Here is a 144,179-nt window from a genome sequence, read left to right on the forward strand (position 1 = left end):
TACCTTGTGGTTTGAATGTGGATCCCAATGCCTCATTGCAGTGATGGGGATACTGTGCTGTAACATTGGTGCCATACTTTGTATAATATGTAAAACTGAGTTCCTGAATCTCTGTGGTCATAAAATATCCCTGGGCATCCTTCATAAAGAGTAGGGTGTATCCTGATCTCCAGGTGCCCTCCATGGCCTAGTCATTCTTGCCCCCAAATCATCCCTTGTCTCTGATTGGCTATGTCTCTCTCATCACTTCATCACCTAACATCTAATGTGTAGTGAGTGTACTAGAGCAAAAATGGCAGCCATCACATAATCCAGTTGGATGCTGCACATTGGTAGTGGTTGAAGTTATTTCCTGCAGTCAGGTAAAGCACTTTTTGAGTAGTGATAAAATGCTATATAAATTTAATTAATTCATACATTAATTTCTTAATTCATTTAGAGGTAAGTAGTACTAAAATTATAACACAAATGTTTTGATTCACATGCACAATAATGTCAAAAGAGCCAAAACAGAGACAAAAACAAGCCAGGCCCCTTACTAGCCAGTCTAGATAAGATGACACCCAGGCCACCATACTGCCTACTCCAACAGCTGGCTTCGGCCTGCACCTGGCCAAATGTGCCTTGGCTTCAAAAGTTCATAAATATTTATATAAAGTTTCAAAATATAATCAAAATTCACTCACAAGGAGGAAGATTATCATAAACCCGCCTAGTAGACAGAAAAGCTGCAAAAGAATCTTTCTAAAAAGAGATCAACAAAAATAAAAAATAACAAAATGTTCAAAAGAGAAAGAAAGAAGTGAAAGGAGTTTCCAACAAAACATTCTGAAAGCAATACAAGATCCAAATTGTAATCGAACAAAGCAAACCAATAAATAGAAGCAAAAAAAAATCTAAACTACCATCAAAGAATAACAAAACTGTTTTGAATGGGAGCCCCAAAGCACAAAGGTCCCATAAGCACTTCCAAAAATACCTACTAGAGGGGAAATATCACTATTAATGCCCGGCTAGTAATAAGGGCAAACAGAGAATCACATAAAATAAAATGCTCGCAATACATGATGGTCCATTGAACTCAGAAAGGCATAAAGGATTTGCTTGAAACAATAAAGCAAACCAAGCAAACAAAGCCCCAGTACAGAATCCACAGGTGAAGTAAAAAAACAGCAGACTTTCAAAAATATCCAGTAATTCACAAAAAAGTACACAATTTAGCAAAAACACTGAAACTCACAAAATAAAAACTCCCTAGTGCAATGGAAATGAATCATCAGGAACTATGGGAGACCCTCCAGATTTATAGGACAGATGGTTGTTCCTGGCTGTGCCTCTTGGGGACCACTTACAAAATCCATGGAACATAACCAAGGCATAGTACACAATGCACATAAGAATAAAAAAAAGAAATTACTATAAATAAATGATTAAAAAATCAACAAAAAGGACAGAAAAATAATGATTTGGACATAGGGAACATAAAGACACTTAAAGAAACCATTCATAAAGTCTAAATATAATAAAAATATTAATACATGAAGACTAAATGATAAGTTAACAGAACATATTAAAAGAAATAACCATACAGGATTATTAAAACTAGAATAAGAATGAAACAGACAGTAAAGGAACATAAACATAAGCCGACATAAAAAATACAAGGAAAATCAACATATTGGTCATCAAGGTCCATGCTGATTGTTCAGTTTTTGCCAGAGCTCCATCCCTGTCTTTAGTTTTATATTTTATTCCATTTTTGTTTTCTTTTTCTTTGTAAATTCTTTTGTTGTTTTCTATTAATGAACTGGCTTGTGGTGACCATCAGTCATTGTCAATAATTGTTTCTATCTTTCTTATGTTTTTTTTTCCCAGTTGCCATCTCCTCTTTTTGTTGAGTCCACAGGGGGTGGGACCTCTCAGAATCGCAGGGGGTCTGCCAACAGCACTTGCAGCTGAACGCCCATGTAAGGCTTCACAACCCCGGTGGGTTCCACACACTCTGTCTTAGTCTTCCCTTCTCTGAGGTTTGCAATCTTTCTCTTTCTGGATTTAAAGGTAATGCTTGAGTTTATTAATCTGAAATTTAAGTAGCAACAATATTTTATGTTCAGGTCATATCTTAGGGTTTATCATGTTTTCAAGTTCCTGTTTGTTTTGGTGTTTTTCTAGTTTACTTTTTCTTCTAATTACTTATTGCTTATTTGAAAATTCCACCCTTTTTGTATCTATATTGATTACTGTTAACTGAACCTTTTGATATTTCTTTTTTTAAGATTGTAATGAGACGACAACAGCAAGGAGTTGAGGTACCAGCCTGAACGCCCCTTTGTTATATGCTCAGGGGGAGCAGCCATGGACTGTGCAATACCTCCCCCTGGACACTACATGGACCCCCCTGGGTTGGAGCGGTGCCTCGGTTTCCCGCAGGGTTCCATGGGAATTGGAGTTGGGTGCAGCCCTGTTGGGTCCCGCAGGCGCTGCCAGGGGGTGCTGCAGCTGGAACTCCTGAGCCCCTATGGGCATTGTTTTCACCACACGCAGAAGTGTAGCCAGAACTCGGCAATCAAACACCTGGAGCACTTCCGGGTGAACTATAAGGGCTCATTTATACTTCACGCTCAGAATGTGTACGCGCCCGTATCATGGCCGCCACGCGTTCTGAGCGTTCATTTGATGCGTCCTCTGAGCAGGTCCTCAGAAATTAACGAGAGTTGCAGTACCAGCAAAAAGTAGGGGGCTGCAGTGTGCTAAAAGTTGGAATGTGACGTCAGAGTCTCTGTTTACTATCTACATGTGACAGAAAGCCACTTTGCGGATCCTACGAGATCGGTGTGCGTGCTTCGATATTTGATAAATGGTTCGATGTGGTGAAGCAAAATGCCGACATAAAGATTTATTCGTGGTGCTTTTATATTCAAGCGTCGCATATTCCCGATCGTAATGACACGATACGTTTTAAAAGTCTCACATATCGTCTTCTGTGCTCTTTTTTTTTAGGGCTTCCTCTGCTTCTGACAGTAGCGAATTGCCAGCAATAGATCGCCACACTGAGCACATTAAATGTATGATATTCCAACTCTCTGCACATTTAGAATCCTTAGATTTAACTTGATATCAGTTTGATGATGAAAATCATTAAAGTATGTATATTACATTTTACAGATAAATCGGTAATTTCGTTTAAATAATGAATACTGTTAATAATTATGCACATGGGGTGACACAGTGGCGGAGTGTTAGCGCTGCTGTCTTGCAGGGAGTCACGTCGCTGATATTCCCTACCTGGAGTTTACATGTTTTCCTGCTGGGTTTCCTCAGTGTGCTCCAGTTTCCTTCCAAAGATATGCAGATTTGGGGATTTGGTGCCGCTAAAATGACGCTAGTGTATGTGTGTGCTTGTATTCACCTTGCGATGAGCCGAGGCATCGTCCAGGGATTGTTTCTCACTCGTGCCCAATGCTTGCTGGAATGGACACATCCCTGGATTTAATCAATAAACATCCTTTTCAGAGATATTGCGGTAAGGTGTCATCGGAATTTAATGGGTGTTCTAGGCAATTCACAACACAGAGAAGCCGAACCTGTTCTCACCGTGATGATATCTTGCACTGCCACCTGGCAGATTCCTCCAGATTTACGTAAAGTACGCGCGCAAGTATAAACACTTCAACGCTTGCGTAGCAGGAGTGTCCGCTGTAGCATGTGTCACGTCACGTGAAGTATAACTGTTAAAGGGGCCAGCAGCCACCATTTCAGGAGCCAGACTCGGGAGGAGGAGGATGAGGTTGCCTGGGAGGAGTGCAGGAAGAAGAGGAAGAAGAGCGTGCTTTGTTTTGTGTGGGTGTTTTATTTGTGCACTCGGGAATGTGTTGTGGCTGGGGGACACGGGGAAGATGTGCCATCCAGCTGAAGAAAAAATTAAATCAATGTACTGATTTTACACGTGCCTCCATGTCCATCTCTGTCGGGTCAGGTGCCTATGTACTATAGCGCCTTTGTTACAAAAGAAATACATGTAATAATTCTGGAGACGTCTTCACAGACACGAGATTCACAGCCGAACTGCAAGAGATGGGTTTTGAGTCCTTCCGACAGGAAGAGGTGGGTCCAGATGGACAGACACTGGAAGTGACATCAGAGGTGTTATAGTCGTCAATCATCTGGTCTTCAGAGGGAGAAAGAGAAAAGGACTTTAGGACACGGTGCCCACCCCTGGACCGGCGGTAGAAGTACACTCTCTGGAGCCTTTATGCTGTCCCCTATGAGCACACATGTGAGAACAGGCTTATATTTTTCTTTCCTCGAATTCTTAATTACTCTTTTTAGGCTCATTCATTCAGACATTCAGTGTTATTTCCAGTAAACTAACTTTGATAAGTGAATTTTTTTTTCAGAACCTAGTGAGTAAATTTAATTCAATTCTGTTTATTTCTGTTTGGCTGTCTCCATCGAGTGCCGACTCAAAGCACTGTGACAAGGTCCAGGCAAAATGAATCAAAACACATGTATCAATACATTAAAATGGTTTAAAAGGAAGCTGGTAACATGGTACTACACCACTCAATGCAGTAATTAAATACAGTTTGCTAAAAGAGTGAACCCTAAAAGAAAAAGAAGCAGGTGTGTCTCCGAGCTTTGGGGATGTATGCTCAGTTGCCAGTCTGCTCCCTGTCGCTCAACATTCTCTATATTTACAGTCTGATGTGTACAGAGTGAAGAGTAAAGCAGACAGGACTGTCCCTTGTGGTCCTCCAGTGTTGCTCACATCCATCGTATCAGAGACACAGTCCTTGAGTCTCACAGACAGATAGTCCATTACAACAACAACAACATTTATTTATATAGCACATTTTCATACAAAAAGTAGCTCAAAGTGCTTTACATAATGAAGAAAAGAAAAATAAAAGACAAAATAAGAAATTAAAATAAGACAACATTAGTTAACATAGGGGCGGCACGGTGGCGCAGTGGGTAGCGCTGCTGCCTCGCAGTTGGGAGATCTGCGGACCTGGGTTCGCTTCCCGGGTCCTCCCTGCGTGGAGTTTGCCTGTTCTTCCCGTGTCTGCGTGGGTTTCCTCCGGGCACTCCGGTTTCCTCCCACAGTCCAAAGCTTGGTGTGTGGGTGTGTTTGTGTGTGTCCTGTGGTGGGTTGACACCCTGCCCGGGATTGGTTCCTGCCTTGTGCCCTGTGTTGGCTGGGATTGGCTCCAGCAGACCCCCGTGACCCTGTGTTCAGATTCAGCGGGTTGGAAAATGGATGGATGGATAGTTAACATAGAAAAAGAGTAAGGTCCGATGGCCAGGAGGGACAGAAAAAGCAAAAAAAAAAAAAACTCCGGATGGCTGGAGAAAAAAATAAAATCTGCAGGAGTTCCAGGCCACGAGACCGCCCAGTACCCTCTGGGCATTCTACCTAACATAAATGAGATAGTCCTCTTTGTATTTAGGGTTCTCACGGAAGGACTTGATGATGATGGTCATGCAGACTTCTGGCTTTTAATCCATCAATGTTAGAACATCAAGGTGCTTTGAGTAGATGGACATCATCGGCTCATCCACCTACAAATCTCTGAGTTTCCACAAATTCAACTCTATAGGCATGAGTAACTCATTGCATGACCCTCAGTGAGTGCCTAAAGGTGTACTCTAATTGCAAAAGTGTATATACAGTATGTAACACACATTAAGATGGTATTCGCTCTACAGTAGGCGCTATATTAAACAAAGACCCCAGCTTCACCACTGCCTGCTTGTACTGTAGCTACATGCAGTGCCGGATTAACCAATAGGCACATGTAGCATATGCTACGGGCCCCGCAATTTCGGGGGCCCCCAAATGGTGGACCCAATATTTAACTCTTTCAGGGCTGAATATTTTTTTGCAGGCAACTCACTTTTCTGAAAAGCACACAAAGCAAAAGTTTCACATGTAAATCAACATAAAACATCTGTTGCTGTGGGTGCTGTCGGTGCCTGTTCCGCATTTCTGGTGGCTGTGCAGAGGCAGCTTGATGACTGGCAAGAATGTGTGGCAGGCAACGCATACTGGCTTGTACCTCTTGCCATCGTAAGTGGCGGCCCTCCAAGGCGAACGTTGCTGTTGGCGCATCAACTACACAAGCGTGTTCAGCAACACGATCAGCTGGGGACCAATCAGCTGAAGCCGGTACCTCACTTTCATTTTCAATCTCCATCTTCAGAACACTTGCATCAAAACTGGAGTCCGACAAGTCAGAATCCGTTCACGCAATAATACACAAAATGTTGTCTTTGGAGTATTTTGCTTTGTGCATTCACTTGAACTAAAACATAGTGAGTTTTGTCACAGTTTAGGGCTGATTAACACCCTGAATTTTGACAAAAGTCGACATCCGCCCTGAAAGGGTTAATGAAAAAGTGTAGCATTGAAAAACTGGTCTTTAAAAATATTATCTTTACGTTTTTATACTGTAAATTTCTTACACAACAAAACTTTAGGGGCCCAACACATAAAATTCACATAAATATTATAAGATTCTTTTTATAATCGAGAGTAAAATAATTATTTAGTCCAGTTTGAACTGTTCAGAATCTAAACTTCAGATGATGCAGACCAAAAGGGCCCCCAAATTTGAAATGTGCTACGGGCCCCCAAAGCTCTTAATCTGGCCCTGGTTACATGCACAGTTGTATTAGAGCTGAGTGTTTGTAAAGCACCTTGGGATGGTGTTCATTGTACTATATAAAATAAAGACTGATTACTCATTGTGTGAACCTCTTTGAGTCCCTATACTTGTCTTTGTCTAACTGTAAATGTTTTTTGTAAATCTTTGCCTTTGTTGAGCACCATGAGAAGATGTTCATTGTAAACAAGGTTGCAGTTTCACCATCAAGGATTAAATGCTAAACTTTCACTGAAACCTGAACCAAACAGTGAATTACATTTTTAAATAAACGGTCATATTCTTGTTCATTGCGGAGCCAAATAAAATGAAGGTGAAGTTTCATTCCTCAGCATCACTACCTGTACAAGCCTGAATACATCACTCAGCCTGTGTGCTCTTAAGGGTTTTCACATCGGCCCAGTGATCTACTGGTGTGAATTATAAAATAAAAGGTTGTAACAGTTCAACACCTGCCATCAGAGGACCCACTTACAGTGTATGATGGAATGTAGAAGAGCAACTGGAAAGCTGCCAGACAGGTTTGACGGCAACTAATTCAGGTTCTTAGGATGCGGCCACAGCACTATAAAGAAACAGCAGGATCGAGCGCAGGTCTGGTTGGCTTCCGCTGCTTCATCACAGCAGGTAAAGTTTCTTATGTCAGCGTCTCTGCTTCTTGCTTCAGGCTGCATGCTCCTGACTGACAGGTGTGACAGACTGACCGGTAGACGTGCCACCGAGACAGGTAATGAGGTCACAGGGTTGCTGACAGCATAACAAATGCAGGCTAAGTGTGGACTATTCTGTGCTGGTGAGTGAGCTGCTGTTTAATTCCTTCTACTATTTCAAATGTATGGCTAATTTGAGTTATTACAGTTCTAGCAATAGTGCTGTTTGTCGATTCTACAAACCATTAACGTGTTTTCACTTAAAAGCTGTTCAGGAGAGGAGGAGGAGGACATGTGGGGACTGCAGAAGAAGCAGTCGGAATGTCTTAACTGCTCCATGATCTTTGATGTAAGTGATGGAATACTGCCAATACTGATGCTCTGTGTAAGAAAGGACAGAGCCGGCTATACTTCCTTAGAAGGCTGGCGTCCTTCAACATCTGCAATAAGATGCTGCAGATGTTCTATCAGACGGTTGTGGTGAGCACCCTCTTCTACGCGGTGGTGTTCTGGGGAGGCAGCATTAAGAAGAAAGACGCCTCACGCCTGGACAAACTGGTGAGGAAGGCAGGCTCTGTTGTTGGCATGGAGCTGGACAGCTTGACATCTGTGGCAAAGCGACAGGCGCTCAGCAGGCTCCTATCAATTATGGAGAATCCACTGCATCCACTTAATAGTATCATCTCCAGACAGAGGAGCAGCTTCAGCAACAGACTGCTGTCACTGTCCTGTTCCACTGACAGACTGAGGAGATCGTTCCTCCCCCAAACTGTGCGACTCTTCAATTCCACCCGGGGGGGTAAACGTTAACATTATTCAAAGTTATTGTCGGTTTTTACCTGCATTATTATCACTCTTTAATTTTATATTGTTTTTTGTATCAGTAAGGTACTGCTGGAGTAAGTGAATTTCCCCTTGGGATTAATAAAGTATCTATCTATCTATCTATCTATCTATCTATCTATCTATCTATCTATCTATCTATCTATCTATCTATCTATCTATCTATCTATCTATCTATCTATCTATCTATCTATCTATCTATCTATCTATCTATCTATCTATCTATCTATCTATCTATCTATGGAAGATGCACACATACACACGCTAGCCTTCACATGTTCTTCCTTTAGCAAACAGAATATTTTACTAAAAGATGCCCACACAGGCAACTAAAGGCATTTGAATTGAATATTTTAGTCTTCCTCGTACTGTATATACAAATACATACAATGGAAAGTGACCACCTGATGACATTAAGGGTGTTGCAGCAAAAATTCCAGTGACATGTCACAGGGGCAAATCAGAGATCAAAGCAAGTGAGATTTCAATCTGGGATGGACACCTGCCCTACCTAAAGCTAAACCTACAAAATGTTATTTGTGACTGGGTTTAGATTTATCTGAGGCAGACAGTGCTCAGTTTTTCTCTACACCTTTTTCAGATCTTTGGTTGATCCAGGAGACCCTGTAACTGCCATTCTGATCAGACGTTGAGCTTGCACCTTCCAATGGGTCACACTAGTTCTAGTCCAAATGAAAAATCAAGTCCAACATTTCCTAAGAAAAGAAGACACAATGAAGACATCACTGCACTGTCCGGTGAGAGAAACTCAGATATTTGTTTCTTTCATTTAAGAAACCCCAAATGGGGGTTTGTATGTGTTTACTGCCCATTGATGACTTTGGGTGTTGGGCAAGATTGTGGGGTCCAGTGGCTGTGAGGCATCTGATGGTGAAGGAAGATTCACTGATCTTGACTTTGCTGATGAGGCTCTGATCGGGGTTCTCGAGAGACTGAGCGAGGAGTGTGGGTGTCTGGGCTTGCGGGTGTCCTGGATATAAACCAAGATCCAGGCCTTTAATGACCTCTTGGGCACAGCCAAAAGCAGTGTGTTTGTCTTCGGAGAGAGTGTTGACCTTGTCAAGAGGTTTACTTACCTCTGCATTGACATTCATGTCTCTGGTGACTCTTCCTATGAAGTCAGTAGACAGATTGGGAGAGCATGGGGGGTCATGATATCACTGGAAAGGGGTGTGTGGCACTCCCGATTTCTGTGCAAAAGGATGAAGGTTCAAGTCTTTAGTGGCCTGGTGCTTCATGTTTTGCTATATGGTTTCGAGACATGGACTCTATCCAGTGACCTGAGATGAAGACTGGACTCCTTTGGTACTGTGTCTCTTCAGAGAATGCAAAGTCACCACTGATTTGACTTTGTTACTCATGGAGTCCCGAATGAGGCACATTACCTGCATTGTGAGGTAGCATCAGTTACGGCACTACGGCCATGTGGCACGATTCCCCGTCTCACAAGCTTCTCATTGTTGAGGACCCAAGCAGCTGGACCAGGCCAAGGGGACGCCCACGTAACACCTGGCTGCAGCAGATAGAGGGTCATTTCTGCGTGACAGCCTAGGGGGGTTGCCAACCAGGACTCTGAGCTTTTTCATCGTGTGGTGGGTGTGACAGTGCACTATACCAGTGCATGCTCCCCAACCTGACTTGACCTGACTGATGACTTTGTAACCATAAGCTGAACAGGCTTAATTCAGTAAAGGACATGTCACATTATTTGACTCATCCAGTGATTTTTAGTCATAGCCTTCTTTTACATAATCTTAACAAGTTGGAGGCAGCCGGTTGCCTGCTCCCATGAAGCAAGTCATGTAATATTACAATCCAACTAGTCCGTGACTCCCTCCGAAAAAATCAAACAGGTTTGAGTTTGTCTTTAGTCATATGAGTGAGCTTGTGAGCATGAAAGCTGACAGGACTGCACTGGAAGGTCAGCATGCAGTCGGTAAATTAAACATGCCCAGCGATTTTCAGTCATTTAAACTGACATAGTCTGGTGATAAGACCAGCCCCTGCTGTCTGTACATCTGTCATGCCCCACAACTAAAAGTCACGTAATGTGACATCAGTTGATGAGACAGAATTAACATTACCTAAGACTGCTTCTAAAATCGAAATAATTGAATTAAAAAAATTAGAGCTCATAATGTATAGTCTAGATTAAGATCTCAAAACAAGAGGGCACCTGAGGAATACTAAATAGAAATACGGCTGGCCCTCTGAAATAATAGCTGGAGCTGATGAAATCCCAAATGGAAGGCAGTTATAACAGAAGAAACGTTTCGGTGTGAGGACCTTCTATAACGTTTCATCAACCAGCATCTGAAGATAGCCATGAGAGAATTATAATTGGCTGAAGTTCTATTCTCTTGTTAATGAGTCAGAATCGTCCTCAACGTACGGTATTGGTTAAGTCTTCAATGCATAGAACAGGATTTAGAGTTCCTTTGAAATCTCCACAACTTCTAACTGACCCGTTTTTCTTTAGATAGATAGATAGATAGATAGATAGATAGATAGATAGATAGATAGATAGATAGATAGATAGATAGATAGATAGATAGATAGATAGATAGATAGATAGATAGATAGATAGATAGATAGATACTTTATTAATCCCAAGGGGAAATTCACTAATTTACTTTACTGGTGATGCCCAATCACTGTGTATTATCCATCCATCCATCCATTGTCTCCCGCTTATCCGAGGTCGGGTCGCGGGGGCAGCAGCTTGAGCAGAGATGCCCAGACTTCCCTCTCCCCGGCCACTTCTTCTAGCTCTTCTGGGAGAATCCTGAGGTGTTCCCAGGCCAGCCGGGAGACATAGTCCCTCCAGCGTGTCCTGGGTCTTCCCCGGGGCCTCCCCACAGTTGTACGTGCCCAGAGCACCTCACCAGGGAGGCGTCCAGGAGGCATCCTGATCAGATGCCCGAGCCACCTCATCTGACTCCTCTCGATGCGGAGGAGCAGCGGCTCTACTCTGAGCCCCTCCCGGATGACTGAGCTTCTCACCCTATCTTTAAGGGAGAGCCCAGACACCCTGCAGAGGAAACTCATTTCAGCCGCTTGTATTCGCGATCTCGTTCTTTCGGTCACTACCCATAGCTCATGACCATAGGTGAGGGTAGGAACATAGATCGACTGGTAAATTGAGAGTTTCGCCTTGCGGCTCAGCTCCTTTTTCACCACGACAGACCGATGCAGAGCCCGCATTACTGCGGATGCCGCACCGATCCGCCTGTCGATCTCACGCGCCATTCTTCCCTCACTCGTGAACAAGACCCCGAGATACTTGAACTCCTCCACTTGGGGCAGGATCTCGCTACCAACCCTGAGAGGGCACTCCACCCTTTTCCGGCTGAGGACCATGGTCTCGGATTTGGAGGTGCTGATTCTCATCCCAGCCGCTTCACACTCGGCTGCGAACCGATCCAGAGAGAGCTGAAGATCACGGCCTGATGAAGCAAACAGGACAACATCATCTGCAAAAAGCAGTGACCCAATCCTGAGCCCACCAAACCGGACCCCCTCAACGCCCTGGCTGCGCCTAGAAATTCTGTCCATAAAAGTTATGAACAGAATTGGTGACAAAGGGTAGCCCTGGCGGAGTCCAACTCTCACTGGAAACGGGTTCGACTTACTGCCGGCAATGCGGACCAAGCTCTGGCACTGATCGTACAGGGACCGAACAGCCCTTATCATGGGGTCCGGTACCCCATACTCTCGGAGTACCCCCACAGGATTCCCCGAGGGACACGGTCGAATGCCTTTTCCAAGTCCACAAAACACATGTAGACTGGTTGGGCAAAATCCCATGCACCCTCCAGGACCCTGCTAAGGGTAAAGAGCTGGTCCACTGTTCCGCGACCAGGACGAAAACCACACTGTTCATCCTGAATCCGAGGCTCGACTATCCGACGGACCCTCCTCTCCAGGACCCCCGAAAAGACTTTTCCAGGGAGGCTGAGGAGTGTGATCCCTCTGTAGTTGGAACACACCCTCCGATCCCCCTTCTTAAAGAGGGGGACCACCACCCCGGTCTGCCAATCCAGAAGCACTGTCCCTGATGTCCATGCGATGTTGCAGAGACGTGTCAACCAAGACAGTCCTACAACATCCAGAGCCTTGAGGAACTCCGGGCGTATCTCATCCACCCCCGGGGCCCTGCCACCAAGGAGTTTTTTGACCACCTCTGTGACTTCAGTCCCAGAGATGGGGGAGCCCATCTCTGAGTCCCCAGGCTCTGCTTCCTCATTGGAAGGCATGTTAATGGGATTGAGGAGGTCTTCAAAGTACTTCCCCCACCGACCCACAACGTCCCGAGTCGAGGTCAGCAGCGCACCATCCTCACCATATACAGTGTTGACACTGCACTGCTTCCCCTTCCTGAGACGTCGGATGGTGGACCAGAATCTCCTCGAAGCCGTCCGAAAGTCGTTCTCCATGGCCTCCCCAAACTCCTCCCATGCCCGAGTTTTTGCCTCAGCAACCACCAAAGCCGCATTCCGCTTGGCCTGCCGGTACCTATCAGCTGCCTCCAGGGTCCCACAGGACAAAAGGGTCCTGTAGGACTCCTTCTTCAGCTTGACGGCATCCTTCACCGCTGGTGTCCACCAACGGGTTCGGGGATTGAGGCATCGACCACCTTACGGCTACAGCTCCGGTCAGCTGCCTCAACAATAGAGGCACAGAACATGGCCCATTCGGACTCAATGTCCCCCACCTCCCTCGGGATGTGGTCGAAGTTCTGCCAGAGGTGGGAGTTAAAGCTACTTCTGACAGGGGGTTCTGCCAGACGTTCCCAGCAGACCCTCACAACACGTTTGGGCCTACCACGCCTGACCGGCATCCTCCCCCACCATCGAAGCCAACTCACCACCAGGTGGTGATCAGTTGACAGCTCCGCCCCTCTCTTCACCCGAGTGTCCAAGACATGTGGCCGCAAGTCCAACGACACGACCACAAAGTCGATCATCGAACTGAGGCCTAGGGTGTCCTGGTGTCCTGGTGCCAAGTGCACATATGAACACCCCCTATGCTTGAACATGGTGTTCATTATGGACAATCCGTGACGAGCACAGAAGTCCAATACAAAACACCACTCGGGTTCAGATCGGGGGGGCCATTCCTCCCAATCACGCCCTTCCAGGTCTCACTGTCATTGCCCACGTGAGCATTGAAGTCTCCCAGCAGAACGAGGGAGTCCCCAGAAGGTATGCCCTCTAGCACCCCCCTCCAGGGACTCCAAAAAGGGTGGGTACTCCAAACTGCTGTTCGGTGCATAGCACAAACAACAGTTAGGACCCGTCCCCCCACCCGAAGGCGAAGGGAGGCTACCCTCTCGTCTACTGGGGTAAACCCCAATGTACAGGCTCCAAGTCGGGGGGCAATAAGTATACCCACACCCGCTCGGCGCCTCTCACCGGGGGCAACTCCAGAGTGGTAGAGAGTCCAGCCCCTCTCAAGGAGATTGGTTCCAGAGTCCAAGCTGTGTGTCGAGGTGAGTCCGACTATATCTAGCCGGAACCTCTCAACCTCGCACACTAGCTCAGGCTCCTTCACCTTCAGAGAGGTGACATTCCACGTCCCAAGAGCCAGCTTCTGTAGCCGAGGATCGGACCGCCAAGGTCCCCGCCTTTGGCCACCACCCAACTCACACTGCACCCGACCTCCTTGGCCCCTCCCATAGGTGGTGAGCCCATGGGAAGGGGGACCCATGTTGCCTCTTCGGGCTGTGCCCGGCCGAGCCCCATGGGTGCAGGCCTGGCCACCAGGCGCTCGCCATCGAGCCCCACCTCCAGGCCTGGCTCCAGAGTGGGGCCCCGGTGACCCGCATCCGGGCAAGGGAAAACGCCGTCCAAAATTGTTTTTCATCATAGGAGGTTTGTTTAACCGCTCTTTGTCTCATCCCTCACCTAGGACCAGTTTGCCTTGGGTGGCGCTACCAGGGGCATAAAGCCCCGGACAACAGAGCTCCTAGGATCATTGGGACACGCAAACCCCTCCACCACGATAAGGTGGCGGTTAAAGGAGGGGACTGTGTATTATGGGTTGTTATATTCCAGATTCTCTGACACAGTTTCATCCCCAAAGTTTGGCTGCAGTCTGTATGAAAGCAGACAGGACTAATATAACTTAGGTTTGTACTGAGGCCTTGTCAACACATTTTCTTCGGTTTCCTTCTTCACCTCAGGTTTCTTAAGACAAGATGGCAGCAGGTTTTTACAACACAGCTTCCTGTCTGTTTTTCATTTCTTTAAAGTTTAACTTTATTTTTAATGCAACCAGATATGTTGATGACTCTTTATTATGTACAACCAGAGAACAGAGGTCTACTTTTAAATTGTCACTTATACTTTACATCAATCTATTGTAATATGCAGGTCTACAAACTCAACCTGCGGCTTTCGTGACTGAAGACGCAGTTCTGAAACTGCAAAATCAAGCGTGCAGTCTGAACTCACAAAAAAGCAAAGGTATGTAAATTCCATAAAGGGAGAGTGGGAACCACATACACCCCTGGCCCAAAAAAACAAAACAGAGTTTCTTGTAATAATAATGTTTATTGATTCAAAAAAATCTTTTTAAAAAGCACAGAGTGATTTAATGAGATTTAAAAAAATACTAAATGTTACTTTCAAGACACACTTTGAATATAAACAAAACAAAAAATCCATAATGACAAAAACAAATTCATTACCAAAAAACCAGGACAGAAAATCCAAAATCCAAAACAATCAAAACCATAAGTTGCAACAATCTAGAAAAGAGAGCTGAACAACACATGGAATTGTTTAGTCCCTGGCTTATGTAAAGTTTCCTTTAATGTTATATTTTGTTGTCTTTTAAATATTTTGTTATTGATTTTGTCTTTTTTGTGTTTATTTCATATTTTTGAATTAATATTAGATCTATTTATTATTCTGCAATTCTCTATTATGTTAGTATTAGATGTTGCAGCATTAAGTACCCACTCTGCTTCCTTAAACTGGGGGCTAAGGAGGCGGGTCCACCCCTCAGCTGCATGATCAGGTGTACAAAAGGAGAAGCTTTGCATTGCAATTTTGATTCATACATTGGTTTTTGCAATCTTTGCTATTCTTTATGGATGTTCAGTATATTGACTGTTGCTTTCTTTCAAGGTTTTGTTTGCCTTTATGGCAAAACCTACTTCACTCCCTTTTTCATGCTTGGCTTTGTTTACCTTTAAAATAAATAATTTATTTATGCAGGGACTTTTTCTATGGGCTCAAGTTTTGACAAGCTTCCTCTCTTAATTTTTTATGAGTATTTTAAAGCTTGTGCCCCATAATTAGGCCTCTGTAGGCCAAAGCCTGCCTATTGAATTTTGGGTTGAGTTGTCTGTCATGAAACCTACCTTGGGGAGCCAGACTTTGATGAAGGGGTGGTTAGAGTAGTGGGCTTTCATGGACTGCACTCATTTTTGTACTTTGTTGTGGGTGGAAATCATAAGAGCAGGAGTTAATACCTCAGCACTGTCTTGAAGCATCTCTTACCATTAATTACAACAAGGGCCAAAGCTGGAGTGTCAGGTGGCTCCACTCCATTTTGCTTTGATACATAAAGAACATGTTAATGAATGGGATAAATGAAAAACAAAATTAAAATGCTTAACAAACATTAATTAAAGTAATTAAAAAAACAAAAACAGTAAAAAATCAAATTACAGGATTTGATAAAAAGCATTAACATGGTAAAAAACACAGATAAGGAGAATAACCATGAGGGACAGAAGCCTATTCAAACCATAAAATTAACAACTTCTTGCAGGCATGGTGAGAGAACCTTGATTTCATCCAAGCCCCCAAGGCAATTTATTGGCTTCAGCTGGAGCAGGCCCAAAAATGTGAAGTTAGCAAAACCACTATAAAGATTTCAAAATCTATAATGAAAGCCCCACAAAGAGAAGGTTGACTGTCAACCTTTGCTTTATAGAATAGAATAGAATAGAATTGGCTAGGATTGGCTCCAGCAGACCCCCGTGACCCTGTGTTTGGATTCAGCGGGTTGGAAACTGGATGGAAGGATAGATAATAAGCAAAAAGATCAAAAGGAGGAACAAAGTAGTTGCCTAAAGACAATCATAAGCAAACAAAGTCACAATATGAACTCCAAATTCCAGAATTCTTAAAACAAAAGCCAGAGATCGATAATGAGAAAATTCAACTATAAAACTATGATACTTACAAAACAGTAAACAACAATGGTTCCCACTCCCAGGCCTTTGCACTTAATTTAAAGAGCCTGAGGGAGAACCCTGAAGTGGTGACATCAGGGTGGTCCTGCTTCACCCACAAAGAACATGGAACATCAGTACATTTAAAAAGAAGATAATTACAACATCAAATATTAAGCAAACAGAAAAAACAAAGACAAAATACAGAGAACCCTTGACTTATGAACTCAATTTGTTCGTGAGGGCTGGTTGTAACTCAAGTTGGTTGTAAGTCAAGACTATTTTTGCCATATGAAATAATGGAAATACCCATAATGCATTCCGAACCTCCCACAGCAACACTTACTTAACCTTTTCATAATAAAAAAGGGTTGTATAATGTGCATAATTTACCAAAAACACCAATAATTTTTCTAATGTACTAACCAAAAAGTTATAAAAAGTTCCTAGCCTACCAGAAACAACAATTTTATACTGTACTCACCATTTAAGTTGACATATTTGGCTTGCAGGAAGGGAGGAGGAGGAGAATGAAATGGTAGGTGGTTATTGTTTGGAAGGAGAGCTCCACTCTCATATTTCCACACAATTTCCTTCTTCATTTTGATTGTGATCACTTTCTTTACCTTCATTACCTTCTCTTCCTTCCTTAGCTTCTTTTCTAGCTTTTTTGGGGCCATTTTTATACTAATTATCGAAATATATTATACTAGTCATTTAGCCCGTTACAATAACGGGCGCTAGAACAGTAGTGCATAAACATTAGTAGGAACAGTCTGTATTAAATGGCAAGGGACTTTGCCCTCATTCTTTTTGTTGGTCGTATCTTTCTTTCTTTCAGCCTTTCTTTTGTTGATGTTTACTTGCTGAGCTGACCGTTCTTCATGGGCTGCCGCCGTGTATTGTGTGTCTTTAATTTTCTGTGACAGTAATACTGTCTTGTACGTTCGCTGGCTTGTATGTCCGTAATATACCTTTAATTTTCTCTGGCGGTAATACAGGCGTGCGCGTCGGTAATATGCCTTTAATCTCCTCTGACAGTAGTACTGGCTGGTATGTGGCTGTAATATGCGTCACTGTATTGTGTACCTTTAATTTCCTGTCGCAGTAATACTGATTTGTATTTCCGTAAAACGCCTCTAACTTTCTCTGACAGTAATATCGCGCATTGCACCGTGCCCCGCGCATGCGCACTTCACCAGATGCCCCACGCATGCGCACTTCACCAGAAGACACACACACACACGGACACCTGGACACACAAAGGGATTTTATTAAAGAGGATAAATCACTGCACTGACCAAAATTATGTCCTCAATCACATGTATCTGGGCTCCAACTGATGCTTACGAACGCTCTCGGCTGTTTGTTTACAATCGCACAAGCAGATACACATAACTCAAGATGTTGGTCATAATTCAAAACAAAAATTTTGGTCGTAAACCAAGTTGTTCGCATGTCAGGCCGGTCGTATATCGAGGGTCGACTGTAGCTCAATATTAACAAAAACAACAGTAAAATTTAGAATATGCATAATTTCAATGCACTACATAGCAGTATATGTCTGTTGCAATTTAAAGAAACTGCTGTGCCAATAGAATATGTAGATCAACTTCTAATGGATTAATTTCTGGCTTTACAACAATGTGCAAGTCTTCCTTTGGATGTGACTCCTAATGCAATGTGAGCTCAGAATGTTAGCCATTACTAGTCATTTTTGTTTACTTTGACATAGTAAACATGTCTGTTTTTATGTTAGTCATTTACCTTAGGTCTTGAAAACTTCAAAAGGAAAATCAAGCTAATGATCTACAAGGCTGTTTGTACAACAGCTCTTCTATACAGTTGCAACTCATGAGTTACCTACAACTAGCACCAGGAACTTCCCACAAGATTCCATCACTGATGCATACTCAATCATCCAAATTTAGGAAAACACTATTTGTACTAACACGATGATCTTGAAGAGCCTGTTCGACCGGATGGATGGCTGCATCCTGTCAACGTTAAATTCATGGAGCCAGTTTCAAGATAGGAAGGATATCTTTATTTGACACACATGCAAAGTCATTCAGTACATGGAAGGAGATGACTGAATTACAGCTGTTCATTTCACTTCTTAAATGCACATTAGCTTCTTTTTCTCATGTCCTTGCAAGTTACTAATAAACGAACCCTCGGAGTCAAAATTCTGCTATACTAGATTGCAATGGGTCTCTTATCAATATAACACTTTGCAGAGAAGTAGAAGTGGGACTGGATCATAAATTGAGATGCTTTAATTAAAATGCTTTCTAAGAGTGCTAGGCGCAAAAACTAACAGTTAAGAAGAATATAAGTCATTCAGTATAATCAATCTATAATTAAATAGTGAAAATCATACATAACAGTAAACATCAACTCAATTCAAAGCCAAACTCCAGTCTCCCAAGACAAATGCTCTGGTCTGTCTTACAAAAGGACAAGTAAAGGTCTCTTGCTGAGAGACCCTAACAAAGCAATGTCTCCTCCATGCTTCACATGGTTCCTCAAGTGGCAGTTCACTCAGTTCACTTTGAGACCGTCTACCTCTCTGATGAGGTACACAAATGGAGGGAGAGGGAAGAGAGTCCACATTTACAGAGACCTTTACCTGTTGGAACTTCATGGCCCCATTGCCCAAGTTCTGTAGTTCAAAAATTGGACTTCTCAACCATAAGAAAAAAACTTTGATGTGCATCATTTTCATTTGGGGTGACCATCGACGGAGGTCATTTTGTGATACTTAATCACATCTTTAAGATATCAAACATGACTGTCATATGATTTTCCTTCACACTTTGAAAACCTTTTGTTAAATTTTATTATTTATCATTAGTCACATGCGGGTGGCACGGTGGCGCAGTGGGTAGCACTGCTGCCTCGCAGTTGGGAGATCTGGGGACCTGGGTTCAATTCCCGGGTCCTCCCTGCGTGGAGTTTGCATGTTCTCCCCGTGTCTGCGTGGGTTTCCTCCGGGCGCTCCGGTTTCCTCCCACAGTCCAAAGACATGCAGGTTAGGTGGATTGGCGATTCTAAATTGGCCCTAGTGTGTGCTTGGTGTATGGGTGTGTTTGTGTGTGTCCTGCGTTGGGTTGGCACCCTGCCCAGGATTGTTTCCTGCCTTGTGCCCTGTGTTGGCTGGGATTGGCTCCAGCAGACCCCCGTGACCCTGTGTTCGGATTCAGCGGGTTGGAAAATGGATGGATGGATGGATTAGTCACATGCTGTCCTTTCCTCCATTGCTGCAGGTTTGAAAGAGAAGTTTTCAGAAGTTTTAACAACATTACCTCATGAAGATCTCCTCAAAATCACTCTTTTCTACAAGGCCCAGCTTGTGTATGTGATTGAATACGACACTGACGCCATTCTGCAGAACCTGGTCACCAAACACATCTTCAGCCACAATGAAGCAAAGGTGGGCATGGCTCTGTCTGACTTTTGGAAATTGGTTTGTAGGTCACTTCTAGTACAAGCCAGCTACAAAATGGCTCCTCTAGAGATCAGACAATCAGGCGATGGAACTCAGGTTTGAAAAATCAAAGTTTGCACAAACAGCTGAACAGACATCTAAAGCTGCCATAGAGAAAAACTCATCTACAGCCAATCAGGTTTCATCAGTGAAAAGGTAAATCAAACACAAACCTGTAATACTGTGATAAAATTTGAAAGACAGAGAAATGCATTCTCTGAATAATCGGAAGCTATTCAACTGATTCAGCAGATTCACAGACTGGTGTAAGTATTAAGACTGTGAATACCTGATAACAGGCAAAATGAAATGTAAAGCTATTTAAAGAAAAATGATCAGGAGATCCAACATCTACGGTACATGCTAATTAGGAGCAGATGCTCCTACTGTAGCTCTTTCCTGGTTCTTTTCAGCTCACCGTAACAGTCATGGAGTGTGATAAAGCAGTAGGTGGAATACATCGTAATGCAGGTCAGAATTTTTTGTGTCTCTTTATTGCACTTTGAAGGTAGACTAAGAAAGCCAACATGGAGAGTTCCCCATATATGTTGGGTTTAAACAGAAGGAGTGGAAAAACATACAGCTGCGGTCAGATAGCAATAGCAAATTAGTGTAAGTGTGTGACCTGGAGAGATGAGAAAAGAGGTGGGAGTCATTAGAGCGGTCAAATAATTTTGACAAGAAAAGTCCATTCAGCCCAACAAGCTCACCAATTCTGTTCACCTAATTTCTGCAAAATAACATCAAGTGGAGATTCACAGGTCCTTGAAGTTCTCCAGTCTACCACACTACTTGGTTATTTATTCTGTATGTCTCTGGTACTTTGTATGAAAGAAAATGCTCTAATGTTTGTGAAAAACTCTCCCTTAACAAGTTTTTATCAAAAGTCCTCATGTTCTTGCTGAAGAATTAATTCTAAAAATAATGCCCAGAATCCACTATGCTAATTCCTTTCATGATTTAAACACTTCAGTCATATCACCTATTAATCTTAATTTGCTTAAACTAAAAGGGACAGCTCCTTCAATCTCTTCTCATAATCCATATCTCTCAGTCCCAGAATCGACCTATTCATTCTTCTGTGGTCTTCCTCTAGTGCTGCTACGTCTTTTTTGTAATAAGGTTGATGTAAATTGCACGAAGTACTCCTGGTCAGACCGCACATAGCTTAAGTATATCTACCCTTGGCCTGTACCATATATATATATATATATATATATAAATATACCTTGGACCCTTGGTAGATGAGTAGACTGGGAGAGAGGCAATACCTTCCCTGGGACATGAGGGGGCGCTTGGACGATTCTGGAGCCATTGACTGCACCGCTTCTGCCACACCTGGAAGTGTTGCCGGAAGGGAATCCCGGTGCACCTGGAGTGGTTCCAGGTGTCCATGCATCACTTCCGCCAAACCAGGAAGTGCTGAAGGAAGATCGTTAGGGAGCACATCTGGGAACAATAGAAAAGCATCACTCCATTCGGGGAGCCAGAGTCGGGAGGAGGGAGATGAAGCTTGCTGAGGAGGAGTGAAGTAGAACGAAAAGAGAGAAAGAATAGAGGAAAAGAGTATTGTGCCATGATTGTGCTTAATGGGACTGTGTTGTGGCTTGTGGGAATGGAGACAACGTTGCCCACAAGTGAAGAAACGAAATAAAAAGCTTGTGCTTTTATCAGTGTGCCTCTATGTCGGGATGAGTGGCTGCTACACCCTCTAGAGTTGTCACTATATATATATATATATATATATATATATACAGTGGTGTGAAAAACTATTTGCCCCCTTCCTGATTTCTTATTCTTTTGCATGTTTGTCACACAAAATGTTTCTGATCATCAAACACATTTAACCATTAGTCAAATATAACACAAGTAAACACAAAATGCAGTTTGTAAATGGTGGTTTTTATTATTTAGGGAGAAAAAAAAATCCAAACCTACATGGCCCTGTGTGAAAAAAGTAATTGCCCCCCTGAACCTAATAACTGGTTGGGCCACCCTTAGCAGCAATAACTGCAATCAAGCGTTTGCGATAACTTGCAATGAGTCTATTACAGCGCTCTGGAGGAATTTTGGCCCACTCATCTTTGCAAAATTGTTGTAATTCAGCTTTATTTGAGGGTTTTCTAGCATGAACCGCCTTTTTAAGGTCATGCCATAGCATCTCAATTGGATTCAGGTCAGGACTTTGACTAGGCCACTCCAAAGTCTTCATTTTGTTTTTCTTCAGCCATTCAGAGGTGGATTTGCTGGTGTGTTTTGGGTCATTGTCCTGTTGCAGCACCCAAGATCGCTTCAGCTTGAGTTGACGAACAGATGGCCGGACATTCTCCTTCAGGATTTTTTTGGTAGACAGTAGAATTCATGGTTCCATCTATCACAGCAAGCCTTCCAGGTCCTGAAGCAGCAAAACAACCCCAGACCATCACACTACCACCACCATATTTTACTGTTGGTATGATGTTCTTTTTCTGAAATGCTGTGTTCCTTTTACGCCAGATGTAACGGGCCATTTGCCTTCCAAAAAGTTCAACTTTTGTCTCATCAGTCCACAAGGTATTTTCCCAAAAGTCTTGGCAATCATTGAGATGTTTCTTGGCAAAAATGAGACGAGCCCTAATGTTCTTTTTGCTTAACAGTGGTTTGCGTCTTGGAAATCTGCCATGCAGGCCGTTTTTGCCCAGTCTCTTTCTTATGGTGGAGTCGTGAACACTGACCTTAATTGAGGCAAGTGAGGCCTGCAGTTCTTTAGACGTTGTCCTGGGGGTCTTTTGTGACCTCTCGGATGAGTCGTCTCTGCGCTCTTGGGGTAATTTTGGTCGGCCGGCCACTCCTGGGAAGGTTCACCACTGTTCCATGTTTTTGCCATTTGTGGATAATGGCTCTCACTGTGGTTCGCTGGAGTCCCAAAGCTTTAGAAATGGCTTTATAACCTTTACCAGACTGATAGATCTCAATTACTTCTGTTCTCATTTGTTCCTGAATTTCTTTGGATCTTGGCATGATGTCTAGCTTTTGAGGTGCTTTTGGTCTACTTCTCTGTGTCAGGCAGCTCCTATTTAAGTGATTTCTTGATTGAAACAGGTGTGACAGTAATCAGGCCTGGGGGTGGCTACGGAAATTGAACTCAGGTGTGATACACCACAGTTAGGTTATTTTTTAACAAGGGGGCAATTACTTTTTCACACAGGGCCATGTAGGTTTGGATTTTTTTTCTCCCTAAATAATAAAAACCATCATTTAAAAACTGCATTTTGTGTTTACTTGTGTTATATTTGACTAATGGTTAAATGTGTTTGATGATCAGAAACATTTTGTGTGACAAACATGCAAAAGAATAAGAAATCAGGAAGGGGGCAAATAGTTTTTCACACCACTGTATATACTGTGTATATATACTGTATGTATATATATATATATATATATATATATATTTAGTCTAGAAGACGTGAAATGTCCATTGCAGTTGCTGGGTACTTTCTACTCTGAAACCTCCCACTGTGTGTTAAAGTGTAATATTTTTATTTCCTGTGTGCAAAACTTATTTAACACATTGACTGCTGGACCATTTATTACCAGGACCCTGCATTATAGGCCTATGCCTATATGATAAATAATGAACTCTACTAATATTCATTAATTTTTAAAAATTTTTTTTAGAAAGCAACAGTTTTAATATCATTAGTAACTCTGTCAAAAATATAAACTGTTAATTACTTTATTTTCACCAGCAACCTGACTAAAAGTCTTCAAATGAATTAAGAGTCCTAGAAGAATGGCTCCACGCAGAGAGCAGGCTTAGAAACACATGTGCCACAAATAAAACAGGTTTCTTTGCACTTTCCGCACTCGTTGTACACAACACATTTGATAGTTGGTGACAGTTTGTGCTCAGTGGTTGGCAGAATGTCCATGTATTGCAGTCCTGACAGTTGTGACAAGTCCTGCATCAGTGCCAGCATCAACTTTCTGCATCAGTGCCAGAGCCTACAGGTTCCACATCATCAAATTACCAATATCTCGATCACCTAATTCTGAAAAAGTTCCTCTCACAATAGATCTTTGTTCCTGGTGTTTAAGCCAATTTTGTAACCATTTACTGTACACACCATTCCTTGAATTCCCACTTCTTTAAGTTTGATCACAAGTCTCTGATATGGGACGGTGACAGGTCAGCCATGTCACAGGAATAATGGATTTGCAGTGTATTTTTATCAAGTTGAACTGTTTATAGAATACTAATCACTTTATAAATACTGTAGTTAGAGAGCACTTACCCATAGAAATGGAGTCAGTGTGTTGAGTCAAGTTCCATTGTAAGCAGCTCTGTTGTGGAATGAGGATGCACATGGTGGAGGTTAGCCCAGATCATCCATGGGACTTGGAGAACTACAAGCACCTGCATGTCTTTGCGTTAAAAAAGGACTGTCATCCCAGTGGTTGTCCGCCACTATGAGGGAGACAGTGTGAATGGCTTCCCAGCACTAGTATTGTGCATTATACACAATGAAAACCCACATTTTAAAATGGTATGAGAGCAGCATTTCTGAATATTCAGTACAGGAAGTAATCGTCAGCTTTCCTTTCAATTCTCCGCTCCATTCCTTCCGTCAGCATTTGCCGTTGTAGTTATGGGAAAACATCCATTTCATAAACTTCATAAAACGATGATCAGTTACAATGTGATTGAGACTTCACGGGGGGTACTCCCCCCATTGCTTCGACAAGATCAGGACTTCAAGGGTTCAAGAAGGAAGCAGTGTGGTGCGATGGCGTGACATCCCAGAGAAGCGAGTAGTTGGGTGGGGCATCAGGTAGGCTGGAGTAAGACGAGGGTTTGGAGTTAGCTGTGATTTGCTTTCAAACTATTTTGGTACCAGAAGTGAAGACCTAAAGTTGGTATCAATACCAAAGTCACAGTTTTAGCAGTGATCCAGCACTGCCTGACAAACTTTGAGAAAGGGTTCAAAATTAGCTAAGAAAGCCACTAGTAGCTGTGGACTCGGAGAGAGGAACCTTGTTTTTGTGCCATTGCTGATTTGACTGTGTTTGGAATAAATGCATGACACTAATCTTTAATAATTGTTTAATTGGCACTTGCTACAATAAAGGACAGCAATCATTTCTGCACCTGAAATCTTGTTTGCGTCTCTCCCTCACTATTGGTTTCCAGTCAGTCACGAACTACAAGATACACAAGATTAAATCCATGTAGGGGTTCAAAAACACAGCGTAGCACAGGTAGCTTATGAAAAGCTGTCTGACAATCGAGATAAATAATATTGTATGCAATGCTCTGATCACATGGTTTTACTGTCTTCTCATAGAGTTCCAACACACAGTATTTGTGAAAATACAAACTCCCTCCTCTGATCTGACGTTGACTGCTCACTGACACTCCTGTTCTTGCCATGTGCTGTTCGAATATTTCCTTAATAATTCCTTACATTAATTTACCTGCGATGCATGCAAAACTTTCTGGCCTGTAGTTTCTTAGATCTGCCTAATCATCCTCTTCATATAATTGGAAAATATTTAGCAGCCCCCAAGTCCTTAAAACTTTCCTCACCAAAAATATGTGTGTGCTGACTAACCTCTTTAAGCGCTCTAGGATATCTGGCCCTGGTGATTTGTAAGATTTCAGCCTATTTAATCCAAGCAGCTCTTCTCCCTCTACAATTTCCAAATCACTAAGTATCTCCTTGATAGACTCTGCTATTTCTGGGAGGTTTTTGAGTTTTTCAACACAACCTCAGAAAAATGCAAGTTTGGGGGATTTATTATTTTATTATCTATTTATTAGTTTGCCCTTAATTTTCTTGACATACTTCACCTCCTTCTTGACCATCAATTTTTTTACCAAAATATTGAAAGAAATCTCTTCATGTCATCCTTCACCATTCCCATAATATTTCTCTCCAACTGCCTTTTAGATTTTCTAATACCCTTTTTAACTGTTGATCTAACGATAGGACTTGCTGAGAGGGTCAGGCAGCAAAAAAATAAGTGCACCATAGTGGTTCTTACTTGGAAGAAAGGTGAGGCTTATCATCCTTCAAATTGGACTATGTGTGTGGGCAGGACACTGATTGTGAAGAAGGGACCTGAAAGGTGAAGAATGGAGATATGAATAGAAGCCATGTCACTCCATGTTACCTGAAATAATTCATTTTTGATGTTTGTTTTTTGTTAGAATGCTTCTTTCAGAAGTTGTTAGTTTTTTAGGCTATTCTGCTTGATTATTTTGTTTTAGCTGTTGCTTGGCATTGCTTTGGGTAAAGTCAGGGGTTATACTGTATGTGTCATTAGGGGTCAAAGTGTATACAGCTGGGGGTACTCGCTCCCTGGTTGGAATAAGTTCTTTTGAAATTGCGGCATGCTACATCACTGAAACTATATAGATACAGTCATATGAAAAAGTCTGGGAACCCCTCTTAATTCTTTGGATTTTTGTTTATCATTGGCTGAGCTTTCAAAGTAGCAACTTCCCTTTAATATATGACATGCCTTATGGAAACAGTAGTATTTCAGCAGTGACATTAAGTTTATTGGATTAACATAAAATATGCAATATACATCATAACAAAATTAGAGAGGTGCAAAAATTTGGGCACCCCAACAGAGATATTACATCAATTCTTAGTTGAGTCTCCTTTTGCAAATATAACAGCCACTAGACGCCTCCTATAGCCTTTGATTCTGGATGGAGGTATTTCTGACCATTCTTCCATACAAAATCTCTCCAGTTCAGTTAAATTTGATGGCTGCTGAGCATGGACAGCCTGCTTCAAATCATCCCATAGATTTTCGATGATATTCAAGTCAGGGGACTGTGATGGCCATTGCAGAACATTGTACTTCTCCCTCTGCATGAATGCCTTTGTAGATTTCGAAATGCGTTTCGGGTCATTGTCTTGTTGGAATATCCAACTCCTGCGGAACTTCAACTTTGTGACTGATGCTTGAACATTATCCTGAAGAATTTGTTGATACTGGGTTGAATTCATCCGACCCTCGACTTTAACAAGGGTTCCAGTCCCTGAACTAGCCACACAGCCCCACAGCATTATGGAACCTCCACCAAATTTGACAGTTGGTAGCAGGTGTTTTTCTTGGAATGTGGTGATCTTCCGCCATGCAAAGCGGTTTTTGTTATGACCAAATAACTCAATTTTTGTCTCATCAGTCCAAAGCACTTTGTTCCAAAATGAATCTGGCTTGTCTAAATGAGCATTTGCATACAACAAGCGACTCTGTTTGTGGCGTGAGTGCAGAAAGGGCTTCTTTCTCATCACTCTGCCATACAGATGTTTTTTGTGCAAATTGTGCTGAATCGTAGAACGACGTACAGATACACCATCTACAGCAAGATGTTCTTGCAGGTCTTTGGAGGTGATCTGTGGGTTGTCTGTAACCATTCTCACAATCCTGCACATATTCCGCTCCTGTATTTTTCTTGGCCTGCCAGACCTGCTGGGTTTAACAGCAACTGTGTCTGTGGCCTTCCATTTCCTGATTACATTCCTTACAGTTGAAACTGACAGTTTAAACCTCTGAGAGCTTTTTGTAGCCTTCCCCTAAACCAGGAGACTGAACAATCTTTGTTTTCAGATCTTTTGAGAGTTGCTTTGAGGATCCCATGCTGTCACTCTTCAGAGGAGAGTCAAAGGGAAGCACAACTTGCAGTTCACCACCTTAAATACCTTTTCTCATGATTGGACACACCTGTCTATGAAGTTCAAGGCTTAACGAGCTAATCCAACTAATTTGGTGTTACAAGTAATCAGTATTGAACAGTTACATGCATTGAAATCAGCAAAATTACAAGGCGACCCACATTTTTGCACAGCCAGTTTTTCACATTTGATTTAATTTTTTATACAACTAAATACTGCTTCACTATAAATCTTAGTTCGGAAAACACCCCAGTACTCAGATGTTCCTAGGAAATGAAAGACATACCACTGTTATCTTTTTTGTTGAATGTAAATTATTATGCAGGCTGAGATGGGTTCCCAAACTTTTTCATATGACTGTATAATATAAAAAACTATATAGATACAGTATAATATAAAAAGGCACTACCTCTCCCTTAGTGATATGGCGGTAAGAAATCACATATTAAAAATAACTTAGCTTTCTTTAATGACGGTTTACTCTGCATAACAGACGAGGAAGCAATGACAAGACCATCACTGAAGTGGTGGCCCGATGTATAGAGTCTGCCATTTTCATCGCTGCGTTGGAAGGATTTTCAGGATTGGATGACATTATCTCCCATCCGTCCGTCTGCTTCAAAGGTGTGTCGGGCAACGTTCCAAGGCTTTATACTCTTTCTCCAGGTGCAGGCCCCCACTTAGGTGAATCATGCAATTCCAAACAAGGCAAAGAAAGGGCACAACTTCATGCTGAGTTTGACATACAGAAATAGTGCACATTGCCCATTTCGCAGTTGTCCTTAACTTGTCTTGTCTTAAAATGCTTTGGCTTGCAGTTCTAAATGCTGGACCCCTGTACTAAATCTGGCTAATCTTTGCATGTGAGTAGAAATAAAAGAAAAGCAGATTTAAAATATTTGCACTGAGCACAATGACTTATTAAACTTATATTCTGATTACATACAAGGGTATAAAGTTCAGTTCCATGCACTTCTTAGACCTCTTCATTTTTCCTCTCAACTTCACTATTTGGTTTATGTATTAGATTGTGATAAAAGATTGGACTAACTTTTTGATTACAATTTTTGATTTAGGTTTAGATTTAGGTTTCATCTCCCAATCCTAAATAAAAAAAAAAATAAATTTCTGCCTTTCTCTGAAGGTAAATACAAAGAAATAAGGAAAAGGATCAGAGATGTGAGTGCATGAAATGACCACTGTCTCCTGCCAAGGATCGTTAAACCAGACACCCCAACTATTATCCTTCCAAGTAAACCTCTGCCCCGTGTCTGTTTTTCAGAGGTTTAAAGCCAAAGAAAAGTCTGAAGGGGCTGCAGGTGTAGAGTCTTTCATCGGTGATATGATGAAGAAGGACAGAGAGGTTCTGGTCAGTCTATGGGTGACACTAGCAGAAGAGCTTGCAAGATTTCCATCCCAGACCTTGACAAGAATGCTGGAAGAGCTGGCAGAGGGAGGTGAGTGAATAAAATTGTATTACTTACTATGAACATGTATGTAAAGATTTAACTGTAAATGTTAGGTAAGTAAAGAAAGTACAATTTAGGAAAGTATTATGAGGAAAATCAAGCCTGTAATGAAAAGCAGAAAGCAGCAAAACCTATGTGGGTCAATTTGCACTGCAGATTTTACAGAAGCTCCAGATCTCCTTCCATGTCTTTTACTCCTTTGTTTCAAACTCATTTTACTTGCATAACATGTTTCAGAGGTCTCCAACTATTATTACACCAGTGACCTGCTAGAAAGTTCTACCCAGCTGTTAAATTTAATAGCTATTTGACAGCGATTTTTTTGCATTACATTGTACTTTTTTATCATAATTTTCTTTTTTGTTTTGTTTGCTGCCATTCTTTTATTTTATACAGCCACAGTATGTCATGGTCACATGTTTTTTTTGGTCTTGACCATTTTGGGATGTGATGAAAGCTGACAAAGGTTCTTAGGTAGAATGCCTAATAGGGGCTAGGTGGTCTGGTGGCCTTTGAACCCCTGCAGATTTTGTTTTTTTTTTCTCCAGCCCTCTGTATTTTTTGTTTGTTTTTTCTGTCCATTGGACTTTACTTTATTCTTTGTTATTTAGTATTGCCTAATGTTATTTTTATTTTTTATAATTTTTTTCTTCATCTTGTAAAGCACTTTGAACTACACCATTTGTACGAAAATATGCTATAGAAATAAACTTTGTTGTTGACATGGAAACATAGTCAGGTTGTCCGCTCTTTGGATATTTTTGGATAAACCAGATTCGTCAAACTGCTTTAATATTTTTGAAGCAACTTTTCCATTTATGATTAGGCTGTTCTTCTTCATTTTTCTTCATGATTTGAGGATTTCCGTTATTAAAGCCTATTCTCTTTTCAAATTTCTTTTCAGTACTTTATTTTATTTATTTATTTTAAACTTTTTCAAAGTTTATTTAGAAGCTAATTAACCAGGCAGGCATTCACACTGACGGTGATAGACTTATGGATTAATGCAAGTTCTTGTGCTCTTCAGTTTTTGTAGGGCAGTGAGAGGATCTGTTACAGTTTTAAACTATGTGTTGTGATTGGGCCAAAGGACAATACAGTCGGTGTCAGAGGATAACTAGGAAAAATTAATTTAAGAGATGAGAGAATATGAAAAATGGCTGGGGATAACAACTGGGAAGTTGGAGATGAACCTAAATAACAAAACCAGAGACAAGAAGCAAAGGTAAAATGGAAAGCAAGGGTCCTAAACCTAAATCTCCTTGGAAGCATCTTTAAGTTCCCCTTAGTTCTAGTTACGAAAGCTGTTAGTGAGAGTTCTTTGGTCCAATAGGCAGGTACGGGTTTTGCCATGCCAGTATCTTAAATGGGAATAACACAATGAACTCAAATGTCAGAGCAACATCTGAACATTTGATTAGCAACAGAGATCATAGCTACAAGCAACATGGCTGTTGCCACAAAAGAAAACTTTACAAAATGCCAGTAATCATGAAAGAAACTCATCCACCATGGCACCACTGTGACATTTGTCCAAAGAAGTTCAATATTAGTGAAAAATAATAAATCTTGTGTGTACAATTCAATAAAGTTTTTAAAAGATACATTACATACTGTATATCATTAAACACATAATAAGGGGCATGAATCCAAAGGCTTCAGTCCATATTAAGGTGTAGTACATTCACTGTGTGCAGTTGTGATCACACTGGAGCTTTGCCTCATCAGCATGTTTTTGGGCAATGTCAGTCCTTCATCAAGGATCTAAGGGGCTTCAAAATCTTGGAATACCAGGCCATAATAGATGGACTAGGCGAATAGGCATAAGGCAAGTAGCTCATTCCCCCACATGACAAATAGCAGGGTTCCTCAGAGCTGAATCTGATTAGGGTTAGATGTATGGTGGGCTCTCACACCTCCTCGGTCATCAGCTTCAGCAGCGGCTCTCCTCAGGGCTGACTTCCGCTTCCTGGGAGTCAACATCATGGAAGACCTGTCCTGGGGTGTGAACACAGCTGAGCTGGCGAAGAAGGCTCAGCAGAGACTTTATTTCTTGAGAGTCCTCAGGAGAAATAACATTCCCCAAAAACTGCTGGTGTCCTTCTATCGCTGCTCTATCGAGAGTATCCTGTGCTACTGCCTCTGCGTGTGGTTTTCCAGCTGCACAACAGCACAGAGGAAAACACTTCAGTGGATCGTAAAGACTGTCCAGCAGATCATTGGCTGTTCTTTACCCTCTCATAACATGTTCCAACTGTTGCCATCAGGCAAAAGATATAGAAGCATCAAAACAAAGACTAATAGACTGAATAACAGTTTCTACCCTGTTGCTATTAGGGCACTGAATGCCACCTAATCACCTCCAATGCAGCAGTGCAATAGATGACATCTTGTGCAATAGTGTTCATGTGCAATAAGGTCTTATGTTGAATGTTGGTGTTCTACCTTATTTCTTCTTATCCTTTCGTATCCTTTTGTAATTATATTTAATAATATTTTGACACCGCAGGGACTGCACCTAATTTCATTGTATTTGTTACAATGACAATAAATATATTCTGATTCTGGTTGATATATGGCCTATAGCATTGAGCGTTTCTTTGTTTGAATATATTCTTAGAGACCAAAGGTAATATTTAGGTCTGAGATATATCTAAGACGTTGTTCAGACCTATAATAAGTAAGTCTCTTGGAGTACTAGGGAAAGCGGACTGTGCATGTGTTACTCATACGGTACTTGTGTGGGTTAAAGTTCTAGGGAATAACATGCATGTGTATTTGTCTTTCATACGGTACTTTTGTGGTTAGGGTCTGTGTGTATGCGTATATCTATGTATGTGTGTGTTAATCTTAAAAGTGCAACAGTAGACCAACCTGTTAATGAACTTGATGAGTACAGTTATCTCTAAAGAAAACAGGTAAAGGGCAAGTAGAGGGAAATACCACAAAAATACACATCTCATCACGTGATTGGCAGCGGAAGTCATCATTATCAATAGTATGGTCACAGCCATCAGGAAATACCAGGAGAGCAACAATCCAAGAGGGTGTCCTGGTGGTGATGTTACCATCATATTAATAAGATCAATAACTCAGAAAGGCCACTAATACATTCCTAAAAAAAAAAAAGATTATAACAGAAGTCATTTATTTAAAAAGAAATAGAGATTATATAGAAGCCTTATTTAAGAACACGCTTTACATGCACACCTTGACACTGCAAGATAAATGAAAGTTCCAGTAAATTGATAATTGAAACCTTTACATATGACTATGAAAGTATTAGTGATTTTCAATTTCGATGCTACCACTCATTCTTACATTCTCAGAAATTTGATCGCTCATATTCAGCTAAAAACTACTGATGCTAAACATAAAGATCAGTGAATAATTAACATATTTGTTAGTCTATTTCAAAAACAGTAGTCCCAAGGTAGGAACCAACTTGGAAAAGAGAATGTCCATAACAGGGCCCTGATTGTCTCTGTCTTTTTGTTTTCTTTTTTTTTCAGGACCGGACCTCTTGAATGACATTCAGTCCAGTCTCGCGTCCCATCACATTAAGACTCATATTAAAGGTACCCCAAATATTCCCCTTTTTTGGTCAATACCTTCTTCCATCCTGAACATGACCCACTTGATTTGCTCTATTACTTTTGACATTTAGATCTCCAGTTGGCGCACAGAAGATTTAAATTTAAATCATCAAGAGCTATGGAGGGTCAGCCTTCTCCTGGATGTCCACAAATCAGAGCTACTACATTTAATACCCAATACACACAATTGATAGTCATTGAAGAGGAGAGAGAATCCCTTACAAAGGCTCAGCAAGACCTTCCAAAAACCTTAGGGACTCATGCAGAGCTGGTAGAAGAGCAGACCAAACAAAAATATAAGCAAATCTGGATTGAGCATCTTTTCAGAAAGAGTCCTGGAGTCAAGTCTTCCCCACACCTTGTTGTAGTCAGTGGAGTGCCTGGAATTGGAAAGTCCACCATGGTACAGAAAATTCTGTTTGACTGGGCCAGAGGTGCAGGGTATCAAAAGTTTGCATTTGTGTTCCTGTTTAAATTCAGAGAGCTGAACCTTCAGGAAAATGAGAAGGAGCCCAAGATCTCACTGACAAAGCTGATTGCGAGGCAGTATAAACATCTTGACGATGTGAGGCTGAAAGAAATCCTGCTGAGGCCCAAGTCTCTCCTCTTTATATTTGATGCGCTGGATGAGTACAAACACAAACTGGACTTCACCCAGAGGAAGCTCTGCTCCAACCTTGAAGACTGCTTCCCCGTTCATGTCCTGATTACCAGTCTGATCAGACGGAAGTTACTGAAGGGCTCTTCCATTTTGATCACGAGCAGACCAGGAGCCCTGGAACCCTTTAATAAGACAAGAGTTGATCGATTTGCGGAGATCCTAGGGTTCTTCACTGAACAAAAGCTGATGTACTTTAAGAAGTTCTTTGGAGAAGTTGACCTGAAAGCTGAGGTGTTTCAATACGTGAAGAAGAATGCCTCCCTCTACACCATGTGCTTCAATCCTTCCTACTGCTGGTTCACCTGTTTGGTGCTGAAGGACCACTTCACTAAATCCAAAGAAGACAGAAAAGCTGCCCCCAAAACTGCCACTGAACTCTTTGTGATGTTCCTTCACAATATCCTCATCAAACATAAAAAAGAAGCCGATGACAAGCGAGGGATTCTGGTGAAACTAGGAAAGATGGCTTATTACGGAGTGGACAATGGGATTCATGAATTTTATCAGAATATGGAGATGTCTGCTTTTGGTCTCCAGTCATTCCTGTCATCTTGTTTCCTTAAAGGAATCCTGCAGAGGCAAAGCACCCTGGACCAGATGGCGTTCAAATTTGTCCACTACAATCTACAGGAGTTCATGGCTGCCTGCTCCGTCTTCCTAGACCCATCAGTTGAAATCCAAGATCTTCTTAAGAAGCTGCAGTCCTGTAAAGATGGCCGGTTTGAAGTTATTACACGATTCCTCATAGGACTGTCCAGGCCTTCAGTAATTAAACCACTACAGGAAGTCCTTGGCGATTTTGAACGTAAGCCAGCAGTGCAAATTATGACATGGGTGAAGCAGAAAGCTGGACAAACTCTCCAAGGTGAAGATAAGAGTGAAGCAGTGAGAGTGTTGCAGTGGCTCTATGAGTACCAGAGTAAAAAAACAGTAAGAGACATAATTGGGAAGAATTTAACTCTGGATATCAGAGGCACCATATTATCTCCTCTAGACTGTGCTGGGCTGAGCTACATTATCAGCTGCTGTGGACAACTTGAAGAGCTTAACCTCTCGGGAGTAAATCTCACCACACGTTGCACCAGAAGACTGACGGAAGGTCTGAGCCGCTCTAGACATGTACGGTGAGTAATAATTTATGTTTATGGAGTTGTGCAGTATTTTGAACAAAAGAAGCCTGTATGAAGGTATTATTTAAATTAAAAGCACTTTAGTTGAACTACTGTTGTAGAGTAATTGTGTCTGGAGGTTTGGGGCTCAGTGATGCCCCCTACAGGCCACAACAGTCATTAAATGGAAAGCATGCAGCCGTCCACTTTGTGAGGATGATTGTAGTTAATGTGCTTGAGTTTCAGTTTTTCCACATATTTACTCCTAATTTTATTTCATGCTGTTTTTTAATTTGTTACTTCATATTATGGTCATATCAATGACATCATAATGCTGCTATTTTGTTGATTTTCACCCCCATTTCATGCTTGATTTTCATGGCCACAGCCATGTTGTGTACAATTGGTACTTTTTTCTTACCACATGGTCACCGGTATTGTGACATCATGGCATCAGTATTTAAGATGGTAACACAGTACTCTCGGCAGCCAGGTTAATGGATAATTTATGATTAAAAAAATATTTTTGTTCCCCCCTTTTTACATTTTATTGTAATCAATTCACATTTTCAATGTCAGTTTGAATGTAATAATAAAGAGCTACTAGTTAGTTTATTCTGTTGATTATCCATGTCCATGTAGAGACTAAGGGAGTAAGCCTGACCAATAGTACAGCATTTGGGCTTCTACCAGGACTGTAAACTTTATAAACTGGCATTTTATTTGATTTATCCATCCATCCATCCAGTTTCCAACCCGCTGAAGCCGAACACAGGGTCACAGGTGTCTGCTAGAGCCAATCCCAGCCAACACAGGGCACAAGGCAGGAACCAATCCCGGGCAGGGTGCCAACCCACCGCAGGACACACACAAACACACCCACACACCAAACACACACTAGGGCCAATTTAGAATCGCCAATCCACCTAACCTGCATGTCTTTGGACTGTGGGAGGAAACCGGAGTGCCCGGAGGAAACCCACACAGACATGGGGAGAACATGCAAACTCCACGCAGGGAGGACCCAGGAAGTGAACCCGGGTCTCCTAACTGCGAGGCAGCAGTGCTACCGACTGTGCCACTGCGCCGCCCTTATTTGATTTAGCATTAATATATTACTGACTAGTTTAGGTGGCTTAGATTTGCCTTTTTTGTCTAATTGTTTGTTTAGTAAATTCTTTAACAATGCAAATATGTATGATTGGCCAGGGTTTTTTTCCACAGTTCCCCCTTCTCTTTCTGAGTATTTGAATAGTAAAGCATTTTTTGTTGGGTCTCTGCAAGCTGAAAGGCCGCTTCTTGAGTTTGATGTTAGACTGATTTTGTTTCTCTGCCCCACAGTAGACTTAAGGTTGAAATTTTGCATTTATGCATTTTTTAATTTTTTTTAAGCAGGTAATTTATAAAAAAAAATCTAAAATAACAAAATTCAAGAAAAATACAAAATGCTACATGAAAAAAAATGCCAAACGACTAATTCAATAAATTCAAAAACCATGAATCAAAGAATACAAAATGAACATTAAAACATAAGTATTTAGCAAAGGTGCAGAGCCAAAATCGAAAGATCAAACCCCGAAGCACAAAGACGAAAAAAGTAAAAAACTGGGTAGTAACAAAATTATGTCGCCATAGTCCGAAAAACAGATACAAAAAGAAAGCATAAGTACACATGAAAATGCAATGTCTGAAGGAGTCTAAAGTAGCCCTCGGGTGCTACGACGAGCTTGATTTGAGTACCTGGGCCTGTTTAATTATTGATGTCACCCTCCACTGTCCACAACAAATGATTACTTAACAGTGCAACTAGATAGAAACAATGGGGGACATAGTTAAGTTAGCAAAAAGAACAAAAATAGAGAGGATTAACAATTATGAAGTGATTGACTAAAATTAACCTAAAAATAACAAAATACAAGGAAAGTGAAAATCAAACTCTTGGGGTGATTCTGAAGGGTGACACCCACATGAAACCATACCAAGAACAAGTTTGTGGCACTGGTAGTCAGTGAGTATTGCAAGAGTGGTCCATGGCACTGGCGATCTACAGAAATGTGTATGGTGCACTACGATCATGTGGGCGCACAGGTGCCAAGCGTGAGTGTGTCATTAACAGTCAGTGTGGTTCCTGGCATGAAAACTTAAACAGATTGATGATAAAGTTTAGAAAGGACCACCATGAGGTGAATAAAGCTGCATCAGTTTTGCTCTCTTACAACTTGCATTGCATGATGGTCAGAGCCAGGTGTGATTCCTTGGTAAAGTGCTGTCGTGACCCACTCAGGTCATGGTGATTGCACACTGCAAGCCGTAATACCATTAGAAAGAACAACACAGCTTCAGGTCTCAAGGAGTCACCCATTCAGCAATCTGAGAGCTAATTTGGTTTCTTCAGAACATGACAGCAATCTTGAGAAACATCCCAAAGATCTCACTAATTCTTTTTAACGAAAGTAAGGCCCCGAAAAGTCCTCCTGTCTACTTTTTTTAATGTGTCTGTGGTTCTCTGTGTGAAGGAAACCGTTATAACATTTGTGAAAAGTTTGACCAGTTTCTCAGACAGAGAGACACAGCATTTTAAAGAAGAAGGGCAAGAAGATGAGACAAATTTGTTAACTAATTGTCAGACCAATCTGTGAGTAACCAAAAACAAAACCCGAGATTCAACAGCGGATTAGCAATCAAAGTTACACGCAAATTTTTAGATTCTTTTAGCAATCTCAAGTGGATAAGAAGCCAAAGGTCTGACGTTTCTAGGGTTGCACTGATGATGTTGTGGAAGTAACCCCTGAGGAAGACAGGAATAGTTCAATCAATCAGTCTTTATTCAGTCACAGATGACTACATGGATTCATGCTTTGCAAAGCAGAAGAGCAAAGTACCCCTGTTTCAATCGGCTTTTAATATTCATTTTCCTCCCTCCCCCTTACTTATGAAACAGCATCTAAGCATTTCATCTTATATTACGCAAATTGGTCGTTTCTTTTTTGTGTAAAATATGTGGCAAGGGTTTATATATTGTAGGAGGAGAACGGACATCCTTGAAGAGACGGAGAAAAATACATTACTCAGATGGGAGGCCAGTACGACAATGCACACAAAGTGGCTGACGGGACAGGAAAATACTTTTGTACCCAGCTGATACGAATTAATAAATGGACAAGCGGAAGCCAAGAGTAGAAAGCGATTCCATCCCCCATATGCCAGGTGGCAGTGGTCCTCATACAACAATCCAGTTGGGACAACTGTAAGGGTGCTTAGGAGATGGAGTCCAGAAATGCAGCCCTATGGGCTGACAGAGGGTGCAGTCAAGGGAGGACCTCCCTACTTTCTTTATTGCCCGGGAGTGCTTCCCGGAAGATTCTGCATGACACCGGAAGAATTGCTGGGTCTGGCTTAAAAAGGAGCAACACACGAACGCGTCGCAGTCGGGAGGCAGCGGGTAACAATTAACTGGCGTACGGAAGGAGGAAGAATAGCTGATTTATTGTTGGTTTATTTCATTATTGTGGCTAATTGTTGGAGAGGTTGATGGAAAGGTGCTTTTGGGAAGAATAAAAATTCGTTGTGCATATATTGTGTGCTGTAATGCCATGTCTGTGGTTTGAGGCTTTCTGGAGCTCATTTGTGGTTACAATATGTACCGCCTTAAGAACTCGAGGGTAAATGTTATCTGGTCCTGGTGATTTGTTTGAATTCAGCCTATTTAATCTATACAGTACTTCTCTCTCTACAATTAACAAATCACTCAGTACCTCCTTAGCAGTACCAGCAACCAGTTGTTGATATCCTCACATGTGAAAAGTTGTAAGATTTGTTAGCAGCTTGGAAAGTAAGATTTCCAGGACCCATACTGGCTTCAAGATGTTACCATCAGAGTAAAGGGTTTTAAATGGCAAACCTTTTCACTCCCTCCTTATTTCTGCAGGCTGGTGTCCTGTGGTCTGACCTATAAATGTAGTGAGGCACTCTCCTTGGTTCTGTGTGTACAAGACTCCTACCTGACAGAGCTGGACCTGACCGACAATAAACTGAGGGATTCAGGGGTGCATCTGCTGTGTGAAGGGCTGAAGAACCCACTCTGTAAATTAGAGAAGTTGTGGTGAGTAAAAGCTGTTGGAGGGTGTTAGGCCTCCATCACAGATGAATAAACTGATGTGAGCATATAGTCGGTATCTCATTAAAACATATTTGTACAGTACAAATTCTAAATATAAATTTACAATATGCCTGCTGTCAAACAGATCTGGCATTCAGGGTTCAAATCCTGTATCTGGTTATTGTCTGTGTAGGCAGGCAGAGTTTATAGTGGTTAAGACTATAAAGACCATAAGGATGGGAGTGCAAATCCAACTACTGACACTGAAGAAGTCAATTCACCTGCCTGTGCTCCAAATGGAAAAGCAAAAGAAATGTATCTCAGTTGTTGTAAGTTGCCTTGGATTAAGGCATCAGCCAAGCAAGTAAATATAATGTGTGGTCTGTGTGTGTGTTTATCCGCAGGTACTCCAGCAAACCATATCAAAGAGTGTGCATTAGGTTATCTGTCAATACTAAATTTGCCCTCTAAGAGAGAATGTGTGTTAGTGGACTCTGTAAATAATCAGACCCCGTGTACAGGGTTGTCTACTATGTTGTACCAGTGCTACCGAGATAGGCCGTAGAATTCCCTGATCCTAAAACAGATAGAGAGGTTTGAGAACATGGTGTCATGTTATGCTACATTCATCTGCCTGGGTGACTCATGAGGTGCTTAGCCTACTCCTTATTTCACCTTTTTGTTATACTACTAGGTGTGGAGATCTTTTCCATTGTTTTTTTATGACAAGGGTTCTTTTTTTTTTTTGGAGTTCTCTTTGTTTTCTTAGGGAGTCAAGTCTTGGGAGGCTATTGAAACTTTTTGGGCAAATGATGTTTGTTTGATCTATCTATCTATCTATCTATCTATCTATCTATCTATCTATCTATCTATCTATCTATCTATCTATCTATCTATCTATCTATCTATCTATCTATCTATCTATCTATCTAAAATTGAGTGTACTCTTAGACAAACACAGAGCCGAAGAATGTTTTAAACAAGCAAGCAAATATCAGGTCTAAGAATGGGTAAGGGTTGTAAATATTGCAATTGCAAAAGTTCAGAAATGCTGAAGAAAATCATTGTCAATAAATTTAAAGCCATAAAAATTTTAGCACTCACTACCACTCTTTGTTGTTATTAGAACGTTGTGAATCCAAGGTTAGGATTCCTGTATTAGGGTTAATAACCCTATAATAGGGTTGTACTGCCATCATTCATAACAATCTTGTGCCAATGTCATTCATGGCAGAGCTACAGATCACTTAGGTGGCAATATGAATTTATTGGTGTTTTTGATCATTTTTGTCCCATCAGCATTGTGTTTACCCATTTCCTCTGGATGCTGCCATTTTGTATATTTATCAAACATGAAGTTAAGCCTCAGCCACTCCCTTCCTTTCTCCTGATCACTACAGGCTTGTGTCATGTGGCCTCACCTCAGGATGCTGCACTGCTCTCTGCTCGGCTCTTTCTTCAGAACATTCACACCTGACTGCCCTGTGGCTGGAAGGCAACAAACTGGGGGATTCAGGAGTTCGTCTCCTGTGTGACGGGCTGAGGAATCGAAGCTCAAAATTGATGTGAGTAAATATTTTGATATTTTGTGTGTGTGAGCATTTTACAAATTTAATATTGACCTATGTTTTCATTATGTTACACGAGATAAGAAATATGCGGATGCCTCTCAATTTACATTCAATTTAATTCTCATTCTTTGAGCACCCAAACTTTACTGTACCCAAGTTACAGATTATGCTAGGGACATCCTAATGGAACATACTTTGTACGCACAAGAGGAGTGCGGAAAGGCGATGTGCCCACCTTGTCCATTCTTTGCTTCAGTCAGAGAGTATGTTGTGTGTACCTGGCGGTTGCTTCAACCTGATTTGTGCTCTTCCCAATCTTTCATTTTTGATTTATTGTATCATACTTATAGTTGTAAATATTTTATTATGTATGGATGAATACGTTTTCAATTCATGAAACTCTGATATTCATAATCATGTGTGCGTTCTAATTTTATTTCTGCATTAGAGAAAGTGTTTCATTGTTTTCCATTTAATTTTTAAGTGTGTCACAACTCTATATGAGAGTCTATGTAGGTAGTGTGGCAGATGGCCAGGGACCTTGTCCCACCAGGGCGCCTGGATCGAGTAGCATCCACTTGCAAAGCCACAGCACCATACGTCACCGCAGTTGTAGACCCACAGTTACAGACCCGAAAGTGACGTCACCGTCGTTTTAGGACTGACTTCGTAAAATTACTTTTGGAAAGTTTCGGCAGGTCTCGGCAAAGCCTCGAAAATAACTTCGGGTCAAGGACCCGTTCAGAAATTAAGTGATAAAAATGAGAAGGAAAAACAGTATATCAAACCAAATAATACACATCATTGTGAAGTCCAGAAAGTTTCTGCCATCACATCGTGTCATACATCAAACTAAACAATACGGATCATATCTGTGAATTACACTATTAACATTTACGTTGTGTTCGGGTCTGTGGGAACCATTTAACATGTCGACAAAATTAAAATCAACAAGATCTGTGTTAATTGAAAATAGTTTTTTTGTTTACATTCATAAAACAAAATATACATTATAATTATAATGTTAGCACCACGTTAGAGTTTAGTAAAACATTAATAATAAAAGTTATTACATTTTTTAAAATGTACTATGCATGTGTGTAATATTGTTCTAAACCAATTTAGAATAAACATTTAAGCCAATCTAATATTTTTAAACATGTATGTGAAGAAAATGGCAATAGATATTCTACATTGAATTATGCTATATATTAATTGTCTTATATAGAACTGCTCTAGTTTTTGTCACTTATTATTATAAATAATGGGCCATCAAAAGAAATAAAATAAAAATACTAAAAAGAACACAATTTATTTATATAGCACCCTTCCTATTCCAAAAACTCAGAAAGAACAAGAAGACCTATATAACATTGGCTACAGATAATATCTTCACTAAATAAAGATAAATACAGGATATACAAAATATTCAAATAGAATAAAAGACAATAATGCAGACTAAAATACAACATATAATACTACAAAAAAATCTTGAACAAATAACATAAATTGTGATAAAAATGCAAACCCTGAGTACCTGAGTAACAGCGAGCACATCACAGCCATCCTGCTGCACCTTCACTGCTCCCTGTGTCTTATAGGACTGAATATCAAATTCTGTTCTTGACCTGCTCACTAAGGTCCTCTCATTCTGTGCCCCCCACACTAACCTGCACTCTGTAGGTGACAGCAGGGCCTTCAGCTGTATATAGCACCCTGACTTTGGAATGACCTCCCAAAATTAATGACATCAGCTGACTCCATTCATTTATTTTAACTCATTTGTTTAGGAAGACATTAAACAGACCTGACATTCTGCCCCTTCTTTTAGTTTACCTCCTCTATCTGTCCAGGTACTCAGGGTTTGAATTCTTATCACAATTTATGTTATTTGTTCAAAATTTTTTTGTAGTATTATATGTTGTATTTTAGTCTGCATTATTGTCTTTTATTCTATTTGAATGTTTTGTATATCCTGTATTTATCTTTATTTAGTGAAGTTATTATTTGTAGCCAATGTTATATAGGTCCTGTTGTTCTTTCTGAATTTTGGGCATAGGAAGGGTGCTACATAAATAAATAATAAGTGACAAAAACTAGAGCAATTCTATATAATGCAATTAATATATAGCATAATTCAATGTAGAATATCTATTGCCGTTTTCTTCACATACATGTTTAAAAATATTAGATAGGCTTAAATGTTCATTCTAAATTGGTTTAGAACAATATTGCACACATGCATAGTACATTTTAAAAAACGTAATCACTTTTATTATTAACGTTTTACTAAACTCTAATGTGGTGCTAACATTATAATTATAATGTATATTTCGTTTTATGAATGTAAACGAAAAACTATTTTCAATTAATACAGATGTTGATGATTTTAATTTTGTCGACATGTTAAATGGTTCCCACAGACCCGAAGACAACGTAAATGTTAATCGTGTATTTCACAGAAACGATCCGTATTGTTTAGTTTGATGAATGACACAATGTGATGGCAGAAACCCACCGAACTTCACAATGATGCATATTATTTGGTTTGATGTACTGTTTTTCCTTCTCATTTTTATCGCTTAACTTCTGAACGGGTCCTTAACCTGATGTTACTTTCCGGGCTTTGCCGAGACCTGCCGAAACCTTACAAAAGTAATTTTACGAGGTCAGTCCTGAAACGGCTGTGATGTCACTTCTGGGTCTGTAACTGCGAGTCTACAACTGCAGTGACGTATGGTGCTGTGGCTCTGCAAGTGGATATTATTGCCTGGATCAGGGAAGGACTGGGAAAGGGGCAATATCTTCCCTGGACGCAAAAGGGCAGCCCCCCTGATTTCCATCAAGGGCCACAGATACAGAGCTTGAAAGCTCAGCCCGGTGGGGGCCCCATGGCCCAAACAAGGGGCTGCCTGGATGGTTCCTGAGCCCTGGAGGACAGTACTTCCGCCACACCAGGAAGTGGTGCCGCTCCAGGAACTGTGTACGCCCGGAGTGCTGCCGGGTGCAAGGGCAGCATTTCCGCAACACCAGGAAGTGCCGGAAGACCATCTCAGAGCACCTGGAGCACATCTGGGGCATGATAAAAGGGGCCGCCTCACTTCCTTCGAGGAGCTGGAGTCATGAGGAGGAAGATGGAGCTTGCAAGAGAGGAGTGGAGGCGACTGCAGACAGATAAAGACTGAGGAGCAGTGTGTGAGTGCGTGGAACCAACTGTAAATAATTCTATAAATAAACCTGTGTGTTTTGGACATTGGTGTCGTGTCTGTCTGTGGCCAGGCTAGCTTTTACAGTAGTTAGTGGACTATAAAGGGACTTTGCCTGGTTGGTAAGGACTTCCTACCAAGAGACCCACAATTCACATCATACAGACAACATCAGCGGGCCTTTCAATCTCAGATCACTGAAATGAACCATGAACATGTGTTGGTGTATTACTATCAGTTCTGATTTTCTGGTAATGACTCCTAGCTCAATATCTCAATTCAGTTCTCAGTCTCAGTAGAATTATTGGGTAGGATGACTCCATGTTTCTACATCAGAAAGTATACCAGGGACTGTTACTGGCAGAAGACCACAGTGCAGACCCAGAATGCTCTATGTCTACAACGAGCTGGATCTTTTACAGGTGGTGTAGGAAGCATACAGGATGGACAGGAGTCCTGGCCAAGAGTCAGGAGGATCCCTTATGTGGACGGGAGGTCCCGAGGGAACATAAATGCACACCGGTTGGATTTAACACCTTCCCTCACCATGAAAGAAGAGGAAAAAGAAAGTCTGCCCCTGGAAAATGTTCATTTACCCCCAGGTGCTAGATGGCAACCCTCCCTATCGGTGCCCATTTAGGAACCAGCAAAGAATGGCGGGAGCTGTAGTTTGGCAGCACAGCCATGCAAGGGAGCACTGAAAGGAGAGCCCTGAGAGCTCTGGGGGCCGTGGGTACAGAGCTGGGAAGCTCGACCCTGTAGGGGCCTGTGGTCACTGCCAGGGGGACCCTAATACCTGGAGGACCCTGGACCTCAGCACTTCCGCCACACCAGGAAGTGCTGGGGAGAAGAGGAACAGGGACACCCAGAGTGCTTCCGGGGAGACAGCCGGCACTTCCTCCACACTGGGGTGTGTTGGTGGGAGATTGCCTGGAAAACACCTGGAGCACATCCGGGTGCTTATTTAAAGGGGCCGCCTCCCTTCAGAGATGGACTTGTCGGGTGGAAGAAGGACAAGGTTTCTGGAGGAGAGAAGGAGGCGGTCTGAAGACAGAGAGAGAAGGTATCGTGTTGGCCTGGACTGAGGGGTATTGGGGTCTGTGAGTGATTGATTGTATTATGGAGCACCAAAATAAAGGTGTGTGGGGTAATACTGACGTGTCTGTGTTCGGGTCAAGTTCCACAGGGTATATAACTTTAAGTAATGCAAACATTAGTAAGTTATGCTAACTCTGATAATACAGTAATTTATAAATAATTCATCCCATAAAGAAAAAATTAGCCTTTTAGATTGAAAGAAATAATTTGGAGTCAGATTGATGGTCCACACTCCTATTCTGTTGTTAGTTACGAGACTTGATGCCACCGGGTAGCCAGGTTGTGTAGAGGATATGAATATCAATCTAAGATCATGACCAAGTCAAATATTCACAACATCAAAATAAACACTACAAGATAAAAACTTAAAGATATAATAAACACTGCCAAGAAATCTTCAAAATGATCATTTCCCCACTACAATTCATCTTGAAATAAAATCCCAGAGAATAAACCATAAGACAAGACTCGAATACTTAAACAAAAAGGTCTAAACCAGAAGTTGTAAAGTAAAAACAGGACTTAAAGGGGTACCTGAGAAGCTGAGGTCAGAGCAGAGACTTGGGTGGGCCTGATATGACAGTGTTATGATGCTTGGGAGTTCCTAAGGACATAAATCCCGAACAGTTCCTAAAATGCCCACCAGAAGGGGAAATCCTGATCAAAATCATAGATAGTAACACAGAAACCCATGTACAATCTTTAGAAATAAAAACTGTACATGTATTCCAATGTGCACTGTACTACAAAAAGGAAGTAAAAATGTTAGCTTTGAGTACACAATGGAATGTACACAATGCTGGGAGGTCTGAAATTTGAAAGTACACCTTATGAGAAGGATTTAGGAGTCGTGGTGGACTATAAGCTATCAACAGAGAGTGTTCAGAAGCCATTAAGAAGGCTAACAGAATGTCAGGTTATATAGCGCCTTGATGTGTGGAGTACAAGTCCAAGGAGGTTCTGCTCAAGCTTTATAACACCCTGGTGAGGCCTCATCTGGAGTACTGGGTGCAGTTTGGGTCCCCTGGCTACAAAAAGGACATAGCAGCACAAGAAAAGGTCCAGAGAAGAGCGACTAGACTGAGTCCGAGGCTACAGGGGGTGAATTATAAAGAAAGATTAAAAGAGCCGAGCCTTTACAGTTTAAGCAAAATGAGATTAAGAGGTGACCTGACTGAAGTGTTTAAAATTATAAAGGGAATTAGTCCAGTGGATCGAGACTGTTAGTTTAAAATGAACTCATCAAGAACACAGGGACACAGTTGGAAACTTGTTAAGGGTAAATTTCACACAAACATTAGGAAGTTTTTCTTTACACAAAGAACCACAGACACTTGGAATAAGCTACCAAGTAGTGTGGTAGACAGTAGGACTTTAGGGACTTTCAAAATGAGACTTGATGTTATTGTAGAAGAATTAAGTGGATAGGAACAGCAAGGTTGTTGGGCTGAATGGCCTGTTGTCATCAAGACCGTTCTAATGTTTTAAATAAAAAGATTTATTTTTTCATAAAAATGTCCTGTAATAACCAGAAGCTCCATGGAGCGCAGAAGAGAAAAAGGAATTCTTTGAATAGGCAAAGGCAAATCAAGGCAAATAAATCCAAATCACAACTCTAAGGCAAAGTAAAAAAAAAGAAAAGCAGAGCACAGGTTCAAAATAGTCAGAAAATCACAAAACACAAGAAACTCACCACTCCTAAGTGTATTCAAATGTATTCTTTGGGTTGTCCTTTCCCTTGGGGTGATGGTCAGGAGGCCAAGCCTCTTAGGGCACCATCTACAAAATACTCAAAAACATAACACTGGCATTAATGCATTGACAAAATCAAATACAAAGAACAAAGTAACTAAACAGAAATAAAATTCATACAAAAGAATCAAAAATAAAGAAACAAAATATAAAACGAGGATTTGAACCTCAGTCAGGAGAGGAACAGATAGCAGCACACCTGAGGAGTTAGAAGTAATTGGAGGCCTCAAAGGCTTAGGCTCACTGCTTAACGAAAAGCAATTAACAAGTAAGGAAAGTTGAAGGATGAGAAAAAGAAAAAAAATAATCTTCGAGTACTTATTGAGTAAAATGTGTTATTATTTTGGCATTTGACTTATTTTAATGTTAATTGGGTGATGTCATTGTGTCTTTTTTCTGTGAGTGCTGCTATTTTGAGCTTTGGTGGTGCCATATTGTTTATAGCATGTAAAATGAAACAAGAACAAACATGAATGACTTCAAACTCTGAGGTTGTGGGTTCAAATCCCACCACTGACACTGTGTGAACCTGAGCAAGTCACTTGACCAAAAAAAATGCAAGTCACTGTATCTCAAATGTTGTAAGTCGCTTTGGATAAAGGCATCATCCAAATATTTAAATGTCCTGTATGTATGTACGTACATATGTATGCTTGTAAAGGGTTGGGGCACTTTTGTAACAAAAAACTGGTTCTGAAGGCGGTGAGGCGGAAAGAAGCCCCAGAACAAGAAGTGATGTCATTTGCCTTCAATTTGTTGGTTTCCAGATCTTCTGCGGGAAGGAGAGGAGAAGCATTATAAGGCAGAGGCAACCCCTGTAAGAGATGGCCAGCCAGACATCCCGAACAGTGACAAAATAAAGAGAACAACTCTTCAAAATCAAATTAATTAATCACTCGGAAAGGAATTAACTGAACTTGTTTTTGATCTGTTTATTGGCTATGATGTTTTGGTAATCTGTCTTATGGTGTATCAGTCCTTCCCACAAATGACAATTCTCTTGTCAGTTAATAATAATTTATTTCAATCTTTGTCGCCCACACTTAACTAAATAAGGAAGCTAACAATCTAATAGCAGCCATGTTGCATGATGGAAGTGAGTTGAAACATCCTGATGCCTGTTATGGTAGACTCGAAGTCAGAGAATTATTTTGAGTGAGTTCAAAACAATCAGAAGATGAGACAAGACAAGAAAGAGAAACCAGACCAAAACCAAAAGAGAAATGATTAGGCACCCAAAACTCGAGGGCAAAATTGGAATTGGTAATCGAAGGAAGAACGGAATCCAATAAACCAACATGAAACCTGGAAGCTAACTATCACTACAAAGAAGTTCTGAGATTTTATCCAACCAAGAGATAAAAGTGCCATGGAACCAACTGCCATATTTAAACCATCACATGATGTGACATAACTGATGCAATGATCGTGGTCATGTGACACCTGTATAAATAATGAGTCAGAAATTAAATAAAGTCTCTCAAAAATAAATTAAAATGGTTTCAAAAATCTCCAAAACAAAATCTACACAATAAAAAAATAACTATAAATATGTATAAAACATATTGTCACTCATGCACATTAGAGGGTCATCATTCAGATTCTCCCCTGGTATGTAGTACCACTGTGGGCCAACAGGGGGTGCTGCAGCTGACTGTGACGTCTTCCTTTGCCTCCACAGTGCAGAGAAACCGCCCACTGAAGGCAACTGACTCCACCCCTTCTGGTCCCAGGACCATAAAAACCCAGCCGCCCAGAAGGGGGCGCCACTCGTTGACTAGAGAGCAGAAGAGATGGAGGTCTTTCAAGCTGAAAACCCCTCCTATTAAGAAGCCTTGATAGGTAGCTGTTTATTGTTAGAAAGCCAGAGGGTGACATTTTCTTTTGTATTTGCCTCATCAAGCGCCATTTCATATGTCGATTATCAATAAATGGGGAAAGCAAGCTTGGCACCCCGACATTTATTGTAGTTTTTGACCCGTTATTACTTCAGATAACCACAATATCAATCATTACTTTGAAAGGTATCAGCTTTGAAAGGTTTCAAATTGTAATTAAAAATGAGAATATTAATGGAATTTTCTACATGAGTTTATGGATATGGATCCCGGTCCCGTTAGGATATACAGTTATGTTGTGTTTTGGGGAACTGATGCCATTGCCAAATGATGCCAATGTATGAAGCGACATTCTGATGCGTTTCTAACGTGTTTTTGGTCATTTCCATAGGATATTTTATTAAGGAATCAATGAGGTAAGAGTGCGGAGAGGAGCCGAACAAATGTAAAAGATGACTGAAGAAAACTGTGCCAGCATTTGATTGGAGGCTGAACCTCCTGTCAGCTCACATTCGCTGAAGATCTGTAAGCAGCTCTACTTGAACATTTTTCAAAATCATTCACCCCTGCACTTCAGAATGATTGAATAACATCGCAAGGGCAATGGATGAGGCAGAATTGACTTTTCAGCCTATTGGCAATCAACTAAAATGCTTCAAAAATGTACATAGTGTGCAAGTACATGTGCAAGTATGGTATATGGAGGAAGGCTGTCCCAACAAATTTCAATTAAAATTAACAGGAGGTGTCTTTAAATTATTGTGAAGTTAATTTGAAATACTGGGATATCAAGGAACATATGTAACTGGCCCAACGAATTGAATCATGTGCTGATGGCCGTTTTTTTTGTTTTTTTTTAAACAGTGGTCTGTTACTGGATTACGTGTGGTGAAAAAAGCAGGAAAAAATTGTATATGAAAACAATGATTTTGAAAAACTAAAATAAAATGGCATTAATCTGTGGGAAAAGGTTAGGAGTGATGATGAGGAGAAGAGGAAGGAATCAGATTGGTACAAGTGCTTGTTTCTGGAATGCCATCAGTACTTATTTTCAAGTCAGAGTGACCCTTTATTGTGTGTGCCCCCTTTTAATGCCAATTAGAGAAAGAAAACTTGTAGCACTGATGTAAACTGGATAGAAGACAAATAACAGTGGCAGACCACTCATTTCTGTTAAGCAACAGCAGACAAGACCACAGAGAACACTCTGTTCTTTGAGTGAGACATGAATGCTCAGCAATGCATCAGAACGTGTGAGCAGGTGTCCAACAACCACTGGCAAAACATTTAGGAAAAGTGGAGTTTAAACGGGGCCTTACACTTACATTCAGGTGTCCATTTTATGAACCTTTTTATTCCACTTCAGGGTCACAGTTGGAACTTGCAATTTTACTTTAAACTCGAGAAATATCACTAGGCCTTGTTCCAAATCATCAACGGAGCTTGGCCATTACTGTACATGAGAACCTGGCTGCAGACAGTAGTGTCGCCATTCAGTGTTCTTCTTTATTAATATTATAAAGCAGAGAACTTTAAGATTCATCTTGAGGTATCTGAGATGAATCAATCCATAAAACAGTTGTGATATTCAGGATATCTCTTTATTTTGATGAACAATAATTTTGTTTGAATTTTGATGTGAATTTCCCCTTGGGATTAATAAAGTATCTATCTATCTATCAGATTCTTAACATTGCTTTTAGTTAATTTATTTCTGTCAGGGTAGTGTGAGCAGGGCAAGGTTGGATGAAGAGGTCGCCAAAAGCACACCAGTTCTGCACAGAATACAATTTTGCTTTTTGCTTTTCCATTGCCTGCTGGTCTTATCCTAACATATTCATAAATTTTTCCATTTAATTGTTAATACTTAATTGCAGTATGAGCCTAGCTTATCACACTACATTTATATACAATATATATATTTACACATGTGGTGTTTGCATTTTGATTTTAACATTACTGTATTTATACTGAATTTAACTGAAGTTTACTGCATTTGTACATCTGCACAGTTCCCTAAATGTGTTAATGGAATTAATTTGCTACATGCAGTCACACTTATAGTTTCTATTGGCTATGTACTGTAATTCATTGTGTGTGTGATGGTGGATGTTCTTTGTTACAATATTTCTGTATTCCATGAGCTTCTGTAAAAGTTAATTTCTCCCTGGGAAAAAATACAATTAAATGTATGTATCTATCTCTGCCTCTGTCATATAATGCCTTTTCATATCTGTCTGTCTGTCCGTCTATCTATAGAGCTACTGGAAACAGCTGATAAATTTAAATATCTAGGTAGACTGAGACAGAAAATTAAATGCAGAGATAACCATTAGAGTGAAGTGTGGATGGAACAATTAGAAGAAGGTATCAGGAGTATTGAGTGATCGAAGAATTAAGGAAAAGGTTAAAGGTCAGGTGTTTAAGAGAGTGGTAAGACCAGCAGTGATGTATGGAGCTGAGAAATGGGCAGTAAAAGGAGCACAGCAGGAGAAGAAGTGAGATGTGGCAGAAATGAGAATGCTGTGAGGGATGAGTGGGGCTACAAAAGAAAGGACAGAATAAGAAATGAGATAATTAGAGGTACAACAAAATTAGGAGAAATTTTTAAGAAAGTACAGGAAAGTAGGGTGAAGTGACGTGTACATGTGATGAGGAGAGACAATGAAGATGTTGGCAAAACAGTGAACAGGGAATGGAAGTACAGGAGAAGAGAAACAAAGGGAGGCTAAAGCAGAGGTGGATGGATAAAGTAACAGAAGATCTGAAGAAAAAGGGCTTGACTGGTGAGGAGGACATCTAGGACTAAGGTGTTTGGTGAAGGTTGAACAAGCACATCAACCCCTCATAGAAGTGGGAAAAGATGAAGAGGAGGAAGGAGAATCTATCTAGCTGTCATATATTGCCTTCTATCTACGTATCTATCATATAGCAACTTTTTATATCTGTCACATATAGTGCCTTTTCATATCTATCTACTTAAAAAATATCAATGTGCTGCTGCTACTGTATTTAATGTGGTAGTGAAGTGAAGACTGTAGCTGGAGTTTACAGGTATGTATCACAGCCTCATTAATTACATGGAAACGTTCTGTGAATTATGGGAGCTTGATGTGTGTGGTGTTCTATCGAGAGAGACAAACTGGTCACTACCTGGTGAGAGGACCTTGTATATGACTGGGATTGTTTGCAACACTTCAGCAATTATGTGAATATATCTGCAGAGTAAGAGATGAGTACTGGGGTGTAGCAGTAGGGTAATTATTAGCCGTTTCCTTCCCGTGAAACTGATTATTTATTAATTGTATATATTTAAGTTTGAAGTTTTCCATTATTGAGCATACTACTTATTGAGTTTACTTCAAAAATATAATATAGCACTGTTTCCATCTATCTCTCTTCTATATATCTACCTAAAAACAGTTACGTACTTGCCAATTATTAACTAGACAGGCAAAATGAGCAATTCGGAAAACGAAAAGGAATAAAGATAAAAATGCACTGACAACTGATGCTTTACTAATGTTTGAAGTGCTGATAAAAGCTGAATGAAAGTAGAGTTTGCATATTATAAACTCATTAATGACATGAACACATTTAATAGTATCTGGGATGTGGAGGGAGTGTTGATGAGGGGAAATTCACATGAACTGGCGACTGGAAATGAAGGTGGGATTTCAGTGACGGAGGAGAATTGTGCTTCTAACACACAAATGATGTCATCAACAGCTTTGTTTAATGCTATGTTTTCACATTTTGATTTCTTGTATATATTAAATATTTCAAAACTAGTAATTAAAGTAAAACAGTGATGTGTATCACATTTAGAAAATTGTTTAGATTGGAACGTTTCAATTGGTTGTGTGAAGTAGGAAGTGTGTGCTCGGGGTGTAACAGTGTGTTGTGTTCAATAATCAGTGTGGAGGTAAGAGGTGTGTGCAAAATTCACTTTTAGAAAGAGAAAACGTATTTCTATAATATTTGAATTGTTTTTCTTCCTTACAAAATACTTTGATCGTATATCTGGTCAATACATTGAAGTTCCATATTCTTTTGTTATTTGATTGAATAGTCCATTTTAAAAACTAAAAAAAAAATAATCTAGCTATCTTTCACTTTAATTAACATTATGCCTGGGCACTTTGCAAATGTAGGACAACTGAGCCGTTTTCATTTTTAAACACGTGGAGCACAGCCATATAAAGAGACTCACTCCAGTCACACAAGGAGGTGCCCACCTTGTGCTTTACAGGTCAACACCTTAACCAAGAGACTGTGCTGCAGTATACACTTACTATAATTTTTTGTAACCCTATAAGCATGTCCCTTGTATACTGACCTTTTAATAAGTCAGGTCTGCTTTTTTTTTTTTTTTTTTTACAAAGCTGTCTAAAAGTTTGTAAGCCAACACGCTTCCACATTCTTGATGAAGTTTCTCTTTGTACAAGCATGCATAATTCATTATGCTCTACTTTTGGCATTGTAAGGCTTCTGTTTATATCTCTCCCTGTTTTCCTACTCCATCCAGCTCCTTCTCTAAGCTCTCACCAGTCACATCTGCGTTTGTTAATAACCTACTTTGTAAGATGAGGCCGACTACTTGTGTACTGGACCCCCATCCCCACCACACTACTTAAATCCTGCCTTCATGCCATAATCCCGACTGTTACAGCAATAATAAACTCATCCCTTGACACTGGCTCTGTGCCGCTCACTTTTAAAATCACTTCTGTAACCCCAATGTTAAAAAAGTCTGGTCTTGATGCTGACAATCTTAACAATTTCCGGCCTATTTCCCACTTACCTTTTCTGTCAAAAGTTCTTGAGCGTGTTGTAGCTTCCCAACTCACCAATTACCTAACCTCTAATAATTTGATGGAACCCTTTCAGTCTGGTTTCAGAGCGCAGCACAGCTGTGAAACTGCTCTGCTACGGGTAACCAATGATTTGCTTATGGCAGCAGACTCTGGACAAACCAGCATATTAATTCTGTTAGACCTCAGTGCAGCATTTGACACTGTCAGACATGACATTCTACTGTCCAGAATAGCGAACATGCTGGGTATCTCTGACACTGCCCCCAAGTCCTATCTGACTGACAAGGGGGCTCCGCCCCCTGCTCGCTTCGCTAGCCTACCCCCGGCGTTAGGTATCCTGAAATACATTAGTCGAGCTTGTTCGTTTTGGAGCCATGCCCGCGGCATTTCAGACACGCGTTGTAGGCGCCTGTGTTCATTGATTTTATCCAGGCGGGCTCGTGTTTGTATATCCGTCAGTCGAGGTCGTTCGTTTTGAACCCGTGCCTGCTGTGCTTCCGCAGTCTCAGATGCATGTCGTAGGCGCCGGCGTTCATTGATCTTATCCAGGTGGGCTCGTGTTTGTATCGTTGAGCTGTATTGTGTTTGAATTTGGTGTAAAGCGTTCAGCAGTTTGTACAATCCCAAGCAGCACATTATTCCTAACTTCACTCCGCAGTAGTGCCACTCACAATATGGCGGTGACGCCTGCGCCTTCACTCCGTACCATCTTTGTGGACCTGTGGGGCCTCCGTAGCCTCTTCTGTTTGAATCTGGGCCACAGCGAAGAATCCTCTTGTTTGTGTGGCTGTGTCGGTAGTCGTTAGCTATGGGCGCGTTGTTGCTTCATTTCTCATTCACGTCAGTTGAGCTCTTTCGTTTTTGGGCCGTGACTCCTTCGTGCACGGTGGATACGACTTCGCTTGCGGTTTACGAGACGTGCGCTGTACGCGCCTGCGCAGTACGTCTCATGGTCCCATCGCCGTGTACCTGCGTCCATGCCATCCGGTTTACCATTCTTGGTTAGTAATATGGATAAGCAAGAGTTTGTTAATCTTGGCAACAGCAGGTCCAGCACAGCGGCAGTCACACAAGGAGTTCCTCAGGGCTCTGTCCTCGGTCCTCTGTTTTTCTGTATTTACATGCTTCCCCTTGGCCATATTATCCGTAGCTATGGACTGGGTTATCATTTTTATGCAGATGATACTCAACTCTACTTCAGTGTTAAAAGTTGAACTTTATCAGAGCTTTCTCAGCTCACAACCTGCCTTAGTGAAATTAATATCTGGATGGAGCAGAACTCTTTAAAATTAAATTGCAACAAAACTGAACTCCTGCAAATTGGGACTAAAATGCAACTTAATAAAATGAGCTCCTTCCCAATCCATCTCGGCGGTGATCTCATCAGACCTGTCTCTACTGCAAAGAATCTTAGTGTCATTTTTGATTCCTCCCGCTCTTATTCCGCCCACATAAATCACATTAAGAAACTTTCTTACTTTCACCTCCATAACGTATCCCGTGTTCACTCCTTCCTGTCCTTTTCTAATGCTGAGAAACTTGTCCATGCTTTTATCACATCCCGCATCGATTATTGTAATTCCCTACTGGCAGGTGCCCCTTCTAATCTTCTATCACAGCTCCAGCTTATTCAAAACTCGGCTGCAAGAGTCCTTACTCAAACCAGCAGCAGCGAGCACATCACACCCATCCTGCTCCGTCTTCACTGGCTCCCTGTGTCTTACAGAATCGAATATAAAATCCTACTAATAACTTACAAAGCCTTAAATAACCTCACGCCAAACTACATCAGTGACCTTCTCCATCACTATCTGCCTGCCCGCCCACTAAGGTCCTCTGATTCTGGTAATCTTGTTGTGCCCCTCACTAATCTACACTCCATGGGTGACAGGGCCTTCAGCTGTATAGCGCCCAGACTCTGGAATGACCTACCAAAATTAATCAGGTCAGCTGACTCCATGAACTCTTTTAAAAAACAACTCAAAACTAATCTGTCCAGGAAGGCTTTTAGCTCTACTTGACTTTATTACCCTTCTCTCAGTTTACTTCTCTGTCAAGATGCTCATGTAACCTATGTGTGTGTGTGTGTGTGTGTGCGTGCGTGCGAGACCATCAATTATGTTGTCTGTTAGGCTTTTTTTCTCTGCATTTACTGTCATAATCTTCTTTATTTATTTATCTGGTTTGTACAATGCTATATACCGTATACCCTGCGTTCTTTCTTATATTCTGTAAGTGCCTTGAGCATGGGAAAGGCGCTATATAAATAAAATGTAATATTATTATTATTATTATTATTAAGTTGTAAAGCAGCAAACACCCAGAGCTGGGTGTGGGTATATTTCAGCTCATCAGTGTAAAAAAAAAAAAAACAAAACAAAACAAAAGGAATCCCCTTTGATTCAGTGTTGTATATCAATATAATCTGAACATTTCCAAGGAGATGAACACTTTTCCCAGACACTATACAGTTAGGTCCATAAATATGTGGACAGAGACAACTTTTTTCTAATTTTGGTTCTGTACATTACCACAATGAATTTTAAATGAAACAACTCAGATGCAGTTGAAGTGCAGACTTTCAGCTTTAATTCAGTGGGGTGAACAAAACGATTGCATAAAAATGTGAGGCAACTAAAGCATTTTTTTAACACAATCCCTTCATTTCAGGGGCTCAAAAGTAATTGGACAAATGAAATAACTGGAAATAAAATGTTCATTTCTAATACTTGGTTGAAAACCCTTTGCTGGCAATGACAGCCTGAAGTCTTGAACTCATGGACATCACCAGATGCTGGGTTTCCTCCTTTTTAATGCTCTGCCAGGCCTTTACTGCAGCGGCTTTCAGTTGCTGTTTGTTTGTGGGCCTTTCTGTCTGAAGTTTAGTCTTCAACAAGTGAAATGCATGCTCAGTTGAGTTAAGATCAGGTGACTGACTTGGCCATTCAAGAATTTTCCACTTCTTTGCTTTAACAAACTCCTGGGTTGCTTTGGCTGTATGTTTTGGGTCATTGTCCATCTGTATCATGAAACGCCGCCCAATCAATTTGACTGCATTTAACTGGATTTGAGCAGACAGTATGTCTCTGAACACCTCAGAATTCATTCGGCTGCTCCTGTCCTGTGTCACATCATCAATAAACACTAGTGTCCCAGTGCCACTGGCAGCCATGCACGCCCAAGCCATCACACTGCCTTCCTCCACCATGTTTTACAGATGATGTGGTATGCTTTGGATAATGAGCTGTTCCACACCTTCTCCATACTTTTTTCTTGTCATCATTCTGGTAGAGGTTGATCTTGGTTTCATCTGCCCATAGAATGTTTTTCCAGAACTGTGCTGGCTTTTTTAGATGTTCTTTAGCAAAGTCCAATCTAGCCTTTCTATTCTTGAGGCTTATGAGTGGCTTGCACCTTGCAGTGCACCCTCTGTATTTACTTTCATGCAGTCTTCTCTTTATGGTAGACTTGGATATCGATACGCCTACCCCCAGGAGAGTGTTGTTCACTTGGTTGGCTGTTGTGAAGGGGTTTCTCTTCACCATGGAAATGATTCTGCGATCATCCACCACTGTTGTCTTCTGTGGACGTCCAGGTCTTTTTGCGTTGCTGAGTTCACCAGTGCTTGCTTTCTTTCTCAGGATGTACCAAACTGTAGATTTTGCCACTCGTAATATTGTAGCAATTTCTCGGATGGGTTTTTTCTGTTTTCGCAGCTTAAGGATGGCTTCTTTCACCTGCATGGAGAGCTCCTTTGACCGCATGTTGTCTGTCCACAGCAAAATCTTCCACATGCAAGCACCACACCTCATATCAACTCCAGGCCTTTTATCTGCTTAATTGATAATGACATAACGACGGACTTGCCCACACCTGCCCGTGAAATAGCCTTTGAGTCAATTGTCCAATTACTTTTGAGCCCCTGAAATGAAGGGATTGCGTTAAAAAAATGCTTTAGTTGCCTCACATTTTTATGCAATCGTTTTGTTCACCCCACTGAAATAAAGCTGAAAGTCTGCACTACAGCTGCATCAGAGTTGTTTCATTTAAAATTCATTGTGGTCATGTACAGATCCAAAATGAGAAAAAAGTTGTCTCTGTCAAAATATTTATGGACCTAACTGTATAACCTAATGCTGAAACCCTTGCCTGAATATGCTGAATTGATGACTATGCCAAATCCAGTGCATTTATTCAGTTCCCACTATGGGGGCAATTACTGTTTGGCACACTGGACTCATAAGTGGAAGTGTGTGTAACAAGAATAAACTGAACTAAAGTTGGACAGTTAGTGTAGACAGAGAGGCAGATGTTACTAGCTAAACAAATATGCAACTGTAATGCATATAAAATTTGGCATTTTTAAAGGATCACACAGTAGGTTGAGATTACAGCTTGACGTATTTGTTGGTCGAAGCTTTTTTAAATATAAATGATTCCTCCTTACCACAATTCTATAACTTTAGAATAAGTACTGCAGCGGAAGGCTCACCATTTATTTCAGTCTCAGTTATAGAAGCTTCCTCCATTGCTGCCACAGTAGCAACCTATTCCATGTTTTATTCCATATTGTAGCTGTTATCTGTAACTTGATTGCAACAACATATAAAAGAAAGATTTAAAATAGCTCATTTATTTTTCATGACTATATAGAACACATTGATATTTAAAGCAAAAAATGAACAAAAATGTGCCAGTAGTTAAAAATGAATCCTGATTTACAAGCACTATGTTTTGCAGTCATGATTTCACTGTTGCACTGAACAAAAAAAATCAGTATAGCTAAACTCGTCATATTATTGAATTGTTAATTCAAAATTAAACTAAAAACAATAAGCAGTAGGCAAAACCAATACTGTAAAACATTAAGTTGTGTAACTGTTCAAGTCAAGCTTCTTTAAACTGCTGATGAGCACAAGATTTTATCAGTCGTACACAGAGCCAGTAGTCAGCCTCTCTATGTTCAGAATTTAATTATTTAGCAAGTTGTACCAGCAGCTGACCTGAAAGGGGAATGATTTTAAGAATACAGTATATTAAAGACAGCATTATGATGAATTCACTTTTACCATGACAGACTCCTGGACTTAGGCAGTAAACAGCTGAAAACAAGAGACAAGCTGGTTAATGGGAAAGTCTGAAACCATACAAAGGGCTTATCACCCAAACCATAGCCTCTAAAATAAACACAAAGTGAGCTAAAATAAATAAAAGTAAAAGTATAAAATTCTATGCAGATTTTTCACATTATAGCTGTAAACATTTAAACAAGACGTCCATGATAAGAGCAGTCACTGCTCCCAAGGGCTCCAATCTCTAAAAGAATTTTTACTTCAGTGCAATCAATTGGTGCATTTTCACTGGTTCCTTTGTGCTTTAATCACTTTTTTTTTCTTAAAATGGGTTCATACAGCAATTAATACTTTTTTATTTGTGTTTCCTCACTTTAAGTAAAAAATACAAAGAAAATCACTTTCTCCACTAAGACAATGTGCCGTCGGAATTATGTTTTCCTGAAATTTCAGGAGTCATTGATAAAGGCTGGATACAGATATAATTCAGAGTAAGACGCTGCCCTCCAGGTTTCCTTTATGTCCTTTCAAACTTTCTAGTCTATTGTCTTGGCCAGAAGCCCCATGCAATGCCAGGTAGTACCAAAGCGATGAGTATTGAAGAAAAAAGATTCACTGCATTGTTGTCTAAAATGGGTTTTCCAGATATTCGTTTTGAAGTGTTTGTCTGGTGGTTGACAACTCTTCCAGTGCTCTCCTCATAACCTGGAAAAGAAGAAAGGATAGAATTTTCACAGCCTCTGCAACAGAAGTGAAAACACATCTAGAACCTACTGTGCTGCCAAGCTCTGGTCTTGCAGTCCCCAGAGGCTGCTGGCTTAAATCAATTTCAATCAATCAATTTCATAATTAGCAATTATTTGTTATTTATTCCAATTTGATTAAGCAGGGCTCCTGATGTTTTTTATTCAAATCAGTCTGCCCCATGCCAATGATCCCCCACAAGTGCAATACAAAATGAAAGAGCCAACCTTTTGGAAACCATCTTTTTCTACTTTCTTTTTTACTGGACCACCCACAAGAGAATCAGAGTTTCTCTTATCACTGAAAATATTTGACAAATGAAAGTTCTAAATTCACATGTTTAGTGGTAGGGATGCACATTTTGACCACATTTCATAATTGAAAGTGGACATCTTTGATTGATAAATAACCATTAACTGTTACAAACCAAAAACAATTATGCATGGATAAATTTCCACAAAAAGGTTTTCTTTTTGGATTGCACATGTAAGAATTTGTTTTAAATTTAGGTGAATAATAGTGCTAATTGGAAAAAAATGTTCTCACAGCAGATATGCTGTGCTGCCTGCTGACCTTGTTCACTGAATATTTTCCTTGGAATTCCCGTGAGGCTGGCTTTGACGATGAGCACTTTTATCTCCAAACTCCCCATGATGCTTAGTGAGCTTAGCATTACATCACAGAGCTGTAGCAGCCATGTGCAGAACTTTCATATGCATATGCACAGACAGACTTTAAACATAAAAAGACATTCCAGGTGCACCCAGAGCCACTATATGCAACCAATGGAACAAAACAGTGCCGTGCTGTCACTTTATGGCACGGCCAATGCGTGCCCTACTTGCTTATTGATCATGACGTCTGACGGAGACCCAGTCAAGCTATGTACAAATAGTGAAAAAATGTCTGGTAGGAGTGTGGGTTGCAAGATATTTAAATTGTATTTAGTTGGTTTAGTAGAATTCAGACTAATTGCGGATCACAAGCCACTAGTGCCATTGATTAACAGTAAGGATCTGGAAACAGTGCCAATAAGGTGTCAGAATCTGTTAGTAAGACTGATGAGGTTTAATGCTAAAGGAGAATATGAACCGGGAAAGAAATTAATTAAAGACGATACGTTATCACGAAGCCCACTATGCAATGTGGACAGTTCCACAGACACTGATGTCACCTTTTACATAAGTGCCATTATTCACGTGCTAGCCGGCATCTCAACAAAAACTAGGCCAGATAAAAAGAGCTATGCAAAACAACGAGCAGCAAAAGGATCATTATAGAAGGATGCCGAAAAAACGCACTGTGTCACTGAGAAAAGGACTCATTACACTAGGTAGCCATATCCTAATTCCAAAGTCTATGAGGTAAGAAATACTGAATCATATTCACAATAGACACCAGGGGTTGTCCAAAAGCTGGGAAAGAGTAAAAGACGCTGTATGGTGGCTGAGAATATCGAGACCTAAAATGTAAAGTGGAACCAGGCAAATTCTGTTTAGAAAATAAAACAGTGCAGCACAAGGAGTCACTAAAATCAGCACCATTCTGTGAGCGCTCGTGGCAGCGTACAGCTACAGATACATACAAGCACAAACAGAAAAACTATATTGTGGAGTCTGACTACTGTTCGTGCCATTTGAAAATCCTGGAGCTGCCAACAACAATTACAGAGGAGGTCATTGAAAAACACATGGCATATTTTGCTCGATTTGGGGTCCCTGACGAAGTTGTAAGCGACAAATGTACGCAGTATAACCGTGGGGCATGGAAAATTTTCTGAAAGCTTTTCAACATATAACCTCCAATCCCAAAAACCACCATATAAAACAGACACGCTGAATGAGCTGTTGAAATCACAAAACAAATCCTTAAACTGGACGATCCACTACTGGCACGTAAATGCTACAGGGCTACACCGTAATGATTTTAAACAAAAATCTCAATCCAAAATGGCCAAATAAATCACAAATGAAACAGAGATGCGGTTGTTAAAGAACAACATGCCTTATTGTCTGGGAACCTTGAAAGCCTGTGAAATAATAATACTAATTAAAGATGTATTACTAATTACAAGGTGGTTCTATCTTCATGACAGAAAAGTGTAAAGCATCTGCACAGACAGACTGGAAACATAAAAAGACATTCCAGTTGCACCCAGAGCCGCGATTTGCAACCAATGGAACAAAACAGTGCCATGCTGCCACTTTATGGCACATCCAATGTGTACCACAAGATTAGAACCCTGTAAATAGGGGTGGGCGGTATGACCAAAATTCTATATCACGGTATTTTTCTAAATTATCCCGGTTTTACGGTATTCGACTGTATTTTTTTCCCATGCATGAGTGGATGTTAACCACATTTTCAACTGCAATTACTGCAGTAGACTGGCTAAGAATAACCTATTCCACTGTCATGAGCATTGTATATTGTACAAAAAAAAAAACATTTTAATGTGCACACAAGTATTAATACAGATTTGCATGGCCCCATAAAGTGATAGTTTTCAAGGGGGTGTCACTAATGAAGAGAAGGAATCACACTGCATGACAGATGCAGTCAAAATATAGAACCTTTTTGTTGAACAAATTTTGCAAAGACTTAAACTATAATTTTGACAACATATTTTCAACCATCCAAAGAGGTATTTAGACTTAGTAAAATATCCAGAGGTGCTTGTCAAAAGTTGTATTGCACTGAACATGTCTTAGAAAAGGAATAGTAAATATTATTTGTAAACCATCTACACTTTCTGTTAAATGTTAAGCATCTCTGTCCACTGACACGTCAAAGTGACTTTTTTAAACAGCTTCACCAGCATTGAACTGCATAATATTTAAACTAATAAATAATAACAATGAAATAAATAATAGTATTATTACTGATAGTTGCACTATTACTTCAAGACTTCAAGCCCAGGTGCATTACACAGTATTCACCAAAGTAGAATAAAACAAAACAAGTGCAACTTGGTGATAACATCTTTACCAACTGAACCATCATTTAGGCAAATTGCATTAATATGGATGTTGCTTCAAGCTAAGCTATATACATAAATAATAAAACTGCAACTTGCATTTATAATGCTATTTGTGGTATAGCCCTACGGAATTGTATTAGGGCCACGGTGAAGAAAAAAAAAATACGGACACAGGGAAGAAAAAAACTAATATATGTCGAGAATAAAGTCAACATGTTGACTTTATTCTCGACATTTCCACTTTAATTTTGACGCTTATGTCGAGATTAAAGTCGACATTTCCACTTTATTCTCATAGTTTATTTTATAATTAAAGTAAAATGTTGTAAACAAAACTTAATCCTATAATCAATGTTTAATTTACTAGATTTTCTCAAACTCCGTCATAAGTTAATGCAGCACATTAAATGCATTATGTTGTGTTCCCCGACCCAGCTGTTAATCACTACGCTTCTTAAACTGACTTCCTCCGCACTAAGAGGTGGCGCCGGCAGCAATCACCACACAGAATCCATTCACTTCATGATATTCCTGCTCTCTGAAATTTTAGAATACTAAGATAAATACTTGATATCATTTTCATGATGAAATGCATTAAAGCAGGTATTAAACATGCACGGTAGTGAGGCAGTAGTGCTGCTCCCTTGCAGTAAGGGGTCCCCAGGTGTACGTTCAGTGTAGAGAACTTTATGGCAGGTGTGACGAGGCTCCAAAAAACTGGATGTATGAATGGGTATCACAAAGGTTTAACTTAAATATTGTGTAAATGTTGGGTTTGTGATCTGGTGGTCAGAGACACGAACACAGAATTCAATGGATGTTCTTCTGAGCGGGCTTTCTTTATTGCACGCATGCAAAAAGAAATAAAACAAGTACAACTTAGCTTGCAGTATTATCCAGTAGTATAGAAACAGTATTTACACATTTGAACATAATGGTCCACATCCGACCTTTTAAAACCATAGTATCTCCAGGCAACAGCCGTGACTCCTTTTTATCGACAAAACTTCTTCTGTGTCATCATATTCAACTGTATCATCAGCTACAGTTTCGGAATGTTCGCTGTCCATTTTCACCGCGCAATACCTACACTACCACTATCTATTTAGTGGAGTAGCAGTGAAAAAGAGCCCCCATGCAACACCTCTGATTAGCGGTGTAGCAGGGAAAAAGGTCCCCACATGAACCGTTTCCCGCTGCGCCACATTCCGAACGTCGTTTAGGCAATTTAAACCGGTGTTCCAGTATAAGAAAAATTCATTTCATAACAAAAATAAAAAACGGTTTTCGGTATGAACCGGTATACCGCCCAGCACTACCTGTAAATGCATTTTTTCTTTTTGCATAGTTCTAGTTTTTGACCTTTTGTTGTATTTTGTTTGTGGTTATTATTCTGCCTGCATCTTTTGTTGTTTGAGGCATGCTGGCACAGTGGTTAGCACTACTGCCTCCCAGCTCAGATCACATGTTTGGCCATAATAATCGGTCTAGTATGGTTGGAGGATGCTCCCCTAACCCTCTAGGACACTTAATACCATTGCACTATTGTAATTAACTCAAAACTAGTGCAGTTCCTCCTTCCCTATTGACTTTAATGCATTTTGATTTCAACAAACTCATGGCAAAGCAAACTCTGTGAGGTTCACTCATTACTTGAGTCTAATAGTAACTAACTTGTCACAAACTGTCTCTTTAATCTTAAACTTCTCAGTAATCTATATAAATGTGCCCAGGAGTCAATTGTATGTGCAGCACTAGGAGGCAGTCATAGCAATTCACTAATCATTAGTCCTCATGGGTTCACTAAAACAATAAACACTGCAATTAGTCACTGTCATAGTTTCAGTAATAAGTAATCTTTGATCTGTAACACAGGAAATTCCAACTCAAGGTAAGTAATGCTTTTCTTCATATTAGACTGACTGGCATTTCCAATACCAAAGTAGGATTTTATCATAATATCCCATAACACAGTGGCTCCATTCAATCACTCACCTGAATACTGCATTGTAGCGCCTAAAAATGAATCAAGCATGGAGCCCAACAGTCCTGCAGTGCCACCATAAACCACCACAGGCCACTGTGGAGCTGCCAGGTAAAGGTCCTTCACAAAAACGAGCTGACTGATATAGTAAGCCAGTCCCACCACCAGTCCACCAGAGAAACTGGCAATAACACCCACTAGTGTGATTCCTCCATTTGTTCCTGTGAGGATGCACATAAAAAAATTCCATTAAGAAATATGTAAATAACCATCAGCCAAATGTCATGCAGCACCATTCTTAGCATGCAAAATTATTTTTACATACTGTATAACACAAATTACATATTGATTCAATTATATTTAAGCAAACTTTAAAAAAAAAAAAAAAAAGGCTAAAAGAAAGATTCACTGGGATTAAAAAGGAACCTGAGGAAACATTCTAAGGCCCTGATTTTGAAAGTGGCTAAAGTGTAGCACCTTTGTGAACTAAATTGAACTAAAGTGAAATACACTGTAAACCCTAATCTTTTATGTTTCTTGCTTTAAAACTAAGTCAGCAAGGATAATGAAAAATCACAAAATCAAATATCATGCCAAATTTGAATTTCTAACTGTTCAGAACAAGAAGCCTTTATAGATTTATTCTTGCCTTGTCAATGTATATCAGGATGAGTCCCCTTGCTAAGCTACAGTCAAGAAGTGGACTGGAGAACACTGCCATGGCAAGAGGTCTTTTGAAGATGGTCCATAATTTGGATAGTCTTCGATACCAACAACAGAAGAAAGTGTTGCTACCATGCAGTGAATCTTAATGCAGAATAAAACAGTGATGATGCATAAGATTGTAAACACTGTAGTGATTACTTACACTCTTCAGGAAAACTTAAATACGATCATGGCCTGTGCAAACTAAATTTCTGGAATGCTGACTGTTGAAATGAAGCATCACCACTTCCTTTACTCCAAAGACATCTCATGCTAATGAATTTGAAGTCAGAGAAATGTAAAAATTATTTCAGAACTAGAGATGAAACATCACTAGACTCCATGTACATAAAACAATTTAAATAATGACAGCATGGTGATTCTCCAACACCAAAGAAACTTAGTATCCAAGCCAGCCCTGCAAGATCATCTCCAAAAGTGTTTGTGATGTTAAGGGTATAGTCCATAATGATTACATGCCAAAAAAGACAGATAACTGGTCAATTTTACATGGGGGATGCTTTGGCACTTGGGGCTGTCAATCAAAAAAAGCAACAAGGAAAGCTGTTAACAATCCTTCTTCTGCTTCAAGACTTTACCCCTGTTTACACTGCAGGAATTGCTGAAGATATTCTGTGAAACATTGGATCTTAAAAGAAGCCAAACTCCTTTTCCAGACCTGGCTCAGTGTGACTACCTTCTTTTTTGCCAAATCTGTAGGGCTATCTCCATGGGATGCACTAGGCCATTAAGACGTCAGGTCAGCTACAGAATTTGTTTGCACAAGCAAGACAAAACAATTTACTTGAATGACACTGAAAAGGTTCAAGAATGTCAAAACGAGTGTAGTAGTGTTCATAGGGACAAGGCTGAAAACCAAAATGCGTTTTTGCCTTACTGACTGATAAGACTCAAAACCTTTTGATCATTCCTTGTATATAAGAAGACTATGTGGAGTATAATACAAGAGAAATTATACATTAGCATTACATGATATTTACAACAAATCTAGAACAAAATGGGCAGAGGGAAATTATATTTATTTTAGGACTGCAGGCTATCTACTATGAGGAACAGTTTAATGAAGAAAAGAAAGTTGTTTATATTAATTTAAAACTGGTTAATAATCAAGAACTTTGGCAATTCTGCCTGAAGTATGGCTGCCTTGTGTAACTGATCAATGGTTAAATCACAATGGTTAACTTCTTTGAGGCATGAATGGAAGTGAAGCAGACATTGCCCTAATAATCGTTAAATCACACTCTATTGATGCTTATGTGATCATATAGCATGTGGTAGCTTTACATCAGGGTACTTAACCTTTTTTCTGAATGTACTACGTCCTGAAATTAGCTTGCTTTGTGCCACAATTTTTATGGTCTTAAAATGTTAAGTATTCAACTCTTAGACACAACTAAAGGAGCTATTTCTTTAATCTCTCCTTCATAATACTGAATTTGGGAACTTTAACAAGGAATTATTAATAACTTTAACAAGGAATTATTAATAACTTTTGTGTGGCTCTGTGTTAATTTTCTATGTACCCACCAAATTATTTTTTAGTAAATTATTTTTAATATAGAAACAGTAGTGTGATTTGATATGGAATAAAAATAATAATAATTCTTTACATTTATATAGTGCTTTTCTCACTACTCAAAGCGATCTCCACACAGGGAGGACCCGGGAATGCCTTTCAATACTTTACATTTACAAAAAAAAGTATACAGTTATATATAATTCCAGGACCATAGTAGGCCAAAATAATTCACAAATTTCATACAACTTAGAGTGGCTGGGGAGTCACAAATGGTCTCCAGTCAACTTAAAGGTTGAGCCTGCTTCATAGCTGCTCAGTTTTGCTTCTATTTTTAAGGTAGGACAAAGGCTGCTGACCATTGCCAGCTCTGTCCAAAAGAAAAGCTTTCCACAGTTGATTACTTTGAATAATACTTAAATGAAATGTTAGATATGTGTAACATTGGCAGGCCAGACCTAAGAGAGATAGAATGAGAGACAGACATTGGGAAGACTGTTTAGGAATTGAAATGGGCTGTAGACATGGAATAGGAGAATGAGGTCGGGTGAGCGGGCAGGAATGAAGACTCGTCGAAGGAGCATTGTGACACAGAGCAGTGAATGTGGAATGAACATGTATTTGGCTAGAAACAATTAACAATTAGTCAACATAACAAAAGCTCGAATTGTTGAATTTAACTAGATCAAAGAAAGCGCACACACTCTTACAAGATGTTTACATGTGGAATGTACTGCTTTCCTTTGTATCTTCAGTGCGGGTTTATATTAAAAACCCTAATCTTTCTTCTTTAAAATTCCTTGTACTATTGTCAATGGTTATTTTAAGTGAAGGAAATCTTTTATATGAGCAAAAAAAGGATATTTCTGTTTTTCCTCTTTACTTTTATGACTGCATTTTAGGGTGGATTAACCACAAGTAGTAAATATATATTTGGTGTTAAGATGAGAAGTTTAAGAATTGAATACAATCTGTACTTGTGGTTATAGGGACCTATAGTGTATTACTGGACCAGATTCTAAAAGCTACCTAGTATAATGTACAATCCTGCTTAAAATAGAGCACAATTTCATATTTTAACATCAGAATCAAACTCGTCACTTTATAACATTAACATTTTCAATGCTCCAAACTGTAAACTAAAAAAAAAAAAAATTTTCAAAATGGCTTAACCCAATTCTGTGTCACTGGAGGGTTACAGCCCATCCCAGCCCCTGCTGGACCTTTATACATAAATCATTCTGTAACTCATCATTCCAAAAGAGGTCTGTGTATGCTGCTGAAGGTATATTATTATAAATAATATAACTTTCTTCAAATTAGAACAACTCAGGAGTTAGCTAATGAAAGAGACAAAAAAAAAACACTGAATGCCTTATCTTTAGCACACATTCTAATACTAGAAATTGTAATCACATTTATAAAATATACCTTTAATGGCCACTTTTCTCCAAAGTGACTGACAAATCACAAAGGTGTGAAGATAAATGCCACAGGAGACATATAAGCATTAACTAACTATGCTTTAGTGCAAGTCACTGAGCAAATTTCACAGTCTCTTTTCCATGCTTTCTCAAATACGCTATATAGAAAACCCACTGCATTTCCACTTGGGAGCACATGAGAAAAGTGGTGTGGTAAACTGGAGATAGAGTCATGGTTCTAATGTGTAAAATATATGCATAAACTCTTCACTTCCAAATTTGCAACGCATTTTCTTAGTGTACTGATAACACATTCATTACCAACTGGGACTTTCTTCCAGGTAGTAATTAATCTTGGAGGATGCAGATTGACAACTGTTCCTATTTCTGATGCCCATGTATCTCCAGTACAGCAAGCCAAAGCACCCAAGAGGGCTAAACACATCCAAGTGGCACTATACTGCTTCCCAAAGTCAACAGGGATCTCTCCAGGGCCAGTCTCAATCATGTAAAGTAAAGCCAACTCTGTAGGAACACCACCATTGCAAAACACTTGCACCCAGTTTCGCTGTCCACCTGAAGGTAAAGATAAAACAATTGTAAGCCTTTAGAATTATGTCAAAAGTCAACATCAGATATCATTCCCCTGCTAGCATGACTTTGTTTGGATAAAATTGCTCCTGAGAGTTGTTAGACAAAAAACACCTTTTTGGTTATAATATCGATGTGAAGATATGAGAAAGTCCTTTCTTATAATCATAGGTACAGCAAATGGAAGGTAAAAGTACATTAAACTTGAAAATAAGTTTGGACCAGGAGAAGTAAGCACTGTTCACAGCCAGCTAGGTAGAGAATGAAGCAAAATGCACCGTTTATGTGGGCAGGTTAGTTTATACAGAATCAATGGCCAAATAAAGCATCAGTGTGAGGTATGAGAAACATACCCAGTTCAAAACAGACTTCGTAAAATTTGGCCACAATAGTCCTTTAGTGCAAATTTTTTCACAAAATAAAGTTACACTGGCATGCATTTACTAAGCCAACTCTTTACAGGTGTATATTTTTAGAGTTCAGTCAAGCAGGCTTCATTCACTGTAACTAGCTGTGTTACAACATGTGAGCAGGTCAAACATCTGATCTTCCAGATTAACAAGACCAACTTCCATAGCTACATACTGTATGGATACAGTTATGGACTGCTTGTATGCTAGATTTTTAACTGAGGAAGAAAAAATAGTAACAGTATACCTGAACTAAGATGTACCTTTAACTAATTATATATCACTTTTATTAATTCATTGGAATTAATAGAAGTAATGTGTTTGAAAATGGTACTACAATTTAGAAAGATTGCTTAATTGCAAACCTAATCAAAAGAAACCGATGAGCCCACAGTGTTATAATTTTAAGAAATAAAAGTTAATACTTAATCTGTTTTTAGCTCACTGTGTTATGATATTGATGAGCACAATATGATATCAAAGAATGTCTCAACCAGGTAAACACCAACAATAAGGACAAATTTAGCCAACATCTTACCTTCTTTATATTCTGAATCAATTTTCCTTTTTACATTCCCTCTCCACTTTGTTAGTTTAGATGAGGTCAAAAAAAAAGTGATCAAGGCTGAGAAAAAACTCATGTTAGCTACTGTAAGGATGAAACCCACTATCAGTGCTGAAAAAAAGAAAAGAAAAAAAATCTTAAAAGGGTAGTTAACCAAATGTACAAAATAACCATGTGTACTCTAACCTTACCTTTTTAAAATGGCAGGATAGAGTGAAGAGGAAACATACATTTAAACACAATATGATTAGAATATACAAATCTAAACACAACAAGCATCCACAGAAAACTAAACAGAATTATATTTTCCTGTTCTTTCTCTTCCTCAAAATTCTGTCCACTCTCCTCCTTTTTCAGTAGACAGAAGCCAGACATACAGTACATTAGTAAACTCTTAGCCATATCAGGAGCTGGGTAGGCAATTTTCATCTGCTCACTGCCATTGTGCCAAGCAGGCAGAATGGGTTAACAGCTAATGTCTTTAACTATAAATTACAAAGACACATGTACAATCCCCTAGACTATGTATGAGTAATGTAACCACTAATGCTATTACAGTAGAATCAATTCAATTATATGTGTGGTCTGCTAGTTTTTTTGTTCATGTAAAAATAAAAATTACACAAGGTGAGCTAATCTCCCAAAATTCAGGATCTTCTGCTAACTCATTTCTACATTTCTGACAGAGAATTTTTTTTCTTGTAACAGTATCCAGATGTTTGACATGCGATGCAAGGCTGCCTTGTTCAATTAAGGCACAAAGCATGGCCTGACTCCTAATATCTCTTTAACTGCTGAACCTTTTATTCAAGGCATTGGCTAACAAGAGCACAAATCCTTCAACATAAAGACAGGCTCCATAAATCATTTTCTAAATTTTCCTTACTTAACCAAAACTTTGCATCCTTCTATGATTGAACTACAGGCAATATCTCAAGAATTTTTATGGACAAATTTAAAATTACCAAGAGTATGTTATTCAACTCTGTTTAATGTATAGCATTCACAAATCAGTTTATTCCGATGGGGTCAGAATCAATACCAGCAACATTCGGCCCAAGGCAAGAACTAACCTTGGATGGGACACCAGTTAATCTCATAGCCCACTCATGCACATATCCACAAAGGGCCAATTTAGAATTATCACTGAGCATAAAATGCATGGATTCTGAATATAGGAGGAAAAGCAGAGTAAAGACCAGTTTACAATTGAGTGCAGACAGTCTTGTCTAATGTACATACACGCACAGGACCACGTGCTCATAATAGTCTGGAGGCACGCGGTTGCCAATACAAGGGTTCACATGCCAGGACTTCTGACGAAATATACAACACAGCAGCAGACTCTCTGGGCAATGTACATGCAATCAGTATAAAGGAGCCTTGGGGGGGGGGGGTGATGGGGGAAACAAGCAGAGAGATGATGTGCAAACTCCCCACATACAATGCCAAGGAATGGAACTCAAACTTCCTTGGCATGTGAAGTACAATGCCACACTGGTTCCACAACTCCTGACTTTGCCACCATGATGTAGGGGCTTCACAAAGCTACAGGTATCCCTGAACAAGCAGTATTCATCTTTTACAACTGGGGAAAAAACTTGAATCTTGATAGACTGCATTGCACTGATATTAGAGAAATTCTAAAACTGAGCTTCAAAAAAGATTTTTCAATAAATTATCTTAGTATCAAAATTACTGCAACCGAAACAAAAAGCTATTTGAATGCTCCAATTATCCTGCTAGTTTGACAATATGTTAAACAAAATTAAAAAGTAATAAAACAAGCAGATTCACCTCCCAATGCACCTGTGTGGTCTAAACTTTTTTTTTTAATGGCATGTGATGTTAGGATTAAGGGGATCAGAATGGAAAACAGCCATCGCCACGGAGAGACAGGTTGTAGAGTACCTATAATGCAAAATTAAAAAAAAAATTAAACTCTTAAACAACTTGCAAAGTTCTAAAACTGCAGTGTTCTGTGCGGTCATTTAGGACAACACCCTGAATGAGGACAATAATGATTACTCTGATGTACTCCAATGATTAAGTTTCTGGTCTGTAAACCAGTAGGTCACAGAGCAATGATGAGTCAGCCACAACAATAGTTGCTTCGAGCATAACAATACATAAACACTACTTTCAAAATGTAAGATACTTTGGATAAAAAACTCCGCTAAATTACCAAATTGATTATTAACTATAGTACTCCTTAGAAATATACCCTAGTAATTAATAACAAGTGCTAAAATAATTTATTAGGTCTTTGGATGACATACAAAGCTCACTAAGACATTGTTATCATTATAGGCAGAAACTGGAAGCAGTAAGCTTTGGACCCATTAAACAACGATAAATTAAGTTAATGTTCTACAAAAATGTTAAAAACACAGTCCTATAGGAAATTTTAATGTGTTTGTTTTAATACAGTTAGGTCCATAAATATTTGGACAACGACAACTTTTTTCTAATTTTGGTTCTGTACATTACCAGCAGACAGTATGTCTCTGAACACCTCAGAATTCATTCGGCTGCTTCTGTCCTGTGTCGCATCATCAATAAACACTAGTGTCCCAGTGCCACTGGCAGCCATACTGTCTGCTCTAATCCAGCTAAATGCAGTCAAATTGATTGGACGGCGTTTCATGATACAGATGGACAATGACCCAAAACATACAGCCAAAGCAACCCAGGAGTTTATTAAAGCAAAGAAGTGGAAAATTCTTGAATGGCCAAGTCAGTCACCTGATCTTAACCCAATTGAGCATGCATTTCACTTGTTGAAGACTAAACTTCAGACAGAAAGGCCCACAAACAAACAGCAACTGAAAGCCGCTGCAGTAAAGGCCTGGCAGAGCATTAAAAACGAGGAAACCCAGCATCTGCTGATGTCCATGAGTTCAAGACTTCAGGCTGTCATTGCCAGCAAAGTGTTTTCAACCAAGAAATAGAAATGAATATTTTATTTCCAGTTATTTAATTTGTCCAATTACTTTTGAGCCCCTGAAATGAAGGGATTGTGTTAGAAAAATGCTTTAGTTGCCTCACATTTTTATGCAATCGTTTTGTTCACCCCACTGAATTAAAGCTGAAAGTCTGCACTTCAACTGCATCTGAGTTGTTTCATTTAAAATTCATTGTGGTAATGTACAGAACCAAAATTAGAAAAAAGTTGTCTTTGTCCAAATATTTATGGACCTAACTGTATTATCTCAGCAGATGGCTAAAAAAAAATCCAGTTATAAATATATATATACATATATAATATATTTTGACAGGTCAATAGGCAGAAAGTCACAAGACTAACTTGATGTTACTATTACAAAGAGTTCAATGTCTCTGAAGAACATTTGCTAATTGTGCAAACATCCGAATAGGACAATGAACATGAGGCCAAATTTTACATTTTCTGCTTCCTGAAAACTTGACTAGTTTCCAGTGCATGATATGAAATGCACCAGTGTGTCCAATGAAAACCATCTGCAGCATTCCATTTTAGTGACTCTCTAATATTAGCTCCTAGTTCACTAGACAACATGTACCATCTATTTAACCAACCTTCAATACTCTGACTGAAATAAGCATGACTAATGAATAAAAAGGAAACATTTTCTAGTTCTGCAGGGGAAGTTATTGCTAAAATTCAAAAGGCCGGACATGGCGTTTTCAGTCCTTTAATTAGGAAATGAATGACTATACTATAAACAAAATTAAAACACATCACTCTAAAACTGTGGCTTGTTTCTGCCCATTTTAAAAATATACTGTATATGCACACACACAAATATGTGGTGTTCTGGGTTCTGACTTAAACTTAGGACAAGTTAATCAGAAATTAGACAAATGTTCCAAAATAAACAAGTTGCAGGAGCATTTTTTTTTAATTTAGTTTCTATAACTTTTTATGGTATTCTTTGTATAGGGCAAGGAAATATCCAGGCCTAATGTCCAGCTTGGATAATCAGCAGTACATTATGAATTTTGTTTAGAAATCTAATAAGCACTGCACATGTAAAGCCAGCAATTTATATACCGCTTAAATTAAGTAGAGTTTTTGATATAGTAAAAGAGTTGATTCAATAAAAATTTTAATGATTCCTAATCATTTTTGCTCTAATAGGCCAATTCTAGATTGAAAGTTCCAACAAAACAAAAACATGCTGAGTTTTCTCCTCAATTTTGCCAAAATCAGGTCAGTTTCCTATTGACCAGCATCCTTTTCAGAGTGCTGAAAGATGCAACGGAGTGAGGCTGCAGGCAATTTACATAATTACACCAAAGTTTTACAGGGGTTGTGAAAACAAAAATAGTTTGGCCCAAGAGTTATTTTAAGCAAGGTTTAGAAAATGTCCCCTGAGGGCACTGACCAGCAGCACAATTTACATTAAGCTGTCATCTCATAAGAGCAGCAGCAGTAGCAGTAGTATTAGAGCTGCAGGCTGCCTGTCATTTCCTCACATTATGCTTTGAGCTGCAAGGTCTTTGAACAGAGCAGCAGGTATGTTTAGGAAAAACTTTTCAGACTTAAACAGAAACTTAACATTTTCTAGTAATTGTATTGTCACATGTATAGAGTATAGTGAATTTTTTATTTGCATATCTGACCAACATATAACATGCTTTCTCTGTGTACATAGAAAATAGAGACCTTATTTACTAACTTATTTCCTTTATGTTAAGATTTCTAGTAAACTGTTGTACATTATTCAACCATTATAGCTGCTTTAATCCTAATTCTATTCTACTTTAGTTCAGGTCATTTACGTATCTACTCCATTTTACTATTCAACTGTTCTTTACAGTTGTAATTGAAAGCAAATGCACCTACTGTTTATTTTGAAACATCTTCTTGTTTACCTTGTGAAGACCTATGTAATTGTATACTCAATGAATGTTGCTATATAAAATAAAGACTGACTAACCTATTTTACGATAGTCTCTTATGATGAACACTACCATTATGGATGAAGGCATGGGAAACAATTTTTAAGAATAATGACATAAAGCAGCCTTCAAGCAAAGACCACTGCATGTCCATGCCAAACAATCTATATATTAAATTAAAGAAAAAGTTGAACTTACCAGAGTATGTACTGATTGTAAGAGAAATGATCCAGAATGACAAAGAGATTGCCAGAGTGGCACACAAAATGATCATATCAGTCATCATCTTTATATATTCTTTCAACAAAATTTCTTTTTGAAACTCAATCATTGATGCTTCTCAAAACAAAACCTGCAAAAAATAAGAGCACTGAGCAAAGCAAGTTGCTATTTCCAATCTGAGTAACTGAAACAATCACAAAAATGTTGGCCCAAAATTTCAATGAAGATAAAAAGAAACAAGACAGGCATCACAGATTCATGGTGCTAGAATTCTAACCCCAAATATGGGGTTATTATTTTCATCCTTTTAAATGTGGCCCCATCACCCCCGCCAATCCACAGACTTGCTGCCAGGTTGACTGCCAATGCTAAATTGTTTCTGTGTGTTATGTGCATGAGGGCAAGAGAGAGAAAGAGAGAGAGAGCAGTGGTTTTGGGAACAAGTTTGTTCCTGCTTGTGCGAATAACACAACATCTCTTTCAGTGCAACTTCATGACCTGAATATACTCCAAAAGAGAAACTCCCGGAGATCTGAAGAAGTATAAAATTTACTCCCTTCAGAATACGTGCACTAGATCTGCACTTAGGTCTTGTCCCAGTTGGCCATGTCCAGTTTATGTCTGGTAAGATCATCTTAAACCATCTCAACTGCCTATTCTCAATTTGGAACTGTAGCTACTAAACTCCAAGATTCTCTCAGTCTAGCTCCTTATCAACCATTGAGCTCTGCGACCATACAAAGGAGGCTCATTTCAATTTTTCTTCTTTTTTTTTTTTTTTTTAAATAATAAAAACTATAATACTTCCCTGGTCTCTTTAACAGAGATTACTGAAAATTTCATTTATTTTCCCTTCTCACCATCCCCCATTACCGAGTCTTTTAATATTTAAATTAGAGCAGAACAGTGATGTATGTACTATACAAAAATATCAATCCAACCAATGTCAAACCTGCTTTATCAAGTTCAGAGACATGGGGAACAAAAACCTGTTCTGACTGCTTAAGCCTACATCATACTGCATGACTGAATTTCAATCATCGCCTTCATTTCATAATCTTAGCAAATTGGGGAGAATGTAACATGCTCTCTTGACTGCCACTCATTTCTCTGACATCCCCAGTGCCTCAATCAGACCAGTCTGTGCCCATCACAGAAGCTGGTGACCCCCAGAAACTTGTCTTCTGATTGGGTTGTGACTTTGGGTCTGACAGAGACAGAGAGTTTTTAAATAATCAACAGAAATTGGGACTACTGTGCAAATTGTTTGCTTTAACTTGCAAGACTTACTTTACTTGAACTGCTGCAGAACATCTGTAGGTTGTTACGTATTAGTTGTCCCCTGAAGGCCCATTTGTTATATCTTGATATTTCCTTTTTTTTCAGTTTTTGCTAACCTAAACTTTAAATTGAAAACTCTGGCAGTGTACTGCTTACATCTTCAACTTTTTAGGTCATCCATTGCATTTCAACTGATTACATTTGAAAAATAACTGTAAAAAATGAGTTAGTCTAAAAATGTGATTGGTACTGTATGGTATATTAAACCAGATCTAGATCATTGTACTTGGAACCAGTTCCAAGTCTTAATACTGGCTTCTACCTTGTTTTAAACTGCTTTTCTTCTCTTCATATCAGTCCACCCACAAACTTTGAAGATCTTTTAAAACCTATAATTTTTTTGTAACTGTGAATGATGGGTTTCCTTTTTCAATCAGAATGATCCTAGGTTACTACTTATCCCTCCAATTTTCAATCTGTTTACCCACATCATAGTTGCAGGCACCTGGCAGTTTTGGGAGCACAGTGGAAAAGAAAACCTGAAGACAAGCCAGGCCGCAGCTGCTTACTGTCCTGTATGAGACAGACCGCAGTACTGGGCCTGGATTTTGAACCCAGAACTCTGGAACTGTGAAGTAACATCGCTAACCGCTGCACCACCGCGTCACTCCGTCCTCATTTACTTCTCATCTTACTCTTTCGTGACACACAAATAAAACGAACCCTTAGCTCTACATAAAATGATTGGGTGTGACAATGTCTGTTCGACCGCTCGATCGAATTCCCATTACTGCCAGATGTAAATGGTACTTCTCTAACTATGCTGTCCTAGGCTAGTGAAGCTGCACACCATTTAATAAATACGTCACTTGCATTCACTGATCTTCTTTATTAAATTAATCTCACAACGATGTTTCTGCCAAAGCTTGTTTAGGATTATAAAAACACGGATTGCCGTTACCTGACCAATTAAAAAAGCGAAACGGCGATGCCCACTGCGATGCCATCCTGCAGACATCCTTCAGAGGCAAAACTGGAGCTGCCTGAAATGCGCAGAAAGATTAAGACCTGACACACCGTCTTACGTCGTGCTTTCCTGCACGGAACTTCGCTTTTTATCGGATTAAGACAGTGAAAGTAAAAACAGGCAAAGCAGCAGTCACTTGGGAAGGTCGGAACGTCTTTACTTCCGGTGTGAGACCCGCCCACTTCGCGATTAAAAGTGCGCGCACGCAACTCCCGCCCCCGCTTAAAACACCACGACAAGTTTCATTTAGGTAAGCCGTGCACGCCCACATGATCCTCGCGAATATTATGATAAATTATATCAAGAATGATGGAGCAGTATGGAAAAGTGGATGGAATCTAAATTATGTAATTAAGAAAATTATTCAAGTTGCTATGCTGGAAGATGAGAGATGGGGGATTTACATTTTCAGTATGAAAGACGCAGGATATTTGTTTTAAACGATTTACAAAGGCCACAGTAAATATTAAATTATTTGGGCAGAAATTACAACAGGTTTCAGTGATTAGGTACCTTGGAATTGCTGATGGATAAGAAGCTAACATGGCAGCATCATATTGATAGAATAATTGGGAATGGTAAGGATTAATGCGCTTGGATGTTCGGTGGGATATACAGTAGCTAGGGTGCCTGATAGGGTATTTATGGTCAACTTGTATTATGCATTAATTTTGTTATTAATTATGGATATGTTGCGTATGAGTTCATATATACTGTAGTATGTCTGGAGACAACCAAGAGTGAATCTTGTCCAAAACTTGCTGGGATCAAGTAGATGTCTCACTGAGTGTCATATTTCCAAACCAATCTAACGCTTCATGAAGGTGGTGCTCAAAGTAGGGATGGTGATTTTTGTGCTGCAAAGCGTAATGGTACTCTCGTTAACTAGATCCGGTAGAGAGCAGGCTTCTGATTACAATAAATCATCTACAGCCGAAAAAAACTCCTAAGAAGACCTCCATTACACGTGTGTGGAGAGCACATTGCATGTGTTAAATATTATTGTAACTTTTTTGCAAGGAACAAACCTTTCTGTAACTTTAACTTATACATTGGCATTCAAAGGCATCAATAGACTAGTGTTAAAGTGAATGATATGTTCTTACATATTCACAGTTATGACCAGGGCTTTTCTGTGAAGGTACATGTACCGGCACCTCGGCCGCGACAACTGGTCGTGGCATCGACTATGTATTAAATGATTCTATAATCAATAGTGTGCTATCCAGAGTTGTACATTTTTACCCATTACTCTGCATTCTACATTAACTGATTCTGGTACATACTACATTCGTCCATATTAGGGACATTTGTAGAAAACTGCAGTTATCCGAAAAATATGTGTTTAACGTATTCAGTTAGTACCTCATCAAAAAACAGAAAAACTGCAGCCTCTACAGCATGCTCGTAGTTGTGTTCCAGTTTCATCAAGTGAGTGTGAACGTGGGTTTTTGCAAATTAATCTAATTGTTACTCCAATTAGAGTTTCATTACTGACAAGCACTGTCTCCTCACTTCTCTTCATATGATTGGTTGGCCCTCCATTCACATGCTTTGATACTGCAAGATACATTAATTCATGACTGTTTTGAGGATGACAATGAGCCATTGACACTCAAAGCAAAAAACAAATTTGGAAGATTTCATTTGATGAAAAGATGCATAAAGTTTGGAAATTTCTTTATAACTCAGTCAAATTAAACATTGATTGCTTTACAGGACTACATAACAACTTTTTTTGCAGAATATAGAGCTCATTATTAACTTGCAGTTGTTATTCTTCGATTCTGTAAATTCAGTGTTTGTAATTTTAAACTGTCAAGAACAATATTATGCAGTATGGTATACTTGACAAATTTGTCAATTTTAAATTTTATACGTTATGTTTCACCAAATGAACAAAACATGTTGCGCTAGGACTCTCAATCCCCATTTACCTTCACCGTGCCTCAGACTTGATCCAAATGCAATTTATGCATACGTCCGCTTTTTTCTTTACAAAATAATCACTGGTTATGACGAAAGCATACAAGTCAATCTAAGGTTGAAAGAATTGGCAGCTAAGTTTGTGAAAATATGAATTGGTAAATTTGCATTTGAAGTAAATGGTGTGTCACAGCCTGTTAAAAGAAGATAAAAAGGACTGCCATTGAGAGTGATAACAGAGAGCTACAAGAGGTGCAGATTTCAGTACTCAAAACTCCCAATTTACAAGGCTGCACAGCATTCACCATCTGACAGCACGTCTAAACAAACAACTAAAGTAAATATTTCAGTCTAATTGGAAATGTAAACATGCATTGGTAGAAGACAGCTGCAGAGTTTTAACATAGAGAAAAGCCAAGCAAAATGACACCTCTTGCCTGAAGAAGGGGCCTGAGTTGCCTCGAAAGCTTGCATATTGTAATCTTTTTAGTTAGCCAATAAAAGGTGTCATTTTGCTTGGCTTTTCTCTACATTCATAATGGCTAACATGGTACAACACCCTAGTACCAGAGTTTTAACATCTAATATATACCTAGACCACAATGCTTCTCTTTGCTGTTGTTATGCCATATAGTGATGAGATAGTCAAAATGACAGAACAATATTGTTGCAGACTTCTAGGACAAGTGGGGCCAAGTAGCTGCTGCTATGGTCTACATGTGTGTCTGTCTCTTCTTTCACAACGTCCATTACAATGTACAAATTAATCATTACATTTCAGGCTACCTTGTGCCACTGTGCTCCTGAAATAACTACAATTTTAACATTTTTTATTCTCTCAGCTTCAGGTCTTCTGTTCAGTTTCATTTGCTCTCTCTCTCTGAAACTTCAGGTTTTTAAAGTGCATGGACTGTGGGAATTGGGGGTGCGTTTTTAGTAAAAACCCTGTGGGCATATCCTTTGCGGCGGTTGATTTTTCCACCATTCCCTACAAACATTTTAACAGGTTGTCCCCAGACATGTATTCTAATTTGAGAATGACGTCTGGCCTCGTAAGACTAAGGGTCTGCTGCCTCCACTGCCGGAAAGATTATATAATATATAAGCCCAAGTCTACCGTCTATATTATGGTGCTATAAGGTTTTCCCGTATTGCTGCCCTGCAGGTGAAAATGGGACAGATGCTGCTGTATTTGAGAAGTCTACAAATGACAATGAATTATTGAGTACATCTTAATGGCTTTAGAATTATCACCCCATTAAGAATGTGTTGAAAGGTTGCTGGTAAAATGAAGAATGGAAGGTTTGTTTGGATAGGAAACAAGCAAGCAGAGAAGACGAATCCTGCTCTTAGATACTGGGCAGTCGGTGAAGATGTAAATGTAAACAAATACACAAGTCACCAATATTATGGTATGCTTAAGATTTTTACAGATGGACATAAGGTCCACTTTCAAAGCATACAGGGATAGTGGTATATATTCTAGAATTTCAAGTTTCAATTAGAAAAAGATTAACACATAACCAAATTATCAGTATATACTTTTAATATGGTGGCAGTTCCTATGGCATTACAGAGAGGAGAGAATATGTTCAGGTTAACAGTGTTGTCTGCTCTGTTTCTTTTTCTGTGCTGTGTAGTTTTAAGATAGGTTTGTCTAATAGCCATTAAGATATGATGTTAGAGATCATACACATATTATTATTGCTGCAATATCAGGTAGTGTATGTCTCATTTTTGTTTATTCCCACACAGGTGGGGATGGATGGTAATGAAATAGTTGATACACTGGGTAAACAGTCTACAAAGTTTTAAAATATTGTTATTCAAATTTTACTAAGTAAGGAGGAGACAGGTGTTAATTAAATATCATCTTTATGCACTTTGGCAGATATTCTGGGATAAACAAATAAAGAACTGACATTTTATATGGAATCCAGAAAACTGTTAAAGCACTTTTTTTTAACTTAACGCAGCTTACAACGTTTAAGGTACAATTGGTTATATTTTAATTGTTTTTCCAATCGGAGCACAGGTAGGTGAAATGACTTCCTCATGGTCACACGGTGTCAGTAGTGGGATTTGAATTCACAATCTTTCAGAGTCTCAACTCCAGATCTTTAATCAGTACGCCACACTGCATGTTCTCTTTGTAGGTGGGAGTGGGGGTTATCCAGAAGGGAGAAAGTCATAATAACCTAAATCAGAATTAAACATTGTGGCGGACAGACTTCACCCTTGCCTGGCCGGGACACCTTATGTCCCGAAGAGCACTAGATGGCAGCCCCCATAAGTTGCAGCAGTACCTCAGATTCCCACAGGCCTTCATAGGAGTTGGAGTTAGGCACAGCCCTAATTTGGGAGTAATCAGTAAAATGTAGATGGTGTCAACTTCCAGAGACAGTTTTTCACATATTTTGGAATATAAAGCTAATGAAAAAGAGAGATTGCAGGCTATAGGTCACATTGGATAATTTGCTTGAGCTTGGTCAAGGATCCCAAAGTAATCATAAAAAGATATTAAAAAAACTGAAAATTATTGGATTGTATAAGGCACGGTGGTGCAGTGGGTAGCGCTGCTGCCTCGCAGTTAGAAAACCTGGGTTAACTTCTCGGGTCCTCCTTGCGTGGAGTTTGCATGTTCTCCCCTGCGTGGGTTTCCTCCGGGTACTCCGGTTTCCTCCCATAGTCCAAAGACAGACAGGTTAGGTGCCTTGGCGATTCTAAATTGTCCCTAGTGTGTGTGTGTGTGTATGTGTGCCCTGCGATGGGCTGGCGCCCTGTCCGGGAGTTTGTTCCTGCCTTGCGCCCTGTGTTGGCTGGGATTGGCTCCAGCAGACCCCTGTGATCCTGTAGTTAGGATATAGCGGGTTGGATAATGGATGGACGGATAAGGCAGTTTAATTTAGAAATTTTGGGCTGTAATTTACGTATATGGTTTTGCATGTGGTAAATGGTTGGTACTGGGTTCACTATCCTAACTCCTCTTCATACCTCAGTTCAGTACTGTACATGGCAGGAATGCACCTTTACAGTTGGTTTGCCAGCCAACAATAAAAAGAAGAAGAAGAAGCCCCTTGTGGTGTGTCTTTTTGAAAGTGACTAAATGGTTTTGATAGGAGGTGTTAAAGTAGCATCTTTTTGTATTATTTTTTTTTATCTTTTTTGAGAACTTAACATTATTTTGGTCCAGGGGTTCCGTCCCATCTTTTGCTCAATGTGGTCATGATAGTATGTACTTCTGGTGACCTGAAAAGCATGAAGCAGGTTCAATAACAGATATATAGCATTATTTGGGGAAAAAAGGTGTTAACCATTTTGCAGGTGCACCATTTGTTTAAAGTTGAAAAATCACTTAAGCAAGTTTAACAATGTTATATAATGCTGTAGGTATAACTTTTTCTTTCTGCTGCCAATAGTAGCAGTAGTAGTAATATTGTCACATATACAGGGGGTTGTGCTTGGCTGTTTCAATGTGAGGGCCAAAGAAGTTTTAAAAAAATAACAATATTGTCACAGTAGTGATGTGAGTTGGCTGACACATGCAAGTAAAAATGTCACTGTACCCTGTAGATGTGACAATAATGTCAAATCTATATCTATATATTTGCTCTTTCAAAAAAGTATCTGAAGACGTATATGAACATATCTCTTAATTTAACCATGTATAAATTGACATTTAAATTATTTTTGATGATATTGTAACGGTGTTGAGTCTAGCAGCAGTGCCATCAAGATGTTAATTAAACAAGCAGCTTTAGGACCAGCTATGAGGGGAGACTATAAAAAGGAGAACCCAACAAAGCCACAATATCACCATCATAGTATGGCATATTGAGTAGTTCTTTTCAGGGCAGAAAACTAATAAAAGAGCTGACTAGCTGTTCGCAGCGCTATATTGGTGTCAGATTTAGGACAAGTAGAATACCTACTGTCTGAATCAGTAAAGCACCAAGTGTCATGGAGATCTGTGATGGACTTTTTAGTCTCTTTTGTGAAGCTGCTATGGTTTTTCAAGGCTGAAATCCCAAGGTTAGTTGCAGTGTTGATATAGGAGGAAAGATAATCCTGAGACTGATACGCCTGCAGCTCCACACAAAGCCTGCTCAGATACAATGGTGAGCTGTAGCAGGAAAATTACCACAGGCAGCTGTACCCGGAAGTCCATTGCAATAAATGGGATGAGAAGGCAAAAGCAGCACACGTAGGGATGACATTGGAGGGTGTATCAGTGAGCATTTTGTTAGATGTGTGCTCAAAAATCCAAGGAGACCTGACTGGAGACTTGGCCAGAGGCAGATGACAGAATGCAGTAGGAGTGCATTGTTCGCCATACAACAAAAGGGTCACAAAAGGCTTGGCAGCAGACATTATGTTGCTTACCTACCCAAAACACCCTGAATTTAAGGAGGAGATGGCCGCCCAAACCCTCCTTCAAAAAATGGCAATACTAATGTTCCAGCAGCATGTCTACCTGGCAGTGCCAAACAGCCTCAGCATGAAATTTATGGAAGCTGAGAAGGCTGAATCTGTTTTGTGACCCTTTCCACACAAACCCTGCTTATTACACTAATAATAAAATAATAATAATGCATTTAACTTATATAGTGCCTTTCACATGCTACTAGAGTACTATTTATGGGTAGGAATTCAGCAGTTATTTCCTTACCATGAGATATCATGCTTGAAAAATCACTTGTAAACTCATTCAGTTGTTTATTTCTGTACATCATTTATTCTTGCCTTTGTATTCTTTACATATACACTGGTATATTTTTTTCTGCAGTGTTTGATAATTCGCCATTATGATTTTTTAATATTTAAACTGAATTTTGTACATTTACAAGTAAGTCATATAAAATACAAAAGTACTTTCAATAAATGAGAAAAAGATCCTATCACAGCAGCATCAAGTACAAGGCAAAAAGCAACTGTGGCCGGACACAACAGTCCAGTGTAAGGCCTTGTCATGCTAATATCGGACCAGTTTTGGATTACCAACTAACATAACATGCATGTCTTTGTGAATGTGTGAGGAAAACCCACACAGCTATGGTGAGAAATGGACATGATGTAGTGTCCAAGTGTAATAAATAATTAGTATATCACTGTGATTTATGCTTTAAATTGTTATGCTGACAATTATCTGGTTTTCTGCAGCGTTTACATGTTATACATTTGGCTGGCATTTAGTATTTATCTTGTTCTGTCCTGTATAAGCTGTAAACATTGTGACGTGTGAGTCACCTTCTTAAACCCAAGAGAAGACACTGAGTCCACAGCCTTCAGGGAAACCAACTTCATTATTTTTCATCAAAAAAGGCACAAGCAGGGTCTTTATTCAAATAGGAGCTACCACTTTAATACACACAGCCACAGCAAACAAGCAGTAATTGGGTTAGGCTGTTCCCCCCCATCAACCATTGGCCGATCGACACATTACGTGGCGAGGCTGCGAACCTCAGGTGGCGACAGACAAGCAATCCATGCGTGCATTGATGGAGTTTTAGTGCACCGCGCAGCTGGGGGAGTTTTGGGGTCTCAAAAACCTCACACCATCCTCAGCTTTGTTCACAGTGGAGTGAACGAAGCAACCGTCTAAGCCAGGCTCGGTCAGATATGAGAGGATGTCTGCATTGATGTGCACAGACCTGGGCCAATACTGAACATCAAAAGCAAACGACTTCAAACTAATAAACCACCTAGTGAGTTGGGAGTTCATATCTTTCCATTGGTAGAATCACTGGAGTGGTGTGTGATCCATTACTAGGGTAAACCGTCTGCCCCACAAGTAATAGTGGATGGCCTCCATCGCTCACTTAATTGTCAAATATTTCTTCTCGATGGTCGAGTACTTATGCTCCCTGAGGAGTCATTTCCTGCTCAGAACCGTTTAGGTATGTCTTCCTCATTGAAACACCGGGAGAGCACCACCCCAAGACTGAAAGTACTCACATCCATCTGTAGAAATTCGGGCTCTCCCGCTCCATATAGTAGAGTCATTTGTGACATGTGCTTGTTTAAATGCAAAGCCTAAGCTGCTGTCGGCCCATTGCAGGTGCGCAAACCCAGTTAGAGTATCAGTCCCCACTTCTCGTCGGCCCAACGTAGCACCCCTGTCTTGTCCAGCTATTGTTTCTCTGGTGCCTGTAAGCTGCCTGTCTGGCCTGTGGAGGTTGAAGGTGTGGGCACCTGATGTAAAGAGTCCTCCAGTTGTACCATACCCTCAGGTGAAGGGGTCATCCCCTATCTCACTGGACAAATCAGGTTTAATCTCTAAGCTCCTTGACTGACCTTGTCAGAGGAGAGCCTGACCCTCTCGACTGCAGAGAGAGGTGCCCTGCAGGTAGCTAGGACGCAGGGGAAGGGAGTATTCCTCTTCCTTATTAAAAGAGGCTAGGGTGAAGTGTCTGAAACGGCAGTCCAAACTTTAAAGTTCCTCCCATTAAATTTCAGAGGGAGTAAGATAGTCTCATATTCTTTAATGTGTCCATGAACACAGCAAATATTAGTCGGGCCTGTATTCGTGTAGGTAATCTACTGGAGCAAGTCATGGCGGACCACACAGACATCACTACCAGAGTCCAACAGGACTAGGATTTTGCATCTGGCCAACTTAATAGAGACCTTGAAATTGTCTTTCTCCAACACCCTGGGGGAAGCCTGTGAACCACATACCTGGGCCAGGCTGAGGTCCATGGACTGTGCAGGCGAGAGACAGCACTCCTGAGCCAAATGACTCAGTTGATCACATCAAAAGCACCTGCGCTAAATCCCAGCTGGTGGTTTCCAATGATAGTGCCGTCTACCATTTGCATCGGTCTGTATGCCCCCCAGCAGTGGTGTCAACGACTCTAGGAGCCTTCTTTTGAGCAGTAGAACCCAAGGTCGGTGCGGGCAGTAGATGTTGCTCTGAGGAGAGCCGAGGATGATCTGGAAGTGGAGGCTGTTACCCATATCTTTGGTGATTGGTCAATGAGAGGGGACGTGATGGGTCAAAATCAGTGCCATCTTAGGATACCCCCTCTGTTTCCAGGTGACTTGGGTGCTCTTCAGTCGGTGGGTCAGGTCCAGCAGTGAGTGGACATCGCTACGGAGCATCTCATCACAAAGGTCTACGTTTATCCCTGACATGACTGTCCATAGCAAGTTTTTCCACAATGCGCTCAAAGGTGTATCCACAAAACCAACTTTGAATCAGGGCTACTACGTCCTGGACCTGTCTCTGTATAGGCTGATCTGATTTGCCACAGCTGAAACTGACATCCCTTGGCCAAGGGGTTCATAGTTGTGTGAAAGAGGATCTGTTGCTTCAGGAAGTCATAATCATCAAGCCTTTTGGGAGGAAGATTTTACATGACCTGGGCCTCCCCAGTCAACAAGGGGGCCAAAATAGTTGTCCAGCTTGTCTTGTACCAGCGCATCAGTGTTGCTGTGTGTTCAAAACGGAATAGTAAATACTCAGTGTCTTCTGAGTGAGCCATCTTCGTCAGCACAGGCAAGGATAGGAGCCTCATCCGGGTCTGGTGGCAGAGGAACATCATATGCCTGTTGAAAATCCATTGGTGCAAGACCCCACTCCTGCTACCATGTGACACCAATCACCATCTTGCACCCGAATGAAGACGCTGAACCCAGAGGCTTCAGGAAAACCAACTTTATTTTTTTCATCAAAACAGGCACAGTCCAGTCTATTCAAATAAGAGCCGCCACTTTAAAACACACAGCCACACCAAACAAGCAGTAACGGTGCCAGGTTAGTGGCTGGGTTAGGCTGTTTCCTGCATCATCCATTGGCTGATGTTTAGTGTTTAGGCACAATACACAGGTGAGAAACAAGAAAATAAAATTAGAACTGAGGGTCAATGACATGCTAAAATATTCTGGTCACATAGGGAAAGCTTCTAGTAGAGTTTCATAAAGTGCAAGTGGTAGACCCAGAAGTGGCTACAATTGAAGATGGTGGGCAGCAGAGTACTGCACTCTCTACACATCCTTCTGCTGATACCAACATAGGAGAGACATCCCCACCCACAATTACAGCAGCGCAAGTGAGCAGAGAGCTGAGGAAACTTCGTGCCAGCAAAGCAGCAGGTCCAGATGGAGTATCGCCACGACTGCTGAAGGTCTGTGTATCAGAGCTGGGGGGTCCTCTACAGCGCATCTTCAACCTGAGCCTGGAACAGGGGAAAGTCCCGAGGCTTTGGAAAACATCTTGCATCACCCCAGTCCCAAAGGTATCACGTCCTGGTGAGCTGAATGACTTCCGGCCTGTCGCTCTAACATCACATGTGATGAAGACCATGGAGCGGCTGCTGCTTCACCACCTGAGGCCACAGGTCCAACACGCCCTCGACCCTCTGCAGTTCGCATACCAGGAGAAAGTGGGAGTGGAAGATGCCATCATCTATATGCTACATCGATCCCTCTCCCACTTGGACAGAGGCAGTGGCGCTGTAAGAATTATGTTTCTAGACTTCTCTAGTGCCTTCAACACCATCCAACCTCTGCTCCTTAGGGACAAGCTGACAGAGATGGGAGTAGATTCATACCTGGTGGCATGGATCGTGGACTATCTTACAAACAGACCTCAGTATGTGCGTCTCGGGAATTGCAGATCTGACATTGTGGTCAGCAACACAGGAGCGCCGCAGGGGACTGTACTTTCTCCGGTCCTATTCAGCCTATATACATCGGACTTCCAATATAACTCGGAGTCCTGCCACGTGCAAAAGTTTGCTGACGACACTGCTATCGTGGGCTGCATCAGGAGTGGGCAGGAGGAGGAGTATAGAAACCTCATCAAGGACTTTGTTAAATGGTGCGACTTAAACCACCTACAACTGAACACCAGCAAAACCAAGGAACTGGTGGTGGATTTTAGGAGACCCAGGCCCCTCATGGACCCCGTGATCATCAGAGGTGACTGTGTGCAGAGGGTGCAGACCTATAAATACCTAGGAGTGCAGCTGGACGATAAATTAGACTGGACTGCCAATACTGATTCTCTGTGCAAGAAAGGACAGAGCCGCCTGTACTTCCTTAGAAGACTGGCATCCTTCAACATCTGCAGTAAGATGCTGCAGATGTTCTATCAGATGGTTGTGGCGAGTGCCCTCTTCTACGCAGTGGTGTGCTGGGGAGGCAGCATTAAGAAGAAGGATGCCTCACGCCTGGACAAACTGGTGAGGAAGGCAGGCTCTATTGTTGGCATAGAGCTGGACAGTTTAACATCTGTGGCAGAGCGAAGCGCGCTCAGCAGGCTCCTATCAATTATGGAGAATCCACTACATCCATTAAACAGTGTCATCTCCAGACAGAGGAGCAGTTTCAGTGACAGACTGCTGTCACTGTCCTGCTCCACTGACAGACTGAGAAGATCATTCCTCCCCCAAACTATGCGACTCTTCAATTCCACCAGAGGGGGTAAACGTTGAACATTATTCAAGTTATTGTCTGTTTTTTTTACCTGCATTTTTTATTACTCTTTAATTTAATATTTTTTGCTGCTGGAATATGTGAATTTCCCCCTGGGATTAATAAAGTATCTATCTATCTATCTATCTATCTATCTATCTATCTATCTATCTATCTATCTATCTATCTATCTATCTATCTATCTATCTATCTATCTATCTATCTGTTTACAATGAATTAAGGCAACTCTCCATAGGTACACAGCAAATACATGTATCTCCCAATGAGACAGACTGTTGTACAGGTGCCAAGACAACCACTTTGGTAGCTTGGAGATGTGTATGGGCCACCAAGGCAGAACACTGGAACTGCCAAAAATGCTGCAGGGTTTGAGACAATAGCTCAACTGGGTGGCATGCAAGCAGGACATGGAGCCATTTGTTAACTGCTATGATAATGATGAGGAGGAGAAGGTTAGGAGCGTACTATGCAAAAGGGCCTCACTGCACAATCACATGACTCTCTCTAGTCAATGTGAGCAGGTCCTCAGATGGGTGGCCATGGACATTTTGAGAACCTTCCTGTGTACAAACATTGGCAGCATAGCCATGAACTACTAGGACTACCATGAAGTGACTCAAGGCTTGCAGGATCCCAGACCAGAGTATGGCAACTTCAATCCCAAAAGTCAGGCAAGATTTGCATCACACTGTTGCACCCCCAGAGCAATGGTTAGCTGGATTGTGGTCACACAGATTTCCATTTAAATGGTAGAGCCTCAAAGGGATTGAGACAAACATCTCCTTGCTGTGCTGTGGGACTACTGTTCAACCAAGTGGTCTACTTGGTCTACATTTGCCATGCTGATGTTTGAGTACATGCTGTGTAACTCTATGACCCTAGCCTGTAGCGCACCACGTAAGTTCAACGTCGCTTAAGACCACCAGAGAAATGGCAGAGATAAAGAATAATAGGCATATTATAGCTGCTGCTAAGGAAGCCCCACTTCTCTGTGGTGACCAGGCTTAGCTGTATATCGAAGAGCAGTGGTGGGGGGATCTGCCGGTGAGGGCCAAACTTTGTTAATAAGGGAGGGATACATCAATGTGGGGGGCTATTTGGAGTGCATTCATATTTGAATATTATATCAAGGAGCAAGGGGGCTTGGATGAATCTTTGGAGTATCACGCATGCAGATATGGTGGGGATGGGGGTTAGAGCGAGAGGTGCTGGTTCACGTTGTAGACCGGCATTTACTGCCAGCACTCTGCAGCTGAAACAGAATAAAGCTGGTATGCCATACTAGTGTGTACCGTCCTTCAAGCACTACAGGTGCCCTTCATGACACTAACCCTCTCTATTTATCTGGGCTTGGAACTGACACTATTTTGGGCTGGTTTGGACTCTTGATGGCTATATTTGGTTTGTAAAAATTACATTTTTAAAAGAAGTGTAAGGTTAAAATCTATGTTGAAGTCTCAGGTTAGGTGCTGACTGTAATGGACAGCAAGTTACTGTGGTGCTTTGCAAGTAAATTTGAGTTATTAGTGAATTATGGAATCATTAGGACCTATAAATAATGCAACAGGGAGGTTATTTATAGTGTAAAGTAAATATGGAGTACATGTTTATTCACTATATACATGACTAGCTGTCCCCCGTGGCTCTGCACGCGTAGTAGTGAAACAGGATAAACTTTAAAAATCAATAAACAAACAGGTATCGCTAGCTAAGTGGAGGCAAGGTACACTCTAAAATGTGGCCAGAGGTAGAGTGATTCGAACGGAGGCTGGCTGGCGGATGAGTGTCTGGGGCTCGACCGGCTTTCCACTCCTGACGTCACGCTTCCCACTCCCCTTGGCCCGCAGCCTCTGTCTCGGATTAGCTCAAATATATCGCTCCTGCAAGCGAACTATAATACTTAGCGTGATAAGAGAAGTCGCAAAATCAACCGAAATGTTCAAGCAAATTACAGAAAGAGTTCTCTCGTAAAAAGCGGACAGACATACAGACAGACAGACATTGGATTTTATATAGAGAGAGATGGGTGACTGAGCCATGCTCAGGGAACTTCAGCCAGGGTATGTAGCTGTAAATATATTGATTATAGTCATGAGCTTGAATTCTAAAACAGACACTTTTTGTGTGCAGTATGCATGCTCTGTCCATGTATTTCTCCAGCTACTCAGGATGTCCTTCCACATCCTAAACATATGCAGATGAGTTAAACTGGCAGCTATAAACTGGCCTGTTGAGTATGTGTGCTTAGTGTCATTTACAGGGTTAGCACTCAATGGTCCAAAGATGTGCTTCTGCCCCAACAACTCTCAACTGGAATAAGCACATTCAATTGTGGTTGGATTGAGAAAAATCCAAGATAGATAGATAGATAGATAGATAGATAGATAGATAGATAGATAGATAGATAGATAGGAGCCAAATTGGGAGTATCACAGAGAGTGGAGTTAAACCTGAAATTATGCATATAGCACATAACAAACATGGAAGAGCACATGAACTGTGTGATATCCCTCAAAACAACAGTCATGTTTTGTCTTTCTTTCCAGCTTTTTCTGGTCTTTGGATTGCAGTTCCAGCACTATTATATAATTTGAACCCAGTGCCTGATATTTCAATAAAATGCCCAGCCTACTAACAGGGGTGGCTGTACAATACATTATATTTAGTTCATTATATAGTGTGATTCTCTATTGGCTCAATAAGATTAGTGTGGGATCGAAAGGAGACCTTTGAAGTTTCAGTCTTTCCAGACTTATAAAACAGGTACAACAGTGAGACCGAAGTACAATATATCTTTGATACTATTGTACTGTTTGTGCATATAGTAACACAATGCCTCTTCGGGGGCACTCCAACTTGAAATTAAGGGTAAAAAAATAATAGTATTCATTAACAAATTACAAAAAAGAATGACCATAGAAAATAGCAAGTAACAAATTTAAAGCAAATTCTTCTGGCTGCTTTACCAGCACAAAACACCAATCTTAAACATTTGCTCATTCCCACCCCACTATATCCTGGAGCTCCTTGCTACCTAACTGTAAATTGTCACTCTAAGTTGACTTGAATCATACTGGTAAACATAGTCATTCCTAATAAAGTCCAAGAATCTTCAGGTCACAGCATCCATTATGCACTACATGTTCCTTTACAGTTTTGTAGAGCAGGGCTCTTATTTCATGCACAAATGGTGATTTTCCCTACTTCACATCTCTTTGGTGACAAGCAGTGAGAGTGACCAGTTGCAATGCACACATCCACAGCTTGGCTTGTTTTTAATCTGGGCATCTTTTAAGATGCTTTTACCTTACTCATAGGCCCCCATTCCTTGAATCCTTTTTATCTAGTACTGCATTTTTCTTGTTCTGAAACTTTAGGATGTATATTTTAAAAAGCCATCCACCTATAACTGCTCATTGTCGCTGTTGAGCTGTGTCATTTAAATTAAGAGCCAAGCACCCATAAAAACCTTAGTGCTACAAGTTGCAGGACCTCATCCATCCATTGTTGAGCTTCTTACTGCCCATGGGCTGGGATGGCTAATTTAATGACAGTTCTCTATTTTGCACATCTTTGTCTGGTGCCCTCACAGAATTCTTTTCTAAGAAAGTATCTAGAAACTGTACAAACAGAGAAAAGCTTATGAGCTGTATTGATACCTGAAGGTCACAGCAATACCATCACTCAGTGTTTCTTGCCACTTTGAAATGAATGTCAAGTCATATTTACAGTGCTTCTTCACCTTTCTTTATAACATTTTCCAGGTCAAAAATATATCCTAGCACTCTGCACATGCTGACCAAACTTCTAAAATTGTGGATCTGAATCGGGACAGCTGCTCACCTGTAGTGCCCTCTACCAAGGCTCTCCTTTTACAGATTTGGGTTTCACTTTCTTATCTATTTTTATTCAAGCTTGTGTATTTTCGATGCCTCTTTCATCCCTAGAATCCCCATATCATTCATGAAATCTCTTCTTATTGTTTATATACTCACATACATTTTGCTTAAAATTATTTTGAATCTAGGCAATAATGATGCTCAGATCCTCTCACAAACATCATGTCTTTTGGACTTAATGATTTAAGAATATGAAAGTCCCGTAAATTATATTAAATTCTGTGAAGCTGCATTTTCTCATTTAAAAGTATATCTTCACCTACACATCTTTCTCTGTCTCTAAAACATCTTGATATTGTGCCATTTGGTTCAGCAGGTAAAGAGCAACATACAATTTTAATTGGCATGCAAGACTGGTATAGAATCATATGAGCTGTTAACTTACCCTGATATCAGAAAGTACTTCCAGGACAGAGACGCAAGTGGCATCACAAGCTCATGTCTATGCCTAAAATGAGCAGTTAAATAAGATCTTTGCTTAATCTTAGACATGTGATGTGCCTCATTAAATCTGAACATTAACCCTTAACACTTTTGCAGTGAGTTTGTGAGTTTCTGAGAAACTGAGAGCAATTCTAAATTCATTTGGCTTACTTTATGACCGTATGCCAATGAGGAAAAGTAAGCTGGGAATTGTCTCCCTGCTCATTGATGTCTCCCAAGTTGCTGAGCTGAATGCATACTGTACTCTCTATCTGGTCTTATTGTATATATTTTTCCCCAAGTGTGTATGGATTTTCCTCCAGGTTAGTTTCCCCCCACACTCCTGAAGAGGATGAGTGAGTGTGGCTGTGAGTGTGGTTTCTCCTGCCTTGCACTTACACTCATGTGAAAAAGTAGGTACACCCCATGAAATGCTTTTTTCTTTTTTAAAATGTTTACATATCAATATTTTATCTTCATTTAAACAGTATCTATAAATATAGTTGATGTAAATGTGGCGTGATATTTGTTATATTTTATAGTCCTCTTCTTCTTTTGGCTGCTCCCATTATGTGTTGCCACAGCGGATCATCTTCTTCCATCTCTTCCTGTCCTCTACATCTTGTTCTGTTACACCCATCACCTGCATGTCCTCTCTCACTACATCCATAAACCTTCTCTTAGGCCTTCCTCTTTTCCTCTTTCCTTTCAGCTCTATCTTTAATATCCTTCTCCCAACATACCCAGCATCTCTCCTCTGCACATGTCCAAACCAACGCTCAAAAAAATTAAAGGAACACTTTGAAAACACATCAGATCTCAATGGGAAAAAATATCCTGCTGGATATCTCTACTGATATGGATTGGGAATGTGTTAGGATTGAAAGGATGCCACATTGTTTGATGGAAATGAAAATTATCAACCTACAGGGGGCTGAATTCAAAGACACCCTGAAAATCAAAGTGAAAAAATGATGCGGCAGGTTAGTCCATTTAGCCGAAATTTCATTGCAGCAACTCCAAATTGTACTCAATAGTTTGTATGGCCCCCACGTGCTTGTATGCATACCTGACAAGTTTGGTGTCATGGGGGATCTCCTCCCAGATCTGGACCAGGGCATCACTGAGCTCCTGGACAGTCTGAGGTGCAACCTGGTGGCGTCAGATGGACCGAAACATAATGTGACACCCAGAGGTGTTCTATTGGATTGAGGTCAGGTGAGTGAGCGTGGGGGCTATGGTATGGTATCAATTCCTTCATCCTCCAGGAACTGCCTGCATACTCTCACTATATGAGGCTGGGCATTGTTGTGCACCAGGAGAAACCCAGGACTCACTGCACCAGCATACAGTCTGACAATGGGTCCAAGGATTTCATCCCGATACCTAATGGCAGTCAAGGTGCCATTGTCTAGCCCAGGGGTGGGCAAAGTCATTCCTGGAGGGCCGCAGTGGCTGCGGGTTTTTGTTCCAACCCAGTTGCTTAATTAGAAAACAATCCTTGCCAATAATTACATTTCATGGCTTGTTAGTGCTTTCACTCTGCTATGTCAAGTCATTCTCATATCCTAGATTTTTTTTTTCCATTCTAAGGATATCATCCAAATACTTTGAAGTTTAAAATGGATGGGTAATTCTCAATCCTTCACTTTTTTCTCTTCTCTTTCCTTCCAAGTATTTAATTAAACCAAATAGTGCACGATAAATACACACAGGTGTAAAGGGTAACAAGCAAAATGGATAACTGCTGGTTTCTTTTGTCATTTGCATCTTATTGCTAATAAGGAGCAATTAAAAACTGAGAATGCAGCTGTTTAAGACTTAAATAAAAAATAAGGGTTCAAAATCTTAATTAGGGAGATAAGTAAAATGAAGCAGAAGATGCTACTAGAGCAATAAGTGCTTCTTATTAAGCAACTGGGTTGGAACAAAAACCTGCAGCCACTGCGGCCCTCCAGGAATGACTTTGCCCACCCCTGGTCTAGCCTATAGAGGTCTGTGAATCCCTCCATGGATACACCTCCACAGACCATCAGTGACCCACCACCAAATTGGTCATGCTGAATGATGTTACAGGCAGCATAATGTTCTCCATGGCTTCTCCAGACCCTTTCATGTCTGTCACATGTGCTCAGGGTGAACCTGCTCTCACCTGTGAAAAGCACAGGATGCCAGTGGTGGACCTGACAATTCTGGTATTCTATGGCAAATGCCAATCGAGCTCCATGGTGCTGGGCAGTGAGCACAGGGCCCACTGGAGGACATCGGGCCCTCAGGCCACCCTCATGAAGTCTGTTTTGATTGTTTGGTCAGAGACATTCACACCAGTGGCTGGCCTGCTGGAGGTTATTTTGTAGGCTCTGGCTGTGCTCCTCCTGTTTCTCCTTGCCCAAAGGAGCAGATAGCGGTCAGTCCTGCTGATGGGTTAAGGACCTTCTACGAGGGGCCCTGTCCAGCTCTCCTAGAGTAACTGCCTGTCTCCTGGAATCTCCTCCATGAGACTGTGCTGGGTGACACAGCAAACCTTCTGGCAATGCCACATATTGCTATGCCTGCCATCCTGGAGAAGTTGGACTACCTATGCAACCTCTGTAGGGTCTACCACTAGTGACACTGACCATAGCCAAATGCAAAACGAGTGAAAAAACAGAAGAGGAGGGAAAAATGTCAGTGGCCTCCACCTGTTAAACCATTCCTGTTTTGGGGGTCGTCTCATTGTTGCCCCACTAGTGCACCTGTTGTTAATGTCATTAATACCAAAGCAGCTGAAACTGATTAACAACCCCCTCTGCTACCTAACTGACCAGATCAATAGCCCAGAAGTTTCATTGACTTGATGCTATACTCTGATTAAAAAGTGTTCCTTTAATTATTTTGAGCAGTATATTTTATATTCCATTGTATAATTTAAATAAGCATAAATGAGCATGTGGAAGAAGTATGTACATTTCTGTATTTATCACTATCTCAGATACCTAAAATTAGAATCAGGTGCAAATGTTTAGAACCTCATTAGGTAGGATCTTGCATAAACCCATCTCATTTAAACCTCAAATATTAAGTTCTTTGCTCTTTGCTGCTGAAGTGTGCATTATCACAATGCCAAGGTCAAAAGAACTCCCTAAGGCCTTCAGAAATAAGGTTCTAGATACCTGAGAGTCTAAGAGGGATTTCAAAATATCTCCAAACAATTGGAAATGAACCATTCCAATGTCCAGAAGATCATCTACAAGTGCAATGGATTTCAAACAACTGCCAACTCGTCCAGGCCAGGCTGCCCTAGTAAGTTCAGCCCGAGAGCACAACGCAAGATTCTGAAAGACGTTTCTAAGAATACCCGGATTTCATCACAGGATGTACAGGATACTCTTGCCACTGTTGATGTCAAAGTGTACCATTAGAAAGGGTCTGCACAAATTAGATCTACATGGGAATTGTGCCAGTTGTGTCCAGAAAGAACATTAAGACAAAGTTTGCCCGGTAAAAACCTAGGCAAAGACCGGGACTTCTGGAACAATGTACTCTGGAGAGATGATTCAAAGATAGGTTATTTAGCCACAGTACAAAAAGACATGATTGGTTAAAAACCAAAGACAGCATTTGACCAGAAGAACCTGATATCACTTGTGGTGGGAATAGTATAGTTCAGGGCTGCTTTGTAGCTTCAAGGCATGGGAAGCTCCACATCGTAGAATCTGGTGTGAATTCTTCATTGTACCAGAGGACAATGTCAGACCATCTGTCAAAAGAGAGAAGCTCAAACAAAAGTGGCCGTTGCATCATGACGGTTACCTTAAACATTCCAGTAAGGCAAAACTACAGAAATTAAAATGGGTAAATTTACTTTTTCATATGACTGTATAACACAGCCACAATTTTTCCAACAGCATTCTTGCATTTGAACCTTTATGTTAACACTCTTTCACGCCATCCTGATTTGGTCTCACAGATAGTCCTTCTCTTTTCACTTAGACTCCCACTGCTAGGATGAACAGTAACAGCATGAAGCCTGGACTCGGTGGCTTCAAACTACTTCTACCATGGACGATATCCACAATACAAGCCCCCAAAAAAATAGTTCAATATGTTAATGTTTTGGAGCAGCTCTTGACCTCATTCTTTTACAGTTAACCCCATAAATTAACACACTGTGTTATCTATTCTGCCCTTGTCTTTGTACCCCATTCTTCTTGTTAATCAGGTTTGCTTTTGTTCTATCCCAGCTCCTGAACCTCCAGCGACCTTAGGAAATGCTGATTTGGTGATGTTTTACTTTAATGGAGACCTGAGTCAAGGCTTTATCTTGCTTATATTGGGATACACATATCAAATTGGTTTGACTGGTCTTCATTCTTTATGGCTGAAATTGCTTCATCCTGCCTCTATTTATGCTGAGCATTTTGCCTTTATTGCTGTTTATTTTTTCTGTGAAAAATTCAGCCACCTGATCTATGGTAGAAAGCTACTTATCTGTGGCCAAGTGTGTAAGCATCAGAAATAATTTAACATGAATGACTTTAACCCGTAGCAGGAATTAGTGCTATAGGTTGTAATAGACAGCATCCTGTGCAAGATGGATGCTGGTCCATTACTGATGAAGGGAAAACAGAACATTTCATAATCTCTCTGGGAGACTGGCAGGAGATGTCATTAATATGAAAAGTTTGTTGGCATCCCGGTTGGCGTGGAGCAGAGATATTTACCCAGCTAGGAGACTAGCACAATGTAAGGACAGGGGGAGACAATGGGATGTGGCTATGGTCCCCCCAATACATGAGACGGTAGTTACTGGGACTTGGGTCATCCCTGGTAGGTTATGCAAGGGCTGCCAGGAGGAGCTGCTGAGATTTGCTCTCCCTACTTTTAGGGTCTTCTGTTTGACCCAGAAGTGCTTCCAGAGGGCTACACCCCAGCACTGGAAGTAACCCTGGACCTGGCATAAAAGTAGCCACTTAACCTCATACCGGTGAATTGGAGTTTTGTGGAAGAAGAACCATGCTCGTCTGGAGGACTGGAAGGAGGGAGAAGAGAGGAGATGAATACTTGTGTTTGTGTCACTTTTGAAGCCTTTGTAAAGTACTTGTGATATTTAAACCCAGGACTTGTGCCATGGTGGTTGTATCTGCAGTTTGGGGCTCTACTACGCCCCCTAGTGGTCACAAGGTAACGATCCAAGGTTTTCGTAAAAAGCAGACTTTCTGTCTTTTAATTCATGTTTTTAAAGATTCAAAGATGCTTTACCATGTTTATATACTGTTTTTTTCTATTTTTTTTTCCTTTTTGCATTTGTCTTTCTTTTGCCAGTTTGTTTATGGTGTTTATGCAGTTCCATTTTGATGATTTCATTGGGCCCATCATAGGCAATGTGACTTGCACGCACATGATGTCATGGTTGTCATTTTGTCTAAAAGGGTGTTTAAAGTAGAGCAAAAATGTTGGCATGCATCTACAAAATGGAAAAGAAAGACGCATTATTTAGAGAGTAAAACTAAAAAAAAAAAAATGAAGGGTTCTGTATAAGAGCTTTCAGTCTGGCTTGATTTTTCTAGCAACTACATCCAACTTGGAAAGAAAAATAAACACCAATTTGTACTTTGTTCGGGAAAAAATCCTGCCACTAGTACTTCACTTTCTACATTATTGTATTTTCCATTTTAGTTCCAGCTTTCTTGTTGTCCTAGAGCATGACTGTAAGCTAATTATTTATCGTTTTTGTTCACAGCAGTTTTACTGTGTAATGCCTTCACCCATCATTTTAATTTCACTCATTTTCTTAAAGTATTATCTATTTATAATCAAAATATTACTGTAAAAGTATCTGTATGTACAGTGGGTTTGTAAAGTATTCAGACCCCTTTGCTTTCTGTACACTTTACTATGTTGTAGATTTCAATTTTTAAATGGATAAATTTGCCTTTTTTGCCCATCAATCAACACTCAATAACCCATAATGACAAAGTAAAAAATGTTTTCAGAAAGGCTTCCAAATTTATTAAAAATCAAAACCTGAAATCTCTCATTAAGACCCTCTGTGCCGTGTTTGCTTTAACTCTCCTTGAGATGTGTCTACAACTTGATTGGAGTCCACCTCTGAGGAGTTCAACTGATTGGATGTCATTTAGAATGCACACCCCTGTGTATAGAAGGTCCCACCATTCATACTGCAGGTCAGGACAAAAATCAAGTCATGAAGTCAAAAAGAACTCTCTGAAGACCTCCGCCATGAAACTGTGGTGAGACACAGGTCATGGCAAGGGTATACAACCATTGCTAAAGCCTTGAGTGTCCCCAGGAGAACAGTGACCTTAATAATTGTAAAATGGAGAAAAAGTTTAGAATGTCCAGCCAAACTGAGTTAACAGGCAAGAAAGGCTTTGTTCAAGGAGTGACCAACAACGGTTCAGTTATTACTTGGACTGAGCTTCAGAAGTCCTCTATTGTGATGGGAAAATCTGTTCAAAGGACAGCAATCTTGGCGCATCTGACAATCTGGAGCATAGGACAGCTCACTTAAGAGTTTGCCAAATGGCATTTAAAGGACACTACAAACATGAGGAAAAAAGATTCTTTGGTCTGATGAGACAAAAATTGGACTCTTTGGGCAGAAGTCCAATTAGTATGTCTGGTGACCAGGCACTGTTCATCACCTGCCTAATATCATCCCTGTGATGAATTTATGGTGGTAGCAGCATCATGCTATGGAGGTGCATGGACAAGGAGACAGGGTCAGAATTGAAGGAAGGATGAACATAGACAAATATAAGAGGGATGTTCAAAAAGTTTCCGCAATCTATTTGTTAAGAATTTCAAAAACAAATTACATCACTTCTCTACATAGTCACCTTCCTTTGCGATGCAATTGTCCCGGCACTGTACCAACTTTTTAATGCAATCAGCAAAAAGTGTTTTTGGTTGAGCGCGTAGCCACTGATGCACCACAGCTCTCACATCATCATCACATGTAGCTGGACATCCCAAGTGTTCTGCATCCATCACACTAGTACGGCCATTTTCAAACATTTCAATCCATTCATAGACGACTCTACAAGAGAGAACTTTTTCCCCATACTGAGCACACATGCAATGATGAATTTGAGCTCCCAGCATACCTTCTCCCCACAAAAAGCATATGCAGAACGCTGTTCCTCTTTGGTGCAATTTATAAATTTCGCAGCCATCTTCACCATAGGGTGACAACTCTTATACTAAACTTACCAGACAGAACTAGTCACATAACACTCTCAGACACAACCAATTACTGCTCCTCCCGTCTTCACTATTTCCCACAAAAATATAAAAGCGCAGGAACATTTTGAGCGTCCCTCATTGGTCCTTGAAGAAAACCTGCTGCAGAGTGCATGTAACCTCATATTGGGGTGATCCTTCACCTTTCAGCATGGCAATGACTGATGCATATAGTCAAGACAATGCTGGAGTTGCGTCACGACAGGTCTCCGACCATCCTTGAGTGGCCCAGCCAAAGCCCACAGAAACATGCATGGAGATACCTGAAGATGACAGTTTATAGATGGCTCCCACTCAATCTAACAGAGCTGGAGAGGATCTGCCAAGAATAACGTGATACACTGCAATAATTCAATTGGGCAAAGCTTGTACTGACTTACCCAAGCAAGAAGTCTCAAACCTAGAATTGCTGCCAAAGGGGCTTCTACGAAATACTGAAATAAGGGTCTGAATACTGATATGAATGAAAAAGTTCAGTTATTGATTTTAATAAATTTGCAAACCTTTGTGAAAATGTTTTCATTTTGTCATTGGGTTAATGAGTGTAGATTGATGAGAAAAAAGGCAAATTTATCCTTTTTAAGTTAAATCTACAACACTGTAAAGTGTACAAAATGTGAAGGTGTCTGAATATTTTCTGAATCTACTGTATATTAAGTAACAAAAAAATATTTAAAACTTTCTTAGCTGTTTAGCACGTAGGACATTCCACCCAAACAAACTTACAGCTGTTTGTGACCGCCAACAAATGCTTGTAAAACAGCAGAATCCATAAATGAAACAAACAATAAGATTACGCTGATACGGCAGAACCAAGAAAACGATATTCCAACTAGCCAAAAAGCAAACAATGAATACACACAAGGTACAAAGTGTACTCATTGTGTCTAAAATTCCAGTTGCAACAACGTGGAGGCTTTTGGTTTGTTGAGTTTTACCTCGGACACACTAAAATGTGGCCAAGGTGGCGAAGAGGGCAAATAGCACCTACAAGCTTGGGCCTAGGGCTGCAGGGGAAACAAATTTATTCTGTCTGCTCCCATGTGTTAGTCAGCAGGTTTCCTCTTGAAACTCGACTGGTTACTTTCTAAGAAAAAAAAAAAAAACTGTCATTTTCCTGAGGAATTAAAGCTTCGACAGATTTCTCGTGAGAAGAGCAGAAACCCAGAATGGGAGTTTGTTTTCACACAGGGCCTCAAGCTCTGCACCAACACTCAGTGAAGAACGCTATATAAAAATAAACACAGACATTGAATTGAACGTTCAGGGTACCTCAGACTCACAAATGAGTGGTCTCATTGACTTGGGCATCTGATTCCAATTCCCTTCTGCCCCACCAGTTCACATACATTTTCCATATTGGAATCTGAATATCCATCCATCCTCTTCCACTTATCCGAGATCGGGTCGCGGGGGCAGCAGCTTGAGCAGAGATGCCCAGACTCCCCTCTCCCCGGCCCCTTCTTCTAGCTCTTCCGGGACAATCCCAAGGCGTTCCCAGGCCAGCCGGGTGACATAGTCCCTCCAGCGTGTCCTGGGTCTTCCTCGGGGCCTCCTTCCTGTTAGACGTGCCCGGAACACCTCACCAGGGAGACGTCCAGGACGCATCCTGATCAGATGCCTGAACCACCTCATCTGACTCCTCTCGATGCGGAGGAGCAGCGGCTCTACTCTGAGCCTCTCCCGGGATGACTGAGCTTCTCACCCTATCTTTAAGGGACAGCCCAGACACCCTGCGGAGGAAACTCATTTCAGCTGCTTGTATTCGCGATCTCGTTCTTTCAGTCACTACCCATAGCTCAAGACCATAGGTGAGGGTAGGAACATAGATCGACTGGTAAATTGAGAGCTTTGCCTTGCGGCTCAGCTCCTTTTTCACCACGACAGACCGATGCAGAGCCCGCATCACTGAGGATGCCGCACCGATCCGCCTGTCGATCTCACGCTCCATTCTTCCCTCACTCGTGAACAAGACCCCGAGATACTTGAACTCCTCCACTTGGGGCAGGATCTTGCTCCCAACCCTGAGAGGGCACTCCACCCTTTTCCGGCTGAGGACCATGGTCTCGGATTTGGAGGTGCTGATACCCATCCCAGCTGCTTCACACTCAGCTGCGAACCGATCCAGAGAGAGCTGAAGATCATGGCCTGATGAAGCAAACAGGACATCATCATCTGCAAAAAGCAGGAATCTGAATATCACATTAAATGTTAGGAGCCACTTGTGCAGATATTAGGGTTGTGCAAAATAATATTCCTTTTCGCTTTTTTACTGTTTTTTAAATGTCATTTCAGTGATGTTGTTTCTTTGCTGTTCTGTGTAATAATTTCTAAATGGGCAGTTGTTTTCATCTAGGGGGCGCTAGCTCCCTGGTTGGAATAAGTTCTTTTTTAATTGCGCCGTCTTAAGTAAGCCGAAACTATATAGATATATTAAATGACAATAAGCAGTCACATATGAGAAAATAACAGCTTTCTTTAATGATGGCTTACGCGTCATTACAAATGAAGGAAGCCACAGCAAGACTTTTATCAAGGTGGGATCTCGATGTATACAGTCTGCCACTTTCGTCGCTGCGCTGAAAGGATTTTCAGGATCGGATGATGTTATCTCCCATCCATCCTTCGGCATCAAAGGTGTGCTGGGCAATGTTCCAAGGCTTTATATTCTTTCTCCATGTACAGGCCCTTACTTAGGTAAATCATGCCATTCCAAACAAGGCGCAGAGAGGATACAATTTCATGCTGACTCTAACACACAGAAATAGTGCAGGTTGCCCATTTGCAGCTGTTCTTAACTTGTCTTGTCTTAAAATGCTTGCTTAGCAATTCTAAATACTAGGCCCCTATACTAAATCTGGCGTTATGTTAGCTGTACATGTGAGAACAAAAGAAAAGCAGATTTAAATTATTTGCACAAAGCACAGTGACATATTAAACTTATATTCTGATTACAGCAGTCTCATTGCAGAATTTTGGGTTGCCTTGACATGGCTGCTAGGCATGTACTTGTGTAGCCACATGACCCAGGAATTAATGGATGGCATGCTCTGCACATTAAACAGCATAATAGCTTTATAGCAGCACAAAGGAAAGACTTTTTTCTTTTTTTAACACCTAGTTTACTTTTGACTTTGAATTTTGTGCAGAAATAAATCCCTTAAAAGAATACCCCACCCAAAAATAATATTTATTTATATGATCAATACAAAATCCTGTGGTGGGTTGGCACCCTGCCCAGGATTGTTTCCTGCCTTGTGCCCTGTGTTGGCTGGGATTGGCTCCAGCAGACCCCCGTGACCCTGTGTTCGGATTCAGCGGGTTGGATAATGGATGGATGGATGGAATACAAAATCCTGAAAGAGATCATCAAATTCAATGCAGCAACAACTGTCCAATTAAATTAAATGTGGAGAGGACATACCTACCTGGTCATGTAGAAATGGTTAAAAGCATAGTGCAGCATCAAAATAGGACTGTGTGCAATTTAACCATTAATAAATAGCAAGGATAAAAACAGCACAACAAAAAAAAGCAAAACCAGTCTGTAAACATTTTTTTTCACTTGTCGAAAACTCCTGCATGCTGTCACGCATGTGTGCCTGCTTATCATATAACTTCAGGGTTTAAGCACAGTAAGTGATTCCACTCCAAGCCAAGATTGGGCACCGTGGCTAACTCTTCTCTCACTTCCTTCTGCAATACCGAGAAGAGCCTCAGCCCCTTCTGGTTGGGACCAGATAAAAGGGGGCGTGCCCAAAGTGTTACATCTCATTTTGAATCGGGACTCTGAAGTGGAAGGAGCTCTCAAGCTGCCTGAAGCAAAAAATACATACATTTTTGTTTGATTTAGAAGCTTCCGTGCCTGTTTTTCTGTTTCCTAAAAGGATGGATTGGCGAAATTTTTCTTTGGTTGCAAACCACAGTACTTTTGTGCTTCTTTCATTAAACAGGGTTGCCTAGCTGACTACCCAACATTTACTGTGTGCTCCTTGAGTTTACCTGGCCATGACAATGTTTTTACAAGTGTAGTACAAGGGTACACATTCATTGCATGTTAAGTAGTTAAAAAGGCCTATGTAGTCTGCAATTTATTAAACGGAGATGCCACAAAATGAATGGCTCTATACAGTGCCATACATAATGTTTTGGACAAAGACACTTTTTTTTTTTGATTTACCCATCAGTTCCACAATTTAAAATTACAAATCAAACAATTCAGACAGGATTAAAGTGCACATTGTAGACTTTCATTATAGCCTATATTTTGGACACACCATGTAGAAATGACAATACTTTTTCCACATGCCCCCCCCCCCCCCCCCCCCCCCCATTTCAGGGCACCATAATGTTTGGTCTAATTGATGTCACAGGTTATTGTGATTCCTCAGGTGTGTTGAATTGCTTCATATGATACCTCAGCTTGCTTTGCACTGTTTAGAGTGTGCATCTGCCTTTGTTCAACATGAGAACAAGAGAAAGAAGTCATTATGAGGCTGAAAAACAAGAATAAAACCATTTGTGACATCACTAAAAAACTTATGGTTATCCAAATAAAATGTCTGGAATATCATTTAGAAGAAAGAATGCACTGGTGAGCTCAGTAATCGCAAAGGGTCTGGTAGGCCAAGGGAGACCTCCACTGTTGATGACAGACGAGGCCTCTCTATGGTAATGAAAAAGCCCTAAACACTTGTCTGACAGATCAGAAACAGTCTTCAGGAGGCAGATGTGGATGTGTCAGAGATGACTATTTACAGAGGCCACACTGCAAGATGCAAACCAGTAGTTAGCCACAAAAACAGGATGGTCAGATTACAGTTTGCAAAAAAAGTACTTAAAAGAGCCTTTACAACTCTAGAAAAAGTTGGACAGGAGAGGGATGGCAAGAGCAAAGTGTGGGGACAAAAAGGAACTTCCCACGGTCCAAAGCAGACCACCTCATCTGTTAAAGATGGCGTTTAGGGGTGTTATGGCATGGGCATGTATGGCTGCCACAGGTCCTGGCAAACTTATCTTTACTGATGATGGGACTGCTGACAGCAGTCACACAATGAATTCTGAAGTGTACAGAAACATCTGATCTGCTCCAAGTCCAGTAAATGTCTCCAAACTCACTGGATGGCTCTTCATCCTACAACAAGGTAATGATAATACTGTTAAGGCAACGCAGGAGTTTTTCAAAGCTAAAAAATGTAAGATTCTTAAATGCCCAAGCAAGTCACCTGATTTAAATCCAATTTAGCAGGTCTTCCAGATGCTGATGAGAAATTTAAGGTAACAAGCTATTGAAACAAACAGGAGCTGAAGATGGCTGCATTAGAGGCTGGGCAGAGCATCACCAGAGAAGATCCTAAGCACCTGGTGATATCGATGAAACTCCTGTCTTCATGTAGTCATTGCATGCAAGGGGACATGTGACAAAGTCCAAAATATGACTGCTTTATTAGACCTGCCATTGATGTGTCCCAAACATTATGGTGCCCTGAAAATGCATGGGACCATGTAGGAAAAGTGTTGTCATTTCTACATGGTGTGACTGCAATGTATGCAAATACCCTTAAATGAAAGTCTGCAATATGCACTTCAATCACACCTGAATTGTTTGATTTGTAATTTTAAACTGTGGAGCAGAGGGGAAAAATCAAGGAAAAATGTGTCTTTTTCCCAGATATTATGGAGGGCACTGCAAGAAGAGGGAAATGACAAACACGTAACAAAATGCATTCAGGTTGGTGGTAAATCACAATAGAAGCATTATGGGTAAAATATGAAAAATAATTATTATACATTTCAAATAAAATTAATGTTTATTTTACAATACTGTATACAATTTTTATTGGCACAGAATATGATAAATAAAATTTTTCTACATATAAAATCCATAACATTTATTATTTAGCCAATGCTTTTCTCCCAACCAACTTTCAACTCTATCCTTAACTTTGAAAGTATAAAACCACTTGTATGGTAAATGGCCTAATCGGGTGACACCATGAGTAAGTGGTGGGGTGTGAATAAGTAGGCCTACAGAAAGCAAAGATGCTTTAAAGACAGCATGTGGTTGTTTCCCTTTCCTACAATCTGAGCACTGGGGAGCTAACATGACTTGCTCAAGTTGACTGTGCAAATCAGTGATGATGAAAGCTGAACTGGCAGCCTTCCGCTTTATGTTTTAATGAACGGTTTGGCAGCAGAAATAATACTGTACAAGAAAAATGCAAGCACTGGTGGATTAATAGTTGTTAACAAATGGATGATGTACAGAAAATATCAAAAAAGGCTCATAGGATGCAGGGTGTTCTGTCCTAATGTATAAATACTGATTACTAGAAAGGTGTTCCTAATATCATTTCACCAACCCATTTCTAAAATTGTAGAGCTTGGCCTCCATGCAGTTAGAATAACTAGACTTATTCCATTACAGAACGGCTCATTAGCAGCATCTATACAGTAGATGTCCACTCAAGACCAAGCTTCAAATTCCATGGGCTTCATTGCAGGAGACACATTGATTTTCCCAGGATACATAGCTTGAGCAACTGTGGAAAAAGAGAAGTTGTAAGATATTTTAGAATGGAGGATTGAATCAGGAAGACTACAGTTTGTTACTCTGTCCATCCTAAAAATTAACAATTGTACTATGAATTTGCAACACTGAAACTTGTGCAAGTTACATTTCTGAAAATTTGAAATATTTGATTCCTGTACTTCCTTTTTTTTTTGCTCATTGTAATTATATGTGATGGATCTGTTCACTGTTCATTGGCTTGTTGCTGAGGAGCTCCCAGTTATCACATGAATAGGCTCCAGCCCCCTGAAGTGGATTAAGTAGGTTTTGCTGATTTGAATGCATGTAGCTGCTCAATACTGATTACCTCCAACACCAAATTGGTTGGATTAGCTCATTAAGCCTTGAACGTCATAAGTCAGGTGTGTCCAATCATGAGAAAAGGTATTTAAGGTGGTCAATTGCAAGTTGTGCTTCCCTTTGACTCTCCTCTGAAGAGAGACAGCACGGGATCCTCAAAGCAACTCTCAAAAGATCTGAAAACAAAGATTGTTTAGTATCATGGTTTAGGGGAAGGCTACAAAAATCTATCTTAGAGGTTTAAACTGTCAGTTTCAACTGTAAGGAATGTAATCAGGAAATGGAAGGCCACAGGCACAGTTGCTGTTAAACTCAGGTCTGGTAGGCCAAGAAAAATACAGGAGCGGCATATGCACAGGATTGTGAGAATGGTTACAGACAACCCACAGATCACCTCCAAAGACCTGCGAGAACATCTTGCTGTAGATGGTGTATCTGTACATCGTTCTACAATTCAGCACACTTTGCACAAAGAACATCTGTATGGCAGGGTGATGAGAAAGAAGCCCTTTCTTCACTCACGCCACAAACAGAGTTGCTTGTTGTATGCAAATGCTCATTTAGACAAACCAGATTCATTTTGAAATAAAGTGCTTTGGACTGATGAGACAAAAAAATGAGTTATTTGGTCATAACAAAAAGCGCTTTGCATGGCAGAAAAAGAACACCGCATTCCAAGAAAAACACCTGCTACCTACTGTCAAATTTGGTGGAGGTTCCGTCATGCTGTGGGGCTGTGTGGCTAGTTCAGGGACTGGGGCCCTTGTTAAAGTCGAGGGTCGGATGAATTCAACCCAATATCAACAAATTCTTCAGGATAATGTTCAAGCATCAGTCACAAAGTTGAAGTTACGCAGGGTTTGGATATTCCAACAAGACAATGACCCAAAACACAGTTCGAAATCTACAAAGGCATTCATGCAGAGGGAGAAGTACAATGTTCTGGAATGGCCGTCACATTCCCCTGACTTGAATATCATCGAAAATCTATGGGATGATTTGAAGAAGGCTGTCCATGCTCGGCAGCCATCAAATTTAACTGAACTGGAGAGATTGTGTACAGAAGAATGGTCAGAAACACCTCCATCCAGAATCCAGACACTCATCAAAGGCTATAGGAGGCGTCTAGAGGCTGTTATATTTGCAAAAGGAGGCTCAACTAAGTATTGATGTCATATCTCTGTTGGGGTGCCCAGATTTATGCACCCGTCTAATTTTGTTATGATGCATATTGCATATTTTCTGTTAATCCAATAAACTTAATGTCACTGCTGAAATACCACTGTTTCCATAAGGCATGTCATATATTAAAAGGAAGTTGCTACTTTGAAAGCTCAGCCAATGATAAACAAAAATTCAAAGAATTAAGAGGGGTTCCCAAACTTTTTCATATGACTGTATTATTAAGGTCTTTGAGCAAGGAGTTATGCCATACTGTACCATTCTCAAACCTGCTTAAACAAATTCACGGTCACAGGGGGCTAAAGCCAATCCTGGAAGCCCATATGACACAGGGCTGGAAAATAGCCTTGGACAGAGTGCCAGTCCATCACAGTGCCCATTTGTGCACATAGCCACACTCACCCATGCTGATGCAGCCAATAGCTAACTACACAAAAGAAAAAGAGTGTCCTCTTGTTTGGAAATATTCAGTGCATTGTGATATGTGGTCCATGGTGCTGTGCTGATTTTAAATAAATAATTGCACCCTGCCAGAGAGCAGGCTCTAATTGGTTGCGAGCACACTTCGCTCAGAGAATGGCTGGGGGTGCCTGCCTGATTGCAAAGACACGGAGGGCGCAGTGCATTCACACCTGTGCCCCGTGAGAAGCACTAGTATAAGAGATGCCTGCATGGGACAGAAGGGAGAACAGAAGAAAGACAAAAGCTGTGAGAACAGCATTGCTAGGAGTGGCAAGACAAGCCAGCCAGGGTGTGTGAAAGGCAGCGTGGTGGATGTCCCCATGATGATGCAAAGCATTGGTGCTCTAGGGGCAGATCATCCCCATTGATTTAATATTTTAGAGTGGGTGCGATTGTGGTGCAGTCTTTAGGGATCTTTCTTTAGGGATCTGAGGTACTACAGGTGTGTGAGAAAGAAGACGTGAGGACAACCAACCCCAGGTAGTCTGGCCGACGCCAGTCAAGGAAACCAAGAGGAGGGTCAGGTGGAGAGGATTGCAGCTGCTACGTCTCTGCCAGCTGAATAAACAATGGGTGAGCTGGGGAGACGAAGTGGGCATTGCGCTGGGCTCGGCAGATACAACAAAGACCTGATGACTGTGATGGTTTTATTCTTGTTTTAAGTTCTGAGTTTTAATCGCAACGATGTTCACTATTTTTATGGATTATTTATTTAGGGAAGAGAGCACTGCACTTTGGGACACGGTTTGATTTTGAATTGTTCTAATAAAAGAACTTGTGCACTTTATTGAATCTACCCCTTGCTTTGTGTGAGTGTTCTCATCCGTTGGCTCATCCCTCGAGTACATTATCGGTGGTAACGGGTTCAAGGGGCTCCCCGGAAGGACCCGGTAGTGTAGGACCGACCCACATCATCATATGCATTTACAGTCCTAGGAGTCTAATGGTCTACTAATGGCTAAAGACCCACCTTCTCTCCATCACACTCTAAAAAATGACATTCCTACTTAATATGGCTGATTCTTTTTAACTTATTTTGCTTTGTAACCTCCTACTGTGCTCCATCTACAGCCTGATCCTGCTTCATTTCCACTGCTCACACCACCACAACCTTAATAAGCTATTAAGTAAGTATAATTCACAAGAGGTTCATTCATATGTAGCTGACCTCTGAATGATGTATTTGTCTGAAAGGGCAGGTTATGCTCTACAAGAAACGGTGTCAACTGCACCTCTACTCTGCTCACTTTTTCTTTAAGACTTTCCTGTTGCTGTGTTGTTAAGAAACATGGTAAATGTCCTTATAGCCCTCCCTGCACCTTGCCTCTCTACATGATGTGCTCCCTGAAGAAATACAAGGTAATCTCACATTTCACAAAATTGTACTGCAATTTTTATTCATAATGCAGTAATGGATTCAAACTGACAAACACTTCTCTTTAGGAATGACTTTTCCACTATTAAGTGGAATTAATTTGGTTTCAGTCACCTGAAAAATACATCTTATAACCACAAGGGGGCACCACTAAGCCCCAACTGACAGACACAATGTTATCCAGCACAATTTAAGGTTTAAATAAAAGGTTTTTCTTTTGTCTCCAAGACTTTTTCCAAGTTTTCCAAAACACACCACAATAATCACAGATTCTCTCCTTCCACTTCCAGTAGATTGTCGCCCTGACTCTATCAAGTAAGGCTGCAGGCTTCCTTTTGAATTTGACCAGGAAACTGCTTCTGGTGTCATGCCTTGGTCATGTTGGAATCAGGACAATCTTCCCCTGGCAGTGCCCAAACACCCTGACAGGGCTGCCTTTCTGGACTCCAATTCCCATGCCACCCTGAGGGTGTCTTAATTGGTTTCAGCGCTGAGGAACATTGCCACCTATCATGTGGGGAAGTGAACTGCTCCTGGCATGCTCGTTTGCCCAGTCCATCTATTATGGCCTACCGGCCGGCCACAAGTTCACTCTCCTCCCCGGCTAGCATGCCTGTCCTTCCTCCATGGCCCCTACAACCTGCAATTTTCCTATTCACAAAAATTATATTTTTCTAATGACCTAGCTGAATTTAATAATAATTCAAGTATCTAAGGCCTCACTCTCCTCAGCATATCTTTTACAATCATTTAAGTCACTGCAAGCTACGGTAAAAATGCGCTGCTACGATTAGTGCAACTTTTTAATATAACATTTTTAACAGATATAAGTCAAGTGTAAAACTGTCAGGTCAGGAAGCATGCACTGGTACAGCATGTTGCCACATCCACCATATGATGAAACTGCTCGGGATCCTGGGTGGCAATCCCCCCAGGTAGACATGCGGTCCAGAAAAATGACCATCCCACCCAAAAATGACCATCTATCTGCCTCAGACAGGTATTAAGTGGGCTTCCCCTTGGCCTTATCCAGCCATTTGGGTCCTCAACAATGAGGATCCTCCAAGCCAGATCACCCATGGGGAATCGCACCACATGGCCACAGTGCCATAACTGACACTCCCTCACTCATTCAACACAAAGTCAAGCCAGTGGTACCCAAGGATTGTCCGAACAAACACAGTACCAAAGGAGTCCAGTCTTTGGCTGAGGTCACTGGACAGCGTCCATGTCTCACAACCATATAGCAAGACAGGAAGCACCAGGACTCTAAAGACTTGGACCTTCATCCTTTTGGAGAGATATTGGGAGCGCCACACACCCCTTTCCTCATGAACTGCCATACTCTCCCCAAGTCATCTACTGACTTCATAGGAAGAGTCAGCAGAGACATGAATATCGCTGCCAAGGTAAGTAAACCTCCCGCCATGGTCAGTGCTCTGTCCGCAGACAGACACACTGCTGACGGCTGTGCCCAAGAGGTCATTAAAGGCCTGGATCTTAGTTTTTATCAGGACACAAGCCCAGGCACTCGGACACCTCACTCAGTCTCTCGAGAGCCCCGATCAGAGCCTCCATTGACTCTGCGAAGATCACAGCATCATCAGCAAAATCAAGATCCGTGAATCTTTCTTCACCAACAGATGCCCCACAGCCGCTGGACCCCACAACCTTGCCCAACACCCAGTCCATATAAGCATTGAACAGAGTAGAAGCAGAACACACCCCTGACGAACCCCAGTATCAACTGGGAAAAACACAGAGGTTCTGCCTCCACTCTGCACAGCACTCACAATACCAGTGTACAGGCCAGCCATGATATCCAGCACCTTCAGGGGTATCCTGTGGAGTCTCAGTTGATCGAGCTACCCTGTGGGACATCCTAAGTCGAACACTTTACGAAAATCGACAAAGGCTGCAAAGAAACTCTGCTGATATTCACGTTTGTGCTCCATGAGAACGCTCAGTGCCAGGATGTGGTAGATGGTAGACTTCTTAGACATAAAACCACACGGCTCCAGCTGCTGGTAGGTGAGCAAGTGATCATGGATGACCCTAGCGAGGACCTTACCCTGCACCAACAGCAGTGTTATCCCCCTGTAGTTGCCACAATCCAGGCGATCACCCTCTCCTTTCCAGATAGGGAAGACAAGTCCTGCTTTTCCAATCAGTTGGGATGATGCCAGTCTCCCAAATGGAAGCAAAGATTGCTTGCAATGCCAGGACGACAGCCTTACCACCAGCCTAGAGAGGTTCACCCCAGATACCACAGATCCCTACAGCCTTCCCTACCTTCAGCTGGTTCACCACCTGTGCAATCTCATTTAGGTTGGATGGTTCAGAGGCAATTGGAGGATCAGAACTGTAGACGCAGAGATATCCACTGTCCTAGCCAGAGGATCAGCTTTAAACAGCTGCTCAAAGTAGCTGTGTACTGTGTACTCTGTATTTTTTCTTTTTAGGGTGCTCCTCTATTTAGTTAGGACATTTACACAAATACAGAAAAGGTAAAGTGCCGCACTTTGGAATGCATGATGTGTGTGCAGTGAAAGAATTTCAAGTTCAATGAAGGGCTCTCCTGTTTTTAACAGATATAAGTCAAGGGTAAAACATTTTGTACTCTGACAAAAAATCATTTTGTATTTTTTCTTTTTAGGGTGCCCCTCTATTTAGTCATGGCATTTACACAAACATTAAAAAAAGTAAACTGCTGAATGCATGGTGTGCGTGCAGTGAAAGAATTATCCATGAAGAAGTTTCACGTTCAGTGCAGGGCTTTCCTGTTTTTTTCTTCTCTGTCTTCCAGCTCCTCTTGGCCATTTTCTCTCCATCATTTACCCTTTCCATTTATGACCCCACTCTCCTCCTTTGTCCAGTAATGATTTGTGTAGTATTCAGGTTGAACAGAAAAAAAAAACATTGCAGTACAGGCCAAATCAGTTAAAAGACAGGCCAGGCCATCAAGATTATTCTCGAGTCTCCCAATGGCCAGTCTGGGACCCGATGATTATACTGTAATGTAGTTGTTCAGGCTCTCTCTGTCTCTTCCTTTATTAAAACCTTTGATTTACCATGCTGACTACCCTATTACTAGCTGGCCTCATCCCAAAAAAGAAGCATGACTCCAGTAAGTACTGCAGGTTACTGTCATGTCATTTATTAATGTGAGAAACCTCAAAACTAGTCAAGAGTTAGCTGTGCGTCACTCACTAATGAAGCGTACCTTTAGCTACTGGTTCCATTTAGTTATAGGCCCTGATAATTTAGGGACAATGCAGCTCTTATAACACAGATCGTGTTAAAGCAGTGAGAAAGAGCAGGTCAAGCATCTCCTGCAGATAAAAGAGACTTCAGTTTTATGGAAAGAGCATACCAATCACATGAATCCATCAGCCACGCTAAAGTCATGGCCAAAAGTTTTGAGAGTGAGACCAATCATTTTCCAGAATGATGGAGCACCGGGCCATAAAGCCAAAGTTTAACTTAGTGGCTCAGGGAACAAAACATTGAGATTTTTTGTCCATGGCCAGGAAACTCTCCAGACCTTAATCCCATTGAGAACTTGTGGTCAATCCTCAAGAGGCGGGTGGACAAACAAAAACCCACCAATTCTGACAAACTCCAAGCATTGTTTATGCAAGAACAGGCTACCATCAGTCAGGATTTGGCCCAGAAGTTGATTGACAGACAGCATGCCTGGGCGAATTGCAGAGGTCTTGAAAAAGAAAGAAGGGCCAACACTGCAAATATTGACTCTGCACTTAATGTAATTGTCAATAAAAGCCTTTGAAACTTATGAAATGCATGCAATTATACTTCAGTATACCATAGAAAAATCTGACAAAAGCTGGTTCCAAACCTAACCAACTGTAGCAAAGTCGCCTTTCTGAAATTCACTCTAATCAATGGGCCACAAAACTTTTTTTCAAAAGGCACACCCACTCCTAATAAAAAAGGGGGGCTAGACTACCAAGTACTATAAAATGAGTGGGATTGTTTTACAAGAAGTTAGAAATGTGTGCATTGCACATAGATTGAGGGATGCTTGAGGGCTTAGTTAACTGTTTTGAAAGCTGGAACATTTTAATTTTTTGTTTATTTACTTCAAAGACCGATATAACATTTTTTTTTTTTTTTTTATAGTTTTGCAGCAATGAGTCACATTCAGAAAACAGCAATAATATAACTACATGTTGTCACACATGCACACCAGTGGGTTGCCTAAGGTATATAGTACCACCCCGGGATGAAAGTGGGTGCTGTTGCCAATAGCCTTGTCTCCTCTTTTCCCCTCCACGGTGCCTCGAGAAAACGCCCCTTGAGGGCAACAAAGCCAAGGAAGCCCTTTTGGTCCACCCAGTACAGGTGGCGTCTTATTTCAGACCTGACCACGATTGCGAATACTCAAGAGATAAAGGAAAGGCAGAGAAAGTGCAACTCGGAGACAACACTGACTGAAGAGATTTGTCCCAAACAAAGAGTACCTGCTAGTGCAGATTTTTTGTGTGAACTTTCTTAATTTTGTTGGCATTAAACAGGGTTTTGTACAGTTGGTACCTAATGTATTTGGCTTTTGCCCTGCTTCATCATTCACCCCTCTACAATGTATTAAAGTATGTAAAATAACTGGTTTTCAATAACATAATATCACATAGTTAAAAAATTGAACTGAAATAAGGGGTTAGGCTGAAAAGGCTTTCATAGGCACCAGATTCCAACTCGGCCATCGTGAAAATAGCATTGACTGATGTACTTTTTTTGGGCTGTGGGTCATGGAGGGTTTATGGACTTATTGTTGATCCTTAAAAATCATATCTTTACAGTTGCTTTGGACAATTTCTCTAAACAGTCCCAAGGTTCTCTTAACTGCTTGTGCATTACTCTGAGCATTTTGTACACTACAACACAATAATTTGGATAACCAGGAAAATGATTTAATTAATTCAAAACCTTTCATTTCTGTTTCAACATGCAATTCTCTTGTCAACCATTTAATCATTGCCACCAAAATGTGAAATCTCTGAACCATTGGCTAGTGATATACAAGTCAAAATATTTAGTCGTGTTGTCAACATGAAAATATACTATGCAGATATTTTAAGATTTAAAATTGATCCACTGTTGCTCAGTTTACTTCACTATCATTTCTTTATAACCAGTTGAATTTCTTTGTGTACCAATCCACGTGTACTTATGTTCTAGAAACAATTAAAAGGTTCTACCACATCGGTACTTTCTGCAAGACTGAAAAACTAACATTTGTAAGGTTAGTTTTTTTTATTTAGGAAAACAGAAATTAAAATGCTACAAATGGAACCAAATATATTTCTGGAATCTTTCAAAAAATATGAAGTTATATTTTATTTTAAAAATGCACACAGTATTTTAGGTAGTTATATAAGAAAGAAAAAGGCCAGTTCTACATCACAAGTTGTGTTGTCGCTCCTGCTGGTCTGGCCACATATTTTCATCAATATCTAATACTAGCCGTCCCCCGTGGCTCTGCCCACGTTGTAGTGAAACAGGACAAATTTTAAAAATCAATAAACAAACAGGTATCACTAGCTAAGCTGTGGCAAAGTATGCTCCAAAACGTGGCCAGAGGTATAGCGATTCAAACGGAGGCTAGGGCGTGAGTGAGGAGGACCCTGCCCGGCTCCCCACTCCTGACATCATGCTTCCCCCTCCCTTTGGCCCGCAAGCTGTCTCTGATTAGCATGAATAAATCACTGCCACAAGCAAACTAGGGTTCTTACCATGATGAGAGAAGTCGCAAAATCAACCGGAATGTTCAAGCAAAATATAGAATAAAACCCAATCTAAATCTATTAAGTAGTCCTCCCGTGAAAAGCAGTCAGACAGACAGACATTGGATTTTTTATATACAGTATATATATATATATATATATATATATATATATATATATAGAGAGAGAGAGAGAGAGAGAGAGAGAGAGAGAGAGAGAGAGAGAGAGAGAGAGAGAGAGAGAGAGAGAGAGAGAGAGAGAGAGAGAGAGATGGGTGACTGAGCCATACTCAGGGTACTTCAACCAGGTTATGTAGCTTTAAATATAGTGATTATGGCCATGAGCTTGAATTCTAGAACAGACACTTTTTGTGTGCAAAGTGTCCATGCTCTGTCCATGTCTGTTTGGGTTTTTCTCCAGCTACTCAGGGTGTCCTTCCACATCCTAAACATATGCAGATGAGTTTAACTGGCAGCTGTAAACTGGCCTGTGGTATGTGTGCTTAGTATCATTTACAGGGGTAGCAGTTAGTGGTCCAAAGATGTGCCTCTGCCCCAACAACTGTCAACTGGAATAAGCACATCCAATTGTGGTTGGATTGACAAAAATCCTAGATAGACAGATAGATAGATAGATAGATAGATAGATAGATAGATAGATAGATAGATAGATAGATAGATAGATAGATAGATAGATAGATAGATAGATAGATAGATAGATAGAATAAAGATCACAAGACATTGCGAAGGTTTGGGGCAGCCACCCGTATAATTGTTCCCGGCTGCAAAAGTTCTTAATCATCAGATCCATGTTCACACTATTCAGTCCAAAACAGAACTAACTCAATATTAACAAGATAGCAGCTTTAAAGGCCATTACAGGAAGTGATGTCTTCAGGACCGGAACCAGAAGTGACGTCGTTGGCTGCCCCAGAGCCGGGCGGGATTTCCCTAGAATGGTCTGTAAGAGATTGAGAGGGAGAATTAGTGCACTTCGCCACCCCCTGGTCCGGCGTGGAATTACATGTATTCGAGCCCTTTAGTTGCCTCCTAAACACGCGTGTGTGACAATAGATAGATATCAAATCAGGAGTATCAGCGACATTGGACTCAAACCTGAAATTATACATATAGGAGATAACAAACATGGAAGAGCATGTGAACTGCAGGATATCCCACAAAGCAACAGTCATGTTTTGTCTCTCTCTCCAGCTTTTTTTGGTGTTTTGATTGCAATTCCTGCATTATTACATAATTTGAACCCAATGCCTGATATGTCAATAAAATGCCCAGCCTACTAACATGGGGTGGCAGTACTACACATTATATTTAGTTCATTAAATGCTAGTACAGCTCACAAAAAGTGTGGTTCTCATTTGGCTCAATAAGATTAGTGTGGGATCCAAAGGAGACCCCACCATTGCCACTGCCTGGCATTTTGAATTTTCAGTCTTTACAGACCTGTTAAACAGGTACAACAGGGTGACTGAAGTACAATGAATGCATCTTTGTTATTATTGTATTGTTTGTGCATATAGTAACATTGTACCACAAGCAAACTATTACTCTTAGCGCGATGAGAGAAGTCACAAAATCAACTGGAATGTTCAAGCAAATTATAGAGAAAAAACTCCAATCTAAATCCGTTAAGTAGTTCTCTCGTGAAAAGCGGGCAGACAGAAAAATACATTTTCAATGTTATATACACATACAAAGAGAGAGAGAGATTCTCCATTGCAATAAATCGAGGAAAAAATCTTCTTGCATCTGTCAACAGCCCTCTACAACAATCTGCTGGAATGTCATGGTAGGAAGCATCCATTACTGAGATCCCTGAAGAGAGTATCCATGAAGACCAGTAGGTGCTGGGAGTTGTAGGGCCCAATTACAGGAATGTGTGTACTCACACTGTTCTCAGATATTATGGCACACATAGTTATGTGCCACCGGTGCTGCCCAGGGACGGTAGCTCTCTGTCCTGTTATATTCCAACAATGCCTCCTGCATTTGGACAGGTTTTACCATCCGCTTAAGCATCTACATTTAAACTACTTTCTCTATACTTCACCATCGAAGGAACCCTTCTACCAACGGAATTAACATTATTGCATATGACGACTTACACCATGCATACATGTCAAAATGATTTGCAGAACTAAATGGATGAAAACCATATAATTAATTTTGGCAACATGACTAACACAATTAATATATGGGCTATTCAGAGTGAATATACCTAAGCCTATATAAACTAAAACTAAATCATTTGTAAAAACACAAAAAATGAGAAATAACATTCTGTTGTGAGGATGTGCAGGTTTACATATGCGATTATGAGAAGTACCATTTTCATTTGAGAATTTGCCCAAAACAACCGAGAAAAACTGTAAAAGTACCACCAATGGAGAATTAAAACCTATGCTGAGGACCTTTCATAGGAACCTCCTAGTGTTTCAATAACTTGTACCAAGGATTTGTTCTGCTGACAGAAGCGTCTGTTGGACATATAAGACAGGAAATGTCCCCGATTTTGAAAGGTTAAATTGGTCAGTAACTGTTTCTCTGTTTTAAGACATCATTTTGAAAATTCCCATCATTTTTTTTAAATGGGAGCTTTAGAGTTTCAAAAATGTGAACAAATTCAAAGATTTAATTTTGGGATACCCCTATGAAAATGGACTTTTCCAGACAAATTACCTTTCAAGAGTAAAAAATTTCAACAAAATCAATTCATTGTGAGCTGAGTTGCTTCACACAGACTGACAGACAGACAAGCAGGAAGATATGACAACAAAAAGGAATTCACATTTTATGTGTACACACCTAACTATGGTCCCGGGTTATAAAATATTAAGAAGCTGAACTTTTGTTAATATAGTACTACAGGCCAACAATGGGTTTGTGTGCAGTCTATTTAGATGTTTCAGTTTCAGAATGTATATGTTTAACATGGGATAACTAAGATATGTAAAGCATTAGCAATCTGCAGTGGACATAATAGAATGTGTCACACACGTGCAAATAGGAGTCAACCAATAATGACAATTTCACGTCGGACCAGGGGGCGGCGGGGTGCACCAACGGTCTCTCTCGATCCCTTGCAGACCATTCTCGGGAAATCCCACAGGGTTCCGGCGGCTTGGATGACATCACTGCCGGTTCCGGCGCCTCGGATGATGTCACTGCCGGTTCCGGTGCCTCGGATGACGTCACTGCCGGTTCCGCATCCGATTATGACATTTCCTCCACTGGCCTTTAAAGCTGCCATTCTGTCTGTATTCATCAGTTCGGTTTTGGACTCCGTCGAGTAAACAGTGCTCTGTTCTACTAAAAGCTTTTTTGCAGCCAGAGGACACTATATTGGTGGCTGCCCCAAACATTTATGAATGTCTAAGTGTCGTTCTTGCCACAAATGTTACTATAAATTACCACTTCTAAAAAAAATATTTAAGGAACTCGGGCCAGAGAATGTATCAAATTTTGAATCTGCACTTAAATGTGGATTTTATGGTGCTGACAAATACGTGTTCCTGTGTACTACAGTAAGTGAATTACAAATTTACTTCATTTGTGGTTTATAGTGTACTAGCCATGGCATCTGTTGAAGACAGGTAATAGGGCAAAGGATAGAAAATATTTTTAAATTATGTGTACCTTCAGTTCCATTCCTCTGTATTCACATGTATGAGAATGTCTCTTCACCGGTGCTCTGTCTCTCAAGTGTGTTCTCGTAAAGCCTGCTCCTCAGACTCTGTCATTATTTTCGAGGCCCTTTTCTCACCTCCTGTCTGGTTTTACACTTGCCACCATTGAAGAAGACTCTCTCAGTGTACCTCATACTACTTTACTGCTCCCTGCACGTCTCACACTTGCACTTCCTCTTTCGTCGCATCACCAAACCCAAACTGACCAATCAATCAGATTGCTCCGAGGAACTGGAAACACAAACCTAAGTGTTTTATTATAAAGTAGATGTTTCTTGTTTTCCAACCAAATGAACGTGGATGCTTAAAACTGCAAAGTCAGGTACTGTGCTATTATTAAACTTCTAATGCAAGAGAATAATATGACTTCAGAGATTTATTCTCCTCTACTCAATGCATACCAGAACCAGTCCTCTTCATATACCAAAATCAAGAGGCACAGTGCAGAAATCTATCAAGGCAAACATCACTCAAAGACGACCCAAGGTCTGGCCAACCTCTGGTATCAATAACAGAACAATGTCTTGCCACTATGGAGCAAATCATAATAGATAACTGAAGAGTGTCTGTGCATGAGACACTGTAGGAATTAATTATAGGACGCAAGAATTTATTCTTCATGAACAATTAAAAATGAGCAAGATTTGTAATTAGTACTGTCTTCTAAAACGAACCCTCACCATTTCCAATGTTCCAACTAGAATTTCAAACTAATGGATTAAAACCAAAAGAAATGTAAGAAAAATTTCATAACTAGAGATAAAACATGGATAAATTACTATGAACTCACATCCAAACAAAAATGGAAGCAATGGTAGGGTGATGAATTCCCCCATACCAAAGAAATTCAAAGTCTAATGGAGTGCTGGGAAGATCATGTGCAAATTTTTTAGGATGTTGAGGGTATGGTCTACATTGACTACATGGTTTAAAAGTCCCACATAATCACTCAATATTATGCTAATTTTCTTTGGCATTTGTGGCAGTCAATCTGTTAAAGCGGCAAGGAAAGCTGTTGACCATCCCATTTCTGCTTCATAACCATGTCCCCTCTCACACTGCATGGAATGCAAAAGTAAAATTACAGACTGAACAAATGTCACACTCACCTTTTTCTCCATTCCTAGATCAATGTTACCCAACCTGAAGGGCTACCTCCATGAACATGATATATCAATGCTGAAGACATGACATCAGCCACACAAGAGTAATTACAACAGACAAACATTTTACTTGAGTGGCACAGAAAAGTCTGTGAGCGTTGTAACAAGTGGATTAGTGTCCACAGGGATTTTGTTGTAAAAATAAAACTTAGTTGGCTTACTAGCATTTCATTAGGTCAGGTGCAGAACTACAGTATCCTCCATAATGTTTCTGACAAAAACACATTTTAACTTGACTTACCCCACTGCTCCAAAGTTTAAAATTGCAAATTAAACAATTCAGACGTGATTACAGAGAACCCAGTAATGTCTATGAATCAGAGACTTCAAAAGACTTCAAGCAGTCACTACCTGCAAGGGATATGCGACAAAGTACTCAATGTGACTGCTTTAATAGACATGCCATTGCAGTGTCTAAAACATTATGGTGCCTTGAAATGGGGGGGAGAACCATGTTTTAAAAAAAAAAAAAAAAAATCGGGAGTGGTCTCCCCTAGATTTTCTCGTATACCCAGACGTGGGGATGGATATTTGAGGAGTAAACCACAAGACCATGATTATATTTTTATATTATGTACATTAAAGTACCATCAACAACAAATCAAATGAAATTAATAATATATTGAACAATTATTATAAATGTAAACTTGACTAAACCAGACTCTGCAGATGCATGAATAAAAAAGCACCACTTCCTGTTTGAAGAAATAGGTCAAAAGTTGATAGAAATTTACGTTTTATACCTAATACTTCTATGCAAAATTTGGTTGACCTAAGTGAAAGCATACTCAAGTTATCCTGTTTGCATACACACACAGACATAATTCCAAAAATGGTATTTTCGGACTTATCAAAATCTCGAAATCGAATTTTTGGGCGATTACAATACTTTCCCTATGAGAAAGTAAGTTGGACTCAGTGACGTCTAAGACGTCGAGATTCATCAAAACCTCGAGATTGAATTTTTGCAGGATTACAATACTTTTCCTACAAAAAAGTAAGTCGGACTCAGGGACGTCTAAAATGTCGAGATTCATCAAAATCTCAAGGTCGAATTTTTGGACGATTACTATCCATTCACTTTGCTTCATATACAAGAAAGTAAAAAAGTGTTGTTATTTCTACATGGTGTGACTGAAATGTATGCAAATCCCCTTAAATGAAAGCCTGCAATATGTACGTTAATCACGTATGAATTGTTTGATATGAAATTCTAAATTGTGGAGCAGAGCGGAAAATGTGTTTTTGTCCCAAACATTATGGAAGGCACTGCTTTTGATCACCACTTGCAGACAGTGCAGCTTGTAAATATAAGCAGAAGGTGCCTAGTGATTAGCAGAAGTCAGCTGAGGAACATCTAAATAAGCTGAGCCAGAGGTTAGCAGATTAGCTTTGTTTGCACTGCTGGAGGATTTAACCAACTTATTTTTATATCTGTATATCTGACACTATGCCTCATTGACGCAGCCATGGCATACTTCACTTTGAGACACCTATAATCACATCCAAGAAAATACTAAGTAAACTATATAGGCTGTAATATTAATTTAGCTTCTTACCTGCAGGAGTGAGTTCCCCTGTCACTCTGAGCTGGGAATAGCAAAAGACATTGAAATCCAAAGCTGGAGAGCTACTAACACAGCATGAACGAATATTAAATTTACACCAAAGGTCTGCAACACTTTGACGTCCAAATCCACACAAGTGCCGTTCCCAATGTCAAACTCATCTGAAAGCTGTCATCAAAGGAAAACAAAATATATGAAATGCAAGAGTGGCACACATAATTCTCTTAACTTTGGTTGACATTGTGCATGTTGTTCAAGCCTATCAAAAAGTACTATTTTCAGGTTACAAAATTTCAAGGCAGCTGCTCCTGAGAGACTCGATCTGAAGTGTTCAAAGGCAAAAAAACAAAAAGAGGGGGTGGCGGTGGTGGCAGAGAAGGTGACAGCAGGGGTACTGGTGCTGGAGTCTCATTACTGGTAGCAGGCAGCAGTCCGGGTTTCAGCACTGCAACAGCCTTCCTCATCTGTCTCCTCTTAGCCCTGCGTTCTTTCTGTTTGAAGGTCTTGAGTTTTTTCCGCAGCAGTGACAGCTTTCTTTCCAAAATGACCACTCTTTGCTTAGCTTGCTGGGGATCTCTGAAATTGTAGTTATGATCTAAATGCACAAGCCAGTTGCTGCCAGTTGGGTTAATTGTGTCATCTGTATTCACTTGTCCTGAAGGGGGTCCATGATCCAGCTGTTCCTTAAAAAGGAGAAAAGAAATGAGAATTACAAATTAATTCAGTTAAACATCATTATATACCAAGCCTTTCACAGAAATTCATTACAAAGTACCTTATGTCTTTGATTTGCCTGCAGCATCAATTTTTTACATTTTTATTTTCTACAAGGCCATTTAGTTGTGCACCACTGTAATATACAATATGACTCCCTATCTCTGTAAATCATTGGACAGCAGTTCTGGTCCTCAAAGATCACAGTGGCTTGTAGGCTTTAAACCAACTAGATTAAAAGCCGTTCGATTGCTGGGAACACACCATCGCACCGGACATTTGTTACTGTTTACCTGGTAATATTTCAGTGTACTTCAAGATCCTTCCAGGCTATGTTTTACTTTTTTGTTTTTGCTGCCAGAAATCATTGAATATACATCATTATGTGAGGGGCACTTGCAGATATCCAATGCCATTTATAGGTTTTCTGTCTTGTTGGTTTCAGATATTTCTTTGCTTTTTTTATTTTATCTCTCAATGTTAGATATTTTTGATTAATGTTGAATACAGTAATCCCTTGCTATATCGCGCATCGACTTTCGCAGCTTCACTCTATCGCGGATTTTATATGTAAGCATATTTAAATATATATCGCGGATTTTTTGCTGGTTCACGGATTTCTGCGGACAATGGGTCTTTTAATTTCTGGTACATGCTTCCTCAGTTGGTTTGCCCAGTTGATTTCATACAAGGGACGCTATTGGCAGATGGCTGAGAAGGTACCCAACCAGAGCGCGTATTACGTATTAAATAAAACTCCTCAAATATATTGTGAGCACGGGGGCTGTTCGCACCCCTAGAGGAATCGGCCGCTCCTCAAAAAACGCTGAAAGATTACCTTCACATTGCTCTCTTCCTTGCTGGGCTTACATGTGGCTGCTCTGTCAAGCGATATGCTTCCTGCACAGTGCTTCGCATACTTAAAAGATCAAACAGCACGTATTGATTTTTGATTGTTTGCTTTTCTCTCTCTTGCTCTGACATTCTCTGCTCCTGACGGAGGGGGTGTGAGCAGGGGGGCTGTTTGCACCCCTAGAAGATACAGACGCTCGTCTAAAAATGCTGAAAGATTATCTTCACATTGCTCCCTTCCGTGCAGCTGCTTTGTCAAGTGACATGCTTCCCGCACGGTGCTTCGCATACTTAAAAGCTCGAACGGCACGTATTGATTTTTGATTGTTTATTTTTCTCGGTCTCTCTCACTCTCTCTAACATTCTCTGCTCCTGACGGAGGGGGGGTGTGAGCAGAGGGGCTGTTCGCACACTGACCTAGAGGATACGGACGCTCCTCTAAAAAATGCTGAAAGACTATCTTCACATTGCTCCCTTCCTTGCAGCTGCTTTGTCCGGCGGTGCTTCGCATACTTAAAAGCCAAACAGCCCTATTGATTTTTCATTGTTTGCTTTTTTCTCTCTCTCTCTCTGACATTCTCTGCTCCTGACGCGCACTCCTTTGAAGAGGAAGATATGTTTGCATTCTTTTAATTGTGAGACGGAACTGTCATCTCTGTCTTGTCATGGAGCACAGTTAAAACTTTTGAAAAAGAGACAAATGTTTGTTTACAGTGTTTGAGTAAAGTTCCTGTTTCTCTACAACCTCCTGTGTTTCTGTGCAAATCTGTGACCCAAGCATGACAATATAAAAATAACCATATAAACATATGGTTTCTACTTCGCGGATTTTCACCTTTCGCGGGGGGTTCTGGAACGCAACCCCCGCGATCGAGGAGAGATTACTGTACTCATTTTCACAATTCTTTGCACCACATCAGTTGCACACCATCGAGATAGTCTTGTTTTTATATCACTTCATCTCGTGTTTCATTTTTATACTGTTTTTGTGAAGTGAGGGTTGTGGTATGAACTGGCTAACTGTCCTGTCAGCAAACTGGCAGATAAGCCGTTGCACATAAAAAACACAATAAAACAAAAAAACTTAAGCAAAACAAAACTGAAGCCCAATACAATAATCATGGTCGAGAGAACAAGAGAGCAAAAACCCAAAGTACACGCAATAAAATAGTACAAAGATAAACTTTCAATATTTCACAGATTTGGTACCTGCAGATTAGATAAGGATTTGCACTAATAGCCATCCTTTAATCCCGTCACTTCGATTACACATGAGTCCCAACTTCAAGGAAGCAGACCTAACAATGGAGAAAACACTGGCGACCTTTGAGGACACAATATTAGCAAATCATGGCATTAACCAGATCAGACTAGAGTTCAGAAGTCCCTGGTAACAGTCTCCAGATTTTTCTTGAAATTCATAGGCACTCCCAGTTCAACCATGCAAGAGAGACAGAAAGGAGAGAGAACATTTCCACCATGTCTTTGGTCTGCCTTTGTAGTAGTTGTAGCAGTCCTACGTTATGTTCACATTAAAAGCCTCCTTGCTTAATTCTGATTTTTACCACAGATCTGACTTGCCTATCTTGACAGCTCGTATTCATAAGTACAAATGACCTAAATGTAATGTAAATTAATCTATCCTCTGAAATGACACACATGTGCATACTGATATGTTTGTGCACGAGTCATCTGTGTCACCAACAGCAAAATCCATCATATTTCAAAGACGATTCATGGCACATAAACTGACAAAATGCGAGTTGCTAGTGCGTGAATCGCATTTTGCTCTGGAGAATGGCAAACAGTTCATCAATTGTATGTGATTAGGTCGAGAAGGAGAAAAAACACAGATGGCTAGCTTTAGATGTTTTTGCAGGTATTGCTGGCACTGCTGCATCAAAGAGATGTGTGGGTATGAGAAAGGAGCCAGCAATCGTGGGACTGTGACTGTTGTCACAGCTACAGCTCTCCTCCGTTGTTATTTTTTTGCACTGCTGGTGCTGGCGGAGGACAGTAACGCTCATCCCATATGTATAGGCAAAACAACCACATGAACTGCAATTTGACCGTTTTCTTGTTAAATGGCCATCAATCAGATATGTATCTGAACCACATATGAAAGTGACTCAAATCTGTTTGGCAAAAATTGGATTCCTGTGAAAACATCAAATCTATATCACATTAAGGCAAAAAAACTGGATTTGAGTCACTTCAGCCCGGTAATGTGAGAATAGTCCTTGCAGTATTGTCATTTGTACCGACTGCAGTGAAATTCTTACTTATACACCCAACCAACATGAAACACATCACCCTCTTCTTACTGCTGCTTCCATACAACTTGTATGGCTTTGTAAATATAGTAAAGATGGCTCTGATTGTGAAGGATATCAACTCAAGTCTATGGTACCATCCCAAGGTATGAAACAAAAACTTACATATTTTATTGACTCTGGGTACACATTCCATGGCCAATCCTTACTAGTTGTTCAAGAGTTTACTCTCCTATGAGGAACTGCATATCACTCTGTGATTAAGAATAAGCTAGCTGCTTGCATTCACAAATGTCTTCAATCCAGTCAAATCGCCTGAGCTTACGACAACAGTAGAACACTAGGATCTAAACTGAACAGTAAATGCAATGCTTAACACCTGCTTCACTATAACTACCCAGTTCAGGCTTCACAATGCTCAGTGCTATCTCAGTCTGGCATTCAGTCTTAGCACTGCCCTCTTCCTGCCAATCCTCAGAGTCAGTGTCTTCTAACTTTTGTAAGTCTCCATTCTACAGCCACTCTTTGCACTGTGTATTAACAGATCATCCAGTTCCAGTGTCAGGTGTTGACTGTCAGTTAGTTGTTTGTGAACTGGGCACGTTATGACCAGTGCTGTAGGGATATTTATTTCTTTCAACTTTTCCTCTGAGCCTTTTCACTTCCTGGTCTTCTCGCGTGGCTGTCCTGGCACCTCCCTATTTCCATGTTTTTCTTCCCTTTCCTCACCACTGAGAGTCTACAAACTTCACACTGATTAAGCAAACCGTCTTAAGCAATAGATGGTAAGTAGAAGCCTGAATGATACCATATTAACAATTTCAGGGAGGGATGATATAAAAGGAGGATGATGCATGTTTTCTTTTATTATTAATAATAAATAAACAAATTAAATAACCCTTTTGGAAGGTCTACAGGACGGTAGTGAGACCGGTTATGTTATATAGGTTGGAGACGGTGGCACTGACCAGAAAGCAGGAGACAGAGCTGGAGGCAGCAGAGTTAAAGATGCTAAGATTTACACTGGGTGTGACGAGGATGGACAGGATAAGAAATGAGGACATAAGAGGGTCAGCTCAAGTTAGACGGTTTGGAGACAAAGTCAGAGAGGCGAGATTGCATTGGTTTGGACATGTGCAGAGGAGAGATGCTTAGTATATTGGGAGAAGGATGCTAAGGATAGAGCTGCCAGGCAAGAGGAAAAGAGGAAGGCCTAAGAGAAGGTTTATGGATGTGGTGAGAGAGGATATGCAGGTGATGGGTGTAACAGAACAAGATGCAGAGGACAGAAACATATGGAAGAAGACGATCCGCTGTGGCAACCCCAACGGGAGCAGCTGAAAGAAGGAGAGAGAGAGTCACAGAATGTCTGAACCACTGTAATCTCAATCAGCAACAGGAGAGGACATCTAATTAGTTGCTCTAGTTAGAAAGAATCATAAATCTTTTACTTACTCCTAGATTTTTGGTGCATAGTATATACATGTTAACAGACACTTGATTCACCAAAGTTATGAAGCTACATGGAAAGTAGCACTGTCATCCTCAAGAAATGACAAAAGGATTAGATGCCTTCTATATAGAGTCTTTCCTTCCTTCTTTGTTGTGTGGTTTCTTTCAAGTTAACTCTGCAAGGTGTAATCAGATTTACTGATGTCACATTGTAGAGCAGTGGTGGCGAATCTATGGCACACGTGCCAGAGGGGGAACTCAGAGCTCTCTCTGTGGGCATGCGTGCCGTCGCCCCAGCGCAGAGTTCGTTACTAGAAAGCCAAAGGGATGCGGGGCCAGGCTGCTCCCCTCCCCCTCTCCATGCACGCCTGAGGACATTTCTTGTATCACCCGCTCCTTTACCCAGCAGCCCAATGGGAACGCTTCCTCCCTCCCCTGTCTGGGGTAAGGCGGGTGGCTCACATGCAGCGTGAGGGTGCGGCATGGACGGCAACCTGTAGAGTCTATAGTGAAGGTGATTCCCGTGGTGGGGTTGAAGAGGAGGTAGCTTAGAGGGGATGTGGTATAGCAGGTCCACAGCTCAAAATTGAAAAGGCCAGTTTTATTAGATAATCACCGCACTCGCAGCTTAGAAGTGGCGTGGTAGTGTGGCCGTAGCGGTTCCCGGTAGCTTCATGATGCGGGTGGTTCTCGCTTAAATGCACAGGTGAGGAGTCGTCCGTAATTGTTGCCGGGAGTTGCTAATCGTAACACCTGATCCACATCCCCGTAATATATAATAAAAGCGCAAGGCAGATGTAAAGGGGGGAAAAAAAGAGAGAGAGAACAGGAATGGAGGTTAATGGGGGAGACCTGCGTGAAACACGAGAATATAGAAGGGATGACAAAGGACAGCACAGTTAGTTCTGAAAATGAAATCCTTAAAGTGTGGAATTCACTGCCAAATAATTTTAAATCAAAGAAAGCACTTGGGATTGCTTTCCTTACTTCGTTTGGATCATCTTATGCTTGTGAGCAGCTGTTTTCAGCTTTGAATTATATCAAATCTGACACTAGAAAAAGACTAACAGATGACCTGAGTGCTGCATGTGTTGCTCTCAAACTTACAAAGTATGAGCCAAGGTTAGATCAATTATCAGCATGCATACAACAGAAAAAAATCACATTAATTGTTCAAAAGCATGCCAAATGCAAACTTTTACCTTTTAATAAAAAGTTGTTTGTATCATTAAAAGCTCTGTTATTGTGTTTTTCTTTTAAGACAAAAGATGTCAATGTATGAGTTGTTTTTTCTAAGCTAAAACCTCAGTATTCAGGTTAAATTGCTGTGTTGGCACTTTATAAGTGGGTTTCGGGTTGCAATTTGGGCACTCGGTCTCTAAAAGGTTCGCCATCACTGCCATAGAGTGTAGATCTCTAGTGGCTAAGGCAGGGATCTCCAACTCCAGTCCTGGAGAGCTACTTACTGTGGCTGCAGGTTTTCATTCTAATTCTAATTTTCTTAATGAGTGACCAGTTTTTGTGCTAATTAACTCTTTGCCTTAATTTTAATTAATGCACAACTTAAGACTCAGGCCCCTTAATTATTTCTTTTTTCCTTAATTAGCAACCAAACAATATTAAGACACAAAATGAACCAACACATAAACAACAACCTGCATCCATCACACAATAACTGAAAATAAAGAAAGGTGAAGGCCTCAGTAATGTTGATCTGCTCAGGTTCACAAAACATTTTGACAATGCTCTTAAAAAAGAAAGTCAACAATTTTGGAAATGTCTGCCACGGCAGAATGAGTGCCAAGGAATTAAATAACAGGTTTAATTAGCAACAAGAATTGGCTTCAAATTAAGAAACTGAATGAAGTTGGTTGGAGTTTGAGGACCCAACTCAGTTGGTCATCTGTTGGCTCACCTCACATCAAATTTATGTTTAAGTGCTGTTTAAGGTCCGAATCTCAAGTAAAGTCAATTAAAATAAAGGGAAATGGTTAATTAGCAACAATAACTGGTCACTAATTAAGAAAAGAGTTCGAATGAAAACTTGCAGCTACAGTAGCTCTCCAGGACTGGAGTTGGAAACCCCTGGGCTAAGATGCTGGACTGTAAAGCACCCTACCACTGACTTCCAGTGTTACTGTGAGAATGTCATTCACCCAGCCTACCTGTGCTCAAAACATGGAAACAATTGTGTTCTTCTGCTTTTACTATCAATACAATTTATAAAATGTCAACTAAATAAATAGATGAAAATGTACTGTTATGAATTTGGTGATGTTTCACTCACTCTGATAAACAGCTTATATCTATATGCATCTTATTTATTTCTGCCGTACAAGACAGTTGGACAATGGATTGGATAAATAAAGTGGAAAATGATAGTTGTAGCACCACAAATTTTCCACTGTCGGCAAATACAATTCTTTCTTTCTATCTGTCTACCATAAAAACTTCCACATGCACTTCAGAAGAGGTCATCCACCTGAAGCTAGGCCTGTTGGAGCCCAGCCAGTGCTTGGATGGCAGACCATCTAACAAAAGCTTGGGTTGCTGCTGGTAGAGATGTTGGTGAGGCCAGTAGGGAGTGCTTACCGTGTGGTCTGTGTGTGGATCTCAATGCCCCAGTGCAGTGATCGGAACGCTGTGCTGTTAAAAAAATGGTGCCATCCTTCAGATAAGATAAAACCGAGGTCCTGACTCTCTGTGGTCATTAAATATCATGGGGCACCTTTGTAAAAAGCAGGGTACACCTGTGGTATAGTGGGTACATGGCAAAACAGCTGGTCTGTTTATAAATAAATAAATAAATAGCTGGATCAATCCCCGTGGGTGTGCATGCTCGCACGGCTGCAGGAGGTTGGTGTGGTGATTGAGAAGGAGCATGCTTGCACGTGAGGGTGTGTTCTGTCTTAATTGCTTCATTGGTTTTCCACAGTTCACGTATGAGGTGCTGTGCACATGGAGGCATTTAAGGGGGTGTCACACACGTGCGCATGGGAAACAGCTGAAGGGCCTAGACACTTGTAATTCTACGCCAGGCCAGGGGGCGGCGGAGTGTACTGACTATCTCTCTCAGTCCCTTGCAGACCTGTCCCGGGAAATCCCGCCTCTGGACGGCCCCGAGGATGACGTCACTTCCGAACACCAGGATACCACTCCCACTTCCTGCAACGAAGACGTCATTTCCCTTCTGGGCCTTTAAAACTGCCATCTTGCCTCAGTACAGGCAGTTCTGTTTTGGACTCTGAACGATTCACATCGTGTACTTAAAAAGAGCGATTGCAGCCAAGCATAATATACGGGTGGCTGCCCCAAACCTTTGTGATGTCTCCGACTCATTCTTGTTACAGGGGATACAGCACACAGAAAAGGGATGAAAGAGAACAGAAAGTAAACAAAAGGAAGCAGAGGTTAAAAGACAGAAGAGAAGCAGGCAGGATGACGGAAGAGAGGCCCAGTGCAAGGGCAAGCGAGCAAGAGAGAAGGCAGACGGCCGGGAAAGACAGCCCCTTGAGGAGAGCGTGCGGTCGACGCTCGGGGCTGCTGAAGGCTGAATGTCTCAGGGAGCTGAAGTGATCTGGCGTGCAAGCAACTCTCTGCACAAGTCTGGGAAGGCAGTGGGAGTCCAAGAGCCTCAGATTTGGAACCTTACTGTGAGCCATGGAACAGCAGGGACACAGGCTCATTTAAGAAGGTTGTCTGTGCCTGTTGGTTTGGCGTCTTCTCTTCCTGCAAGGTCCAGTCAGGATAAGGGAAGGAGATGCCAAGGTAGAGGAGTTTCACCAGAGTTTGTAGATACTTAAAGGGACAGTTTTATGCCTTATTGATTTTAACCTCTTTATATTTATTTGGATTTTTAACCTCCACTGTCCTGGCTAAATTGCCATCTATGGCCTAGTCATTCTGGCCACCCAATCATCCCATGTCTCTAATTGGCTAGCTCTCTCTCACCACCTAAAAGTTCATGTGTGGTGAGTGTACTGGTACAAAAATGGCTGCCATTGTATCATACAGGTGGATGCTATACATTTGTGGTAGTTGAAGTGGATCCCTACTCACCATGCAAAGTGCTTTCAGTAGTTAGAAAAGCGCTATATAAATGTAAAAATATATTATCTTCTGTCTCTCTCTCTCTCTCTCTCTCTATCCATCCATCCATCCATCCATCTGAAATAAACAATTCTGTGTAAAATGGCTACCAACTCTAAAAGCAAGACAATGGCAATGAATGGTCATACTCACCTTACACTTGCTCCCTGAATCATTAATAAATACCGTGGGGACAGCATCACCTCTTAGTCTCTTTGTTTGGCCAGTCAGGTCAAAACAGGAAGGTTGAAAATGCTTAGAGCATAAAAAATGATATCGACCAGGGATGAAGTTCTCTCGTCGGACATTCTGGATCCAGATTTCCTTGCGCTTAGGATCTACTGGAAACCTGAAATCGTACAAATAAGATAAACAAATAACTTCAGTATTCTTGTGCAAAACATTTAAAATAAGAATTAAGAATGCATAAAGTTTAGCTATACTATACATATATTTGTGTATTGTTTGTATATATTACAAAATGTTGCCCAGAACGTGTTTCAACACTTTCTTCAGCATTTCATGTTTCATTTTGTATTTATAGTATAGAGTACTGGGCTCATAAATGGGAGTGTGTTTAACAAGAATAAATTGAATTAAATATGATTTATTAAGGATCTAAGATGTGTATTATAGTTTGTGTTAAAAAAAAATCAACTCAAGGCAACAGAACAAATCTAGTGTGTTGATCTGGTGTTGCGCAGAAGATGCGCCAGATAGATTTTTTTTTACTCACAGCAGAAAGACTATGGGTCAATTTCCAGTAAAATGGGACTTGCATGCATTTGAGCTTATATCACATCCCACCCCAACTAACCAAATGCTGCTGTTAGGGTGACTAGCGTATCAAAATTGACTGTGTGTGCGAGAGTGTGCAGGGGGTGTTTCATAAAGTGCTGGTATCTTAGCAAGTCTAGATAGATAGATAGATAGATATATACTTTATTAATCCCAAGGGGAAATTCACAAGCTAAGCTTATGTCTAAGCTTATGTCTTAGAGTCACTGCTGCCAGAATAGGCAACACAACCCTGTAAGCCTGAAATTGTATTATTTTCCCTAAACAGACCAACAGTTTTTACTTTGCATGAAGAAAGTCCAAATTAATTAGACATTGGATTGCTTGTCTAAGGTGGAACTGTGGCACTACCATCTTAAAGTTTTAGAGTTCAAGCCCAGATCTGCATTGATCTCGGTGGATTTTAAATGCTCTCCCAGTGTTCATGTTGGTTTTTACAGGGTGCTCCAGTTTACTGCCATATCTCACAAAATCTGTTCAGTTGATTGGCTCTGCATGAGTGGGTGTGCATGGGAGTTTTCTTTGTGATGGACCTGTACTCCATCTGGCGTTTATCGTTCTTTGCTGCACATTCTTCTGAAATAGACTCAACTCCTTGAGAGCTTAAATTAGAATAAGACAGCACGAAATTAAATCAATTGTATGTTCTACACACTGAACTCTGTTATACTGAAAGTAACAGAAAAGTGCCAATAAGTAAATCACAATTGGTTATATGGAAAACTACTGTGAGGTGCTACAATTTATTAAAAAAAATTTTTGCTATAACAAATTGTAGATGACAGAACAAAAGCATGCATTAAAAACTATATTTTTATAATCATTTTATTGACTTCAATATTTCTTTACAATGCACACACTACATATTATAAATGAGACATAGTATAATATAACTTAGCTAAATGTGATTCTCTTTCCTACCCCTGTAGAGATCCATCCATCCATCCATTATCCAACCCGCTGAATCCGAACACAGGGTCACGGGGGTCCGCTGGAGCCAATCCCAGCCAACACAGGGCACAAGGCAGGAAACAATCCTGGGCAGGGCGCCAACCCACTGCAGGACACACACAAACACACCCACACACCAAGCACACACTAGGGCCAATTTAGAATCGCCAATCCACCTAACCTGCATGTCTTTGGACTGTGGGAGGAAACCGGAGCGCCCGGAGGAAACCCACGCAGACACGGGGAGAACATGCAAACTCCACGCAGGGAGGACCCGGGAGGCGAACCCAGGTCCCCAGGTCTCCCAACTGCGAGGCAGCAGCGCTACCCACTGCGCCACCGTGCCGCCCCCCCCCCCTGCAGAGATTTATTTTAAAAACAATATTCACTTATACATATTTATATTAAATACCCGTCTATTGAATTTGAAAAAAAACACTCAGGCACGTGAAAATATTCAAAAGTTAACAGTAACTCAAAATGTTTAACTGATGACAACATTGATAAATAATTTTTAAAAATGTTTAACAATATAGAATAGTTCCATCCATCCATTTATCCGCTCTTAGTACAATCTATGTTACAGAAAATACATGGATAAATAATACCATTACAGACCGATTGCGCCACCTCGTGGCAAAGGAGTCGAAACACTAAAGTTCAAGGTTGCCGATTCAGTTGACACCAAAGACACACAATAGCCCAAACTTTTACTAAAAGTTTTAAAATCAATTTCGGGTACAGCTGTGATAACTCATTCATCCTCTCCACAGTTAACATTATATGTTCCCATCTCCACCATTGCAACATTACAATAAATGGTTACATGTCCATATAACGAATAGAATTATGTTGCTATGATTTTAAGGGTACGCTTTCCCCTGTGAGACTATGTGAAGCATCAGTAGCCAGTCTGGCAATAGGAAATTTCATTTAGTTCACTTGATTTAAATACCTGCTAGTTTCACCTCAGCCCCGGATGAAAAAAACACTAGAAACTTTACGATCTTCATCATGACCATTTCCACATTTCGCCAGTTGTTGCACTCCCATGTGATCTGACCACCTCCAAGCCATAAAGTGAGACAGTAATAATGATCGAACTTGGAATCCTGTCAGTAATAAAGTTCAGCCTCTTACCCAAAAACTGGGAAAAGTAACTTAACTTTTAAAAACAATAATTGACACACGCAGAAGAACAGATGACAATCAAAACCCCTTTAATTTCGTCCAATCAACAGGAACTTTAAAACGGAATGACAACATGACCCTCCAATCGGGTTGGCAGTATGGAGATCAGACGCGGTTGGGGGCACGCCTCCTTCCATCTGTAGCAAGTGAAAGTGAGCTAGTTTGGTGAATTTTTGTACTCCCCCAATAGTTGATCCTATTCCTTACGAAAAAAAAAAAGTGAACGACATTATAGACTTTAAATAAGGGAATACAAATCCAAAAGAGGATGCCGCTTTTATTTTAAACGTTGATTGACAAAAAAGGCACACTGTTTGTGAGGACAGTAACGCCCCCTTTCCATCAGGATAAAGCTTCTTTCTTATCAAGTGAACTTGAAAAGCTATTAAAAACAGTAAAGGGTTTTTTTGTTAGTGTAGCGGCTTTGAGTTATTTGGGTACAGATGCACTTGTTAACCTCGAGGAACACCTGACATATAATTTACCAGTTTTAATGCGCGACTACTTCTACACTTGAGTGGACTACTAGCGCAGCTCACCTTTCTTCGCGTCCAGTTATCGGAGTTACTTGAGGAAACTTCGAGGGCGGCGATCGCATAACACGCACACACAGACGGAGCAACATAAATAAATATAGCCAGAAATACAAAGCTCTGCTTTCTTACATGTTCATTTGCCACTTTAAACTCTGCGGTACATTAAAATCTGCCATATGTTTACCTGTGAAAGCTGACACTTCCGTTCTTACTGTAAACGGAGCTGCAACCCATTGCCGAGCAACTTGTTGGCATTTTTGGGATCGATTGCTGTAAAACTCGCGCGTACTGTGGCTTCACTTTCCTTTACTAACATGGCGGCGATTGCGTAGTTCGCTTTTCTAATCCTGTGTCGCAGCTGCGGCGATTCTTGAAAAAAAGTGCGGCAGCGTAGTCTCGCCGTCCGACCGTTTTCATATACTGTACACAGTTTAACAGAATACAGCCAAGATCTGTCGAGAATGGCATTATCCATCAACTTTCGTAATTCAACATTGGAAGCTAAATGGTAGGAAACATCCCGGGACGGGAAGCCTGCCCATCGCAAAGCACACACGGACTATAGGGGCTAAATTGAGCAAATACCCTTTGTTGCGGGACAGGGTATCGAGCAGGGTTGGATGTCCGAGTGTGGCACCATACAAAAGGTATATTGTTAGATGTACATTTATTAATTTAATGTGCAATTAGCAATTGTTTGTTTATTCATTACCATAAAGGTAAAATTTCCATATCGTACCAGGGTGCAGAGGTTTGACCCGTTATATGCTGTCAGTCATCCACCCAGCCGTTTTTCACCACGACAGACCAATGCAGAGACCGCATTACTGCGGATGCCGCACCGATCCGCCTGTCGATCTCACGCTCCATTCTTCCCTCACTCGTGAACAACACCCGAGATACTTGAACTCCTCCACTTGGGGCAGGATCTCGCTCCCAACCCTGAGAGGACACTCCACCCTTTTCCGGCTGAGGACCATGGTCTCGGATTTGGAGGTGCTGATTCCCATCCCAGCCGCTTCACACTCGGCTGCGAACCGATCCAGAGAGAGCTGAAGATCACGGCCTGATGAAGCAAACAGGACATCATCTGCAAAAAGCAGTGACCCAATCCTGAGTCCACCAAACCGGACCCCCTCAACGCCCTGGCTGCGCCTAGAAATTGAACAGAATCGGTGACAAAGGGCAGCCCTGGCGGAGTCCAACTCTCACTGGAAACGGTTCGACTTACTGCCGGCAATGCGGAGCAAGCTCTGGCACCAATCGTACAGGGACGAAACAGCCCTTATCAGGGGGTCCGGTACCCCATACTCTCGGAGTACCCCCCACAGGATTCCTCGAGGGACACAGTCGAATGCCTTTTCCAAATCCACAAAACACATGTAGACTGGTTGGGCAAACTCCCATGCACCCTCTAGGACCCTGCTAAGGGTGTAGAGCTGGTCCACTGTTCCGCGACCAGGACGAAAACCACACTGTTCCTCCTGAATCCGAGGCTCGACTATCCGACAGACCCTCCTCTCCAGGACCCCCGAATAGACTTTTCCAGGGAGGCTGAGGAGTGTGATCCCTCTGTAGTTGGAACACACCCTCCGGTCCCCTTTCTTAAAGAGGGGGACCACCACCCCGGTCTGCCAATCCAGAGGCACTGTCCCTGATGTCCATGCGATGTTGCAGAGGCGTGTCAACCAAGACAGTCCTACAACATCCAGAGCCTTGAGGAACTCCAGGTGTATCTCATCCACCCCTGGGGCCCTGCCACCAAGGAGTTTTTTGACCACCTCGGTGACCTCAGTCCCAGAGATGGGGGAGCCCACCTCTGAGTCCCCAGGCTCTGCTTCCACATTGGAAGGCATGTTAGTGGGATTGAGGAGGTCTTCGAAGGTACTCCCCCCACCGACCCACAACGTCCCGAGTCGAGGTCAGCAGCACACCATCACCACCATATACAGTGTTGACACTGCACTGCTTCCCCCTCCTGAGACGCCGGACGGTGGACCAGAATCTCCTCGAAGCCGTCCGAAAGTCGTTCTCCATGGCCTCCCCAAACTCCTCCCACGCCTGAGTTTTTCCCTCAGCAACCACCAAAGCCGCATTCCGCTTGGCCTGCCGGTACCTATCAGCTGCCTCCAGAGTCCCACAGGACAAAAGGGTCCTGTAGGACTCCTTCATCAGCTTGACGGCATCCCTCACCGCCGGTGTCCACCAACGGGTTCAGGGATTGCCTCCACGACAGGCACCGACCACCTTACGGCCACAGCTCCGGTCAGCTGCCTCAACAATAGAGGCACGGAACATGGCCCATTTGGACTCAATATCCCCCACCTCCCTCGGGATGTGGTCGAAGTTCTGCCGGAGGTGGGAGTTGAAGCTGCTTCTGACAGGGGGCTCTGCCAGATGTTCCCAGCAGACCCTCACAACACGTATGGGCCTACCAGGCCTGACTGGCATCCTCCCCCACCATCGAAGCCAACTCACCACCAGGTGGTGATCAGTTGACAGCTCCGCCCCTCTCTTCACCCCAGTGTCCAAGACATGTGGCCGCAAGTCTGATGACACGACCACAGAGTCGATCATCGAACTGATGTCTAGGGTGTCCTGGTGCCAAGTGCACATATGAACACCCCTATGCTTGAACATGGTGTTCGTTATGGACAATCCGTGACGAGCACAGAAGTCCAATAACAAAACACCGCTCGGGTTCAGATCGGGGGGGCCATTCCTCCCAATCACGCCCTTCCAGGTCTCACTGTCATTGCCCACGTGAGCATTGAAGTCTCCCAGCAGAACGAGGGAGTCCCCAGAAGGTATGCCCTCTAGCACCCCCTCCAGGGACTCCAAAAAGGGTGGGTACTCCGAACTGCTGTTCGCTGCATACGCACAAACAACAGTTAGGACCCCTCCTCCCACCTGAAGGCAGAGGGAGGCTACCCTCTCGTCCACCGGGGTAAACCCCAATGAACAGGCTCCAAGTTGGGGGGCAATAAGTATATCCACACCCGCTCGGCGCCTCTCACCGGGGGCAACTCCAGAGTGGTAGAGAGTCCAGCCCCTCTCAAGGAGATTGGTTCCAGAGTCCAAGCTGTGCGTCGAGGTGAGTCCGACTATATCTAGCCGGAACCTCTCAACCTCGCACACTAGCTCAGGCTCCTTCCCCTTCAGAGAGGTGACATTCCACATCCCAAGAGCCAGCTTCTGTAGCCGAAGATCAGACCGCCAAGGTCCCCGCCTTCGGCCACCACCCAACTCACACTGCACCCGACCTCCTTGGCCCCTCCCATAGGTGGTGAGCCCATGGGAATATATATATATATATATATATATATATATATATACTGTATATACAGTGGGTACGGAAAGTATTCAGACCCCCTTCAATTTTTCACTCTTTGTCATATTGCAGCCATTTGCTAAAATCATTTAAATTAATTTTTTCCCTCATTAATGTACACACAGCACCCCATACTGACAGACAAAAAAAAGAATTTTTGAAATTGTTGCAGATTTATTAAAAAAGAAAAACTGAAATGTCACATGGTCCTAAGTATTTAGACCCTTTGCTCAGTATTTAGTAGAAGCACCCTTTTGAGCTAATACAGCCATGAGTCTTCTTGGGAAAGATGCAACAAGTTTTTCACACCTGGATTTGGGGATCCTCTGCCATTCCTCCTTGCAGATCCTCTCCAGTTCTGTCAGGTTGGATGGTAAACGTTGGTGGACATCCATTTTTAGGTCTCTCCAGAGATGCTCAATTGGGTTTAAGTCAGGGCTCTGGCTGGGCCATTCAAGAACAGTCACAGAGTTGTTGTGAAGCCACTCCTTCGTTATTTTAGCTGTGTGCTTAGGGTCATTGTCTTGTTGGAAGGTAAACCTTCGGCCCAGTCTGAGGTCCTTAGCACTCTGGAGAAGGTTTTTGTCCAGGATATCCCTGTACTTGGCCGCATTCATCTTTCCCTCGATTGCAACCAGTCGTCCTGTCCCTGCAGCTGAAAAACACCCCCACAGCATGATGCTGCCACCGCCATGCTTCACTGTGGGGACTGTATTGGACAAGTGATGAGCAGTGCCTGGTTGTCTCCACACATACCTCAGTGCAAGACACATGACAGCCCGCATGGAGTTTGCTAAAAGACACCTGAAGGACTCTGAGATGGTGAGAAATAAGATTCTCTGGTCTGATGAGACCAAGATAGAACTTTTTGGCCTTAATTCTAAGCGGTATGTGTGGAAACAACCAGACTCATGGCCAGTTCCGGATTAACCAATAGGCACATGTAGCATATGCTACGGGCCCCGCAATTTCGGGGGCCCCCAAATGGTGGACCCAATATTTAATGAAAAAGTGTAGCATTGAAAAACTGGTCTTTAAAAATATTATCTTTACGTTTTTAAACTGTAAATTTCTTACACAACAAAACTTTAGGGGCCCAACACATAAAATTCACATAAATATTATAAGATTCTTATTATAATCGAGAGTAAAATAATTATTTAGTCCGGTTTGAACTGTTCAGAATCTAAACTTCAGATGATGCAGACCAAAAGGGCTCCCAAATTTGAAATGTGCTACGGGCCCCCAAAGCTCTTAATCTGGCCCTGCTCATGGCTGTATTAGCTCAAAAGGGTGCTTCTACTAAATACTGAGCAAAGGGTCTGAATACTTAGGACCATGTGATATTTCAGTTTTTCTTTTTTAATAAATCTGCAACAATTTCAAAAATTCTTTTTTTGGTCTGTCAATATGGGGTGCTGTGTGTACATTAATGAGGGAAAAAATTAATTTAAATGATTTTAGCAAATGGCTGCAATATGACAAAGAGTGAAAAATTGAAGGGGGTCTGAATACTTTCCGTACCCACTGTAATATAGTACCATGTGCCTGGCTCTGACAAAGTAACCAGTACCACTCTGGGACGAGAGGGGATGCTGTCACTAATGGTATCTTCTCTTTTCACCACACTTTCAGTTAGAAGACAATCAAGGATGCCTAGCCTAGTCACGCATGTGCATATGGGAGATGGTTAAAGGGCTCAGATGATGGTGATTACATGCTGAAGCAGGCATTCTCACTGTGGTCTAATGGCTTCTCTTTTTCACTTATTCTAGAATAGAAGACTGACAGGCACTCCACTGCTGACGTTACTTCCATTGTCCACTCTCCTGGACCTGCTCCTTCCTTCTGAGCTATAAACCGTCTATCTTGTTCAGTTCTATTTTAATGTCCTGTCTGGATAGATATTTCCACAACTAACTCTGTGCTTTTGTTTTCTTGCAAAACCTTCAATTATACAGGATCACCAGGGTGGTGCCCCAACCCTTTCACATTGTTGTATCTCCCTCTACAAATATATATATATAGTGTATATTAGTGTAGGGCTGTGTCAGTGTGCATCTGCAAAGGAAAACAAAGGAATGTGAAGTGCTCTTGAATAAGCTTTGTGAGGTCTTTAATTTTAACGGCTCAGACATACGCCCTGATATTCTACTGCAGTAGAATGGTTAGAGGCCCAATGTATAATATTCAGTTTACCAGAATATTTTTGCAAACTTCAAGTGGACTTCTATGTATCTTTTATCAAAGAGAGGCTTCCATCTGGACACTCTTGTCATTAAACCCAGATTGGTCAACTGTTGCAGTGGTTTTTTGGCCTTCTGGAAGTTTCTCTCATATCCCCACAGGTTTTCTGGATTTTAGGTAGAGTGACCATTAGGTTCTTGATCACCTGTCTTACTGATTGTTCAGTTTGGCTGGATACCCAGCTCTCAGAAGAGTAGAGGTTGTCCCAAACATCCTTCGTTTAAGATTTATGATGGGCATTGTATTCTTGGGAAGCTTCAATGCTGCAGAAAATTTTTGTAGCCTTTCTCAAATCTATGCCTCAACACAATCTTGTCTCTAAACTCAGCCAGAAATTCTTTTGACCTCATGGCTTGGTATTTGCTCAACTGTAGGACTTTCTATAGACCAGTGTGTGTTTTTCCTAACCATGACAAAGCAATTAAATTCAGCACATGTGCACTCCAAACAAGGTGTGGAAACATGTCAATAATGATCACTAGAATATCTGATGCACCTAAACCAAATTTCAATTGTCAAAGCAAAGGGTCTGAATACTTGTGTCAATGTGATACTTCAGTTTCTTTTTTTTAATACATTTGCAAAAATAACTTATATCCTGTATTCGCTTTGTCATTCTGGGATATTGGTTGTTGCTTGATGACGGAAAAAAGAAATTTTGGCACACAAAAAACATGTGCTCCTCTGGCCTTTAAAGCTTGAACTTGCTCTGACTCAACAGTGTATGCCATGACACATGCAACACAACCCAAAAATTGGATGAATCCAACATGCTGGGACCAAAATAGACAGTAGCCATGTGTGATAGTATGGGAGAGCAGCGCAAGGCTGAGAGCATAAACCTGATCTTGTGTAAATTGTAACCCTCCCAGATGCAGTGCAGAAGTCACAGGCCCACCTGCTCAGCTCATGGGGGTTCCATTAGTTAAACCAGGTGAGTATTCATTTTTTACTCAGTGGCCCCAATTTTATGGCCACTCTCTCAATGTGAGGATAGAAAAGGGAAGGAGGGACAACCTACACGATTCTTTGATGGTGACGCCATGTCTGGATCCAGTCATCAGGGCAGCAGCGCTATCTGTTAAGGACTTTATACAGGTGCCTGAGTGTTTTATCATGTAGAAGTGTTAATGAAAGTTACTTTAACCTCTAAATTTTTTATTTTATATATGTATATATATTGGTAGACAAGATAATACTGAAAATGTCTAAATTATTAGACCCAATGTACATGCACACCATGACATTCTTATCTCTTTGACTAATCATTCTCATTACAGAGCCAAGGCTGACTACCTCATCTTCAACATCTCAATGGTCAAGGCCAGCATCCTTAGCGACAATACCTTAGCAAGGGCCACAAATCGCTTCACTCATGAGCCAAACTCCTGTCGGGATGTCTGAATCACTACCCCTGAAAGGATTACATTTAAAAACTACCTTAAGAAAGACCAAGAGCTCCTTCAAGATACATCCCTGATGAGACTTGCCAGAAGGGCTGCACAAATCAAACAGCATGAGCATATTAGCAATATGACTGAGGTCGTCAATCTCAGTTTCAGTACCTTAGCAGTAGCCTATATCCTTCAGCCACCTCTTATGTCTTGAAACAGTTAAACAATAATGAATCACATTCATCGGTAGATTACAACCAAGTGAGATAATATTTAAATATTAATGTAATCACTACTTATATTTATTTGCAGAGAAATCACACATCAAATACTAGAAATCAAGAGTAGAAAAAAACATACAACCTAAACGATTCAAGTCAATGTTCATAAAAGCAAGGTTTGATTCAGTATAACAGGGACAGAGAGATATGTCAGTATAATTTAAAGAGTCCATTCCTCTTAATTCAACTGAGGCATTCTTTACAAGTATGTAACACCATGGAGTAGCCTTTCTCTCCCTCAGTGGGATGCATTTTGAATTTGTAGGTGTCTTTGTAATTTCTTCCATGGACAGCTTGGTGTTTTGATATGGCTTCAGAACTGCCTACACCCTCATTCTTTCATTTAAATGGTACATCATCATATTAAAAGTGTGTAATCACACCAATAGATGTGCTTTTCTTTTAAACTTTGACTTGATGGCTGTTTGTAATAAGTTATATCAGTCAAAAATTAGATGACTGAGAATTTCCCATGGTTTTACAGTCTACCTGAAGTATTTGTGTTATAATTAGATACATGTTAAACAAAAATGTCATCAAAATAATAATAATAATAATTAATTCTTTGCATTTATATAGCGCTTTTCTCAGTACTCAAAGTGCTCAGCAATTGTAGGTTAAGGGCCTTGCTGAAGGGCCCAACAGAGCAAAAACCCCTGTTTCACATCTTCTTATTAATATATACACACTGGTTAGTTTACCTGTGCTTAAACATATGCATTCTGATAAAGCATAACACTTGTTTTTAACATTTGCATATTTTCTCAGACTACGGTGGGTTGGCACCCTGCCTGGAATTGGTTCCCTGCCTTGCGCCCTGTGTTGGCTGGGATTGGCTCCAGCAGACCCCCGTGACCCTGTGTTCGGATTCAGCGGGTTGGAAAATGGATGGATGGATGGATATTTTCTCAGAGCTCTCTATATTAGCTTGTTAATTTGCATCCCAGAGTTCAACACTCTGTTCAAAAATGTTGTTAGTCTTGTCAATTTGTTTAAATTCTGGTTCAAAAGAAGAAAATATTTAACAAATCCCTTTTATAAAGTGTTCTCAACCTTGGCGCAATAAAACTTTAACCTCTTAACCCTTCTTTATTCACAATTCTGACTCTGGAACTTCTTCTCCATCCCCTGCTGCCACCATGATGTTATTGCCTGCCTGACAGGTCCTATTGCTAAACTCCTATTTAAATTCACACGATCAGAAGCAATTGTTATTCCTTTATGAGATTTATAGTCTAGTTATGGTCTTGGTCACATAGCTTATTCACTGAAAAGATACATCTTGTTTAAATTACATTAAAATAAAACACTTAAGTTATATATTACAAGTCTTGTTTAATAGATTTAAAAAAAACTTTCATTTGTATCTCCCATTATACTAAATATTATTGCAGACAAAGATTTAACCAGAAGATGATCTATAAGCCAAAAGGTTAAGTCAGAGAAAGGCCAGAGGTCAAAACCAGGAGCACAAAAAGTCAAAACAAACAAAGCCATAGAGCAAGGACAAGGCCAAATTCAAGAGACAGAACCAAAGTCTGAAGTCACAGAATGCTGGGGCCTAATTAGAAAATAAGGTAACTAACTCTAATAATTTTGTTGTCAGCAATAACTACTAAAGGACACTGAAGCTGCTGTCTGCCACCATATTTACGCTGGAGCTACCGATTTTTGTGATAACCTGAATGGGGAAGAATGAACAACATTGTATCAAGTGATTTAAAAAAATAATAGTGATAAAGAAAAACAAAACTCAAAAAACAAAACAAAAAGTAAAAAAAAAATGATCAGAAATGAATATCCCACATATACAACAAATACTCCAAACTAGACAAAAACACATATATAAAAGTAAACGTATAATACAACATCTTGCCCTAGGTGAGAATCAATCAATAAATATTTATTTTACATAGAACTTTTTATAGCAAAAAGTTCACAGGGCTTAAGTAGCCATTTTAGGATGCTGCAAATTGAAATGATTCATACAAATTTAGTACACTCAGTATGGGGAAGTCAGCAGAGCACCAATCAGTATTCAGTATAGTGACTTTCATTATTAAACTGAAGATTAAGCACAGCCATACACATTTTCCCCTCATCTGAATAGGTTTTCCTCCTATATCTGAAGGAACTTTGTGTTAGGCTAATTGGTGATTTTAAGCAGGCTCTGAGTGGGTGCATTTATGAATGACCCTGCAACCCACTGGTACACTGTGAAGAACCTCCCTGTACCTGATGCTGCCTGACAGACTCCAGCAACCCATGATACTCAGTTAGATGAACTGGATTTGAAAATATTGCATTATATTGCATTTCATTACCAGTAAGACCGAAGTTTCGAGGTAAAGTTGTTATAATCACTAATCATGGTGCTGAAGAGTGGTGATGTGTTGCATGTTGATTAGCATTTGTGCAAGTGAGAATCTAATTGAATTCAGTACATGTGAAAATAATCTATACATTGTGAAATGAAACACCTTGATACCACAAAAAGGTTTGGGGCAGCCATCCCAAATACTTGGAAGGCAAAAAGTGAGCAATCAGTCTTTACAGACAAGAGTCCAAAACAGAACTGAGGTAACAGAAGGAATATGGCATTTTTAAAGCCGGACAGGAGAAATGACGTTATCTGGGTGTAGCGAAGTGTAAAATGTTATTTATAATTTTGTTTTTTTTTAGTTATGAACTTCCCCCAAAAAAGTTGATCCCTGTAAATAGTTAATAGCATACTAACAATATCATTTGTTGTAGTACGGGCGTTAATTAGCGTCACACCTCACAACCTGCATGCACCATGTTTTTTGGCTCTAACGTCAGAAGCGTGGTGGATGCTGTGGGGTAGGTTGTAGTTTCAGTTCTCCCTAAGTTTTTCCTGATTTTTATTTCATTTATT

General features: G+C 40.8%; 3 protein-coding genes across 5 annotated transcripts; 1 reads left to right on the forward strand and 2 right to left on the reverse strand.

The window, feature by feature from the left end:
• The first annotated feature begins 7,046 nt into the window (after positions 1–7,046).
• Positions 7,047–50,129, forward strand: LOC114664411 (NACHT, LRR and PYD domains-containing protein 3-like). 3 transcript variants are annotated; one of them, XM_028818496.2, is made up of 10 exons: positions 7,047–7,458; positions 8,760–8,916; positions 14,554–14,646; positions 19,637–19,803; positions 28,813–28,987; positions 32,512–32,577; positions 32,667–34,380; positions 38,294–38,467; positions 39,865–40,029; positions 48,321–50,129. In XM_028818496.2, exons 2-10 carry the CDS (start codon positions 8,826–8,828, stop codon positions 48,331–48,333), a joined length of 2,658 nt encoding a protein of 885 aa, XP_028674329.1. In that variant the 5' UTR covers positions 7,047–7,458; positions 8,760–8,825; the 3' UTR covers positions 48,334–50,129. The 3 variants fall into 3 exon arrangements, with proteins under 3 accessions (XP_028674329.1, XP_028674337.1, XP_028674344.1); XM_028818504.2 differs by having other exon boundaries at positions 7,047–7,292; XM_028818511.2 differs by lacking the exon at positions 8,760–8,916.
• Positions 50,130–57,092: 6,963 nt separating this feature from the next.
• Positions 57,093–76,339, reverse strand: tmem19 (transmembrane protein 19). Its single transcript, XM_028818522.2, has 7 exons — positions 76,107–76,339; positions 73,841–73,994; positions 70,556–70,669; positions 68,732–68,869; positions 67,514–67,768; positions 63,538–63,747; positions 57,093–58,523 (listed from the first exon to the last, which is right to left on the reverse strand). The coding sequence occupies exons 2-7, from the start codon at positions 73,971–73,973 to the stop codon at positions 58,360–58,362; spliced, it is 1,014 nt and encodes a 337-aa protein (XP_028674355.1). The 5' UTR covers positions 73,974–73,994; positions 76,107–76,339; the 3' UTR covers positions 57,093–58,359.
• A 29,169-nt stretch (positions 76,340–105,508) lies between these two features.
• LOC114664446 (THAP domain-containing protein 2-like) lies at positions 105,509–134,422 on the reverse strand. Its single transcript, XM_028818529.2, has 4 exons — positions 134,215–134,422; positions 130,708–130,903; positions 121,166–121,857; positions 105,509–105,645 (listed from the first exon to the last, which is right to left on the reverse strand). The coding sequence occupies exons 1-3, from the start codon at positions 134,283–134,285 to the stop codon at positions 121,468–121,470; spliced, it is 657 nt and encodes a 218-aa protein (XP_028674362.1). The 5' UTR covers positions 134,286–134,422; the 3' UTR covers positions 105,509–105,645; positions 121,166–121,467.
• Positions 134,423–144,179: the final 9,757 nt, after the last annotated feature.

The sequence above is a fragment of the Erpetoichthys calabaricus genome, chromosome 1 (genome assembly GCF_900747795.2).
Source record: "Erpetoichthys calabaricus chromosome 1, fErpCal1.3, whole genome shotgun sequence".
In the NCBI taxonomy this organism is placed as follows: Eukaryota; Metazoa; Chordata; class Cladistia; order Polypteriformes; family Polypteridae; genus Erpetoichthys; species Erpetoichthys calabaricus.

Coding starts and splice junctions, on each gene's coding strand:
- LOC114664411 (XM_028818496.2), top strand. CDS start 8,826: ATGGGTCACACTAGTTCTAGTCCAAATGAAAAATCAAGTCCAACATTT. Junction 19,804..28,812: donor TCAGCCACAATGAAGCAAAG/GTGGGCATGGCT, acceptor TCTGTTTTTCAG/AGGTTTAAAGCCAAAGAAAA. Junction 28,988..32,511: donor GGAAGAGCTGGCAGAGGGAG/GTGAGTGAATAA, acceptor TTTTTTTTTCAG/GACCGGACCTCTTGAATGAC.
- tmem19 (XM_028818522.2), bottom strand. CDS start 73,973: ATGATTGAGTTTCAAAAAGAAATTTTGTTGAAAGAATATATAAAGATG. Junction 68,870..70,555: donor CCACACAGGTGCATTGGGAG/GTGAATCTGCTT, acceptor TCTTTTTTTCAG/CACTGATAGTGGGTTTCATC. Junction 58,524..63,537: donor CGCTACAATGCAGTATTCAG/GTGAGTGATTGA, acceptor CTTCTTTTCCAG/GTTATGAGGAGAGCACTGGA.
- LOC114664446 (XM_028818529.2), bottom strand. CDS start 134,285: ATGCCAACAAGTTGCTCGGCAATGGGTTGCAGCTCCGTTTACAGTAAG. Junction 130,904..134,214: donor GGAAGTGTCAGCTTTCACAG/GTAAACATATGG, acceptor GTACGATTTCAG/GTTTCCAGTAGATCCTAAGC. Junction 121,858..130,707: donor ATTCAGGGAGCAAGTGTAAG/GTGAGTATGACC, acceptor CTCCTTTTTAAG/GAACAGCTGGATCATGGACC.